Source organism: Typha latifolia, chromosome 2, assembly GCF_019914945.1.
Source record: "Typha latifolia isolate L0001 chromosome 2, TyphaL0001v2, whole genome shotgun sequence".
Classification (NCBI taxonomy): domain Eukaryota; kingdom Viridiplantae; phylum Streptophyta; class Magnoliopsida; order Poales; family Typhaceae; genus Typha; species Typha latifolia.
The window spans coordinates 6,433,578-6,577,756 of record NC_133087.1 but is presented as its reverse complement, the minus strand read 5'-3'; the positions used below and the strand labels follow the sequence as shown (position 1 = coordinate 6,577,756).

Here is a 144,179-nt window from a genome sequence, read left to right as displayed (position 1 = left end):
ACAAATTATTAAGCTTATCTACCAAAAAAAAATATTCATTAGTCGAGATGTAAAATTCCATGAAATAATGTTTCGCAATGCCTTATCACTATCTGATCTGAATTGTCTGGCCCACCATTCGTTTGGCCCATCAGCACCTCATCCTTTTGATCTAAGAAACCCACTCACTCCACTTACTCAACCCGTACTGGACTCCGATCCACAACCTCCAAATCCAATAACCCACACTCTACCCGACTTGCTCCACTACAATCCAAACAACATCATCTCATCTTCCCCAAACCTCACCCAACCATGCCACCAAGATCTCAACAACTCTCCTCCCATCACCTCCGACGATTCCTCCGCACCATCGCCATCTCCTTCTCCTCCGATCCACAAAACCTATCATCGTCGGGCAAAAACTCAACCACCCCCTCCGCCCATTGTACATGACCCAACTTCCCCTCATCTACCGCTCCATTCTCTAGGCACTACCAATGGCCTACCAGCATCCCTATTGAGCTCCAGTACAAATTCCACCCTGTCATCACCCTCTACTACTTTAGTCGAGCCTCCTACACCACCTCCTCAGCCTCTTCATCACTCAGGTCGCCAAATAGCTCCGCTCGACTATGAGTGCTCAACCATCCCGCCATCTTCATCCAAACTGTCCTCTCCCTCTTCTCCAAATCCACCGAAAGGCATGAGGTACCCCACTATCCAATTTTATTTCTTGATTACCATCGTTACAAACCCGAGGAGCATTTTTTTACTACCCACATTGATCGTCTCTATGAACCCCGATCCTACTTTGAAGCCGTCCTTCATCCAGAGTTGTAACACCCACAACCCTAAACATGTGCATTGCACGAGCCCACATAGCACGTGCGTGGCACCTGTGTAATAACCCAAGTAGGGTTAAAAAAATTTTATTTAATTAATTTTGGGCACGACGTGACTGGCTACACTATGGCTGGCCTCTTGCTCATGCAGCTTGCGTGGTGGGGCGCCACGCGCCTACTGCCGCTGCAGCAACCAATCGGCTGCGACAGGCCCCGACGCCGCCGCTACCCCTCCTCCACCGCCTTCCCTCTCTTTCTTTAAATCTCTCTCTCTATCTCTCTCTCGGTCACTCTCTCTCTATCTCTCAGTCACTCTCTCGCTCTACTCTCTCGCACTCTTTCCTCTCCTCGTTGCCAACGTCGGCCCGCCGCCACCTCCCCGAAGCCGCCACCGCCGGTGTGATCCCTCATTCCCCCTCTCATTCCTTTTCTTCCTCTCTCTCTTTCTCTCTCTCTCTCTCTCTCTTCTCTCTCCCCCCCTCTCTCTTTCTAAGCTCGGGCTCGTCGGAGCCAAGCCTAGCACTAGTACTAGTGATCCCTTATTCTTTTTTAATCTTATTATTTATTTATTTAGGTATTTCTGTCTTAATTAATATAAATGGATTTAGACATTATTTATTTTAATAATAATACATATTCATCATTATGATTATTGTTAATTATAATTAATTAATGATTAATTAGGTTATAAACTATTACACATATATATAGGTAATACTTATATTTATTTATTTACTTATATGTATATTAGATTAATAGATAGATTTGTAAATTATAATTATTAGATTTATATTCTAATATTTTTATGATATATTTTTTAAGTAATTCTATTAATTTATAATATTATATTATTTTTGTAACAAATAAAATACTAGGCTTATGTATTTATTTATTATTTTATAAAGTAATCTCTAATTAATAAAGATATAATTATAGTTTGGTTTTCATCTATATTTATATTTATATTTTTATCTATAATTAAAAATCTATCTAGTTATAAAGATAATTAGAAATTCTAAAACCTTCTAAATCATCATATATTACATGAACGGATTTTAATCAGATAAACGGCTAACATCATACTACTTAAATAATTTCATATTCCGACCTCCATGTTCAAGACCCCGTGGACTTAGCTATCAAGGCTTGATCATTGTCGTAGTAACGTGAACGAGTGGTTGTTTGGTATTTGCAGTGGTGGTAAGTAGTCTTATCCAGTGGTGGTAAGTAGTCTTATCCCTTAGACGCCTTTCTCAAATTAGGTTATATTATATATTATGTACTTGCATGTTTTGGCCTCTAGCATGACTATACGACTTTATCTAGAGATGATTTCAGTCGAGCATATTTTATCATGCATTTGATTAGGCTAATATGAGATATGAGTATATTTGTGATATATAGAGATGCTTATACTGTTATGATTTTATGTCGTAATGATCTCTATCATGAGTACACATGTGATAGACTAGCAAAAGTATACATGTGTTAGATACATGGTTAGAGTCGGCATTGCATCATTTTCTCTTGGCTTCTTTATCACATAAATTCCCTAGTTGCATGATCTATTATAGTACTAGATATATGCATATGATTTATCATGTATAGGGAGTCATAAAAGTATATGTGTATGTGATGTGATGTGATATGATGTGATGGCTGGAACAGTATCTGGTCCATACTGGTGAATGAGAGGAGCAGGATACTCTCTAAGAGATCTTGCTAATGGGTGAAGAGTAATGTGTGGTTAGTGTTATGCGGTAGATGAATTATTTTATCTGATGTATTAGTAGACATTCTCCAAAGTGTGTCTTTATCCTTGTTTTATATTATAGCAGGTGACTTTATACTTGTATAGTTATGTATATACCACCGTTGTGTATATGTTGTAGTAAAAAGCTCTTAATGATGTGTTGTGGGCTGTGTGGGGCCCAAGTAGGGTTACCTGTGTGTTGTTGATAGTTAAACTTATGTTATTCTTAGTTTAAATGTTGTGAATAAGTTTATGATGTCGATACAGATTTATTTGATTGTTAGTAACTAAGCAAATGGTCAGGTGCCAGGCACGTGCCATGTGGACTCGTGCCATACACGTGTTTAGGGTTGTGGGTGTTATAACCTCACTATTTAGTTAGTTATTAATAATCAAATAAATTTGTATCAACATCATAAATTTACCCACAATATCTAAACTAAGAATAATACAAGTCTAACTATCAATAGTATATGGATAACCCTACTTGGGCCCCACATAGGCCACAACACATCATCAAGAGTTTTTCACCACAATATATACACAACGGTGGTATATACATAATTATATAAGTATAAAATCACCTGCTAGAATATAAGATAAGGATAAAGACACACTTTGGAGGATGTCCACTAATACATTAAATAAGATAACTCATCTAGCGCATAACACTAACCATACACTACTCTTCACCCACTGGCAAGATCTCTAAAGAAGTATTCTGCTCCACTTGTTTACCTGGGTTTTTGGAAAAGAGAAAACAAAGAGAGTCATGAGCTAAAAGCTTAGTGAATAGACCTTACTCCAAATCAGTGAAGCCAAATAAAGAGTAAATCATGTATTGAATAATATGAATCAGAAAGAGCATCATGCTATGAATGATAGTATGAATGTAACCTCAATAATATATAATTGAAATATAGATAACATGTCATAACTGATAAAAGTATATAATCCTCCATAATAAGTAAACAAATCTCCATGTCATAGTATCATCATAACTCTCTCTCAAATATGACACATGATGCATGCCGTCTATGACCATGCTATGATATTAAATGCAATCATATATGATGTAAATTGATCATTTGATAATCAGATATTCAGATGAGAATAAAATCATATGCAGTTCTCAATATCTCAGTTATCAATATCATCTTTATATGTCATCATCATACTAGACCACTGTGCAACATCATGCCCGAAGGCTAAGAGCATACTCTGCCATCCGCAAGGAGAGAGAGTAGAGTGAGAGGGTGGCCGAGAGAGAGAGAAAGAGAGAGAGAGAGGCGGTAGAGGGGAAAAGGGCGGCGGTGCCGGGGCCCGCCATGGCCAGCTGGCCGTCGCCGGTTGGCTGCGACAGCGATGATGGGCGTGTGGCGCATGAGGCCACATTTTCTTCTTTTTCTTCTTCTTTTTTTTAACCCTACTTAGGTTATTACAAGAGTGGTGTGCTACAATGGAGTCTAAGTTGGCTGCTTTGGAGGTAAACATTACTTAGAACGTCACTCCTCTTCCGACAGGTAAGAAACCGATTGGTTGTCGATGAGTATAAAATTAAATACAACTTAGATGGATCTGTGCAGAGATATAAGGCTCGATTGGTTGCTAAATGCTTCACACAATTGGAGGGGATTGATTATCACGACACCTTCTCACCTACTGCGAAGATTATTATTGTTCGATGTCTTCTTGTTATAGCTGCTGCCAAGGGCTGGACTCTTCACCAGCTTGATATAAATAATGCTTTTCTCCATGATGATTTGAGTAAAAAGATTTTTATGTCTCCGTCGCCAAGGCTTTGACAATAGGGGGAGGATCTTGTATGTTAGCTACACAAATCACTCTATGGCCTAAAGCAAACTTCAAGACAGTGATTTTCTAAATTCTCCACTATTATTTATTTAGCCGGCTTCATACAATCTAAAGTGGATTACTCTCTCTTCACTAAAAGAAGGCAAATATTTTACAACACTTTTAATTTATGTCGACGACATTTTAATTACTAAGAATGACTTGACTAGTTTCACTACCATCAAAGATTTTCTTCACAATAGACTTAATCTTAAGGATCTTGGTCAGATGAAGTATTTTCTTGGAATAAAATTTTTTGCCTCCAAAATTAGAATTTTAATATCACGACGCAAATATGCGCTGGAAATCATCAAAGATATAGGGCTATTAGGTGCTGCTCTATTCGACACTCCAATGAAAAAAGGCCTAAAATCCTCAAACAAAGGAGAATTGCTTAACGACCCAAGTAGCTTCAGGAGACTAGTATGTTGTTTGATATATTTAACTGTCTCAAAGCCAAACATTACCTATATAGTCCATGTGCTAAGTTGATTCATGCACTAACCAAGGAAGCAACATATGGAGGCAGCTTTTCAAGTGGTCAGATATCTTAAAGGTGCACCATGTCAAAGACTATTCTTCTCTTCTAACAATGACTTAAAATTACGTGCTTATTGTGATTTGGATTAATGCCCACTTACTAGACGCTCTACCATCGGATATTATGTCTTCACTGGCCCCTCTTTGATATCGTGGAGATCAAAGAGGCAAAAGACACTTTCTCTATCTTCAGCTGAAGCACAGTATCAGACCATGACGGGTGCTTGCTATGAGCTAATATGACTCCGGTGTTTATTGAAAGAGCTAGGTCTCCTTCATCCTAAACTAGCTATTTTATACTATGATAACAAAGTGGCTGGACACATTGCTGCTAATTCAGTATTCTTTGGGCGTACCATACATATAGAAATGGATTGTCATTTCATTCGGGATAAAAAAAGTTCAGGATGGTTCAATAATGACTAGACATGTTGGGTCAACATATTAGTTAGTAGATTTGTTATCGAAATCTTTGGAAAAAGAAAATTTTCTACCCATAGTTCACAAGTTGGAAGTATAGGATATTCACTCTCCAACTTGAGGGGGAGTATTAAAAGTTTGTTAATCAAGTTTGTATTGTTGCAATAATTTTGGCTAGACTAAACTAATTATGGTTTAGTCTACCTACACTTTAGGTGGTTGTTTAAGAAGTTGTTAAAGGTTATTAAGATAACTATCCTATATATGTATATGATGATGTATCAATGAATAGTATCGATCCATTTTTCCACTTTTCTATTCTTTTACAAAAGATAAGAACTTTGTGAGCTTCAAACCCATTTAAATGCCCATAGAATAATGATCCAGAATGCTGCTCCACTCAAACTCCTCTAGACAAACTTCAAACATTGGCTCGTATAAAATTATCTAGAAGTAAAATATAGATTAAATGCCTTCGAACGATGCCAATCTATCGACCATTCAAATGTTGGAATATGAAATCGACACACTTGATATGAAGCATTAAAATTATTTTGAGTCCGGAGACGAGTCGATAACTCTCCTTTCCCTGTAATTATAGGTTTCTCAAGCACCACACTCTTTTTCACAAGTTTTTGATAATTATATGTCATTGTTGTTCTTTTATTTTTTGGTTTAAAAGAGAAGCTTGGTGGCCATCACAAGACTCTTTATAGAATATTTCGACCTTCCGTGGATCAAATTGTAGAACTAAAAGGTACAATTAGATAGATCACGAGCTCTGACTAATCGATGGGCACCACTCATTAAATATGAGTAAATGAGATTTGTTTTCAAACATCAAGGCAAAAAATAATAATATTCTTAATATATTCTATGATCGATAATTCACGGTCACCTCCTAAGCCTCTAATTCTTATTAACACAAATCGAAGCTTGATCACAACAATACATAGATAATGGAAGACGTAGGCATATTAAAAGGAGGAATATTCTATAAAATATTCCATGGGTATGATGAAATAAGTTTATTCCGATATAGATCACAGAATTAGATGTTAATCAAAAGCAGTGGTGTCTAATATTTGGCTAGTTAACCAGGAGAAGTAGGGAGGGCTAACTTTTGCTATCAATCTATTAACCAGATGTGATTGAAATCTAACTAATAGTTATCACTCGGTAAACGTAATCACCATGTAATCAATTTACCATTGACTTTCTTGAGATTCTCGATCCTAATAAGATCCCATTCCCAAGTTTGCATCTTGGCTTGCTGACCACGTCCCCTCCCTTCCTTCCCCCGGTCAAACCCCACATCACCCTCCAAAATTTTCTAACTTATTACTCTCAAAAGACGAGTAATCGGGCCGTCCAATTTGCGTGGGCTCCACGTCGCTCTGCTAGGGTTTATGGGTTCGGAGACGAGAGATTAGAAAGGCAAGAGAGAGTTATATCCGTCGGTCGGCTTACAATATGATGCCATCCAGATGATGGCAAGGATTTCCGGAGCAAATTTGCAGTAGCCCTCAACCCTAATCTTCCTCTCCCTTGAAAGAGGCAATGAGCAGCGAGCCCGTTCATTTTGGAATTCGATCGATCTACAAGCATAACTGACATTTTTCTGGCAATTAAACAGACAAGAAGACCGGTGAAGGCATCACCTCTCTGTGCTCTTCCGTCGAGAACCGCACGATCTCCGATAAGCCCCTTGCAGGTGGACAGCCCCGTGAGATCTGTGAGCTTTCGATAAGCCACGTATTGCTATCATCCCGGCCCTCGCTCGTCATTCGCATTTGGATAGAGGAGAAAGTAACGGCTGCGGCGGATATGGCAGTGGTGGACGGCGGAGAGACGCCGCCGTTGGAGTTGTTCCTCTCGATAGGGTTGGATAAGCGCACGGCGGAGAACGCCCTCGTCAACCAGAAGGTCACGGCGAATCTCACAGCCGTCATCAAGGAGGTATCCTTTACCCGTTTTTTGCTTGAATTACTCTTCCCTATCCTGTTTTGAAGTGCTCTGAGTTCAAGGTTTTGGTTTCGGATTGCTAATTTCTTTCAAGCATAGAGTTGTTTGTATATATCTGACATCCTTAATGTTTGTTTCAGCAAGGTTCTCGTTCCTTTCCCTGGAGATTGATGCTTTGAATCTAAATTTCTTGAATATATATCTCTCAGATAAAAAAAATGTTTCTGATACTTTACATGATTTGTTGGTTCTAATCAGGAATATGTTTGCAAGGATTATGTTTTGTTTGGGCCTAGTTATATGGTTTTTTTTTTCTTTTGTCAGGCTGGCATAGATGGATGCGGCAAGGCCATTGGTAACCTTCTTTACATGGTATCGTCTGTTAATTACTGTCACAACTGCACTACTAAATGAGTGAAAATTCATTTCTTGGTTCCTAAAGTTGTATCTTTTCTATCTGTGAGATAGGTAGCGACGAAATACCCAACAAATGCACTCATCCATCGTCCTGTTTTAATTGGATATATAGTCTCATCAAAGGTAATCTTATTGCATTAGCTTTCTGGATGACCATCCATAGATTGATGTACTAGTTGAACTCTATAATTCTCGATCATTACTCAGTTCAACTGCGTTGCAGATATTGATATTGCATTATGCTGTCCAGAAACTATAATTCTTTCTGGATGTTATGAACTAACTGCGGCTGTTTGTCATCTTGCACTTGTTTTGCAGATCAAGAACCAAGCACAGTTAGATGCTGCTCTGGCATTTCTTTCTAATGTTGGTCCCGAATCTTTCCAGTTGGATAAATTTGATGAATCTTGTGGTGTAGGTAGGCCTATTATGGATAGCTTTTATGACTGTAACTTCTTTATTTTCCAAGGATGTAAACATCCATTGCTTTGGTAATCCTAGAAGCAGAACTAAGAAGCCTTTGTAATCTCACACTTGTATAACTATTTAAGTACTTAATGCAAAAGTCTGATGATTGATTATGCAAGAGATCAATAATTGCTTATCATCATTGTTATTGATTATGCACAACTAGGTGGTTAATTTTTTGCTCAAATGCCAAAGTTCATTAGCAAGTAATTTTGTTTTATTACATGCAGGGGTGAATGTTTCTACTGAAGAAATTCAGTCAATAGTTTCGGCAGTCGTAGAAGAAAATATGGAGGCCATATTGGAGCAGCGATACCATATAAATGGTGAATTTTCAATTCTTCCTCACTTACTTCATTATCAACTTTTGTGATATAGCTTCACTGTTAACTTATTACCAATTTGTCAATATCTTCTCTGGTTTAGTTCACGTAGTCAGTTGCATTTACCAATTCATGTTGCAGGATTAAGTTTCCTCTACTCATTGTATGCTATGCTAAATGTTCAAGCATAACTGACTTTAGATGAATCAACTTCTGGAAAAAGGGCTAAATGAGTTATTCAGATAATATTTGATTGTCCTGGAATGTCTGGGAATGAGTTCATATCCTCCTAATCCATACAAAACAACTATGTTTAATTGAACCCCAAAACTACTTACCTGATAAATTAAGAAAGTTCCTTGATCCTTGACCCACCTCCTCATGGGCATTTGTCATTTCATTCACTTCTGAGTTGTTATCAACTTCTCATGTTGAGTTATTTTCTTTTGGCTCTTCCGCTTGGCACACTCTCCCATTAGTTGTCCTTCTTGTTCTTTGTTGTAAATTAGTCTTGACTATGGTTAGGTGTTGCCTCCAAAATCCCAATCAAATAGTATAGGGTAAGTATTAGGGTTGTCTGACAGAAACTGTTGGTGAAATCATTACTTCTTTTAATAAGTATTACCCTGTTTGTCAGTTTCTTTATTATATGTGTGAACTACTGCTTTAGGTTTAGTTATGCTTCATAAGAATTCTGCTTCCTATCCTTATCTAGAGTCTAACAACCTTTGGGATGGGATGATCTACATGTAATCTCTTATTTATTTTAGAGAGACTCATGTGGTGGTGTGGTGCAAGTTTATAGCACACTACTTGTGATATGGGAAGAACTGAGTATATATGCAATGCTTTTAAGAATATTCTAGCAACTGTTAAGAGATCAACTATTTTTGGATATGACGTCAAATATGCTCTGATTGATCAGGACTCTGGATGCTAACTGATTAGCATGTTAGTTATGATTTTTGGTTCATGTCATATTATGGGGCTTTGTGATAACATTTATGAGATTGATTCTAGCTATGAATTAAGATACTGACTGATCTACTTATTTGACAAAACAAAATGGTTGATCCATCACACTCTATTTTGAATGAGATTGATTTTTCTTTAGGTCTTGTTCTACTAATCAGTAAAACAAAGTCAACAGTGACAGTGTTTTCCACCTTATTGAAGATGAGGAGCTCATGTTGATGCACCTTATCTTTGAATTTAGGACTGACCGCCTTTCAGTTTCATCACAGATGAGTTTGATCACTTCATTTAGTTATTTACTTACCAATGAATGCTTGCTATCTTTCATGTAATTTTTAGTTTCTAATTTATTTGATTGAGTCATCGAGGAGATAAGGACTCATGATATCAATTATTATTTGTAATTAATCAATTGGTTGTGATGAGAATGTATGATAATATACATGGCACAGATTTATATCCAGTTTCCAGTGTTCTTTTTGCAATCTACGGCATCTTATTCTCCTAGTAGGTTTCTTAAAGTTGCTTGTCATTTTTTGTCATTATGCTCCAGTTGGCAACTTATGTGGACAGGTCAGGAAGAAACAACCATGGGCTGATGCCAAAATCGTGAAGGTATAGAGTGATATCAAGCAGACCCTCAGCATCACCTTATCGAATGTAAATGGTTTTTGGATTACATGTTTATCTTTTCTCTGACAGGAAATGATTGATGGCAAACTTTATGGGATATTGGGTGAAAGGACAGAAGCTGATAATGTGAAACCTTTGAAAAAGAAGAAAGAGAAACCTGCAAAAGTTGAAGTAGATTGCCCTAAAATCCTTCAGAAAAAATTAGTTTATTTTATCTTGGTGTTATTTATTATGATTGTCGTTCATTGTTAGGTTCAAACAAGTGCCATAGTTACTTCTCCCTTGCCCTCTGAGGAGGAAGTTAATCCATATTCTATATTCCCACAGCCGGAGGAGAACTCCAAGGTAACTCTAAGATCAGTCTTTTTTGCAGGTTATTACTTGATAGTATACCCGATGTTTCTGTTGTTAAAATCTTCTGCAACTACTTACACATTATCACCTGATGTTTCTGTTGTTAAAATCTTCTGCAACTACTTACACATTATCACCTGATGTTTCTGTTGTTTAAGTCTCCTGCTTATCATGTCAGGAATTTGATTACAATCTGCAACCATTCTCTATTTCATCTGTATTTGGTACATATGTGAAGTAAAATCTACTTTTTCTTTCTGGGTCATGACATATTTTACGTTATCTTTTATTAAAATTTTCCCAACCACAAAAAGGAATAATTGCATTTTTTTTCTAATATGATTAACCAAGGTGTTCCTGTCCATGAATCTAGGTTTCTCAGATATGATCTTTTGTTTTAATTTTTAAAAGTTCAAATAGGCAATGAAGAGTTGTTTTTGTCCAATTTAAACATAATCAGTTTCTCTAAATCTAACTATTTGATGTATTTTGAGATGATCTATCTTGAGAAGTTGGTGTTTTGTTATTTGATTAGTCAGTGCAAGTTATTTATTACATGCATGGGGTTCTTGATTTCTTAGGTTCACACAGAGATATTCTTCAGTAATGGAACAATTTGGAGAGCTCACAATTCAAAGGAGATCCTAGAGAAGCATCTTAATGCAACCGGAGGAAAAGTACTTACTCGCTTCCCTCCTGAGCCCAATGGATATCTACACATTGGTCATGCTAAGGTGGACATAATCTGATGCAGGATGAATTTTATTTCATTTATTATTTTCACATTATTTAATGCTTCCATCTCATGGAACTGAAACAGGCTATGTTTATAGATTTTGGTCTAGCTAAAGAGAGAAATGGTCTGTGTTATCTAAGGTAATGGTGATATTTTTCCTTCTTTTTGCTGGAAACTTTTAAGTTGGAAGTTGACCTCTGTTCTCTAGTAATTTTTATCACCTGCTAACTTCCAGACACAGTAATTCACTTTCTTTTTGCGGTTAGGTTTGATGATACTAACCCTGAGGCTGAAAAAAGAGAATACATAGATCATATCGAAGAAATTGTCCAATGGATGGGATGGAAGCCATTCAAGGTCTTACACTTCATTAGATTTTGACTTTTGAAACTTCATTAATATGTATATTGTACTAAATGACAACTATTTCGCATTAACAGATTACCTACACCAGCGACTATTTCCAAGATTTATACAATCTAGCTGTCGAGCTGATACAAAAAGGTCTAGCCTATGTTGATCACCAGGTTTGTTATTCATATCTTTTTTGTCAAGGACCACTAATGTTTTTATGAATTCAAAAAAAAAAATGTGATTACAAAGTACATGTCCTTTTCAAATAAGCATCTTTAGATTTTCCTATGGTAACTTTTTATATGAAAAAATAAGTACCTGTATTGCACATTGGCATCAATGTATTTAGGATGGGTGTTCTTTTTTAATTATCTTTCTTTTCAGACTCCTGAAGAAGTTAAGGAGTATAGAGAGAAAAAGATGAATAGTCCATGGAGGGATAGGCCAATTGCTGAATCACTGAAGTTGTTTGATGATATGAGACGAGGCATGATTGATGAAGGGAAGGCAACTCTTAGATTGAAACAAGATATGCAAAGTGATAATAAAAATATGTACGATCTGATAGCTTATCGTATAAAGGTAATTGCTTACCTTGTAATGTTTTCTTTTGTATAGGTCATATAAGCTTTCTCATTTTGGTCCTTGGTATGTGTTGTACAGTTTACCTCCCATCCACATGCTGGTGACAAGTGGTGTATATATCCAAGTTATGACTATGCTCACTGTATAGTGGATTCTATTGAGAATATTACACACTCAGTAAGCAGATCTTTATCCATCTTTTCATAATCAAGGTTTTTGCATAAATAGCCTGCAACATGCTATCTTGACTAATTGTTTTGGAGTTATGAATTTGACTCTTACAGCTCTCTATTTTAGTTTTTTTTCTTTTGTGGATTGATCTGTAATGTAAGGGATGGTTATCATCAACTACCCATAGTTTGAAGTTTCAGCAGAAACTAATCTGTCTTGACTGAAATGGATTGGTTTCGAGTTTCAACCATAACAGATCCTGAAACCTATCCCAGAACTGGTAAGATTGCCAGTTTCAGATCGGTTTTGATGGTTTTGGTGGTTTTGCCACGTTCACTCTAGTTTCAAAAGAAACTGCTACAAATGGCTAAATCTGTAATTTCAGGTCTGTTTTTTTCCTCAAATTCTTAGGTTGTATTTCATGGTTTTTCCTCCCTAAATCCAACCTAACTTTAACAAAAACAAACTAAATGGGAAATATCAATAGATTGCAGATTTTCTTCCCAAACAGTAAAAGTTGAGTGGGAAATGAACCTTGCCAACCCAAGATGCAATTAATTTGTTGACCCTCTGATTTCCTTGTTCCCTTTGTATGACTTAGCATGATCTCCATCAACAATGGTTGTTGGACTTGCCAAACATTAGCGGCATCTACCTGTGGTACTTGCTCGATATACTTAAAATTTTCATTTGATTTTATTGGTATTTGTTGTGCTAATAAGTGGTATAAATTGTCATAATTTCGTTTTCCTTTCCTGTAAAAGATTGAAATTGAAAATTTGAAACCAGAGCTGAAATCACCAAGACGACATAATCCAAACCATTTCCTTCTCTCAGAATCACAATTGAAATAGAATCTTGGAACTGTGCATCTACCTTTTACAAGGCTTAAAAATTGGAGGCTGTACACTTGTCTTATGACAGTTCCTTCCTATATCACTGATTCACTTCTCTTTATGGATGGGTAGGAGATGTGCTCGCTCCCCATTGAGGATAAGAATGTAGAACACAGTATTTTGACACTTTGATTAGGAGATCAGGGTTACTAGTGCACCATTCTAGATTATAAACAAGGTTTATCTTGCAAAAAAGAAAATGATTCAGGTTTTGATCTCAAGTTGTTTGTCTTCTTAACAAGGTATTTTTTTATCAGTGTCGAACTTCTCCACTCACCATTTGGGCATATCTCAGTTCTTTATGGATAGAAGAATTACAAACAGAAATTGGTTAGCTTTTGAAATGGATCACTTCCCACTTGCACAGCTAATGCAATATAATGGCACATAACCTTTAATTTATGTTGCTCTCTGTATGGGCTAAACTACTTTTTGTCCTTAAAAAATCCACTCCATGTTCAATATCTAAATTATAAAGTCCATCTCTGTTCTACTTTACCTGTAATTTATGGTGTTTTTCCCTCCTAATATCCTATGCATATGGAAGATGGTCCTGGTTGCTTGCTGATACATTGCTTTTTTCCTTATATAAATATTAACCCTATATTTTTATTTTACCCACATTCTTGAGTAGCATATTTGATTATTTTATTGAAGTAACCCTAATAACTCCTTTAGATGAGTTATGTGGATATACAAAGTGATTCCTCAAGTCTTCTAGCGTTCTATGTTTGCATTCTAATATTTTTATTACTTTGTTTTGAAGCTATGCACACTTGAGTTTGAGATACGTCGTCCTTCATACTATTGGTTATTAGTTGCATTGGGCCTTTACCAACCATATGTTTGGGAATATTCGCGGTTAAACATATCAAACACTGTGATGTCTAAACGAAAGGTATTTACCTTACAGGTCCTGTATCCAGATATACAAGTTAGTGCTTGATTGATTTTTAATATTCTTATGTTATTATGGCACTGCAGTTGAACCACCTTGTGACAGAGAAGTGGGTCGATGGATGGGATGATCCTCGTCTACTGACACTAGCTGGATTACGGCGTCGTGGAGTCTCTTCAACTGCAATTAATTCTTTTATTCGAGGAATTGGAATTACAAGAAGGTTTGAAATGCATTTGCCTTATTGTATATTCTTATGGTTTTTCATTGTGCATATTTGCTCCTTAGTTGCATGATCTAAACACCACAAGTGGCAAGTGAAGAGAAGATTAATTCCGTCACCTGCCAATTGGCCTCCTAGAATATTAATGTAAAGCTCTTCGATTGTCTGATTTTTCTTTGGACAAAAATTTGGCACCATTTCATAGAGGGTTGTTCTGTAAGACGACAGCCAGTCCTAAATTCTTATCAACCTATTTTTGGAGCCGCATATACGAGTTGTGCTGCTCTGACCTCATATTATATGCCAAAGGCTTAGATGATGGCAATTTAATATGCATATGATGTGTTTATGTTTGGATGTCTTATAACTTCTGATCATAGGCAGACCACTTTGATCAAATGGATTTATCTGAATATCTACTTTTGCTGAGGTGGCTTCACTGGTCACACTTTTGGACATACAATTCCCATTTTGCTGATTATTTTTTTTCTCAAATGAATTTACTTGCTACTCAGTAAAATAGATGGAATTGTGCTGAATATCTGCTCTTCTTTTCTTTACAACTATAGCATTAAGTTATCATGTTGATGTTATACTTCATCCTTGTTGTAGTAACTTATGAGCTGCATTACTATTAAGTTCCTACTGTAAGTTACTCACGGAATCTTGCTATACAGTGATAATAGTATGATACGGGTTGATCGTCTTGAATATCACATCAGAGAAGAGCTTAATAGAGCAGCACCTCGGACTATGGTTGTTTTGCATCCTCTGAAGGTATGCTAAATAAATGTACGTACGATTTTTCTCTGCACTATCAAAATGTTTGTGCTTATTTCATCAATCGTTTCATTTTGTCTTTATTTTTCAGGTTGTTATTACAAATCTGGATAATCCATCCATTTTAGATCTTGATGCTAAATTGTGGCCAGATGCTCCAGATGGTGCTTCTTCCTTCTACAAGGTCAGCCTGTGTTACTCTTGATTTTCATGTGGGAAATATTGAATTGTCTACATTTCTAATTTCTAACAAATATTGGACCACAAAGCTTCATACAGATAGCTTGAGAAATATGCTAAACAAGAGATTTAGTACTTTAGAACCTCCTCTACTTAGAAACAAAGATGGTCGTGCCATAGGCACAAGCCGTGCTGACCACCGGCTGGGACGGCACATGTTGTGACACTTGTTATAATGCTGCAAGAGAGGGAAAGAAAAATAGGATACCCACCTTCACTCTTTGACCTCATCGTCACCGTTGTTTGTGTTGTCAGAGCTCGTCGATGAAGGTGCCGCTCGACTTACATGGATGCCCTAGCTAACTTTTGCTCCCCTTAAACTATAACAAGTCCTATCTCTCTTCAAACCTAACGTGGTAGTTTCCCATCTTAGGGCTTTCTATCTATAGATTGAGTCGTGGCATTCGTAGATCTATCTAAACACTCAAAGCATGTGGCTTGACTCCCATATGTGGCAAATTGTTTTTTTTACCAATGGCTAATCAATCCTCTTCTGCTTAGGTAGTATATCCCAAACTTAACTTAAGTTTTTATTCACCCGCCTCGACCTATCTAAGGTCTTCTTCCTCCTCGAGCTAAGGCATTCGCGTCAGTCGAGCTGCGCCGTCATTGACGAGCTCCAACAACACGAACGGCAGCAAGGACGAGGTTAATGGCGACGGAAACCTCGATGAAGAGTGGATTGTTGCTAGGAGGGGTGTTGTGCGGCAACTTACATGTCGCGTGCTGGTACGCCACCGGCACGGCCATTGTTGCTTAGAAAGATTGCAAAATATAAAGAAAAAAATTAATTTTGTACTAGCATTTATAATCTTTCACCTATTCATAATTTGAGAGAGAGAATAAACCTAGGGGATGCTGCTCTCGCATCTCCAGCCGAAATCACTTGTCTCTTAGCTTTTTCCTCAATTCCTCCTTTTAGACCATGGATTTGTTTCTTGTCTCAAAAACCGCCTGCCATTAGGGCCCTCTCTTTTAAGGTAAGGGGTGCCTTACAGTACCCACACGCCACATGGACCATTAGCACCTGACCCATTTAGTGCAGCAGGGACTAATATGGTTTGAGAGTTGAGACTAGGGTAATGTCTAACCCCTTCCTCTACAGGCTCATATCCAAATTGGAAGTAATCTGGCATAGGCAGTATGGCAAAATCCTTGAGTTTTTTCTTAGCCCTTGAGCTAGAACAGTAATAAAATCTGTTGTCTAGAGAGCAAGGTTTCTTCTCATCTAGGTAATCCTTTTGCTGGAGAAGGAACAAAATAAACTCAATCTTATTATGGATACCAAGGACCTTAATTAACTCTCTTTTTTTATCTGATTAGATAATTAGATACTAGAGAGTATTTCATTTTAGATTGTGTTATTGTAAGTAAATCTTCATCATTATCATAACTTTCTTCCTATAGGTTCCTTTCACCAGTGTTGTTTACATTGAACGTTCGGATTTTCGCCTAAAAGATTCAAAAGATTACTATGGACTTGCTCCTGGTAAAGCTGTCCTACTCAGGCAAGTAATTTGTAATAATTTCTTTGATAACTTGCCTTAGTAGTTGGTGAAATATATATATGAAAATTTGTAGTTTGTCTTTTCTTCTGAATCTGCAAATAACTTTTATTTTGATTCCGTAGATATGCCTTTCCAATAAGATGCACAGATGTTATATATGGTGACAATTCAGATGATATTACTGAAATCCTGGTTGAGTATGATCCTTCAAAGAAAACGAAACCGAAGGTATTCTTCACTATTATATATGGTTTGCAGCTAAATGTATATGGCTAACATACAAATTCTATGATTACTAATGTAGGGTGTTCTTCATTGGGTTGCTCAACCTTCTCCTGGAGTAGATCCTCTCAAGGTGGAAGTCAGGTTATTTGAGAGATTGTTCCTTTCAGAGGTTAGTACAGTGGTTAATGATTCCTTCCTCGTTTGTTCTTTTTACGTGTTTGGGGAGGGATGGGTGGTTTGGGATCCTTTGCCAACATATATTTGATGGCAATTTGTCATATTGGTTATCAGAATCCTGCTGAGCTGGAGGATTGGCTATCAGATCTGAATCCAAATTCCAAGGAGGTGATACCTGAAGCATATGCCGTACCATCACTTGGTAGTGCTGTGTTAGGCGACAAATTTCAATTCGAAAGGCTCGGTAATCTCTTATTTTTGTCCCGCTCACTTGTTTTATTTCTTTCTTATTTTGTTCTATACAATAGATCTTTAAAGGCAAGGTTATAGAATTTCTTGACTTTCTATTGGAATCTGTAGTACTTACTATGGTCCTCATCTATACTTCAGGATACTTCGCCGTGGATACTGACTCCACTTCTGAGAAGCTTGTCTTCAACAGAACTGTCACTCTCCGCGACTCCTATTCTAAGGGTGGAAACAAATAGGTGCATCAATTCAATTATTATGTTATTCTTACATACTACTTTGTAAACAAAAAGCGATACTAGATCTGATAATTGTTACTATTATTAGTTCTGTTGTTTCATGTTTACCAATATATGTGTTGAAGGCTGAAATCTATTTTATATCTACATGATGCTTTTTCCACCGGTATTTGAGTGTCTAATCTGCTGATTTGGTGGAGGAAACTCTATACAAGAGTGTAGACATGGATCCACCTAAAATCTTATGACTCTGCGGTTAATGTTTGATTTCCTCCAATTTCTGCAACTAGATTTGTGAGAAAGAGTTTCCCAAGTAGATCACACTCATAAATCATTGCATTTAATGTGAAGTATTGTGTTTTTTACCAAACTAACCCTCCAAACTTAATTTACCGAAATGGACCATCCTGGAAGCGTAAATACAAGTCTACTTTTGTTAGCTTAGCTTTAACGATTAGACGAAAATGTTGAAAAGATCAGTTTTTATGCTCAGGGTAAAATGCTGGGTTTATTAGCGTTTTATGTGCAGCATAAATTGCTAATGTGTGAACATTTTATTCAGAAACGATTGGTGGTTTACTCAAATAAATTGTTGATCTATTTTATTCAGAAATGATAGTGGTTTACTCAAAGAAACTGTTGATTTGATCAGTGTCTACCTTTATAATGCAACCAACTCCCTTCAAATTCACTGAGACAACTAGTTTAACTGATCAAATAAAATGCTGATATAATTAGCGGTTTACTGAACCTTTGGGCACCTTATATATTGTTTAACCATTGTCTTGAGCTTTTTTACTGTTCTCCGGCGGGCTACTCAGTCATTTCACGAGAACAATTAGATATGTATTTTAGAAGATATTGATATCCTGCTTTATGGATATATTATAAATTATATTTAGAAGAATCAAGCATCTTAATTATAGAAGAATTATGATATTTGAGATTCAAAATAAATTAGTATCATGGATGGCCATGGCATGGCACGATCCTGTCGACCGATGGTTGACACGGCAAGGCATGGCATATGTCGTAGCACTTGCCAGTCGTGCCACAAGAGGGAGAAAAAAAGATGAGACAGACTAGTAGCGCTTTGTCGATGGTATCATTGTCGTCGTCGTCATTGCTCACTGTCACCACAATTTAAGTTTTTATTTGAAATCGACCTAACGACCCAACCCACTTGAGTCATCTTCCTACTCGAGCCAGCAAGGGCATCCGTGTCACAATCGGCGACCTTGAGCACAATGGGCAACGATGAGCAATGAACATCGTCGTCTTCAGTGAAACATTGCTTTTCTATGAGGGGTATTGTGCGGCACCCCCTCATGCCACGTGTCGGTACGTCGCCGGCACGGCCATCGTTGATTAGTATAAATGAATACCGATAAAAGTGAGAATTTGAACTCAAAATTTCAAGAATATAATTCCAAGAAAAGAATTCTTAGAATGTAGTATTACGACGTGCTACTAAGTAATTCTAGGAAAAGGATTCTTGAAATATAATATTAGGTCTGGAAGAACTATGTCCCAAGAGTAATTGAGACGGAAGGATTATTTCGGGGGTCACTAAGGTTTGAAAATTATCACGGGAAGTAGTGTATCGTAGAGTCTAGCGAGCAAGGTTGGTATAGATTGAGTCATAGGAATTGGCGAGTGATCTGTAAGCTTCTTATTAACTGCTACAGGTTTTAGTGATTAGTTTGAATCTGAGTTTGAATCCGTGGATTTTTATCCAGTTTAGAATTTTTTTTTACGTAAGAATATTTGTGTTTGTGATTGTTTTTTTTTAAGCTTTATTTTTCGTATTTTATTATCGATAATATATGATATATCGCTATCTCCTAAAATGTTTTTTACATTTTTCAATAGGTATCATAGTATATCTAAGTATTCACGTAAGTTTTAGTTTTTTCACTATTGAACTAAATATTAGAATGGATATACTAGTATTAGCTCTTTTCTTCTAATATTACAAATTAGAATAATTATGTATATTCCACCATTATTCTAGAGATAAACACAGGCCTCCTAAGTTTTAGTTAGAGGTTCTAACGTATACCTATATAATATGTTATCCGAGATATAGAAAGTAATTGAAAAGAACGCCTCCTAAGTCCTATCAAGAGTTATTAGGCAAGTTCTTATCACTAAAGGTAAGTACTTTTTAAAACTCACAGCTTAACGCTGTGATCATCTTTTAATTGCAAAAACGACCCAATTAGGTGAGGATGTCTCGAGGAGTTCATAATTGCAAAGAAATGCCTTTGTAGTCCAGAAACATGGTTATGTCATGATTTTGTTTGCCTGGCGCATACGCATTGCTTCTAAGCGTGAATGCTTTACTTAGCGTTTTATATATATGTATATTTAATCCCTCTCTTTTAGGAATTTTTGCTATGGATTTCAAAAGAAAAGAAAAGGAAAGAAGAGAGGATAAAAAGTCACCCAATATGGATGGCATCAGAAACCAAAACATATTTTCTTCTTAAGAGCGTTAATTAGGTTAGACGGCCATTTAACGGAGTCGGATAGATCTATCTAACTGCCAGTGAAGAGGTAGATTTCTCAGTAGGTAATTCAATTATAATTAAATGCAACTCTGGTGAGAACCAGAGTGGTTTTAACAATTTCTACTGAGCCATAGACTCGTGAGTTTAGACCGCGTTAATATCATGACACATTTTAAAATTGACATGGTTCAATGATTACAAGGATTTGAAGTTACCTTCAAATTAGGATCTGACAAGGTCCAACAAAGTTTTTTTTTTTTTTTAAAAAAAGAGAAAAAAAGAGTCTTAATCTATGCTCATGGCCCGAAGACAAACACTGAACCACAGAGCAAAACACCTTCCAGTTTATTTAGTCAAACAGTTCGCCACTTCGTTCTTTGTACAATTCGCTAGCAGCACTACCCATACATTTAGCAACCAGTACTATATATGTATTACAAAAAACGTCAATAAATATAACAACGATGACGACGACGAGGAGGAGGAGTATATATATATATATGTATATAGCAAAACAATAAAAAGAGACATATATATAGTTCCATCTATATATGTATACTCCCATGTTCATCAAACATAAGCTGACGTGGTCCTCCTGCCACGTCCGGCTCCAAGAGGCCGCGTCCGGTCCTCGCAGCCGCCGCAGCTCGAGTCCGGACTATACCCAGCGCGCTGCCGCTCATGCACGTGAAGCCCCGTCGCGACATGGCTCGGGCTCCGCCTCGTTCCCGAAGTCGCCCCCCCGGAGCTCGAAGAGTCCTTGCCGCCGGTCCCTGCCGACCTCGTGTGCGAATTTAAACTTGTCCTGGCCTTGGCGCGAGCTGACTGGGTCGCCGCCATGTAGCTGGGGATGGCAGGAGGCGGAGGCCTAGTAGGCTGGTCGTTTCTTGAATGGTATTGGAATAGGGGATTGATAGGGCTTCGGCGGCCGGTGTCCATCTCGACGGTCTTCTCGGATAAGTCGTCGGTGTTGGTGACCGCGGGGTAGGAGCTTATCGGGCCTGCCGCGGCGGTGGCATTCGGACGATGGTGAGGGTCGTGCCATTGCTGTGTGGCCATCCAGCGATCGAGCCAGTTCCAGCCCCACTGTGGCTTCTCACGTTCATGCTGCCATTGCTGCTGCATCAGTAAAACAGAGAGGACCTTGGCTGTTGTTACAAACAAGCTTAAGATACATAAAACCAATAGTACAAATATCAAATTCATGATGGTATTCATGCAAGCACAGGAATATTAATTAGAGGGGTGTAAAACGCAAATACCTGACTAGTATAAGCATAAGCAAGAGCTCTCTCACGCCGGAGGATGGCGTCGCGCTTCCGCTGCGACTTAGCCTTGATGGCCTCCAAGCTCTGGTTCCTCATGTCCCAATCTCCAAACCCCATGCCTTCTTCTTCTTCTTCTTCTTCTTCTTCTTCTTCTTCTTCTTCTTCTTCTTCCTCCTCCTCCTCCTCCTCCTCCATGTCGAAGTGATCCATGTAATACTTGTTCTGGTCCTCTGCTTGGTTTACACCTCTTCTCTTGACGGTGGAGAAGGGGAAGTCATGATCACTAACAGTAAATGGTGGGCGGACCTTCTTAGTAGGAGGGACATTACGGGAGAAGAGGAGGTTGTCGGCGAGGTAGAGGCGTCGGGCGCGGACTCTGGCCTGGACGCGGACGAGAGACTGCATGCATCGCATCGTCATGTGGGCTTGTTTCCGGACGTGGTGACCTCGCACCAGCGCTTGGAGCCGCACCAGCCCTCGTAGCGCCCGGAGAGCTCTTCGTGCCTGCACATTATTACATCATCAAGTACACTTCACTTCCATTTCTTTCTCTTTTTTTTCTTTTTTTTTTATATTCTTATCCAGAAATCTAAGCTCAATTACAAGTAAGCGGATTGGGATTTGGGGCGAACTGATTCTGACTGTATTTGATTTCCGACATAATTGTCAGATGATCGATGATCTAATTAGGACTAGCTATTGGGATCTAATACGACAAAGACACCAAACCTACCAGGTGTTATTAGCAGTTGGTAGCCAAAATCATATCAATTTAATGTGGGAGTGGGCCAGTAGCTATTAATAGGGTTCAGATGGCCAGGCATTATAAAGATCGAGATTAAACGAGTTAAAAAAATTACTGATTAAAATATTGATTTCTAAATATCAGTACTTATATTAAAATTTTAAAACCGCTAAAAAGTTACTAGTTATGAGAGAAGAAATTTATATACAAGTTGTTTTACGATTTAGGGACTTTTGTATACAAATCGTTAATTAAGTCAACAATTTATATAAAAATTTTGTTCTCCCAAACTTAGCAAATTTTAAATTTTCATAGATAAGTACCAAGTTAGCAATTTGTATTTAGAATTCATTATCTTAGTTATTAATTTGAAATTAACTCACATAATTTTATATTTAAGTTTTAAAGCAAATTAGACACCTCCTAAAAATAATTTGACAGACTTAAAATATCAAAAACTCCTAAACTTGTTGGGTTAGATATGATCTGAATCTACTAATAGTACAAAAGAGGAGATGAGATGAGTCATTGGTAACTAATGAAATATTAAAAAGAATAAATAAACAATAGAAGGCATAGAAGTTGCCATGACAATAGAGCTATAAAATTATACACCAACAAATCACCTGCTTTAATTAATTAAAGAACTTACCTCTATCAAGCAGTGACATATTTTGTACTTTTAGCTGCTTATACATATAAATGATGCATTGTTTCTATATTAGAAATGATGATACTTGAAAATCTGACAGCCAAAGCATTGTTTGAGCATAATTATGTTTGCTACTTTTCTTCCAAGATGCCTATCACTCCCTTGAATTATGACTATAATTTTCTCTCTGATCTATCTAATTTAAACAGCATGCACCAATAATAGAATGTGATGGTGTATTATTATTAATTTTATAGATTTAGGTCAATAATTAGATTAATTTGTTCGTTTAACATAATGTGAATGAACTCGTTGATCTTAAACAGATCAGGTGGTACCAGTCTTTTTAACCCTTTTATGATTCAAATAATATACTGGTTAGATGTGTTCATATTGGCATGAATTAATTGAGCTGACAAAGATCGACCTCACCCAATTGCAATTAACTATTAACTAAGTTATTTAAATAGAACTTATTACCTTAATCTTACTAATTATTGTCTTCCAGAAATAATCCCCAGTTTTAACTGCACAAGCTTACGCTAGCAACACTCACCAGATAACCCCTATAATACGCCTGGATGCGCACCGCCGCCCTCTCCTCCCTCGCCGCTCTCCCGTACGCTGCCATCCTCACCACCTTCGCCGCCGCTTCGGCCGCCGCCACAGCAGCCTCCGCCGCGGCTGCCGTCGCCGCCGCCACCGCTATCTCGTGCTCCCTCTCTTCCTCCTCCTCCCCCACCACCTCCTCGCCGTCGTTCGTCGCCTCCGGCGACGTCTCCGCTGGAAAATGCTCCACCGATACTATCTCCGCCGCCTCCTCATTCTCCTCCTCCACCCTCTCCACCTAAAATAACAAAACAAAACCCCCCACCCTAAATCATCAAACCGATCAAAATTAACCCAATCAATCGATCGACGAGATGCTCACCGAAGTTTTGCTGTGTTCCTTGGAGGAGGCCTTGAACACCTTCTTGACGCTCGATAGCCAACCTCCCGTCTTCTTCCCCATTTCCTAGAGAGAGAGAGAGAGAGAGAGAGAGAGAGAGAGAAGAAGAAGAAGAAGAAGAAGTGTAGCTAAAAATAGGGATTGCCGTGAAGGCGCCGATGGTATTAAATTTTGTCACGAGATGGTTAGCTGCACTTGGCGGGGAGGGAAGGCAACAAAAGAATAAATGAAGAGGAGAAAATATTTGTTAAGGTTACAAAGATTATATTAAAAACAGAGTAGAGTTTGGTGAGGAAGAGGGGGTTAGCTGAGTTGTCTAAGATTAGTTGGTTGGAAAGTGGAAAAGAGGGGATTATTTGATGCTAATGTTATATCTAATATTGATTGGGATGGAAGTTTTGTTGTCTAATTGATTTGCTACTAAGACGTCTGTTGAGATATGAGCTGCTCCAATTACTTCAATTGAAGTGGGATTAATTATTTTAAACATTATAACTAGCCCTTTTGGACTAGAAAGTGATGGTTGATTCTCTTTGGCTTCTGGTGTTAGGACACCAGTCCAATATTTACAGGACAATTTAATTGTGATAGAGTGGTAGAGAGTGTCATTTGTTGGCATATTTGCCTTGCTGAAGGATCCTATGATCATCTTTAACGCTTTGCATCCAAGAAAAGGTGACAGATTTGGGATTCATGAAATCACTATGGACAAGGAGTGAGACGATGATAGGTAGTTGATTCTCTCTACATCTCTAGGTATTTTCAATTTCTTACATCATATAATTAATTAAGGGGGGGTTTTCTACATAATAGCCACTGAAATTTTTTTAAAATAATATAATTGTTACTATATTCTTTAAAATATGGTAACTATCACTAATCTTTTTAACTCTTTCAAATTGCCATTATGGTTAGTTTTTCATAGAATATTTATACATATTCTTATTGATACGTTATGGTTAAGAATGTATCACGGGTTCAATTGATTCAGACTTTAATTTTAAAATTTATGCATAGTTAGGAGGCAAAAGATGTAGTTTACTATATGATAATGCTGGGTAAAGAATACTTGGTAAACTAGGACATATTGTGTAGGTGATGATAACTTAGTAGAACGCAAAATGAGATAAGGGAGAATTTGGATCGTTCCTTAGGGACAAGAGAGTGATCAGTCGAGAAAGAAGGAAGCAATGGCATTGCTAGATTGAAGCTAAATCGGTCAAAACTTAGAGTTAGTCAAACAAGAGAGAAGGAGAGAGCCTAGCCCATGTCCTAAAGACTCTAAAGAGATCAAATACAAAGAAAATACGTCCAAAAATACGAAACAAACTTGGCATTAGGTTTTCTCTTCATTATGTCACAGATTGAGTCTGATTCTACATAAACTTTAAATATGAAAGTTGTAGATCACGACGTTACTGATCTTATACATATAATTTCATAATATTCGGATCTCATATGAATATCTTCTGAATATTTTTCTAAACTTGCACAAAAATTAACTAAACTAAACCTAGCTAATTAAAAAAACTCTAACCTACTTATACTCTAATTAAACTATATAAGAAGAATAAATAAAATAACTAAACTCGATTCAATCCATCCATCACGCTTCTAACCACCTTGTCCTCAAGGTGTTCATGCTGGTTTTCAAACCTTCCATAGTTGTCGAATCATTTTGTCCAATATTTAAGCCGAGTCCAAGAGTGCAAAAGTTGTGGAGGGGGCTATGGCTCAGTCAAATGTAGCCCAATGCAGCCTACTAATTAGTGCAAAAAATTGATACCTTATTTTAACTTTTGTATTTTTGTGTATACTTACAAAGATTGTAACTAGACTGCTGATTGGGCAGTAGATAGGAGTAGAATTAGTCCTTTTTTATACCCTGAAGGGGTTAATCTTCTTCTTCCTCCTTATTTAGATTCTATCATTCATCTTAACCTTTCGAAAGCTCTCTCTGAAAGTGCAGTATATCTTAGCTGAGTTAGTAGCTCATCTTACTAATCATTAAATAAAAGAAAGATTAACATATGACATCGGTTTTTTTATTTTTTGAAATTTATCGAAAAAACCTATATTTTAAATTTTTATCTTTATTATCATTCACAGATCATCCCTATGTATATTTATCATTTGACCTTTAAATTTTATTCTTATTGCCTTAAAGATATTCTAAGTAAAAATTAATAATCGCAACTAGGAGAGTAATTAATTAATTGAATAAAAACTTAATTATATTACAGCAATAAAATAATATTTATTATTTTTGAATTAAAATTTAAATTACATAAACTACCCCTCATTTGATCTTAAAATATTGATTCCCCTTTTATTTTTACTCAAGGCTATTAACATCAATTTGCATTAATTAATTTTTCTCATCTATATGATAACTATTGGAAAAATATAAGGGTGTTTTTGAGGTATTAAAAATAAATGCATAGTTTAAAATAGATATTTATATAATTGGATGCAAATGATAGTAATGGCAACAAGTAGGGTCTTTTTGATTAATTTCTCTTTTTATTTTTTGCTTCCTTGATAAGGCTGAAGTCTATTATCGGAGACGAAGCTATTGCTCCTAATACCAGCATCACCCTCACCATCCCCCCACCTCATTCGCAGGGATCCCCCTTTGCTAGTGTTCCTTAAGTTAAATACGGACAGCTTTTTCTCGAGTCACAATGAGCTTTTTCTCGGATCCCCCTCAAACAAGTATTGTTTTATATTAGTCAAAAAGATATCTCTCACTTACTCGTTGACAAAGACTCTCTACTATTTGTTAATATTTACCAAAAAGTTAATAAGTCAGCTGATTAGCTAATATAGGAAGAAACGTGAGATATGGATGCATTTGGAAAGGGGCCCCTATGATTTTTTGCTATAGATTTCAGTAACGCTTACTGTAACAAAGACAATTAAGTAATACAATTTTTCCTTTTTTTAGAAAAAATAAAAGCCAAAAAACGGTTGGCTTTTACTTAAATTTTTGACCCCATCTCAAATATTTATTTTACATGTTTAATATATTTTAAAATTTAAATACAAGATTATGTGTATTTACAAATCACTGACTCAATAAGCGACTTCCAAATATAAGCGGTGACTAAAACTAACATAAAAAATTTCAAATCCTCTAAGAAAATTATGTCTTAGAAATTTCTTTCTAAATCATAGTAAATTTCTAAAAGATTTAAAAAATTTTATACAAATTAAATTTGAAAGTCGTTTACTGAGTTAACGGTTCTCAAATACATAGTCTTATATTATTGGAAATAAATTAGACATAGTAAAAGAAAAACTAAAGGGGACTTAAAATAGTCAGAAACTCTACTTCACTTCTCCCTATGTTTTCTTATTGGCTTTGCTAAGAAAGCGATCGAAGAGAAAGAAAAGTGCAAATGCTTTTCTAACGAATTATTCTTCCTTATCCTTCATATTTATCTATCTTTCTAAGATTAAAAAAAAATCTAACAATTAATATATAGTTAAAAGTGTAATAAAAACACTTAATTTAAGGTGATTATTTATTTCTAAATTATAATTTCAGTTTAAAAAATAGTTTTTTTTTGGTGCATATATGTCCTTCTATCTTATTTACATATACATATACCCTTTTAAAATATCTTATTTGTATATATACCCTTCTAAATTTGATATTTGCCTATATATCCTTCTAAAAATATATTTAACAAGTTTATTTCTGCATGTAGACCCTAAAAAATGTTTATTATGTGTATATTATTTTCGATTATTTATATGTATATTCTTTACGTTATTTTTGACAATTATATTATCTTAGTAATTTATTAGGCAAAAGACATATATACCCTTAACTAATATTAATATATATATATATGATAATAAATATATTTATGTCTTTTTGTAGTAAACTTGATGAAAGTTTAATTAAATTATACCATTTGGATTATTTTTAATTACTTATATATATATATATATATATATATATATATATATATATATATATATATATATATATCTTATTAGTTTAAGATTGATTTAAACTAAAATTTGATGATAATGAAGAATCAAATTTAAATTAAAGAGATAAAGACCACATTTAAACTTGAACTCTATCTCCTATATAGATAACAACCAAACTTTAAACTTGAGCTCTATCTCCTATATAGATAACAACCAAACTTTAAACTTGAACTCTATCTCCTAGTATTAATTAATATCTCCTATAATTAAGATCAAATCATATCTATTATGCTTATATCCGTATTAGTGAGACATGTTTAACTAGTATTAAGGGTTTGGTGAATCACATCTTAGGGCAGCAACTCAGTCTTCGCCAAGTGTCTTGGCTGTAGCAAATTCCTGCAACCAAGGTTGCAGTTCCTTCTTTGAAAGTCGTAAGATTTATAGCTGACCTGATGTTTTATATTAAAGTCCACCAATATGAGTGACATCAAAAGCAGATAGAATTAAAGACTTTTGGGATGTACAGGATTAAGCTAAATAACAATTAATGAATTAATACAATGTAACAACAACCCGATGGATTTTTTTTTTTTTGATAATATGAGCTATATTTAGCTGGCTTAACGCCCGAGTGGGGTTAAGGCGTCGAAATTTAGGCAGTTACAAAGTTCCGTGGGGATAGAGTCCTCCGGACTTAACCGGACGGAGCGAGACGCAGCCTTACCCCGTTTGGCCGCCCAGTCAGCCGCACGGTTGGCTTCTCTATATACATGGGTGAGTCGATAGTTTGGGAGAGAGCCGAGCAGTGATTTGCACTCAGCAACTAGGTTTCGGAGCTTCCACGGGCAGCCGAGCTCCGACTTCATAATCCGCACCAGCTCGAGTGAATCTGTTTCTACCACCACCTGTCCTTGGTCCCTAGCTAGGGTTAGCCCGAGCCAAAGGGCCATACCCTCGGCTTGTAATGCCGAACCTGCCGGCGTGGGCTCCCAAGCTACCTGCAGGAGTGCGCCGTCTGCCGACCTGAGCATAGCTCCAACACCCGCTTGGTAGTCGCCCGGTGAGTGGGCGCCATCCACGTTCACTTTGATCCAGCCAGGGGGTGGGGCCACCCATCTGCATTCCTTCCGTGGCCTAGTGGGCTTGAGCATTTGCCGGGTTGGTTTGGCGTAGTCCCGAGCGAGTTGCACCGCCCTGCATACTACCGTTTTCGCCGTGTCGTTTTCTCCTCGGAACACCCGTGCATTCCGCTGTTTCCACACCGTCCAGAGGGTTGCCGCGATTAGGGCTTTGAATGCAGTGTCCTGTGCATCGTCACAGAGCCAGTTTGCTCCTACGTGGCTCACCTCAGTTGGTGTCCAGTCTTGATCTTGTGCTAGCAGGGCCCACACCTCTAGCGCATATCTGCATGAGAAGAATAGGTGGTCTATCGTCTCCGGGTGGATGCCGCACAGGGCGCACTTCTCGTCTGGCCCGATGCGAAGCCCATGTAGGTAGGCGCGGGTGGGCAATCTGCCCCAATAGAGTTTCCATATAAACAGGTGGACCCGCGGCGCCAAAGGGAGCTGCCACAGCGCTTGCCACCCTTCCCAGCTGGGCTGGCTGCCGGGTTGAAGGTGGGTGTAGATGGACTTAGCTCGTGGCTCTCCTTCCCGGTGTGGCCACCAAATCCATTTATCTGGCTCTTCTGTCCTCATCGATAAAGCTGCGGTGATTTCGAAGGCTAGGTCCGACCCGGCGTCAGACAGTAGTCTTTCGCTTGGCCAGCCCTTCAGGTCGCTCACCATCAGCTTCTCATCCAACAGGCTAGGGTGCATGCAGCGCGGTTGCCGGGTCCACGGTATTGGTGTTATCCATGAGTCTACGGCTGCCCGCGTTGATCGGCCGTTGCCCACCAGCTTGCGGCAGCCTGCTCGCATGGTTATGGCAGTCCCGGTTAGGGCCCACCATACCCAGGAGGCCTTGGGTGGCGTGCTCGGATCCCATGGATTTAGCACCCCATAACCCGATGGATTAGAATTGGCTTAATGACTCAAAAAAGCTACAGTAAAACAACAAAATAAAGCAGCTCAAGCTTAAGTCTTCAACAGCAGCAGCAATGCTTCTGCTGCTTCTAAATATTTTAACAAACTATACTTTTCCAAGATATATAATTGACAGACTCTATGTATATATATAGATCGAATCTGTGTGAAGTAATGGTGAATTAATTAATTCGTGACCAACAAAAGAGCGTGTGTGTTCATAGAAAATCTTGAGTAACTATGTACATATATAATTGAACCAAGTTATAGAATCTGGCAACTTATATATATATATATATATATCTACAAAACCTATCAGCTTATAGAATTAAACCATGGCTATGTAGCGGAGTTGCCGCGCTGAACTCATCATGACTCCCCTGCATACCATCGTCGGAATCCTCACCGAAGCATGCGCATTGCATCAACAATGTAGACTCCTCCATCGCCCCAAAACCATCAGCCGAGACGAACGGATGCTCCAACAGCATCTCAGCCGTCCATCGCCTCTCTGGCTCGTACTCCAGACACCTCCTCAAGAAATCCTTCGCCGCCTCCGACGCCGCCTCTGGTATCTCCACGGACAGATTCCCGCGCGCGATCCAAAACAACATCGCGGGCAACTCCACGCTGCCGGGCAGCTTCCGCGCCGGTTCCCCGGTCAGCATCTCGACGACGGTGCACCCGAGCGACCAAATATCCGCTGGCTTCTCGTACTCGTTGCGCTTCACGCCCTCGGGCGCCACGTAGAGCGGGCTGCCTCTGATCAAGCTGCCATGCGACCTCTCCCCGGACCTCTTCGCCAGCCCGAAGTCGGTTATCTTCACCTCGTCGGAGCTCCACACCAAGACGTTCTGCGGCTTGATGTCGCAGTGCACGTAGCCCTTGCGGTGTATATGCGCCAAACCCTTGAGTAAGGATAGGGTGAAGCGTCTCACTTGGCTCTCCGAGAAGGCGTACGAGACGGCGGCGGCCTTCGGGGACATCATGCAGTCGTAGAGACTGCCAGAAGGAGCGTAATCGAGAAAGATGCTGTAGACCTCCTCGCCGAATTCGTCGACGGCGTGATAGTCGCCGAAGCAGTGGACGATTTGAGAGCAGCCGTCGAGGTCTTCCAAAATTTTCTTCTCTCGCTTCAGCACGGAGGATGAATCAGAAGATGTCGATGACTTCATGGCCATCAACTTGACGGGGATCGAGTCGTCGTCGTCGTCGCCGACGAACATGGCCAAGGTGACGGTTGCAGTGCTTCCGCTCCCCAGCATTGCAGCTATCTTCCACTTCGTTGAATCCATTGCTAACTACCAATTAGTCCTTCTTATCTAGCCCATATAGATTAAGATATATTACTTTTAAAAATCCGAATCTATCTTAATCGGATTCGATTCGGATTATATAATTCATATCCGTTCGCATATAGGATAAAGACATAAAGTACATGTATATCAATTTAGTTTAGGAGTTTGTATATAATTACGGGTGGCACTATCCCTATATTCTTTAAATATCAAAATTGTGACCAAATTTTTTTTAATCTTTCATAGTTATCCTTAAAGTAAATTTTTGACATAATATTCCTAACAGATTATTATTAAGATTAATATTTTTAAGTTTAGATTGTAACATATATATCGATAATTTTAAGTTTAGATTGGTTATATAATATTCTATTTTATTATGGTATTAGGTATAATATTGGATAACTTTTAAACTATTTTTAATAATTTATGTAACAAATTTTTATTTTTTAAAAATTAAGGCGTGTTTTAATCATGATTAATGGATGGCATTTTTGAAATAGCACAATGATTTCATAGTAATTATGATATTTGAAAATTATGATGTTTTAAAGTTTTTACTAGCAATTATGTGAAAATTCTTTAATTTAAACTAGAATAGTTATTGGTGTGTCTATATATAGTATGCTTTTCTAGGTTAGAATCAATATTGATTCTCAACATTGGATTCCTTGTCCTAGAATAATTTCTTCAAAAAATCACAAATATATTGTGTACTTGGCTAAGATGGTTTTATTTGTAGTGAGGGTGGTGGATGGGTCGGTGGTGAAATCGGTGGAGATGATGAGATCTAGATGATAATGGAGATGATAATAGATGCAAAAAAAAAAAAAAAAAACTAAATAAAATATTTAGCAAATTAATTAGCATTAAAAATCTAGACAATGTAAAAGTAAAAATAACAAAAAATACATATTAGCATTTATATGTGTCTATATGCCTGCGGACTCATACGAGTGTGAAAAAATGTATAAAAAGATCAAGAATAGTCTCTGTCTCTTTATTATTAAATGATTTGGATTTTAAGTATTAGTTAAACTTTGAGGGGTCATTCATATAGATTATATATCTATGCAAAAAGAAAGAAATAAAAAAACAATATTTTGAGAAGTATACATTCAAGTATAGAAATAAATAAGGACTCGAAAGGTTAATAAATAAAAAAATTCTTAGATTAAAAGTTAGCATGAAAATTGATGCTTGCAGAAGCCCCGGGAAATGAATCACTACAGATTAATTGGAAATTTTTTATAAGATCTTAATTTAGTGGTCACACGTTACTGTGATTTCATACACAACTACCAATTATAATTATGCTTCAAAGCAAGATAAGTGTGATAAGATTAGTATTCTTTGGCTCAAATAATTTAAGTCTTGGATGCATCAAGAAATCAAGTCCTCTTATATCAAGCATTAGCTTTTTCCAAATATGTGCTCCACTCCACATTCAGGTTTTGACTAGTTTAAAAGATCCAATGGTTATTTGAAATTTGGAAGTAATGATTTAGATTACTGTTCAACTTGCACTTCTACATATAGAACTTGAATTAAGTTTTACATGCTTTGCACATGACAAATAAAATTACTTCACAACCAATTGGATGGTCCAAACCCTAGTAAGCTACGGTATCGGCTCAACCCTGACTCCCATTTTAGCTTGGGTCTTAACTAGAGCCCATCAAGGGGTGTTTTGACTATCCTAGTTATTTATTATATATTGCGAAGTTGGTATTAACTCAATTTTTTTATCGTCGATCTCCTTGGGACCAGCGTAAACCTCATAGTAAAACAAATTAAGTGCAGGCCTTCTTATCACTAGAAAAATTGTGTTATTAAGTAGGAGTGTAAACGAGCCGAGCTTGAACGAGCTAGCTCCATTTCATGCTCAGCTCGAAATAAATTTAGAGCCTAGCTTGGGATTCAAGCTAGACTAAGCCCGAGTCCAAGTATGAATCGAGCCTACTATCAAGCCAAACTCAAGCTAAGTCCAAGCCTAAAACTAGGCTATTTTCAAACCAGGCTAAACTAAGCCTATCATTCAAGCTGAGTCAGACCGAGCCCAAGCTGCCAAGCCATAAAATGAGACAAGAACTATTATATATATATATATATATATATATATATATATATATATATATATATATATATATATATAATATTAATAAATATTTTGACTTGAGCCAATCTAGTTGGCTCCGTCTCAAGCTAGAAATTCAAATCGAGCTAAAAGACAAAACCTAGGCTCGGCTTAGCTCAAGTAGAGCCTAGTCCGAGCCACTCATTTACTTTGACACCCTTATTTCTAGGCAAGTATATTATCTTCTTGTGCTGTTATTAAATTATATGATTGGCTAGGTTGTACTTTAGAATACTTCACATATGACATGATAGCATTTGCTTATATATAGCACATATTGCTTCAAATTGTATTTGCCATAATTTTTGTGTAACTCTATTAGTTTGCTCATGTACAAATAAAATATAATAATAAATGTTACTCTATGATATATGAGGATGTTTCCATTTTACTTGTTGATTGACATGTTACTATTATGCTTACATAATAATATGTCACTAGTACATATGCATTACTATGAGGTGTGACTAGAGGTGATCAATAAGTGGGCCAGGCTTTTCAGGCAGATTAGGCTTAAATGTTTGTCCATGGCCTAACTCACCAATTACTTGGGCCAAGGCGGGCTATAATACTATAGCCTGTTACTACCCATTAGCCCATCGGATATTGGGCTTAGGTCGGGCTAATGGGCCTAACATAATGGGCTAGATTTAAAAAATATTATATCTTACTAGGTCAAGCATAATTAGTCCCTATGATGAGATTTTAGTTATCTTTCATAGGAACATACTTATATATTGATATCTAGTTTACTAAATATCTAATGTAGGACTAAAAATCATAGAAATAGGGATGCATAATGGGTCGGACCATGATGGGCATAACAGGTTGGGCTTTCGAGCTAGGCCAGGTGAGCAAAGGCTTAGCCCATACTTTCTAATAGTATCTTAGGCTCGGGTCAAGCGGGCAAGTTTGGGTAGGTCGGGCCCAATAATCATCTCTAAATGTGACCTCTACGTCAGCAACCTCAAAACTAGTGTTGTGACAATATTAATGTTACGATTCCACAGTGACTTCGCAAGAAGCTCTTGAAGGAAACAAAAGATAATAAAAATAAGCAAAACTGATGGGATTGTCAACCTATTTACAGACTCAAAAGTAGTAAATATAATAGGATCGACATTGCAAACAAAATGGTTCTAACAAGACTCCCCACTTTGAATCTTAACGTCCTCATTGAGGTCTTCTTCGGCTGCTACCAATTGACGCTGAAAAAATCCCTAGACATAAGTATGTATCTAAATACTAGGCAACGATATCACTCGTTCGCTTAAGTAAAAGTCCGTAGAAATATTAAGAACGAAAGCAGAGATGAACGTCAAGATTTTAACGTGGAAAAACTCAAACGGGAAAAAAACTACGGATCCAAACTCGGATCAAAACCAATCACTAGAATAGTAGCAGTTACAAGACTGACTCTCAAAATAACCCGTCGAACCAAACGACTTTGTTCCTCTCAGTCTTGCTCGCTAGAACCCACGATTCACCGCTTCTCGTGATTGAAGTCCAATCTCAGTAACCCTCGAGATTGATCTTTCGTCTAGATAGCCCTTAAGACGAAAGATTAAGATTTGTAGATGAGAAGAGCCTTGTTAGTTGAAGAACTGATGTAGCCTCAAGAAGTCTCCTTTAATAATGCTTCTTCAACTATCATAGAGATAGGGTTTCACAATCCTTATATATGATCTCCAAGATAGAGCCAAATCCAAATCTTATCCGTACTCACGAAAGTACAAGATAGAGCCAAATCATAATCTTATCCGTACTCATGAAAGTACAAGATAGAGCCAAATCCAAATCTTATCCGTACTCACGATCTTCAAGATAGAGCCAAATCCAAATTTTATCCGTACTCACGATCTTCAAGATAGAGTCAAATCCAAATCTTATCCGCACTCATGAAAGTACAAGATAGAGTCAAATCCTAATCTTATCCGTACTCACGAAAGTACAATATTCTTAAACCTTGTTGGTGCGTTCGAACGGGCTCGAGTGCGTTCGAACGCGACAGCTTGAATTCTTCAGGTTGCGTTCGAACGCAGCTCTCAGTCTGTGTGAACGCAGTACCCGCGTTCGAACGCGTTTGTGAACGCAGCTCTCTGTCTGTGTGAACGCAGTATCCACGTTCGAACGCGTTTGTGAACGCGGTGTGAACTCGACGGCTTTTCTCCAATAATCTTGCAATTCTTCAAACCAGAGATATTCTAGACTTGTGTAAAGCTCATATACATGAAAAAATATACTTAGAATATTTTGTACACAATTGCCAACAAATAAAAACCTAACAGACGCTCAAAATCATCTTGACGTGCTCGCTAAGTTCTTCTAGTATGCTTGAACTTTATCTTCTTCATGCTATAGAGCTTCTTCAAGTTCCCAACTAGCTTCAAACATTGGAAGATTCTTCCATTTGACCAAGTATTCGTTCTCTTTGGCTCCATTGGGCAAAGTCTGCACTCTGTCCACTAGGATGGTGTCAACCTGCCTATCAAGGGACGTCGTAGTGGGGTTTAACTAGTTCGACACATTGCGAAAAGGGTCTTTGCGATTATAAGGGGTAGGGAAATTATATTACAATACTACATAATAGGGCCTATACTTGAGATCCCAGTTTGAGGATCTCAATCAAGCATGCAATTCGTTGTCTTAGATGGTCAATTATGTCGTTTATTAAAGAGAGTCAAACCTTTTTTGATATTTTAGTTGAGGGGCAATGGATAAGTTGGTGTAGACCTAGTGGTACTCGAGATGTAGGGCGAGAGCGTCCTTAAGTGGTGGCTCATGATTTTCACTTTATGTGATAATTCTATGGTGGGAATGATAACAGAGATAGAGAAATAAGCCAACGAGTAAGGTTATTAGTCTATGGTGGTAAACGATTAGTGAGCTATTCACCAGGTGATGGGTAGAAAATTCTATCTTTAGAATCTACCCTTTCTTAGGCCATTTATGTCAGGTGAATATAGGTTGATGATTGAATGACCTATTGCAAAGTGTTATGAGTAGTGGTTGGGGTGGAAATAATTGACATGCGTCAGAATCAAACCATGTTAACCAATATTTTTGTGTGCATGTCTTATTGTTATAATGGTGATTACTTATTTATATATTCATGTATTTATCGTATTAGTGCACTTATATGCATTATATCCTAGCTAGTAATAGTACCACTTGCTAAACATTAAGCTTATTCATATTTGAAATATGTTGTAGATTAACTACTTTCGTAATAGGAGCTTTTATAGCAATTCACCTAGTAGGATCTTAATCCTTTTTTTTAAATTATTGTAACAATATTGTAAGAGGCAAGTTCTTTCTGCCTTATGGTATCTTATTTTTTAGCATGTATTTTGTATTTAAGTACTCTACCTATTTGTGTATTATTTATAAATCTATTATAGTTCGTGAGCTCTTTATTATTTTCATTATTTTAGTCTTATCTAGTGATGACTATTCGTATTTAGTCCTCTCGACCTGTACATGGGTAAACTTGATAGACACGTAGTGGGTTAGGAATGTTTTATTTATTCCAGCCCTTATCCCTCCTTTTCAAACCAAACACTTAACAAAAAATTGTTATTACAACTTTCTTTTGTCTCAGAATAAATCCTCATTTTATTCACTTCTTAAATATAAGAATTTGAGTATAGTTATTAAAATACATGGCACAATTGTGTTACGATCATCCTTGAGGAAGATGAAATAAAAACAAAATGCAGTTCTGGATAGATTTGTATGGAACTTTTGAGAGATTTTTTGATGGATCTAACCATTGGACATGAAATTTTAATTATAGCTCAAAAGAGAGTTTTCCAACGAATCTAATATCTTAAGATTTGGATGGTTAGATCAGGAGAATCGTCGAACTAGTGAATGAAAGTTGGAGAGATAAATTTGTGAGATAAAGGTCTGAATTGGATCTACTTGGTTCGGTTTGCACACTTGCTGCCCTTAATAGCTAGAGTAGTGTAGAAGTTGATGTGCTCTTGAATGGAGAGTAGGGAATAGAGATTGAGAAGGAGATTAAGGAGAGAAAAAAAAGGGAGTTAGAAGCTGGTCAAGAACCTTTCCAACGGAAGAAGATAGGGAGAGTTGTGACCGACAGCTGAGAGAAGAAGATAGGAGATAGGGGGGTAACACGCCTTAGCCAAATAATCTTTTTTTAATGAGAATTAGGGCAGCCACTAGTACTAGGACACATGTATTATCTAAACCTAATTAATTAATTAATTAATTGAGTCCATATTTAAGAGGTACTTGAGTTTATGACTTAACTAAAATAGCAATGCTAAAAAATGTAAATGAGTAAACTAGATAATTCGTTTGGACCCAAGTGAGCCCAATGTGCCGTAAATAGATTCGATCCGACCAAGTTCATATCAAATCTATATATATATATATAGTAGATTAGAGATTCATATTAAAATACAATATTTTATTTGCTATTTTTATAATATTTGAAATAATATAAATAAATGAATATTAATTTGGATATTATTTATATAAATCAAAATTCGAATATCAAAGCGGACAGATCAATTTTAACCTATATTCGACAAAACTACGTTTATAAATCAAATCTGATTGATATAATCCAACCATATTCACTCCGACCTATGATTACCTTTTGAAAATTTTATTAAAAATATCATATATTTTGTTTTTATTTTATTTAATACCCCCTGAATACTTCTTTACGATTAAGATAAAAGTAAAAACAAAAAAAAACTAGTCTTTAATACAAATGAGGGATATTTTAAATATTTTCTTAAATAATGAATTAATAAATATTCATACTGCAGGGCAGGGAGCTAATAATAATAACCTCAAAATGTAGGGTGTGTTCAATAAAGTTCTCTTGGATTTCAAACACTCTCTTAAAATGCCCAGCTTGAGCTTATGAAAATGCTCACTTCGAACTTTTACACTCCGACTCCGACCGATCCGGGTCTGCTCCAAAACCCCGAAACCCGCTTTCCCCCATCTCTCTCTCTCTCTCTCTCTCTCTCTCTCTCTCGTCTAATTTGAAAAACCCTACCCTGCGATCTCTTTTCATCTCTCTCTCTCTCTCTCTCTCTCCACCGTCTCCCTTGCCGTGGAAATGGACGTACCCGCCGAGACCCTAGACGCGCTCTCCCACTTCTTCCTCCAATCCCTCTCCCCCGACTCCTCCCTCCGCCGGGCCGCTGAGTCCTCTCTCTCCTCCGCCGCGTCCTCCCTCCCCTCCTTCCCCCTTGCCCTCCTCCGCCTCCTCTCCCTCCCTTCCGCCGACCCCCAGGTCCGCCTCGCCGCCGCCGTCCACTTCAAAAACCTCCTCCGCTCTCGCTGGTCCCCGGATTCTGACCAACCTCTCCCCTCCTCCGACAAGGACGCCATCAAATCTCTCCTCCTCCCCCTTCTCCTGGACTCCCCTCCCAAACTCCAACCCCTCCTCTCTGAATCCCTTTCCCTCGCCTCCTCCCACGATTTCCCCGCTTCTTGGCCCTCCCTCCTCCCCGACCTCGTCGCCGCCCTTGCCGCCTCCCTCGCTGTCCCCGACTACTCCCGTGCCAACGCCGTCCTCTCCGCCGCCAACTCCCTCTTTATCAAGTTCCGACACTCCTTCGATTCCCAAGCCGTCCGCCTCGACCTCAAGTACTCCCTCGACCTCTTCGCGGCCCCCCTCCTGGACGCCTTCCTCTCCACATCCCGCCGCGTCGCCGCCTCCATCTCCTCCCCTGACACCCTCCGCCCGCTCTTCGAGTCTCAGCGCCTCTGCTGCGAGATCTTCCACTCCCTCAACTCCATCGAGCTGCCCGAGTTCTTCGAGGACCACATGCGCGAGTGGATGACGGAGTTCCGCACGTATCTGGTCACCTCTTACGCTGCCGTCGTGGAGGCAGAAGGCACCGTCGACGCCCTCCGTGCCGCTGTCTGTGAGAATCTCCAGCTTTACATGGAGAAGAACGAGGAGGAGTTCAGGGACTATCTCGAGGGCTTCGCATCCGCCGTCTGGGGTTTGCTGACCAGTAATTCTCCGGCGACGGTAGCCTCGCCGTCGAGGGATCAGCTTACAGTTACGGCGATCAGGTTCTTGACGACCGTGAGCACCAGCGTTCACCACGCATTGTTTGGGAGCCCCGAGGTGCTTGGGCAGATCTGCACAAGCATCGTGTTCCCCAACATTCGGCTGCGGGATGAGGACGAAGAGCTCTTCGAGATGAATTATGTGGAGTATATCCGGCGTGACATCGAGGGCAGCGACGTGGATACCCGGAGGCGGATTGCGTGTGAGCTCCTTAAGGGTATTGCCTCTCATTACAGAGAGCAGGTGACAGCGCTTGTTTCGGGGCAGATACAGCAGATGCTTGCGTCTTTTGCTGCGAACCCTAGTGAAAACTGGAAGGAGAAGGACGCAGCCATCTACCTTGTGGTCGCTCTCGCCCCCAAGCCTGGAGGGGCAGTGACGACACCGCTTGTTGATGTGGAGAGCTTCTTCACGTCTGTGATCATGCCAGAGCTGCAGGGGCAGGACACGAACATAAATCCAATGCTGAAGGCCGGAGCCCTCAAGTTCTTCACAGTTTTTCGGGAACAGATACCTAAGAACACTGCATTGGCGCTGCTGCCAACTGTGCTGCGGTTCCTGGTATCGGAGTCGAATGTTGTCCACTCCTATGCCGCAAACTGTATAGAGAAGCTGTTGTTGGTGAGGGATAAAGCACCAAATTCTGTCACAGCTGTTCCTCGCTATACTGCTTTGGATATCAACCCTTTTGTGCCACAGATTATTACTGGTCTATTCCATGCAATGCAGTTTCCGGATTCGCAGGAGAACCCTTATATCATGAAGTCCATGATGCGGGTACTTGGGGTTGCTAATATTGGAGGTGAGGTCGCTGCTGGCTGTGTTGCTAGCTTGGCTTCGGTGCTTGTGGAGGTGTGCAAGAACCCGAAGAACCCCACCTTCAACCACTACCTGTTTGAGGCAATTGCTGCGGTGATAGGACGTTCTGGCGAGAAGGAACCAACATTGCTCAGCATGTTTGAATCAAGCCTGTTCCCAGTGCTCCAGAAGATCTTGGTTGATGACATAGCGGAGTTCTGGTCATACGCCTTCCAGATATTTGCTCAGCTCATTGAATTGACCAGACCACCTCTCTCAGATAACTACATGCAGCTTTTCCAAGTGCTTCTTTCGCCAGAGTCATGGAAGAGGTCAGCAAGTGCTCCTGCATTGGTCCGTTTGCTGCAGGCATACTTGCAAAAGGTTCCAAGTGAGATGAACCGTGAGGAAAGGCTACTTCAGGTCCTTGGTATATTCAGCCGGCTAGTCTCTGCACCAAGCACAGAAGAATTAGGTTTCTTTGTGCTCAACACTGTGGTAGAGAACCTTGGCTATGATATGATTGCACCTCACCTCAAGGACATATGGGCTGCTTTGTTCACTCGACTGCAGAACCGTCGTACTGTAAAGTTTGTAAATTCACTGGTCATATTCATGTCACTAGTTTTGGTCAAGCATGGGCCTGGCATTCTAGTTGACTCCATTAATGTGGTTCAGCCTAACATATTTACGGCAATCCTTCAACAGTTCTGGATTCCAAATCTAAGGCTGATATCAGGAGCGATTGAAGTGAAGCTGACTGTGGTTGCTTCAACTAGATTGATTTGTGAGGCTCCAGGCCTGTTAAATGTTTCAGCAGCTGAGCTTTGGGGTAAAATGCTTGACAGTATCATCACTTTGCTGACCAAATCAGAGCAGAATGGAGTGGAACTGGAAGAAGATGCCCCAGATATTCATGAAACTGTGGGTTATTCGGTTTCCTTTGCACGCCTTCACTATGCTGGTAAGAGGGAGGAAGATCCTCTCAAGGAAATAAGGGATCCAAAACAGTACCTGGTTACATCTTTGGCTGGACTTTCTGTGCAATCTCCAGGAAGATTTGGTGCTGTTATTGAGAAAAATTTAGATCCATCTAGCAAGGCTATGCTTCTTCAGCTTTGTGCAACTTACAACAGTGTGATAGTCTAGGGTAAGCATTTCCCATAGTTCTTTTTTCTTCACAATGCTGTTGAGTTATTAAGCTTGTCATATTGTTTCTCTTTTTCTCCTTGAATTTACAATGCACGGGTTCATAGACTATCGGTTATTGCATCACTGTTTTAGAAGAACAAATTTATCAGTTATTTGCATTGTTAATCGTGATATTTAGATTTTCAGGTTATATACAATTCTTTCTTTTGGGGGTGGGGGTTACTATAACTCAATGGAGATTACTAAATTTATCAGTTACTTGCTGTATTATATATTTATATGTAAATTATGCAATGGCATTGTATACCAAATATTAAATTTTATGGAAATAGGTACATGTTGGATGCTACTTTTAGAGGAATTAAGAAGAATGCCATCACTTGTTCTCAGCCTAATGCAATTGTAACCAACTTCATTCTTTCATGTTTAGGCTTGTATCTAGGGGTGTAATCTAGTCGAGCTTTATCGAGCCTAGCTCTAATCAAGCTCGAATTGAAAATAATTTTGTGCTAATATTGAGCTTGAGCTTAAATGAGCCGATCAATCAGCAATTTCAAGTCTTAATCAATTTAAGCCAAATTTTGAGCTTGATCAAGCTTGAATTAAATTAAGCTTGATTTAGGCTTGAATCAAACTTAAAGAATGCCTAATTCAAAAATATAAACTAATGGAAATATCCACGTATCTAGAAATGACATGATATGATCAAAATTCAGAATTATACTCTACAAGGTCGGAATACATAATAATCCACTTAAGCAAATTTTAAAATATAACAAAAATATAATATAGTATAGAAAATATTACTCATATTATATATATTATTTCAAACCTTATTGAACTTATTTGATCGAGCCGGCTCGTGATTAAGCTTGGCTGAAAATTATTTTCAAGCCTATTTTGAAGATCAAGCTCGGCTCGACTCATTTTCGAGCTGAGCTTAATTGTGCCTTATCGAGCTAAGCTCGAGCTGGATTGATTATTTTGACAGCCCTACTTGTATCTACTTCATAAAAGTCTTAGTGTATGTTAGATTAATTGTTTGAAGTTGATGGACGACGAAGCTTGTTTCGTACACCCCTACTTGTATCAACTCATTTTCCAAAGCTTGTTTCATACATATTGTTACTTCTGGATTTTATGTTTCTGGGATCTTGCATTTAATTTATTGATATAAAATTTATAGCATATTTTATATCTAAAGATCATTCTTACCTCTGTTACTAGATATTAAGAATAATAGTAACCAAGAAGCTCACTTAAATGGACATCTTTTCTAGCCATTCCTCATTGGGCTATTAAGTATACACGTACATGGTTGCAATTTCTCATTCTATTTTGGGATGTCGAAAGTGGGATATTATGCTCCTAGAAGCTTGACAATCTTGTGTGTAGTATGGATATATAACAAAATGGCACTCTAAACTATGTTATGACTTCTCTTTGGCTTGATAGCTTGAGCTGCAAAAAGTGAAGATTTAGAAGCATATTCTTGTATATTTGGATAACTGAGACAATGATTCAACATTCTTGTTTTGATGGTACTGTTTTATTTAGTTAGATGGCAGATTATTTTCTATTTTACGATAATGCAAATTTAAAATGCAAATTGACATGCTTTTTTATAAAAATTTCATTTTGTTTTATGCTAGCTTGCTCCTTTAAATGAGTTGTGCTTATCCATTATTTTGTTCATCCTTAACTTAAGGTACTACAAATTTATTTAGTAGGAAAGGATTTCGTGGCTTATTACGTTACCTAATTTTTCATATGCCTATAGCAAGATGGATGTTTTCTGCCTCTTGTTATTAGGGAGGTTATTTCCATGATTTGATCGACGCCACCAGGTGCTTGGGTTATCAAGGACTTTTGGGATTTGTCTTTCTCTAGATAGGTATAAATAGGGATGAAAACATATCCGATCTGGATTTAATAGTGCTCAACTCATGTCTAAATCCATAGTTTTACGTCGGTACAAATATTGGACAGATTGCAAAATTTAAGACTGTGTCATAATCAAGCGAGTACAGATATAAATAAAAAATGGATTGGATCATTAATCGGATACAGATATGGGTTGGATCATAAACAAATACGAATACTAACAAAATCTTTTAATAAAATGGTAGAATGCTTAAAGAGAAAAGGAACTCACCTTTTCTGAACACAAATATAAATAAGCCTGCACATGTTAGAAAGGACTAACTAAAGCATTGTTCGGATTCTATCCTAGAGAAAGTGACAGAATAATGCTCATCCAATCATTTTATAAATGTTACTCATCAAATGGGTTCACTATTATGATACACAATGAGATAGTGATATCATAATATTGCAAATTGAATCAGTTAGGCTTCATTCACTTGTGGAATAAGGCTAACTGTAGAATTATTCTAATCTTTTATACTAGAAAAAAGGCTAATATTGATATAAGATATTCTAATATTTAGTTGTATACTAGCATAATAAGTAATAATTATATTTGATGCGACATAAAGTTGATATTAAAATAATGAAGAATAATGAAATTGTATTGAGAATTTGTGATATTTATACTAAATGACCAAAATACCCATTAGTGGATAGAAAGAAGTACTAATACAAAAATAATATTTTAATTAATCTTTACATGTGTATCTTTTTATAAGAAAGTGTGGGTTTTTTGTCATGCTGTGCAGATTTATATAGGTAGTGCAGATCTTTTTTGCCATGTAGTGCAGGCTTTTTGTAGACTTATTTAATTAGAATCAAGTTTGCAAGAAATATTGTATCTTAGAGTTTTAATAGATTCTAAATGCTTTATTTAAATGTTGATCCGACAACACTAGATGCCAACTCATCCCTTCCCCCTCTCTCTATTTCTCTATTTCTATGTTATTTGTACATAACACTATATTGGAAAGCAAATAACCCAGTGCACAAGGCTGCCGTCAATATGAGGTTTGAGAAGGGTAGATGTATTAGCCTCACCCCATTTACAGTTAGAATTTTGATGATTTGCACCAAACATATACCACTTGATTTTGGAAAGCTGAACTATTTATACAATAATTCATGTTTTAGAAGGTAGCAGATTAGATAAGGTACTTTTTTAGTCACAAAAATATTTTGCAAACTAAGGTGCAACTTACATTGATTCTCTTTTCCTCTGTCCTGTGCAAATGCTGTGTGGATACATTGACAATCAGAAAAACCAAAGTCGAGACCAATTTCTACACCACTAATTTCATTTCATTGAATTTTTTAGTTGAAGATGAATCTAATAGTTTTGATCACTTCATCTAATATGTCTACATTTGGATTATGAGCTCTTAAAACTCTTGTATAGTTTATATGAGCTTATTCAACCCAATTCATACATACAAAAATCACATGGCTACGATAATCTTGATCTGGTTCTGTTAGTTGATTGTTTCAGATCAATCCTGGTGACCTCCCTTTCTAAGATCCACTCCTTCACAATTTAACCATCAAACTGCCAGACTTCTTTCTACATTAGTGATTTGGTATTCTCTTGTTTTAGCCAAATGCGGTCCTCTGGGTGTGGGACATAAAATTCTGTAAGGGTCACCCATGAGAAGCATAATTGATCTTCACAAGATTGTCTAGTCTAGAAGTTTTTTTTTTTAATTCAGTCTGACCAAATAAGACAGTATATTGCATTTTGGATGCCTGCCATGTTTCTTATTTTGCCAATGATGGCATAGCAGTTATTACTTGTCTCATGTATCTTGGTGGCAGAGGATCAAGTCACATACTTAGCCTGTATATAAGGTTGAGAAAAATGTCCATCTTGTCCACAATCCTTGCATCATCAGAACCTTGTCCATTTAATTCTTTTTTTCTCTTTGCCAATAGCACACATATCGGACTTCTTTAAGGTATATGCTGCTGTTAGCAACAGAAGAAGTACAAAAGCAAATGCTCACTACATCTAGGTTGAACTTTCTCCAATCAGCCAACCGGTAATGCTGGCTGATTTATCATGTAAATTGCTAAATTTTCCTGGGTTTTCACTCACTTTTACCTTGGCCTGATATATCATGTAAATTTGAAAAGGTGGAGAGTTAAGTACTTGGAAAGATAAAATGACCTACCAGGTAATGCTCCAATTAAGAATTATTGAAAATGGGTGTCTCTCTACTTGCTTTTAGTGATCGGAGTTGAAAAGGAATGTTTGTCTTAATTAATCCTACTTTATTGCAAGACCTGCACACTGATTGCCTCGTAATCAGAAACTGTGATGTCTTTGGATACATGTGAACTGATGTTGAATAAAGATATACTGTTATATCTGCCTTTCTTTCTAACACAGCTCAATATGTACAAGCTAGATGATTCTTGTGCACCCGAGTGCTTTAGATTCTTCGTCGACTTTTTTGCTACCTACATTTGGTTCTTTTTATTGCTGTAACACCTTATGAGCCAGCCATAGCAAAAGTTGTAGAAAATGATGTGTTATGCTTCAATCCTTGAAGCAGAGAATAAACCATTATTCCTTTTGTTTTTACCAATTTTTCATATGATGATGCATAGACTTCACAAACATAAATGAAGCGTGTTAAGCTCACTCTGTGAAAAATATTAACTTATTGGTGAGGATTTTCATTCTGTGATCTTCTGTTTTTCTCCAGAAAACAGGGGAGTTGAAAGTTGCTGGTTTACTCTTCTGATATAATTTTTATCAAAGATAAGTCATACAAATGGCAAGTGGAATCCAATTGTCCCTTGTTGATTCACCAAGTAATTTGGAGGACATCTTCACGTTTTTGTCCGTGAAGTCTGCTTATGAGGAGGTTGTGGAGGCATTGTCTGGTCTGCTGGAGAAACTGTTTGGGTTTGGTTTTTGCCAGTGGTGCGTCCTTCTGTTGTGTTTTTGTTGATTTCTGTTGTTTATTAAGTTCCATGTCTGTATGGTCCTTGTGTTTAACTCTTGAATCTTTCCCCACATTTTGCCATTTGGAATGGGAAAGGTGATAGTAAGAAGTGAGTAAAGATGAGTTATATAGACCTACACTTTTGTTTGGTTGAAAGCGCAGCAAAGTTGCCTTAGCTTGGTTTGTGATTAGCATCTTGCAGTTATTTCCTGGGAACCTTTCCTTTTTGCTAATTGTTATTGATATGCAGGAGATGTAGTTGAAAAAGATCCGAGTTTGAACTGGCTCGAGTAAGTCTTATTGATCAGGTGGGTGTTGTAACATTCGATGCTATTTGTGTAATGATAGTATCACGTCCAAATTTTAGCCATTTTGAATGGAGTTGGCTTCGGGCGCTTCTGGCCTATGGTCGTGGAACGATTTGGTTCGCATCCGTTTGTATTTATCTTTTCTTTGGCCGAGTCCTCGGTCATGCTACAGTTTGATTGGCATCTGTTTGTATTTATCTTTTCTTTGGCTGTTCAGACAATTAGGTTCACTCTTTTAAGAAATATACCATAATAAATCCTAATTATGTTCATTTGTTGAAAATCTTATTGAATATTAATTAAATCCAATGTCTATGGGAAAAATTCGACCTAATGATGGACCTAATTATTGAGATACAGTGGTTGCACTTTTTTTTTTCTTTTAGTTATATCTTCCTAGATTGCTCTCAAATGGTGTCTGGGGGCTGGTGAAATGTACATATGATTTGCTAAGCGTCCAGCTCATAGCTTTAGACACGGTGAAAAATTTTCGAATGTTCAAAGTTCAAACCTAAGCATTTATCATCTGATGAGGAGGCAGACCATGCCTATGCAGAATGTAGAGATGAGGGACATAACAAACCGTAAGCTGATCCTTACGATGATTTCGCCAAATGTTCAAGCACATTGACGCCTTCGTTTCGTATAAAAATTTGTCAATAATGAGACTTTTATGGAGTCACTGTTGTTTACAAGAACTGTGGATTCAGATGTCATGCTTTCTCTATTGGCAGATTTCAAATCTCTTCGAACCAAGAGGAGCCTGAGAGGGCCACACACATTAGGAAGTGTTCGCGAGAATTCAGCAATCCCCTCTACATGGCTGTCTAATAAATACATGGATCAATTCAATGGCACTCCAGACTGAAATTTATTGGCCATGATAAAGCAGCAAGGAGACAGTGCATGCTAAATATATTTAAGGATGCAAGTATATTGGGCAAAAGGAAGGCCGTTGAGATTAGCAAGAGGCTTAATCTTGGTGGTACAGCATACAGTCCAGATGCCCAACTTAATTAGCAATATATGTAGTCATATAGACAGACAGTATGGTGCTATTGTTTGTACCCAAAAGATTACGAGCAGATCTGCGTATATTTTATCTCCCAAACTCCGTAGACTCAAAGATGAGTCTCATGCAGTCAGAGGTCATGATTTTAAATATTTTGAAACAAGTCTTTAGAAATGAAGATAAAGCTGCATATATTCTCCCTTCCCAAACTACGCAGAGTTTGGAGCTTCATGCAGTTAGATCCCCTCTTAAGATTATGGATTGAGACATAAAAGTTGGTAGAAAAAAATGGAAAGTTTGTATCGAGGCGTTTGTCCTGTTGCCAGTCAAGTTCATGTAACACAGTGTATCTAATAATAAGACCAGAATAAGTACACAAGCAAATAGAACACTCAGACCTATTACCAATGCACTAAACTGCTATTTTCCTGAAATTTCAACCAGCAGAAGATCCTCAGTTCCCGGCAACACTATCTATCAAATTGACCCAAAATTTTGGCATTGGACTTCACAGCAACATCACACGAGGGAACTAGTACCTGAAAAGGTATTGTAACTGAATACAACACGGTAGCGAAATAAACCTCATGTCAGATGAAAGCTGCTCGTCAGTGAATAATTAAAGTAACTAGAAAGCATGCAAGTCCTTTGATAAATAAAAAGCGCATGTGGAAGGAAGTTTCTCCTGATTTTCCTCTCGAAATTTAAGTCAACAGAAAAGAAGATTGTCTATAGTAACGAAATAAATAAAAAGAGCTACCCATGAAGGCAAGAAAGTAAACTCAAAAGGAAGTCCAGTAAATTATTTTATCTTAAGCCTGCTGGTCCATTTCTGAAGCACACATACCAATAGCAGCCATTTTATTTGGAAATAAGAACGTAAGAACATAAACAACCTACCAGCCAAGCACTTTAACGGTAGTAAGTGTTAATATTTTCTTCAACATTAGAAATAAGGGCAAAGAGCATACATTAGCACCACAATCTTCCATCTGATGACTTGTTTCCGTCAAAACACTAATCATGTCAGTAGAAGGTTTAAGAGCATTAATATACAAATACAAATGTCACAGGTGGCAGATTTCTCCTATAAAAGTGGTGGTTTCCCTAAAGTTCCAAGATGTTGCTACTCCATCATGAGGCTGGAGCCAATGTCTATGTCGAGATCAGAGGATTGTTAGTGTTACCAAGGCTTCAACCACTGGCAATTAATCACCATTATCATCCAAAGGTTGTCATTTCTTCTCTATGAATTAGTTTAGTTTGATATTGAGTGTCAGTCTCTAGATTGCAACCACAGAGAAAGGAAAAGTGAGAGATGACATGAAGGACATGTGGATAGGTTAACGCTCCACACATGTTGACTCAGGGTGCCATGCCCCATGTCATCCCGAAGTTTTCCAATATTTCAGGATATTGTTGCCCACTGCTGAGTTTCAAATATACCACATATATGAAATTGTATCTGATTATTTTTCTAAAATTATATATGACGAATAGGCAGCCAAGCAAGAGGAAGAAAAACAGCATTGCAATGCACATGAATCCCACCAATGAAGCAAGGGGAAGGTGAGTTTTGCAGGCTTACCTGTACAACAAAATTTTTCATGTTGCAACCTGCTTTATTGACTTGTTTATTGACCTCTTTCATTTGTGAACTATGCTTTTCCACTATTCTAAATTGAGTTCTAACTATATATATTGGAATATGCAAACCCCAAGAAGAAGCTTAATGAAAGTATAAGAAAGGGAATATTTTGTTTATATGGATTGTTAATAGCTGTAATCCTCAATTCCCTCTTTTTCAATCAAATTTAACTGCTGCCTCCTCTCCTCTTTTCTCTCAAATGATTAATGGAAAGCTTAGCTAAGATGGAACGCATTTGATTTAAGTTAGAATATACATGTTTGATTCTAATCTAATTAAGGGAGGGACATTTGACGTAGGTTGTCATCATAGGCTATAATTAAAGCTATGATGTAAACCGGGTCAGATCAAATCATATCATGGTAATATTAGGCTTGAGGGATCAAGTCTATTTATCTTATCTACTCATATGATTTAGTCAGAATCCTATTAGGTTAGAACTAGTTTAATTAGTTAAATTCAATTCTGCATAGTTTTGAGAAAACATTCAGAGGATATTCATCTAACGTCCAAATATTATGTTAGATTAGATCGACGACGTCATGATCTAGAATTTTTGTATTCAAAGTTTCTTCATATACGAATTCTATTTGCGGAGGAACAAAGAACTAATCTAAAGAAGATAATGAAGACTATTTTAGCTTAACAAAATGAAATAATCAAGGAATATTGCTTTGTCTCTATCTCTCAATCTCGTCCTCCCTAGCTCCCTCATGTTCTCTCAAGCCAAGTTGACACCCTACTGATACGAACCGGATCAAATCGGATCACATCAAAAGGAGATTAGGCTCAATGGATTGAGTCTAATTATCTTATATGGTTATTTGGTTTAGTTAGAGTCTTAATAGGTTAGGATTTTACTTAATTAGCCAAATCCAGCTATACACAGTTTCGGGAAAATATTCGTAGAATATTCTACACATATCCAAATAATATCAAACCAGTTGAATAAGATCGTCAACCTCCAGATCTACAACTTTGATATTCATTACTTCTTCAGATTCAGAATCTACCTGTGACAAAACGAAAGCTTAATCCGAGAGGTAATCGGAGAAGATAAGGAATACTGGTTTAGTTAGTTTGTTAGGGTTTCATATTGTTTTAGGACTTGTTGGCTAGCCTCTATATATATGTGGATTGCAGCCAACTTTATTATGGAATTAGATTATTGATTTCTTGATTCCTATCTTCTCTCTAGACTCTCTCCCTCCTCTCTCTTCACTATCCTTCCACTTCTACCGTTGGCAAGATTTCTCCTAACTTCTAATCTCCCTCGACTGTTGAGCCACCCTTCTTTGGGATCTCGGCCACTTCGTTCCCTTCGTCTACATCTTTTAACCACTTCCACAATCCACCTTCATCTCCATACCCATTCATAACCCTAACATCCACTCCACCCGTCACCACCACTATCACCCTCGTTATTCTGTATTTTTGTCCCTGCTACAGTTTGAATCTGCGAAGGGCGTAAATACGAAAGTTGTAGATCAGGAAGTTACGGATCTAACCCAATTGGTTTCATAATTTTCTGACTACCGAAGAATATTTGACGAATATTTTCCCACGATCGCGCAGACTGATTCCTATAATACATCCAGATCTTGAAGGAATCGTTGTGTAGCCTATCTTTGGTTCGAGAACTTATCAAACTAGTATCAGAGCTTAACAAATTAGTATCAGAGTCTATCAAATTGGTATCAAAGCCTATCACTTACATCAAAAGTTGAAGCTTCTACCACCTCGTCTGCCAATCCCCTTAGTCCCGTAGGGGCCAGCCTACTTCTCTCTCCTTTTCCTAAAGTATCAATCTACCTATTCCTCACCATCATCATCCACCCTCCAAACCATCTCCATCACTATCTACAAGCCTATCCTCCCTTGCTACCTTTTAAACCACAATCACCAACACACTTGCCACTTAACTCCATTGTCGGCTTTCCATCCAAATTAGACCAAGATCTCATCCAAATTTGAAAAGGATCTGAATACCAAAGATGTAGATCGAAAAGTCAAATTCCAACCAGTTACGCAATTTTTCGGCATCAGGAGCCTCAAACTATGTAGAACTGCTCGTGATTTGGATCAACTCCAACTCGATTTGTATCAATTTGGTATCAAAGCAGATTGGTCCTTGGCTATGAATAATGGCCTACAAGTGATCATCTACATCCCGACAAGACATGGCGGCCATAGCGCCACCGATCCATCACCAAGCAGCTCGTCGCCACTCGCAGTGCCTACGGAGGCAAATCTAGCATCCATTTCCATGGAACAGATTTTGGAACAGATTTTGGAACAGATTTTGGAGCAAATGGAGGCATACCATCAACAAATTATTGCTAAGCATTGAAGCACTTACGCAGAGGCATACCAACAACAAATTATTGCTGAGCATGGAGGCACTTAAGCAGATCCTCCTCAACCAGCGACATCAATTGTCTCCTCCTGTCGACGAGTTCGACTCCGATGACGAGTTGGAACCAATGGATGAGCCAAGTTTTAGACTATCACCGAAGCCACGGGTTGAGGATTTCAGTGATTGGGAAGATCTCGACGATCTAATGCCTTAACAACCCAATCTTATGGTTGTGGCTACCTACTAAGGTCTTCCCCTATCTGATCGACCGGCCACCTTCTTTGACCCTCGATGTGCCAAAGCCCAACCAGCCAACTCGCATGCGTGGCCTAGGCCAAACCCGAGTCCACCTTGGATTATGTATCAGAGCAAGAGATTCTCGACATGCTTCACATGGCAACTATCCACTCCATGGCTGCATAGAGGAGAGATGAAGACAATTATGGCTACACCTCCATCCACAAACACCCCTAACCGCGAGGAGGCATTGCCACCAACAGAGGCACTGTCTGCCATCAATGTCGAACTCCTTACCCTCATGAGGACCCTCACTGCAAGTGCAGCAGATAATAATGCATTACTATGGAGGATGTGCGTGAAGCAAGACCAACTACATGAGAGATTCAATTGCTGGACACCGGAAGCTGTCAATCTGCCAACACCGACAGATCCCCCACAAGTTTGAGGCACCACTATGGTGTGAGCCATTGCTACCACATCCATGGACCAGAGACTAGAGCCTGAGGTGGTCCACGCCCCAGCGGTGGGTGAGCTCATTCATCGAGTTAACCCCAACAGGGTCCAACCAGCTGATCTAGACAAGTGGGCTGCATTCTACTATGATAAGCCCCGTTCGATCAACCTAGACCGGAGGTGACCATACCACCAACCTTAGCACTTGGACCAACCAAGGGGCCAACCATCGGTCATGGCGCATCCCAAACCGCTCAACCCGCGCATGAGACCTAGACTAGACTCGAATCCGCATCGTATTATGGGTGGGTTTAGTATTAGCTCTAGACTAATTGGTCAAGCACCAACCAATGGGCCACATTTGGGCTACACTTGGCCAAACCGTAGCCTCTTCCATAAGTCTTGCACTCTTGGACTCAGCTCGAATGTTGGAGGAATCATATTATGAGAATATTGAGCTCAATGGATCGAGTCTATTTATCTTATTTTCTTATATAATTTTAGTCAAAATCTTAGTAGGTTAGAATTTGTTTAATTAGTTAAATCCAATTCTACGCAGTTTCGAAAAAATATTCAGAAGATAATCATCTAACTTTCAAATATTATAAAATCAATTAAATAAGATCGATGACGTCATGATGTAGAACTTTTGTATTCAAAGTTTCTTCAAATTCGGACCCTATTTGCAACAAAACAGAGAATTAATCCAAGGAAGATAAAGAGATTAGTTTAGTTAAGTTTATTAATGTATTTATGATTTAGTTTAGGATTAAACTCTATATATATGTGAAGTGCAACCCTAGTTTTCATTAATGAAGGAATCAACGAATATTGCATTACCTCTATCTCTCAATTCCGACCTCCCTAGCCTTCCTCACATTCTCTCAAACCAAGCTGATATCCTACACCAAAGGCTGAAGCTTCTCCCGCCACCTCATTCATCGATCCTCTTAGTCATGTAGGGCCGACCTACTTCTCCCTCATCTTTCCTTCTAAAGTATCAATCTACCTATTCATCACCACCATCATCCACCCTCCATGTCATTTCCATCACCATCTACAAGCCGATCCTCACTTGCTATCCTTTAAACCGCAATCACCACCATACTCGCCACCAACTTTTCCATCAGCTTTCATTCAGATTAGACCCAGATCTTATTTGAATCTAAAAAGGGTCTGAATACCAAAAAAGTAGATCGAAAAGTCACGAAGCTATTCCAACCAATTTCGTAGTGTTTCGGCATCAGGAGAATATTCTCCTTGGACTGTGCAGAACTGCTCGTGATTCGGATCGACCCTAAATTGGTTCGTATCAAGCTATTAACTAAACTAATAACAAGGTTTTATACTTTTATTTTAATAAATTTGGGAAATGCATGGCTTAATCTAGAAATAGCAAAAGATAAGGCCGGCAAGAATAAGTCATTAATACATGGCATGAAATGAAATTTCCCCTAAAAAATGATAAGAGAATAAGAAGTTTTGCCAGTATATACCTCACATAGTTTGATAAACATCAAAAAGTTGGTTACTCCGGAGTTTAGTCAACCTCCATCGTAGAAATGGATTCCTTCAAGATATGCATTAGTTGCTGCATTCTACTTCTTGCAAGGACAATGCACTCCTGAAATGGAAGTTATTAGCCTTCATATATTTCATTACAGTAGATCATTTTCATAGCATAATATGTTGCCAAAACTATTGATGACCTTGATACATGTGCGTACTGGATGGGATCCAAGCAACTTAGGATTCAGTTTTTCATTCCACTAACACTTCCACAATTCACAATGTGAACAAGGAGAGAGAACAAATTAACTACAAATAAGAAGATTCATTGTCTTTACAATGTTAAAGAGCAACTACAGAGCCTTTGCAAGGAAGACTGATCCATATTTGATTAATCATTTGATTTGACTCATAATGTTGTCCTATGATTAAGATCACATTCACTATTATCGACTGATTATCAGGACATAATATCCAATCTCCAATCCAACAGTCTTTTTCAAATTTCACCGATGACATTTATTTTATTTATTTCTTAGTTGACAGGAGTAAAATGAGGATCAAAGCTGAACTAACTCTATCATGTACCCAGACATTTGAGTGACTATGCTAAGAGAACAATGGCGGCAGACCTTAATAGTTGATGTGTATACAGGAGCTGCACCTCCTGGTTTGTATATGGACAACAAATGGCCCAATGTATCCAGTGCCACAGTAACAAAGGTTTCCATTATCGATTCTTCTTCGGCTGTAGGATCCACCAAGATGTGCTTGTCATGAAGTATGCATGTTACGGAAAATGGGATGTTGCTCAAGGAAAGCTTCCTCTTTTCTTTATTGACCAACTCAAATTTAGTTTTGCCTTCCAGCTCTCCTGGAACTGTTACTACTCTTCCATCATCATTGACAGAAACTAGTGGAATTTGCACTGTCAAATAAGTGGAAAACTTGTTAACGGTTTATAAATGAAAAAAATTAACATATCACTGGATTCATCTGAGAAATACGGCATTAGAACTTATTAAAGAGAATATGGATCTCAAAAGTTTATACATATATGTATACTGGTGGGGTCATCTAATGGGAATGCAAGCTATGACCGAGTAGAAAGCACCATGACTAATATCCAAGAAGATTTAATGGTAACAGCAACATATTTGACGAAGGATTGCCATCCTAATACCCTATTGGCACACAGGTAACATTGGCACGCCTCTAAGAATATGTCAAATTCATTCAGATAGAATCAAAATTAGTATAAGAACATATTAGATACTTAGATTAGCTCCATACGAGTTAATTTCAAGTCAAATTTTACAATTTTGAGCTAAAATTTCAGCGTAATAGAAATTATTTGATAATATTGGGTTTTTTTTAAATTATTGAACTATTCTTAATTAATGAATGTGTTCAATCATACTATGTGTTGAATCATAGTTTTACTTGACAATTGCTATATTTTTAATAAATTAATGAAATATCATTTATAGCATTATCTAAAGATAAAAGACTCTAGTGTAGACTTTAATTCATATATTGGGCAAAATCAAATATTCCCATTTCTACATTTGAAGAGTATCTTCATAAATCTAATACCAAAATCCTAGATCTATATAGTGTTGACTCTTATAAATGGTAGATCTATCATTTTGGGTCTCTTTGACTTAATTTAATGGGTTTCAGGTAGCACATAATGGATGGCACTAAATACTGTACCCTTATCAAATGACACGAACAAGCATGGAGACGTGTCGATCAACACAACACGTTAAATCCTTGTATCCAACTTAGGAGTCGGAAAGATATGAAAGCAAATGTAATTTGCAATTTATAGAGAAGATTATAAACAAAGTAGCTAACAAACATATCAGAAACCTAAGGTTGAGAATCTACTTCTTCACAAGAATCTAGGATTTGATCGTTTCATCAATCAAATGTAATGCAGACAATATGTTGCAACATGATACAAGAGAGCATAATAGGCAAAAGATTATAAACAATCTGATGCAAAATGTGACGTAGTATAGAGAAGGATAAGCTAAAAACACCCTAAACAAATGTAAAACACAAAAACAACCCTAAACACCACATAATAAAAAACGACATAAAATCTAACTCAAAACCAAATTCATATAGGAGGAATCATCAACTGTCAACGTCTCTTGCACTAGTACATACGCCAATATGTCCGATCAATTCTCCTCGAGGAGAATAATACGTGACTTGATCGCCGTGATTTATATCCTAGAGTAGTATGAGAGCAGTAGAGGGGAAAATTTGACAAAGTCAAGTTCCCTCCCACCTGGAGAGAATGATGCGGACATCACTAATTGAACATATTGGTGTGTGCACTAGCGCAGAAGGCACTAACAGTTGTTGATCTCTTCTGTAGGGATTTGGTTTTGAGTTAGATTTCATATCATCTTTTATTCTGTGGTGTTTAGGATTGCATTTTATATTTGTTTAGGGTGTTTTTCACTTATTGTCATTCTAAGATCTATATATAGACCTATTATGTTCTCTTTTGGAATTAATAAAGACTTTTGAGTTTCTGTCTACTTTGTGAAATTGATGTGAAACTATTGTCTAAAGATGGAGATCAAAACCCCATGCCTCTTTCTTTCTTATTGCATCTTTCATCCACCTCCTTCTCTACACTATGTCAATCACGTCATTTTGCATCACAATCTAAAAGCATGCAACTGAGCAATGGAGTTGGATTAATTAAAATATGAGGACAATAAGAAAAGTTCACTCCAAATTAAACAGACGAAAGTCTCAAAACTGAAACATCACAAACAGAAAAATATTTCTCGAATAAATAAATGAACCAACTTTAGGCTATCTCAAATGGGATATTCAGATTAGCACATTATGATTAAAGAATCTTGTTCATCAGTATGGTTAAAGACAAAAGTCAATGCCTGAAAATTGACAGAGATGTTGGTGGATGTTGGATTAGATCTGATGTGGACTAGGGACGAGGAAAGAAGCCGATTCAAATAAAGGTAAGGAGATATTTAGATTCACCCCCCGAGGAGAAAAGATAAAGCCTCTGTGAATCTTTTTATTTGCCTTCAAGTACCATTTTCATACTAGCATAGTTAGATAGATAGGAAAGATAGAAAATAACCCATCAAGTCATGAGGGAAAGAAAATCAAACCCACATAAATTGTGGGGACAAAAGAAGTGTGAAATCCACCACAAAAAAAGGATAAAAGGAAGTAGAAGAAAGGGAGAAGAAGAAGAGGGATAAACGTAGAATCCTCCACACAAAAAAAATTATTTCTCAAATTTTCATCTTTTTTTCCGGAATTCCCATCACCTCTACATATAGAGATGAGGAGATTACATCAAGTCTACATTCATGTTCTATGAATACACGATTATTTACAAGTCACAATGACATCAAATAGCCTTAGATATGATCCAATTCTTGCCATTGTATCCTACTTTTCTCATGGCATAAGTCTATCAAACTGCAATAAATGTATAATCAACATACAGTGCGTGAATGCAGCTACTGCTGAAAAGAGTGCAGCATCATAAAGGGAACCATCAGCATTCAGGCAGTATACATCCTGCAAATCACAAAAGGTCGCAACAGCAACTAAATTTACTTCTAACAAAAAGAATTGCAAAATATTAAATCGTTATTAAATGCATGTAATAATAAACACTTGATCATAACCACTACCTCTGGTATTATTTATCATTATTTTGTTTTTGTTGATTCAACTTTGGATGCATCATTAATTTTAGCATGAAAGTATGAAACAATTACAATATTTGAATGTCTTACTCAGCCAATCCATTAGAAAACGATTCTACACCTTCATCATCTCCAAGAAATAGATTAAAAACTGATCCAGCATGGGCCCATTGTAATCAGACCATTCACTCATCTGGGAAGGCAACGAAGCTAATATGTTCATATTATCTGGGATCAACCGATTCAAACGATACTAAGCAAGGGTAAGAGGTGTTGGTAGAGCAATGTAAGAAGGTTCCAGCAGAAGTTAAGTTCATTATCAGATGCAACAGGATTTTAGAAAATCATGCTAAAAAGAAGAGAAAATCCAAAGAATGGTACGAGGAAGAAAATTCATATGGGTCACAACATAAGAACTAAGAAGAGCAAATGTACACAAATCAAGATACTGATGTTTAAGATATCTCCATCTATGCCTCATTCTTAAAGTGTCAAAGGGAAAGGCGTTGCTTTTGTTGTCAAATTTGCTGAAGGGAAAGGAATTTAATCAGGGACTAAAGTGGAAGTAATGGGTATTGGCGATTATGTCAACCCTAGAACTAGTTCAAGAGCAATATAAGACAGATAGATGGACGGCATCTCACCGGTCTAAGGGCTTGGTTCACACTTAAAATTACTCCAAACCAAAGCATATCACCTCAAATCTCACAAAATATATGAAAAAGAACTTCACGGAATAATAAATTAATAATAGAATTATTCCTAACACGACACTCTAATACATATTTATAGCCTCTCTCTAGCATGCTATCAAACTTTTAATCCAAAACAAACTTTTAAAGGTCCCATTCTAAACAAACTCTGAAAATAAACCTGAGTTGGACTCTGAAAAATAAATCTGTCTTGGACATAGACTGTGGTGGGCATTCAAATTGCTAGGAGGTGTACAAATGGATTCAACTTGCAACTATGAAAACATGATAGCAACTTGAATGGTGTTAGGAGCCGTTCAAACGGATTTTCATATACTTGTTTTTTGGAGATCATTCAAAACATGTATGAAGGATGTAAGCAATAGAGCCCATGAATTTCCACCCATTTGAACGGATGCTTCATACTGCATCAATACTCCTCGGAGAGATTTGGAATTGGAGGATCAGTCATGAGGTGTGACTACTACCAAAAGGGTATCTTACTAGCGTATAAATTGAAATTATTGTTTCATGAAAAACCCCTTCCTACCTAATTTTTCTTTGCTAAATATTTGGCACGGTGAGAGGGCTGATTGAAGGCCGATAATCAACTCTATTTATTTTCAACTCCATTGTAAACCCAACCCTATAATGCTTGAAAAAGACATCCGTAATTACGATGATGGTATGGTGTAACAATATCAAAAGATGTGATTGTCAATTTGATGTTCTTATTTTATTTTTTGAGAGAATGTTATGAGTTATCACTTACTTTTATACATAAATATAAAGGTGATATTTCATTTGGAAGGAGAGAAACCATACCAAGTAAGCCATCCATGAAGCTTTTCCATTTATTAAGCAGAGCTCCTTCAAATTTATCATCCCCGACCTAAAATTAAATGGATAAAATGAGTACTAAATGCATGTGGCTATAATTGGTAATAAGATAAATTGCAGTAATCTAAACAGAAAATTAGCTTAAGATACTTCTCAGAAATGAAATGACATGCTAAAATAAAAATAAAATATGTTCCTTATGCCATACACAAGAACGCATAAAAGAAAGTAGAACTCAAAACTCAGATGCATATTCAAACTGATTTGGCAAGAGAAACAAGTTGATATCCACCAAGACATATGAATGTAAATAAATAAACTTATTGTAAAATTGTTGAGCAATTCAGATTATTTAAGCCATCACGTCAATGATCAGACATTGCGAGTAAATTGCACAATGTTTTGAAAGGTGGCACGATTTGCAGACGGCCACCCCTACCGCATAGCACCTAGGTGGTATGTAGGCACCCAGGTGGATGCACCAAGGTGGATCCCAAGGCAGTCTAGCATTTTAATATATAAAAAATTAAAAATAATTATGTCTAATATATCAAATATAACATATACTACCTGTCATTTGATAAGTGATAATAGATCAAGAAAACATCAGCCATCTGACTATCTTTTCTTCCATATATTTAAACTTACATTGCAATCCATAAGTAATTCCTCAAAAGTAGACCATTATTCTAGTTCCCCTATCAGTAGCCTCATGGACAGGAAATGATTCAACTTCATCTCATTGAAGAACAATTCTAGAAGATCATCTTAACTAGAGTTGTAAACGAGCCGAGCTTGAGCGAGCCGGCTCTACCTCAGGCTCAGCTCAAAATTAATTTTGAACCCTCTAAAGATGTTTAGGCTCAGCGCAACTCGAGCCGAACTCGAGCTGAGCCAGAATGACCCCGACCCGAGCCCAAGTCAAGCCCGAGCCTAATTAGAGGAGGAGGAGGAGGCAGAGGAGACAGCGGGACGGTGGCTTGCCGAGGCCGGAGGAGGATGAGGAGACCGACGGAGAGGAGAAAGTGGTGGCGGCTTGTCGATGGAGGGCAAGGGGGCCGGATGAGGAGGTGGAGGAAGAGGAGAAGACGTCGGAGTGGCGACTTGCCAAAGGAGGAGGAGACAGCACAGCGGTGGCTTGCCGAAGGAGGAGGACACCGATGGAGGAGAAGGCGACGGCTTGCGGAGGTCGACGGAGAGAGAGCGAAGGCTGCTGCGGCTTGTCGATGGAAGACGAGGAGATCAGTTGAGGGGGTGAAGGAGGACGAGGATGAGGAGGCAACGGAGGAGGAAGATGAGGAGGCGGCGGAGGAGGAAGATGAGGAGGCTGATGCCGATGGAAGAGGAGGCCGCCGGAATAGGCCGGATGAGCCGATCAATGGAGGAGGAGGAGGAAATGAGGAGATTAGGAGTTAGGTTTGTTGGGAGTTTTTAGTCAGATTTAAGGTTAGAGTTAGATAGAGATAGGATAATAGTAGCCATTGGATCAAAGATCTAATTATTATAAATATATTTATATATAATATTAATAAATATTATACTTAAGCTGAGCCTATCGATCCGAGCCTTAAAAGAAGGCTCAAGCTCGGCTCAGCTCAAGCTAAACCGAGTCGAGCCCAAGCTTCAACTGAGCCGAGCCTTTGACACCCCTAACCTCAACCACTATATATGCACTATCTCCCGATATGGGCTCTCCCTATCTCTTCTCTCACTCCATCTCTCTTCTCTCTTTAATTTTTTTTCATTTCTTCTCACCGGTGCCCTATCTCTCTCTTTTCTCTCTACTCTCTCCCTCTAGCACCTCTCTTTCTCTTCTTCCTCTCTTTCATTTTTTCAATATCTTTCTCTGTCTATCTCTCTCTCCTTTAATCTTTGTTACTACAGCAGAAAATCTACTACAGTAACAAAGAGTGAGATAGAGACGAGAGAGAATATGGGAAGTGAGAGAAGAGAAAGAGATTAATAGGGGAAGAGAAGAAATGAAAAAAAAAAATTACCTTGCAACAGTAAGAGAGAGGGAGAAAGAGAGATTGCGAGAAAAAGAGAGAGAAAGAGGGGAGAGAAAAGAAATTAAAAAATAAAATTTGCTATGTGGCAATAAGAGAGAGAGAAGGTAGGGAGAAGAAAGGAAAGAAAATTAAAAAAAAAATTGCCTTGGCAGTAATAGAGAAAGAGAGGAAAAAAAGAGAAGGGGAAAGATAAGCGAGAGCCAACTAGGTATTTATCAAAAAATTTGAATAAATTAATGTAATTTTTTATTTTTAGACTTCATATGTAAATAAATATTATTTTCTTATCATTTTATTAAATTTTTAAAAAAATTCCCATATTTTTAGAAAATATTTAGAATTTCTATAATTAAAAAATAGTCTGATCCGATACAAGCGGCCAATAAGACTGATACGGCTGATATGTTTCATTTTTCCAGATGACTGATCTCGATTCCGATACCGATTTTTAGAACCTTGGTTCAGTTATGCTCTACCTCACAATAACAATTATTTTTATATTCTCTTGGCAATTGTTAGCTTAAATATATTATATTTATAAAAATTCTCATATGTTGTCCTATGCAGTACTTGTTAGACAATAAAGGGTTGTCGTCTATGAAGCACGGATAAGGATATGGAATATGATACAATACGGGTATGCCGTAAAAATAAGGATATGATACGCAGGATATGTAGCTCCAGCCTCCATATATATATATATATATATATATATATATATGAACTTTTGTACTTTCATTTTCTTAATTGAGGAATTTTCTATTATTTTTGTGTGTGATAGTTTATATAAAGAGATCTTCAATTAATTGTAATAAAGAATTAGTATTACGTAATACATTATTAATAAGATGTAAGATAAACAAGCAATTCAATCTATATATCAAAAGAAACTGCCTTTGTAACATGATTTCCTATTATAGATCATAAAAATGAACAAGCAAGCTTAATCTTTTAACAAAAAATGCCTTTTAAATCCAATAAGAAATGAAAGGTGTAGTCACCTTCGATTTGGCTTCTATTGATAGAAATCTCAAAAGTATATAAGAAGTATCTAAGAAGTATCTAAGAATTATCTAAGAATTATCCAAGATGTATCTACAGTATTAATTTTATTTTTTAGAATTAGGGTACTTTTAAGGAAGTATCTAATATATCCGGAAATATCCGACAAGTATCATATCCGATATGGTCATATGGATACCGCAAGAATATAGAAGTATCCGTGTTTCCTACGTTGTAGCAAGTACAGTGGTCAGAAGTTATGACTAGTGCAATTATTTGGTCAGTTCCTTGCCTCCACCTCCATTGCAATGAGACCTCTAATGTCCACTACATTCTTCCAATCACACCCTGTAGAATTGACTCCCACATTCTAGTCTTATACTTGGCAGCCAGAAACATATACTTGCACTTTATTCAATGCCGCTAATACATGAAGTGCCTGCAGCATATTAAATAACCAACAATGGGGAAGGGAGTTAATTTAATGATAGAATACCCAAGCCTCTTTTTTGTAGCATAAAGTAGATTTTAGAAATATGTTCCAGCAAGTAGGACGATAGTAGTCTGGTTTCAGAAAATCTTCGCAAACAATTGTCTGAGTAAATGCATGTGGCCTATAATTTAGCCAAAAAGAAGGATAGTTTTCCGCTCCAAGAAAACAGACTAATCACTTTGCTGCAGTTATCTATTGACCATTGGTTCACTCAGCTCGATAATAGAGACATTCAAAAAATATATATATCAAAATCAAAATCCTCTCACCCATAGATGTCTGGCAGTCCAAACCATGCAGCAATTTAAGCATATGTTGGAAGAAAAGAAGATAGCATAGCACACCTCATGATAACATCCGACAACTGTTTAGAAATAACAGGCGCCACCTCAGCTGGCCTCCCTGGCCTGACGGCCGGCGAACAAATTGGCGGCATGTGGAACTCAACAGCTGCAACAGTGTCAAAACAAGTTTCCACCCAAGTAGCAAGAAACAATCAACAAAAAAAGAGAAAGAGATAAAAAAAACCAAGAACAAACCGACGGATCCTTCATCCGGCGATTCCACTGGTGGGGTCATGACCTCAAGTTTGATTGAGGCCAGCATGATCTGCGATTACATGAGCATTCCGTCAAGCAATTGATGCGCACGACGAAAAGAAGAAGAAATTATAGAGATGAGAGGAAAAGATGACTCACGGTTTCGCCGATCTTGACCAAAGCGGAGCCGTCAGCGGAAGAGACGGGGCCGAGGGTGAGCGTGGTGTCGCGCGCGTAGTTGAGGGGGCGGGCGTCGGGGCGGACGGACTCGAGTATATGGCGCTTGTAGAAGGGAAGAGGGAAGAGGCGGCGGTAAGCTTCAACCTCCATGTCTCCGGCTAACCCTACACTTTCCCCCTTACCGCTGCTGCTCTCGCTTGCCGCCATTTTTGCTGCTTCGCCTCTACGACTCTATTAGCAGCGTCTTCTCTTTCCAGAGGACGGTTCGCGCGACACTTGGGCCCTTGTAAATTTTATCAATCTCGTAATCCGTTTTCAATCTACACGGCTAACTCCTTTACCAACCAATGCAGAAATGTTGCGAGGCAGCTATCCACTGCGGCGGCGGCACTGCGGTGAACAGCCGGGGACGAGTCTCGAGTAAGCGCAGCAGCGTCTCTCGTCGAATAAGGTGCGACCCTAAGCTTAGGAGGCGACGGTGAGGACGGAAACCACGACGGCGGCGAGATCGCGGAGGAGCGACTAGGGGGAGGAATCGAGGAGGCGAAGGTGGCGGCGACGATGAGATAGATCGACCTCAAACCAATTTGGAGGTGAGCGAAGAGGTTGCAGACGAAGAGGAGAGGTCGTGGTGGGCGGCGGAAGGGGAAGGAACGGGGAGGGGAACGGTGGTATCCAAGGAGAGCTACCGGTGAAACGACGAAGAGAGTGAGAGAAGGGTTTAGGTGGCCGTGGGATTTAGGGATATAAAGAGCAGCGAGTATTAGAAATTACGGTCTGTGATTTAGATTTTATATTTATACCCACACTTAACGGGTTGTTGGATGGGTCAGGTCTAACCTTGTCTACTCGACTCGACACGTATAATAAATGAGTTAGCCTGAGTTATACGAGTTAAGCAGCAACGTAGTCCGTATAATGAACAGATTAAATGAGTTGACTCATTTATAACACAAACTCAATTAACTTTAACTCAAACTTATTTAAATACTTTGAATTCATGTCTCATTAAATACTTCTACATAAATTTGTATGTATGACATTTTAAATGTAAATAATGGAACGAATCGCTCAATAATTTGATGGCATCTTCTAGCTTCATAGTAATATTTATGATATTTTTTTTCTTAAAGAAAATCAATACAAATGGCTCAATTCTATTACAAAACAAACTCAAAATGCATCTATTTTTCTGGACACAAATACTAATATATCAAAAAGAACATAACCAATCACTCGAACTACTTATATATATTTACAAAAAGAGTGAGAAAAGTATCATCTCATAATCACTACCCACATAGAACTAAAAGTAAATAATATATGACAAGACTATCAAAAGTAGAAAAACATTTTCTAATTTAACAAAAGAGTATGTTCAATCTAGAGTAATGATAGGCTTCTTTCGACCAAAAACATAAATCCTAGTCTTTTTTCTGATTTTCCACACCTCCAATTTCTATCAAGATATAAATACATTATTAATGTGATGGAAAAAAGTAGCAAGTTGCTTAGGAGTTAACTATTTAAGAGTCTTATTATTTCTCTCCAACCAAAAACACTACCAGTATGTTGTCATCTAAATCCTCCAGTTTTACTTATCCACCTTATTTACTCATCTATATTTTTCTAGAATCTAGATATCTTTTAACTGCTCAAGGTTTCTAAAATAACCTTATATCTCCTTAGCTTGCAAAAAATATTGAATATGACTATTGCGGACATACAAATGCATAGTTCTATATAACCTCCTCCACAATCATATAGGCTTGAAGACATGACCGTCCCACATATAGGATTATCACCTTTGCTGGCGATCATATTGCTAACCTCCAACTTTGGTTTTGCAGTCTCGTGCTGACCATCGCCCGAGAGCATTTAATGCATTTCGGTCAACCACTCTGTCAAACACAAGTCAAGACCACTTCAGACATGCGCCAATCTATTGTCCAACTCTTCCTAGGACTTCCCCCATCCTGACTAACCACCTCTAGTCTAGCTGGCCCAACCAAGACTATGTGCACATCTACCAACTAAGTCGAGTTGTTTCTCTCGTTTGAACTTTGCCTAAGCCCATGTCTCAACAAAGACTTTGTTCAATCCTTTCTAGGACTTTTCTCATTCAAGTCAACCATTTCCTTACCTCAGACGAGCTCTTACAAGTCTTGGACATAAGTCCAACTGGTTAAACAAGATTGTGTGTACACTTACCAACCAACTAGGTTGTTTCTTATGTTCGGACATTGTTTAAGCTTATACATGAGGCTAAACCTTAGCCTAACACTTATTAGAGTCATCCCAATCTTGGTTGGTAACTCCTCACCTCAAACGAAGCATTGAAAATATTTAGATGCTCCCTTAGTTTGGCTAACCAAGTTCCACTTAAGTGTGCCTACCACCGTCTGGTCATCACTTGCATCATAGTCAGCCACCTGCCCTATTAATGCATGTATCTTACAATCTGGAATACACCTAAGCACTAGTTGCTGCCTCTCAGCCCGAGCGTGCCTACCAACAAATTCGAAGTCTTCTCACATCTAGGTATTGCCTAAGTTTAGCCCAAGTTGAACTCTGGTCTAACCTTTACCAAGGTCCTCACTGCTCTAGATAACTCAACTCATGGCTTAATTTGGTAAGCCGATCAAGCTATCGTGATTGGAGAGTGTAATAAGTGCATGCAAATGTCCATATAATAATAATTTTACTAGCTTAATTGTTAACATATGTCTTTTTTTGTTGTTTATTAGGTCTTTTCTAAATTTATTTTTTCTTTATAAAATGATCAAATATTAATGAAAAAGTATTTTCTATTACTATAATAAAGTTTTAAAAAGTTGTGCCAAGCCTACATGTGCTAGATTTGTAAAATTCTAAGTTTTTAGATGATAAAAATATCAAAAATAGATTTTGGACGTGCCAAAACTTTACAATTAGCTCTGCATCAAATCTTGCCTAAATATAGCATATTTAGCTCTCATGCAGTCATGCCAACAAACATCATGAGCACTCATTCATGTGTTGCAATTTCTCCATTCTTCTCATTCGTCTCTAAATCTCTCCCTTCATCTCTTTTTGTTATATCTATTCCTACCTCATACATGACATTCTTCTTATCAGCTATTGTCGTCGGCCACCTCCGCATATGCAAACTGCAACCTTCTTCATCTTAGGCAAGCCACTATCATCTCCTTCCTCGGTCCCTCCATCATCACCACCACTCTCCTTGATTAGCCATCACCCTAGTCGTGCCTCTTTTTTAGTCCGCTGCAATCACCAATTCTAACTGCATCCTCTATTCGTCACCACTACTCCTAGCCAGTTCATTGGTTATCTATCACCTAGCCACCCTCCTCCTCGATCCGAACCACTTAGAAACACTTTAAGATTTCCTCCATTCTAGATTAACTATCTTTAGTCCCTAATATGTTCTCACACCTAAAGGATAAACTCCAAATCCTAGTAGGTTCAATCCAGCCTACTAGCGTTAACACAATTCAAAACTTTTCGTGAGTTTGGGTTCTTTTCTCAATTCAAACCATATCTAAACCTTAGTCCACCCACTTCCACATCAATTTTTAGCTAGACATTACTTTTAAAGGCTTGAACTAGCCCAAAGCTCTACCTGCACTTGACAAGCACGTGCCAACTCGTTGAATTTAGAGTTTTTTTCCTTTTTATTGCAAACTCTTACTAAGAACCTGACCCATCCTCCATTTGAGTATGAAGTCTAGATTCACACCAATAGGGGTGACAAAAGTTAACCCAACATGATAATCTAACACAAGAACCCAACTTTTAAATATGTTTAGGTTTAACCGATTAATAATCGAGTCATTATCATGTTTATTACTTCAACTCATTTAACACAATTATGACTAACTCTCTAATATTATTATGACACAATAATTCGCTTATGACATGATAATCAGATTATGACAACCAAATTATAACTCAAATAACTAATATATCACGTGAATAACACATTTATAATAAGAAAAAAAATTATTTATAACACAATAATACCCATTTATAATCACATAATTTATATAAATATAAATAATTTATATCACCAACCTGTTTTATGACCCTTGTAATCAATATAATAAGTAGGTCATGTTCATATTTAGAAATTATAACTCATTTATTAATATGACGTGCTTATGTTACCCTGATCCAACCCGACCCGAACTTGACTACCCTGACTCATTTTCCACTGCTACCCAAATACACCCTGAAGCTCTGGCATGTCAAAACTAATCCAATTGAGTAGACCTGGGAACCCAAGATTGAGTTCACCTTTCTTCTTTGGCATATCTTTGGTCCTTTTGAGAGAATACTAAGGATGTACTAGCCTAGACTGATGGGCTTTGGTCGTTGGGTCCATTTCTATCATGAGCCAAGTGGGCTAGGTCAAGCCCACTTTAGGGTAGGATCAGATTGAGCTTATTCTAGGCAAGTTTTGCCCAGGTCGAGTTGGCTTAGTTAAGGATCAATTGTGGGCCTATTTAGGAGGCCCGATGGCTAGATTATCTTCTCAATTTTACTTTTGTCTAATTTTGTATAGCCTCATCATAATATCAATAATAGACATTGGTACAAATCTTCGATCAAATTGTGAGGACATCGGATTTGACCATGGTTAGCGAGGAGCCCCACATTCATCGAGGGTAACTAGCAATTCCAAGCAAGTAGACTATCTTTCATTACTATTAATTAATATTTATATGTAGTGGTGGATTATATATAATAGAATATCTAATTGATGATATATAGATCTTAGTAGATCATTGCATCCATGACATTTCATATTACTTTTGTTAGTCATGATGATTGTGTATCTTATGATAGCATATTTTGCAATGATAATATATAAATTTTTATAATGATGTTGCTATCATATTTACTAATTCATCGTTGATATTATGCTTACAATATTAGAAGGCAACTAATATATGTGCACTATCTTGACTCTCATTGCTCCTATCACTCACCATTTTCTATTAAAATATAATATTATTTAGTGAAGCATAGGCTAATAATATAAAGTTCACAGAAATTGTCTCGATAATATCCGACACCTACTCGGCTAAATATTGGATGAGAGAATTATATTATAGTATTATATAGAATAAATCATGTTTAAGGTCCCAATACATAGATCCCAAACAATCACGCATGTCATTTACCGATCATAAATGGATGATTATACTATCAATTGACAAGGGTCAAATCCTTTCAGGTTTTTAAGTTGTAGGTTTAATGGTCAGATGTGTAGACTTAGTGGTATCCGATGACGTAGAATAAAAATATCTTTAAGCAATGGCTTATGATTTTCACTGTGTGGATGATCCCATGATGGCGATGATGATAGTGAGCTATGAGCTAACGACTGTTGTCCTTAATCTATAAAAAAGAACAATGATCAAAACTATTCATTAAGTGACAAGTAGATGATTCCATTACTATGATTTACGCTCCCTTTATGGACTTTTATGTCAAACAAGTTTGGTGGTGATTGATAAGTCTAGTGTCGGGCGTAGTACGGGTGTCAAATGATGATGTAGTATTAAGTAAGTTAAATGGACTTATAAATATAATAAAAATTAGCATGCGTGAAAATTTAACATCGCTAGCTAATACAACATAGTCATCTTATATTATACATAAAGATATTGAAGACAAATACATCATTCATTTGCTATTTGTTGAGTTGATCTTTAGCATGAGTACACATAATATGGAGATGAATTTGAGATTGGTTGACATAATATTTTATTTGTTATTCATGTACTTATTATATTGGGTGTAAATGCATACACTTTATTATGCTATAAATTATATATATATTATTATTCTAAAGATAATGCTATTTTTTAAGTATTAGCGTCATCTATATTTTAATATATAATGAAGATTGACTATAACCGTGGCTGAAGCTTTTGTAGCAATTTATTTAGTGGGGGTACCATACCTCTTTTATTACTTATTTTGTAGTAGCATCATAAGAACGTATGATTCAATATTACTCTTGTATTCAAGAACTTCATTTGCTTTTATATTATTAATAGACTTGTTGTAGTTAGTGAGATTTTATGTTGTTTCAGCTATTTTAATTTTATATAGTGATGATGTGTATGATGCTAGCTCTTCCAACCTACATGTGAGTCTCACAACCTCATGTCAGGGGCACATAGTGGGTTAATTTCATAAATATTGTTATTCATGAGTATAAGACTATACTTATACAATATTTGATAGAGATGACAAGACCAAAGATAGCTTAATACTATAATAAAAAATTATTTGTTGAAAACTATATTACTCTTTTCACATTTCTTATGATAGAACTCAATTTGTCAATATTATTTTGTCATCTATTTTAAATTTTAGATTAACTCATTCGATGAAAATTTTATTTTCAATATTGACAAGTGAACTTGCAGTTATCTTAAGTGGGATATCAATTTGCCTACACAGTCTTGTTGCCCTTAAATTTAGGTTTTTTTTTATTTTTATGATTTCTTCGAACAATATACAAAAACTATCTAATTACATATTCAGGATCACATAAAATTAATGAAAAAACTACAAAATAAGTTAATGCATTACAATGATATATTGATATGAGATGAGCAAAGTAATATAAGTTTAATTAAAATATATTATGTAGTTAATATATGTAATACGTAAGTAATTATGTAATATGTTATAATTGAACTAATGCTCATATCTAATTTGAACATATTATGTTGTTAATATATGTAATATGTAATTTAAATATGTATTACATTGTAATGGAACTAATATTCATATGTGCAATTACAATATATGACGTAGTTAATATACGTAATATAATTAATTAATATATTATAATTTAACTAATGTCCGTATGTTAATTGGAACGTATTACATAGTTAATATAAGTAATATATTATAATTTAACTAATGTCCATATATTTAATTTAATAGCTTAAGTGCACTGAAAGACGATTACAAATGGCGAGCGATCACCTTACTATCTAGTGCTTATGTGAAAAGCAATCTAACACTTTTAATATATAAAAAGTAAAAAAATAATTATATATGCTATACAATATATATTAATATAGCATATATAAAAGTTTTAATAGTAATTTACAATTATAAGAAAAAAATCACAAATTAACTATATATATTGTCTATGTGTATGTATGAAGCATGATAATTAGTAAGAGGAACTATACATATTCTAGTGCTTGTCAAATAATAATATTTTCAAAAGACATAGGTACATAACGTTTCCAACGTAGAAAGAGAAAATGAGAAATGAATTTTCAACCTAGAGAAAAAAGAATTAGAAATGAGTTCACAACTGAGAGAGAGAGAGAAAATGAGGAATAGATTGATTCTCAACTTAAATAAAAAAAAATGATAAAAAGAAGATATGGAGAAACATCTCCACTATTGTGAGTCTCACTCTAATTCTCAAGCGAACGATGACGACAAGCATGTGATCTCTCTACTCTCTACTTCTCAAGCGGACAACGATACTAAGGTGGGTTAACCCACTCCAATGTCAACCCGCTAAGTAAATTATTGAGCCCACAAAGATTGTCATAGCAGTTTGTCGACAAGTGATGGGTGCCTTTCCTGTTAGTGGGGTGATCGGTGCACTACCATTCCACGGCAGCCGATTTGAGTGTTTTTTAATAAACTAGATGGCTTATTTTAGTACACATTTCTTTTTCTTCATCCCATTATATAGCTTAGTAGAATAATAGTGAGAGATTATATATTGTCAATATATCACTATTATAGATGATATTAATAAATATATCATGGTCATCTGAATGAAATAGATACTTCAAATTAATTTCATAGCCAATTTAAGAAATTTGTATTAGTTGGAAGAACTTGTATTTTAAATCTAATAAGTACATTGTTTATATATATATATATATTGACCGTGCTCGTAATGAAAAAATTATATTTTTTGTCTAAAAAAATGCCACTATTAAGTTGAAAAAGAATCCCCACATTATAATTAGATGACTATTTCATTCTTAAAATTATAATAAAATATGGTAGAATAAGATCAAGAAGAAATGATGGAAATAATAAATAACCTAGAAGGAGGGAGATATGGAAGAAGAAGAAGCGAGATAGAACATGAAGTAGAAGAAGATAAAATAGTAATATTTCTCTCTATTCGTATAATATCTCAGCATTTAATGAGGCACCTTAATAGCAGATGGGGAAAATTAGGAGAAAAATAAATATATTGAATTACAAGGAAAACATAAAATGCATTTAACTTACAAAAATAAAAATAAAATATGTTTTTCATGGAAATTATGCGAAAACTAATGGAGATATTTTTTATTTTCTTTTTTTTTATCAATCAAAAACATATAAGCTAAATAAAGAGTCAAGCTTCTATAGATATAAAGATACTTATGCCTCATTAAATTTTTTTCAATATTGAAGTATCATTCTACGTTACCATGTTGTTCCTCTAAGTCATCACACTACCGAGCCATTAATTGACCTGAGCCACCAAACTATCAAATAATTTTCTTTATAATAATTACTTGGATTTAAAGTCGACCTTGTGACCTCGTGATTTTGAGGAGTAAGTAATTTTCTTTATAATAATTGCTTGGATTTAAAGTCGACCTTGTGACCTCGTGATTTTGAGGAGTAAGTGAGTAACTACTAATTTTACGAAATTTGACAGTTAATATAAAAAAATATGATAAAAGAGTGAATAAATAATAATTTTATTATTTAAATTAATAAATTTAAATTTTAAACCCCTGAACCGATCGAATTTGAAAAATAATCGAGATCCTATCACTATCGTTATAGGGAGATAGAATGAAGACTTTAAAAATTGGGGTGCAATTTTTTTTTAAATGATAAGGAGGAGAACGAGGACAAGGAGGAAGAACTCAAAAAAATAGTCATAGCTATTCACTCACACCCATCTCATCTAATAAGGAAAAGTTTTAACTTAAAATAATCTATATTTTGTGTATGAATTAAGAATATAATATATTATTTCACTGTATTCTATTAAATGTAAAGATAAGTAGTGAATTGGTTAAAAACCAGTGAAATAGAAAGAATTTGTAATTGAAATATAAAACTGGAGGAAGTGGACACTAAATCTCGGGTTTTTAAGGTAAAACTCTCACTTTAAACTTGGGTAAAATAGGTACTCAGGCGGTTTAGATAGGATTATAGGAAGCGAAAAATAAAAAAGGGGGTCGGAAAGCAATGCAAAATCTTTGTATATATATTTTTTGTAGGCAAAGCGTTTGAATAAATTACGAACTGGAATTACTTGTCTCCTATTGTTTCTTCTATTAGAAACTCTCCACCAGCAAGAAGTGGAATACCTATATCTTTCTCTTAGATCTCGAACATTCCCTTAACAATCTGCAATATTAGGCTTTACCGGCCTCGGATCTGGACTTGTTCGAGGATAATTTGAGCGCCTGGATCTGATCTTGGTGAAGCGGAACCATGGGCATCCTGTTCACACGGATGCTCTCGTCGCTCTTCGGGAATCGCGAGGCCCGAATCCTTGTTCTCGGCCTCGACAATGCTGGGAAAACTACAATCCTGTGTATCTCCTTTACCCTATGCTTTGCCTTTTGGTCGTTTTGGATCTGTCGGTGTTAATCTTGTTTCGTGTGTTCAGATCGGCTTCAGATGGGGGAAGTGGTGTCCACAATCCCAAGTGGGTATCTTCTCCATTTTCTCAATCATGTTGTATTATTTTCTGTCGATTGCTGCTTCTTACATCTTGTTGGTGACTTTCAGCGATCGGGTTTAATGTGGAAACAGTGCAGTATAACAATATAAAGTTCCAAGTTTGGGATCTGGGTATGTTGATATGCTTTTTCTACATATAAGTTACCTTCTTTGTCGCATTATTTTGTTGAAGTAAGTTTGGTTTTCAAATGAGTAGCTTTATTTGGGTAGATGACTCAAATCTCCTGAGCAATTGCTTGCTAAGCTATATATTCGTACTTCTAGCTTTATTGTTGTAGGACTGCTGGCTGTTAGCAACTATTTTATGTGTTATCTAATGAAGAAGTTGGCGCAATTCTAAGAAACAAGTGATGATATAAAAATTTCTCGTTCTTCTTATGGTTGCTTGTCAAGGACATTGAACTTTTTGAGCTGTTAATAATTAATATGTGGCTTCTTGATTAGTGATTTCAGAAGTGTCGTCCCTTAAGAGGCAATTATGTGCCATCTCTAATGGTATGTTTGGTTGATAGGAAGCAACAGAGGAAAGTGACAACTTTCTTAAACTGTTCTACTTATTGTTTGGACTGAGAAATTGGATTGGAAAAGTGAATTTCCGTACCTCCTCAAAACCATCAAACTTTCCTGTTTTTGACTCAATTGACTCTCTCCTAAAAAGAGAGTGGCACTTCCCGGATATTGTATGTGAACATAATCCATAATTACTTCCCACCAAACATTACCAAACACTAGGAAGTCATAATTATTTCTAGAATGCGACTTCTCTAGAAATTTTCACTCAAAAGCATTTTTTTTTCTTCCACTTCCTATCAATGAAACATACTCTAAACATAACAGAGATCAAGTGCAGTACCTCTAGATATTTTCCTTTTCACTTTTCTTCCAACTGGCTTCACATAAAATCTGTAGAGTTGTCTCAGTTGATTGATTTGTAGTTTGCAACAGTTGGATGCTGAAGAAGGTAAAGGATTTTGCAAATTAGGAATATGACTTCTTATGAAGAAAGATAGGCTGGATACTGGATTTTCTAATATAAATACTAAGATACTCAAACCTAAGATTGACTAATGATATGACAAAAGAGGAAAGTAAATCTCCATCTATTTTCTCCCTTCAATTTTTTTTAAAGATTTTTTTTTAATTAGTCTTACATTTGTTCAATGAGAATAGGATTGTAAGACCTTACCAATATGAGGAGGTGTGCCAATGTGCCGTCCCCTTCTCCATTGTCAAAAGCAACGATGGCCGTGCTACAAGCACGGACCGTGCCGACCACTGGCCGGCACGTGCCGCAGCACTTACTGGCCGTGCCATAAGAGGAGAGAAAAAAAAATAGATACTCACCTTCGCCGTCGCCGCTTGCCGCTCTCTAATCGCCGTCGCCGTCGGGTGCCCTAGCCCGAGAGAGAGTGAGAGAGAGATCGAGAGAGAGAGAGATCCGTTAAAACTTAAGTTGCGGATCCAGATCCGGATCGACGGCGATCGACAACGAGGTCGACGGCGAGCGGCAGAACTATTAGAAGGGGTGCCGTGCGGCACCCCTCGTGCCATGTGCTGGTACGCCACCGGCACGGCCATCCATGGTCAAAAGAGTCATTTGGAGTGCATTTGTCAGAGAAGAACTAAATTAATAATAATAATCAATGTACTATTTTCTGCTAATTATTTTATTTCTTAAGCTTTTCTAAAGTACTTCTCTAGTTTTTATACTTATATGTTTAATGAACTTTTTATTTTGTGAAACAGGTGGGCAAACAAGTATCAGGTACCTCCTTTTATACCAATATAGTGGTAAAATGCATCATGCTCGTTGCCATTCTCTTCACCCTTAGCAGAAAAAGAGATAAACGGATGTTGCTTTGTGTTGCTAGTAAATTTCCTACTAGATGATCTCCTTTGCTTGCAAATTGGATGATATTTTCTCCTTTCTTATGTAAAAGCTGACAAACATGATCAGCATGACATGTATAATATATTCACTGATACAGCCAAAAGATATCCTCCAAACCTGAACTCATGTATCTCAAAGTAGGGGGAAATATGCCATATTTAGCTCTAACCATAACACACTTCTTGCTAAAAAATGTCATCAACATTTTGTGATTGATATTATTCTTCTAGCAATGTTGCTCGAGCATTTTTTACTTTGTACAAGAAAGAAAGAACTTTGAAGTTCCTGAGGATTTATTGGCACAAACATCCTTTGTCCTCATGCCGTGTAAAGATTAGCACTTTGAAATCACACGTGCAAAGTTGGCATATTCTGAGATATGGAGGTAATTTAGAATTTTAGATTGTAATATTGCTTTCAAAGTTTCACCTATGCATCATCCCTGTGTGCTCCTAATAGTGTGGTATGGAAGCCTGTTTGGACTGTAATATTTTGTGATAATCATTGGTCAGTTGCATATTTTCACCAAGTATTGTTGGAAACTTTTATCTGGAGGAACACCGTATGGAATAAATTCCAAAGGAACCCGTGCTAACGCTGGTAATTACCCGGCACATTTATCCATGGTACTCATGTTCCTATTGGCATAACAATCCATGATTAATATATCGATAGTCCAAGAAGAAAGTAAGAAATGTGCTGAATCATTGGGTCGTAACCCATGCATTATGATATGTAACCTAGTATTATTTTCCAGATGCAATCTTGTTTGATCTGATATACAAGCACATAACTTGCTTTATAAAGCTAAAGCTATATTAATGTTTTATCGTAAAATCTTATGGCTTAATGTTTTGTTTCTTTCCTGTCATCTTTTTGTACATCATAGCATTCATAAGCTGGCTTTTATTGGAACTATTGCCAATTCTTAATCCCATGAACATCATTCTTGTTAATGTACTTGCGCAGGCCATATTGGAGATGCTACTTTCCTAACACCCAAGCCATTATCTATGTTGTTGATTCAAGTGACACTGATAGGTTGGTTACTGCAAAGGAGGAGTTTCATGCTCTTTTAGAGGTACATAGGCAATAAAGTATAATAACAACATAATAGTGCTTAACTGCTTATAGTTTGTTAGCTACTTAGCTCCGTCATGTTCTTTTTAGTATTAATAGAGAATTGGAGATACTACTTGATTGCTAGTGTTTGCAGGCAAAATTGTTGGCGGTATTTTGCATTATTATGTTGTACCTTATGACCAACAACATAAATACTGACTCTGTCTAGAATGAGGAATTAGAATGTGGAGTCAAACAAGATAAAATGGAACTGTTATTTGATAAAATTTAGCAGATCATTTGAGAACGTTCCATATGGTAACACTTGCCAATCTAGGAAATTTAAAATCTTTGGTTTCCTCCACCTCACCAATACCATACAGGCATATACATAATTCTGGATTTGTATATGTAGCAAGAAGAAAACCCTGTATCTGGGATTACGTTCCTGAACTGAAAACATGATATGCTCAAAGGCAACAAAAGGAAGTTTCCAATCAAGATCTGTCAAAAGAAGAAAGTAAGAACTGATCAAGTGTGTAATTCAGTAGCTGAATATATCTTAGATGATACTCTATAAGATGGAAAGAGAAAAAGAATGAGGATATGGAAGGAAATCCTGAAAGATTGTGGAACAGATCAAGGGACCTTGATAAAGTACTTCGACATGAAGATCCATGCAGAAGCAGAAAAATGAAGACATCATTCCGAAAATTTACTTTCTTCCTTATAATTTTCTTTTCTTCCATATATTTATCTCCTCCTCTATTGATGTAAGGGTGTCTTTAAGAAGGGAGAATAATGTAGCTACTAGCATACAGGAGCTATCAACTAGTGAACCTCCACTCTTATCAGTTTGCTTGAGGCCCTTTTCTCTCCCGGACTCCAGAGTGAGCTCAGAGGATTTGGAGTGACTTGATAAACATAATGCTATCAATAATGATATCTCTCATTTTTGGTCCAATATTCTCTCTCTTTCTCTATTTGTTTTGTCCTACATCACTCTCCCTCAAATTTCAGGTAACTCTTCGACATGATTCAATGATCTTCATCTTTTTCTTCAAAATGTTCAATTTAATTATTCAATTTGTGAAATTTGAAGAACCTTTCTTTAATATGTAATAGAAAAGTTGTTCAATACCTTTCATTTTTGCTACAAGTAGAAGGTCTGCTGTATATTTTCTTGATCTTTCCTTTCCCCCTTTTCTGATATTGAAAACTTCAATAATTTCAACTCATTATTTTTGTCTTACAAGTCTCTCTTATTTGCCATTTTTTTAATAGTTTAGCACTCAAGATTTTGGATACTGTAAGTCTAATCGTGTGGTTGGTTGATTGGATGGGCCAGTGAAGTGGTTTTCAGACCATTATATGTGTTATTGGTTCAGCCATCCTTTTGAGAAGAATTAATTGGTCTATTATTATCACCTGTTTTTCTTGTCTTCCAAATGTTTAGTGCTGAAATTAATTTTCTTATGCACCTTTCACCTGACAGGAGGATGAGTTAAAAGGTGCAGTTGTCCTTGTGTACGCAAATAAGCAGGTAAAATGCTAACTCTTAATATTTCTCTCATTTTTTACTTTTCTTACTACCAAACTCACTAACATTTTGATATTTGGGTAAACATAATGTTGAAAGATTATTATTGATAGCATAATAAGCTGGTTCATGTTCACCAAAGTTCAGCAAAAAGAGTTGCTGTCATTAGTTCATAGCAGAAATTATTGGTCGTGTTAATGTACCAGTTTATACTTTTGTTGGATGATTTAGGTGGCTAGCTTACCCAAGCTAGAGGAAGGCCTTGACTTGCTTTAGATGCAAGAATTAGGGTGGATACCCAAATAGCTTAGTGGAAGGGAAAAATGAGATATATAACTGTAGTAGTTATATCAACTCCTGTGACTAAGCGTATCTTAAGTGATTAGATAAAGAATCTCATTGCTATTTGTTATGTGCTTTTGTTCGGATTAGTTGGATGTGAAGTTGGGTATGCAAACTGCTTTTCTGCTGGAAATACAAGTAAAATTGAAACACACTATTTTATGATGGGATTCAAGCAAGTTTTAAGAAGCAAATATGTGCTTGTCTGATTATCATCAGTATATATGACTCTAGTGGGAAAACCAAATAATTTAGGCAAAGCTTAGGAGAAAAATTATGCTTAGTACTCACTTAGGAATGAACAAGCAATGAGAGAATGGCACACATCCTGTGAAGGTCTAGAAACGAAGGAGCATCTAAGGACATGTGCATCATAATTAATTGTTTAATACAAAGATGTCATGTCTAGTTTCTACTGAGTTTATTTGAAGACTCTTGGATTTGTGATAGGGAATTGGAACAATTGTGATGGGTGCTGCAAGGAGGGTGATGTGGTTACATATATAACAGTGGCAACTTTACTCTTATTAATCTTTGATAGGAGATCACAAAGCAGCAGTAGTGCTGAGATAAGGACATAACTTTTATCAAGAAATTATCGCTGATGCTGGTATCCTAGAGGAAGAAATTTTAAATGATATGACCTTGCTCAGTTGGTCACTCTTTGCTGATGGAAATTTTATTTTGATCATGTCTAGTAATTTTATATGAGATGCTACTGTATGATTGACTATATGCGTACTTAATAGTTTACTTTGCTTTTGTTGTTAAAATATATAAGATGGCCATGCCACAAGCACTGACTGTACCAACTACCAGCGGCACGGCACAGCACGTGCCGCAAGAGAGGGAAAGAAAAAGATAAAGGAGAATGGGTTCACCGCCGCCGTTGACCTTATGCTCGCCTCTCACGCGCGTCGCTCGCGTTGGGGGCCCTAGCCCGAGGAGGAAGAAAGGGTGAGATATGTCAGATCGGGTCGAGTTAAATAAAAACTTAAGTTGCGAATCCGACGAGAGCGGCGAAGCTACTATGAGAGGTGTCATGCGGCACACTTGGTGCCACGTGTCGATACGCTGCCGGCACAGCCATCGTTGAGCAAAAGTGACAAGATATATAATATAGTACTGATATTACCAATACAACAATTGATTATAACAAGTTGAATTTATTACCAGTACACCAATTGATTAAAACAGGTTAAATTTATTACCAATATACCAATTGATTAAAACAGGTTAAATTAAGTGAAATGCTAATAATATTCATATAAACAAGTCTTGTGTTTGGTAGTGGAGAGGAATGAAACTAGTCTATATTTGTCATTTAAGTTAGAAGGCATTTCTCATTTGGCACTGCAACCTGCATATGTGTTTAATTTGATTCATACTGTCTTTTCACTATTATTAATTTGATCCCTGCATCTTTCATTAAATCTCTGAAAAAAACCTTAAGCTACCCTTAGATTTATCATTAAATATCCAGAAAAAAAACTCAGTAGAATTCAGTGTTTTTTCTTTCTTTGAAAAAAGAAATGTAAGGATGGAATTTAAAATATTGGAAAGACAAGACATAAATACCAATAAATTCATAAGCAGAGTTCACAAAGGAAAAATCCATATATAGAAAGTACGTGTGCTAGCTTTTACGCCATCCTTTTTTGTCACTACTCATCATAATACTTTGACCGAATTCTTTTCAATGACATCTGTAAGCTTGATATGTTGCAGGTCCTAAATCCAGCTTACTCCTTGGAAATATGTAAATCAAAATTTTGCTAGCTTAAGGATTTTGTACAGTTGATTTTTTGTTAGAACAGAGGGGCCAATGCATTACTAGCTCAGGTCACTTGTTAATCTGAATGGAAGATGAGAAGTACCCAATGAAGTGGGGAAGAGCTAAGCATACTTTGAAGAGAGGGCCATCATTATTGTGAATAACATCTAACTGCAGACTGCTTTCATGCTCATAAAAGCCACTTTGCATTCTCCAACTTTAGTTGAATGCATAATGGTTATTCCATTTCCCTTAGAGCACTAACATCCTCCAAAGTGCAACCTGTACATGGATACTTGAAACACAGTCTTCCTCTTCATGTTTGATTTCAGTGCGTTCACTTTTCTGCAAACTTCAGTTGTTAGTTTGGTCAATGGTACATTTTTCTTCTGTTGCTTGCATTTCCAGCTATTATTGCCATTGCAGGCCTTTGATAATCTCTTCAATCATAATTTGCTACTATGTAATGTGATTCTCTTATTTTGAAGTTCTTTATCAAGCACCCTTTCTTATCTTCTGTAACAATGACCTGTATCAACCACTTTAAGCTAAACTTTTATCTTGGACTGTGGTTGTGCTTTGTTGTGCAGGACCTTCCAGGTGCGATTGATGATGCTGCCATAACAGAATCGTTAGAACTTCACAAGATAAAAAATCGTCAGTGGGCCATTTTTAAAACTTCGGCTATAAAAGGAGAGGGGCTTTTTGAAGGCTTGGATTGGTACGTGTTCAAGTAATTTCAGTCTGTACGTAGTTAAATTAAGGGAAATGTCAGAGATTCTTAGAACAGCAATATGGTTTATTTTTGGCTCCACTTTGCAACTTCTATGAAAATATTAAGGTGGTATTTGGACGTAGGTTAGCTTCAAGACCTGGTTAATCTGCTCTCATTTCTTAACCTTGAATGTAGTACCTTAAATGGATTTAGGGAAATTGATTGTTTGGTTGTAATCCGGGTTAGTGGTAGCATCATTACTTTTGATTTGATGTATAAAAGTGATCCTTAAACTAGAACAAAAAGTGAGTTTAGGAGATATTTTATGCCAATTAAACAAAATACCGTTTAGTGGGTGGATAAAGTACACCTAAATAGTTTTATTAAAAGGCTTGTGAGGAAAGAGAGAGAAGAGAATGATAGTTGATTGAAGTGATATCTTATTAAAGACAAAATGGTAATGTGATTTACTGTGAAACTGGTTTAACTTAGTGCCAGGTTTAGGGAGAAGTAGGTTGATACTAATATGGTTTTAGTATAAACTTTACAAAACTATATTAGTGGAACAATTACCTGGTTTAAGGAAACCCTTAAACACAATTCAAACGACAGATAGTCTGAAAATAGGCTTATATAAGTCATACAGTGAGCAATCTCCCTATTTTCTTTATTTGAATTAAAAAGTGAAATCATCTTTTTACATTCCTAGGCTTGAAAATACTAGAAGAATCACCAGCAAGAAGATTATACAGTTTAGGTTGAACAGGCTCCCGCAAACTGACCAAGAACTTGTACCATAAAATCTAGAGAAATTTGTAGCCCTATTCGTTGGGCAATTTTGTAGGCAAAATATGTGGGAAATGGAATTAAATTCAAATGTGCATGCTAGTTCAAAAAAATTGTCTGACTAAGTTTAAAAAAAAAATCTCTTGCATGTCAAATACATAGAAAATTAGCAAAATTAATATCTATAAACAATATATAACACATCATTAATGACAACATAAGTATTTTACCATCTAAATAAGCAAACTAAAAACTGCAAATTATTTAAAATATATGCAGTAAATAGATATCAGATATTCATATTCATATCCAAAAAATTATATTCGACCCATTTCTGTATTCGTATTCAGGTTTGTGTAAAAGATCTACATGTATATGAATTCTTATCCTAGTTTTTTTTTCAAATATCCTACCTATATTTGAATCCGTATCCGGGTCGGGTAGGAATTTCTTTTTCGAATCTGGCTAGGATTGTATTAGATAGCGAGTTAGATCGGAGTTAATCTGACCCGTTTTCACCCCTACTTGTCACTATTGGCGCCTTTTGTAGTTGTCTACAACTTCTTAAAACTTGCTTCATTGCAATAATAGATCAGCAATGTCGTAGTGTCGGTAGTCGTGGTTTCATCCTCATGTCCCAGGCTTCTATCAGAAGGGTCTTGCACACACTCTCCACGGCCACCACATGGAAAGGAGATGGTATGGGTTCCTTCTTGGACATATGGATTCAGGACACCCTAGCCAAGCCATCCTCAAAGACCCCTTTAGGGTAGAGGGCCCAAGGGGTATTTTTTTTAGGATGGTTGTTTTGACAAAAGAGGAGCGTGAGGGTTTTGATGAGCCATAACCAAGTAGAACCGAGACCCCATTGATGCAAGCCGTTTTAGTCCTTTCACATCCCAGTCCATGATGAGGCTTGTCCCTAATCATGTCAACCTTGGGCATAGCCCTATTAGAAGTTTTCACCTCTTTAGGCATGGTGATGCCTTCTTTATGGCTACATTCTCCTGTGGCCTTCTCCATGTTGTCCTTCAAGACCACCCCTCTGACTTTCAAATCTTTAGAGGATAAAATGGGCGATTTTGTGGGAGGTGAACGGTCTTCCCCTTATGACCCACAAGTTTTTTAGTTTTACTTTTATCTCCCTCCTTCACATGCCCGCCGGCAACATTGTCACGTGGGGGCAACATTTTTCTTGACCTGATCCATTGGTGCTCTAACTAGGTTCATCTGAAGCCCTTTGGGTCCACCTTTGGATTCGACCACATTAGCATTAGGAGCCCTCTCCTTTTGTTTGGAGGGGCTTTCATCAAACCTAGATCGAGTTTGGTTCAAACCGGGTTTGGCCCACCCTGATTATGAGAAGCATTGGCAAATTTGGATCTTCCCATCATCTTGTTGTTATTGCTATGTCCTCAACCGTGCACCATCCGCTAACTGAATCTCTTCTAGCTTGCCTTCCGCGGCATTGGACTGTGGTCCATGGCTTGAAGATCAAAACTAGGGTCTCTACTTTGATAGTTTGGTTCCGTTAGACGTCTTATAATTATGAGTACCTTCCTTCTCACTTGCTTGCGTAGAACGCTTCCTCTCATTCAGAGTACAAGCATCTACCCTATGGCCTTGGTGGTCGCAGATGCAGTAAAAGGCAGGGGTGCTCTCATATAGCACCCTTTGGTCTAGTTTCTTGGATTGAGGTCCTACTCATGGATTGAAGTATCAGCTAATTTCAATAAGGGATCTGCTGATTCAGCTGATTCAGCCAATTTTGATTCGAATTGTTGGAAGTAGACGGACGATACAAGCTGATATGACCGCTATGTATCATTTTCTTAAGCAACCAATCCTGATTTCGAAATCGATACATAGAACCTTGGTTCTACCCTCACTTGAACCACCTATTTAAGGGGCTTCCTCAAATCTACTTCGATTCACACTCTAGCAAAACGACTTCTGGAGTGGTCCAGAGTCGTCTCATCAACCCTTAATGGCTTCCCGAAGTAGGCTGCCATCGGGAGGAGAAGTTCAAGTTCCCAATATTCCTTAGGGAGGTTGGGTAGTTGATTCCAAATAAGAGTTGTAGTCTAATGACAATCTAAAGTTGTTCTACTCTTTAATGAGGTTGATCACACTTCTATTTATTATCCATGGCACATTTGTAAGCACACAAAAAAGGTCCTCTTTCTTCTCAAATCGAAAGATATAAAATCCCTCGTCCATGTCAGAGACGGAGAACTCATAGGTACCATTTCATAACTTGGCTAGAGTGGCTTTCTATCTGTCCAGGGCCACGACCTTTACGAGGAACCTTTTGAAGAGAGAGAAAGAGTTTTCATCTGGCTTTGCATTTGTCAAGTACCTCTGGATCAAGCATAACACAATCTTTAGTTTGATCTTTAAGCTTCTCTTAAGATTTCCTCTGGAATTTTCCTGGAAATATGTCCCACCCTTGACCATCCAAACACCATGGAGGCCCAAAATTTCTGAGCTGACGTGCCCTCTTTAGGGCTAGAAGGGGAGGGGTTATAACCTCCGCCCCCAAGTAGGCCGACTTCTATGAGACACATCTTAGATGGACGTCCTCACCTCCCATTGTCGTTTGTTGCACAGAACTATCCATAGCACTAGGGCACATGTCGCATCTGAATTGCTAGGTCTTGAGCAATCTCCTCTTAGATCATCAAACTTTGGAGAAGCTTACATTACTTGACATAGTTCAAAGATGGGTGTCTTAGTGCACGAGGATCCCACTTGTAGGATTTTTGAGAAGGAATATGTGCGCAACCTTATCTTAGTTTTGAAAAAATTCTTTCAATGACTTGAACTCATAACCTCTTGGATAGAAGGGATAAGACTTACCTTCAATCCTAGTGATTTCCTCTTGTCATGGTTCAAGGTAAGGTGATGTGAATTAGATTTTTATTTATTTATTTATTTATTTTTGGATGTATTTTTATCTAAAAAATTAGATTTAGTTTTAAAGTGTTCAATTTGGTTAAAACTCCTAAAAATCTAAGAGATTTGATTATTAGTTTGAGTTAAAGAGTCGTGGTTTAGTTATATATTATATTAGAAAATATCTGAATAAGATCAATTTGTGATTTGATATAATCTCTTCATCTCTATATATAGAGGTGATGGAAATTCCGAAAAAGAAGAAGAAAAAAGATGGAAATTTGAGAAATAGTATTTTTGTTGAGGATTCTACATTTATCTCTTTTCCCTATCTCTCTTACTCTCTTCTTCTCTCTTTTGTGGTGGATTTCACGATTTCTTTATCCCCCAATTTATGTGGGTTTGATTTTTTTTCCTCCATTGCCCGATTGGTTATTTTCTATCTTTTCTATCTACCTAGCTATGCTAGTATGAAAATGCACTTGGAGACAAATAAAGAGATTATCAGAAGTCCTATTGGGGGGTGAATTTAGGAACCTCTTTATCTTTTTCCGCATCGATACCTCCTTATCTTTTTCCGCATTGATATCTCCTTATCTTTTTTCGTATCAACATATTTCCTCATCCCTACGCCACATCATAAGGTGATATATTAGCTTCCCTTGTAGAACTAGAAACTATACATCATGACAAGGAATACTCATATGTTTCCTCCTGTAGCATATTAACTTTGAGAGTAACTCCCTTTCTCACAAGTGAACCCAGAAGCTATTCTGAAATTTCTGCTGAGTAAACTAAAGCAATATTTTTAAATAGCATCATTATGCATTGTTCCATTGCTTCATTAATGTAGAATACTTCAGAGTGAGTGGGTACAGCAACAGAACTGTTTTACAGTTAAATTTCCTGTTCTTACAATTTGTGGTAATGAATTTTTAATTGTATTTCTTGAGCTATTAAGTTGTAGAAGCACAATAGTCCATAGTGATTTTTCCATGTTATCCAATAAATTTACTATAAGGCAGATATGGCATGTGATTCCATTTGAGAGCTAAGCTGTTGAACTTCTTAACCCATAATATCATGCTCTACACGTATCTCTTTAGGCCGATAGTAAAATAAGATGAAAATTCTCAATGATTGTAGAAGTTGATCTCTCTGATGCAGGCTCAGTAACGCACTCAAGTCTGGAGGAGGCTAATTTGTGAAGCGAGAGCAGGCAGAACTGCGTCAGTCAGACTAAGAGATGAGGTGTAATCTACGATAGTTTTGGTAAAGATACAAATGGACATTTTTTTGAATATTTTCATGAGTTGATGGTAAAATATGATTCCCTTAATTTTCGGACATGAAGTTCTCGAGTCTTGTAAAGTCATGGTTAACATATCAGAATGCCGCATTTGTTTAGGCTCCACCATTCATGTCAGGGACATTTTGCAAGACAGGATGAGCAAAATTACTATACAACTTGATATGAGGATTTACTTTTACACCATCTCTGTTTGGTCTCCTTCATGTAATCATGCTTATTGATTCCCTATGCTTTACCTCTTTTTGTTTCTCTCTTTTTCACTATAAGTGACGGGCAGAACCTGATCGGATTTGCATTTGAGTTGCCGTTAAGATGTTTAATAAACTAGGATTGTAAATTTTGGAACGAGGTGCACTTTTTTTTGGCTTTTATATAGTGCCAGGAATAGTAGTCCCAATATGAGTGGTAGTAAGCCTTCATTGCTTATATTTTTGGAGGGAAAAAAAGGGTAGGAAATCCATGGCTAAGCTCATGGGTTTCTAATATAATGTAATAAGCATGATTACATTATATTAGAAAGGGGATTTTGGAAGCTATCCAGCTAGTCCAAAAATCCCTCCATGAGCTTAGCCAAGAGCCCAAGAAAGGATCCCAAGTTTAGGGAAGATCGAACAGATGATAGATTTGATGAAGGGCAGTGAATGAAGTAGTTCACAGTTTCCAACCCTTCTCCACAAAGGGTGCAGGTTGTTGGACCCTGAAACCTTTTATTGATCTGGTTCACTCTTGTGTGTAGTCTGTCTCTCAGTAGACGATTTGTAGAAACACCTTAAATCTTTGTTGAAAGAGTAATCTTCCAAATGAGAGAGGTCTCTAGCGACCTCTGTCCCTTCTAGGTGATCAGTTTTGTAACAAGATTTGACAGTAAAGTTACCAGTAGAAGTGAAACGCCAAGTAACTCGATCTCTTTGCTGCTATGTGGAACATCCCTTTAAACAAGAAATGAGATCTCGTTGTTGTTGTTGTTGTTGTTGTTGTTGTTAATCTTTCAAAGAAAAAAGTTCAATTGATCATATAATATTGTGTCCATGAGTCATCCCATTTTTGAAACAAACATCAATTTGCCCTTCTCAGACACTTTTTAATCCAAATATGTTTTTTATGATGGACAACATATTAATAACTATTTATAATAATGTATTGTGCCACAGTTTAAATGTTAGATCTATATTAAATATTATAATGCTATACAACTATAATATACTTGGTAATATTTTATAATATATATGTAGCGAAATAGCGTCGGTATGGGATGTCCATCTGGAGCCGTCTAGTTCAAAATTTGTACAGGAGGCGTCTAATTCTCATGACCCTAGATTGCATAGAAAGGAAGAAAAAAATCGGTATACATCCAACTTTATTTACCGGGCTGTTAGATATATAACTTGCTTTTTTGTGCAAATGATCCATAAACTTGTGATGATTTGATGTGAATACATATTTAGTGAGTACATGTTTTAATGTTCTTTAAGTGGTTTTAGTTTGGATATATTTTGATGTATGTTGTTTGGTGTTTATGTGTGATTTGGTTGAGTTCATTTGTTTATATGCCATCCTGCAGGTAGCTAGTGCTAAATCTTGATTCTAACTTCCTATCATATGCCAATATGCCATGCTGGTCCTATCCTCCTTAAACACTTGTTGTTTGCACAAATATTTCTATCTCCTTTGCCCCACTAATATTGATTTTGTCCATCTGATGTTCAAAACAATAGCTTTGCTTTTTTGCTTCTGAAATAGCTGTGCAAAGAGCTTATAGCAATTGCTAGGCTGGAGATCTTGGTCATTGATCAATCTTTTCATTTCTTCTAATTTCTATGGCTGAAAAAGTCTCTGATTTAATTGATAAACTGATGATATATTCTTCTCTATTAGCTTCTGGAATGTTTGTGTAACACCCCAATAAAAAATAAAAAATAAAAAGTCTAACGCACGTGCCGAGTACGTGCGTCACAGACCCTGCCCTTCTTCTCCTTTCTTCTTCTTCCTCTTTCCTTGCAGTGCACTCCACCTTCCCCACCTTTATTAGTCCCATCTCCCCCTCCCCCACCACACCATTTCTCCACCTCACTATCTCTCTCCCTCTCCTCTCTCTCTCGGGTTGCTGACGCTGGAGCCGACGAAGCCCCAGACCGAGAGCAGTCGAGCTTGTCGGCCAACCCCCCTTCGGTAAGCCCTTCTACCCCCGCCATTAATTTCAGTAGTTTAACCTCCCTCTCCCTCGCCACCATTGAGCCCTCCTCCCCTTTTCCTTTCTCTTCCCTTTCACTTACCTGTCGGTCTCGTGGCTGTGTCGCTGGCCTCGTGTTGCGCCGCCGACCTCGTGGCTGCGTCGCTGGCCTGCAACCCCTCCTCCCTTCCCCCCTCGGTCTCCTCCCCTCGGAAGGAGATGGTGTGGGAGGGTGGGGGTTAAACAAACCCCCACCCATCTCTCTTAGTGGGCTACGCTAGAATAACATAGGACTCATCCTAGGAGACCCTTGACTCATGTATATGCCTAAACATAAATTCTCTAATAAGATAATTAATTATATTAGTTCGCTAATCTTACGTAGATTTTGGGATTTCGGAGGAGCCGGCTAGCTGAGGAGATTTAGTGTACTATAGAGACCCTTACATAAGCATTATGATACGATTCGGACTTCACCGACGTCGTCTCGAGCATGGATTCACTTAAGGAGTGTTTTTATTTCATATTTTAGTGTTTAATTTTCATTAAAATAAGTTTTCTGTAAGTCGCGTTCAAACGCGGGTGGAGTGAGTTCGAACGCGGTTTGTGAACGGGGTTGTGAACGTGGTGAAGAGAATGTACTGTGCCGCGTTCGAACGCACTATGAACGCCTGCATCGCGTTCGCAAATACCGATAGGCGCGTTCGATTGCGCGTTCGAACGCCTGCATCACGTTCGCAAATCCAGAAGAGCGAACTTGGTGCGTTCGAACGCGGTCGGGCGAGTTCGAACGCGGTCGACGAAAATTGTGTTTTTAGGGTTAATTTGAGTTGTTGGTTAGCCTATAAAAGGATGTGGTAGGCAGCCAAATTGATATTGATTATTGAGATTGAGTTTTGCCTTGCCTCCTTCGTCTTCTTCGCTCCCGTTCTATCAATCCCCGGCGACGCCGCTTCTAACCTCCCTCGTCCGGCTAATCACCCTAGTCCCTTAAGAGTGGCCCTCTCCTCCCCCTTATTCTAATCTATCCAGCACTTGCCATAACCTTTCCATCAACCATAACCCATCCACCACCACTTTTTCACCGGTGCCACCCCATTAACGCCGGTCCTCCACCATCCATCATTACCTAGGATCTCGTGCCTCCATCCACGGATCCAAAACAGACCATCCTGACGTTCGTCCAATAAACGGATGATATCTCGAGATCCCCAACTCCCTTTCGCCTGAAACTTGATTTGTTGGAAAGATCTTTCCTGAGGCTACAACATATCCACATTTCATGTCGATCCGACTACAGAATATTTCAAGATCTTATTTCAAAGTTCCGTGCCAGATCTAGTCCAGATCTGAGAATCGGAAGAGATCGATCCATAGCCCTAAAGGAGAGATCGTAACCAGCTGGTATCAGAGCTCCATAGCCAGAGGTGTGATCGTATCAAGCTGGTATCAGAGCCACCATTCCTCGGACAAGCGCTTTCAATGACGATGGCTGCACGGCGAGATGATGAAGAAGAGATTCTCCCAATAGATGAGGGAGAAATGATTGCAGGGACTTCCACTTGTGGAACCGCCTGATCTAATCAGAATACGGAAGAACCTAGCGTTCAAGCCGTGTTGGGGTCTCTTTCAGAGCAGATGGCCATCAACAATCAGATGATGATGGAGATGATGCGGGAAATCCGCGCGACAAGAGAAGCAATGGCGAACGGGAAAGCACTATCGACCCCACGACGCGAGTCCACCCCCTTGAACCCACCGCCACCGGTTCAGCCTTTGCAACCACAAGAGCCGTTGCTACCACCACCCTATGGGCAGAGGCAAGCAAGGATGGTTACACCAGGTCTAGTTGCAGGTGAACCCATCCGACGGGTGAACCACTATGGAGACCGCCTTGGAGATCAAGATCCGTGGGCGAGTCAATACGATCCGGAACCACAACAAGTTAATCAAAACTAAAGGAGGGATCATCAACCCTTCATGGTGCATCCTCCCCCGGTTAGACAAGGACATGATCCGGAACGAGACAATGGCATCCGTGGACAAGTCGTGCATCTCGAATTCCCCAAGTTCAAAGGTGGCGACCCGATCGATTAGTTGTATAGGGTGGAGCAATTCTTTGCATACCAAGGAATGGCGGAAGAGTACAAGGTGACGCTTGCGAGCTTCCACCTTGAGGATGCGGCGCTTCATTGGTTTTGAGCAGCCAATGCCACTGAGGTTATCGAAACTTGGGCTGAATTTTGCGCCGATATCACACGGCGATTTGGAGCATCGGGATATGAAGACTTTGATGCTCTCCTCTCAAAGACGGTGCAAAAGACCACGGTTGGGTCATACCAAGAAGAATTTGAGAGGATTAGTAGCTGATGTCATCCACCATGGACGGATCAGCAACTTCGCAGCACCTTCATCTCCGGGCTGCGGGGTGACATACAAGCCGATGTGAGGGCTTTAAGGCGTAGAACCTTAAAGGAGGCCTTCGAAGATGCGGTGCTTATGGAAGACAAACATAGGGCCATGAAGATATGATACGATCACGCCTTTTTGGTAAAGGGTCGATCTCTTCCAATTCTTGATCTGGACTAGATCTGGCACGGAACTTTGAAATAAGATCCCAAAATATTCCACCGTTGGATCGATGTGACATTTTGCTATGTTGTCGCCCTAGAAAAGAGTTTTTCAACAAATCAAGTTTCAGGCGAATCGGAGTTGTGAATCTCGAGATACCGTTCGTTTAGTGGACGGACATCAGGATGCTCTGTTTTGGATTCGTGGATGGAGGCACGAGATCCTAGGTAATGATGGTTGGTGGAGGACCGGCGTTAATGGGGTGGCACCGGTGAAAAGTGATGGTAGAAGGGTTGTGGTTGATGGAAGGATTAGGGCAAGTGTGGGATAGATTGGACGAAGGGGGAGAAGAGGGCCACCCCTAAGGGACTAGGGTGATTGGCCGGAGGAGGGAGGTTAGAAGCGGCGTCGTCGGGGATTGAGAGAACGGGAGCGAAGAAGACGAAGGAGGCAAGGCAAAACTCAATCTCAATAATCAATAATCAATTTGGTTGTCTACCACATCCTTTTATAGGCTAACCAACAATTCAAATTAACCCTAAAAACACAATTTTCGTCGACCGCGTTCGAACTCGCCCGACCGCGTTCGCTCTTCTGGATTTGCGAACGCGATGCAGGCGTTCGAACGCGCGATCGAACGCGCCTGTCGGTATTTGCGAACGCGATGCAGGCGTTCACAGTGCGTTCGAACGCACCGCGTTCGAACGCAAAGTACATTCTCTTCACCACGTTCACAACCCCGTTCACAAACCGCGTTCGAACTCACTCCACCCGCGTTCGAACGCGACTTACAGAAAACTTATTTTAATGGAAATTAAACATTATAACATGAAACAAAAACACTCCTAAAGTGAATCCATGCTCGAGACGACGTCGGTGAAGTCCGAATCGTATCAAGATACACCTGAAGCAGAGTTGGATAAGCCAAGGAAGCCGCAATCAAGCTCAACCAAACATAGCGGCGGGAAATACTATCGGAGTACCAAGGGTTGCTGCTACAGTGGTAACTCCTCGAGCACCCTTGAAGCCATCCCAAGATGTGAAGTATGCACCTAGAGGTCCGGGACGAGCACTCACACCAGCCCAAGTAGAAGAAAGAAGAGCCAAGGGCCTATGCTTCCGTTGTGATGAGAAGTTTGTACCCGGGCATCGCTGCGGTAAACCGATGGGATCGGTGATGCTAATCGATGGATTGGAGGAAGCGGAGGACGAGTTTGCAGCTGAAGGTGCAGATGTGGCTGGACATCAAGAAGAAGAAGCTGAGGAGCAACCCGTGGAGGACAGGATAGCCGAAATCTCCCTCCACGCCTATTCGGGGACAGCTACGCCAAAGACCTTGCGGGTGAACGGGGTAGTCAAGAAAATCACAGTGAGAATCTTGATTGACACCGGGTCCACCCACAACTTCATTGACAAGAGGCTCCTTAGGAAGATTGGGCTCGAGTCGGAACCCACGGAAGGGTTCGATGTGACGATCGGAGATGGCACCACATTGCGAGCGGATTCTATTTGTGGAGGTGCGGAATTGAAGGTGCAAGGCCAAACTTTCACATTGGATCTTTATTCGTTGGCCTTGCAAGGTGCTGATATTGTTTTGGGGACCCAATGGCTTCGAAGCTTGGGGCCCGTGACATTTGATTTTACAAGCCTCACATTGACGTTTTGGAGAAATGACAAGAGAGTGCTGCTAGATGGAAGCCAACCGCTACTTGAACTTCCAAATGAAGGGGTCGCAAGGGAGCTCGCTTCTTTCTTGGCGCCCACCTTTCCTTTCTTCTCAGATCTGCGGAGAGCTAGTGCAGAGGATAGTGAGCTGGTCCAACTCATGGAGGAGTTGAGAGAGAACCCCTCAAGCCACCCCGAGCACGAGGAGCGCGATGGGTTAGTACTAGAGTGCGGGCGAATCAAGGTACCCCGGAACGAAGAGCTACGGAGACTATTGATGGCACACTTCCATGATACTCCTATAGCAGGGCATGAAGGGGTATTACGTACCTACAAGCGGCTGGCCCAAAACTATACATGGACAGCAATGAAGACGGACGTGAAGAAGTATGGCATGAATGTCAAATCTGCCAACGAGTCAAATCGGAGGCACTCAAGCCTAGCGGGCTGCTACAACCACTACCTATACCAGAGCGTATTTGGGAGGATATCTCCATGGACTTCATCGAGGGGCTGCCGGAGGTTCGGGGACAATCGATTTGTTGTGGTGGATAGACTGAGCAAATATGCTCATTTCATAACATTGTCTCACCCGTTTTCAGCAAAAAGGATTGCTGAAATTTTTGTTCGGGAAGTGGCACGCTTGCATGGGATGCCTAGGACGATCGTGTCGACCGGGATCGCATCTTCATCGGTGAGTTTTGGTCCGAGTTCTTCAGATTGCAAGGGACTCAAATCAACCCGAGTTCAGCTTATCACCCCGAGACGGATGGCCAAACCGAGGTGGTGAATCGCGGACTGGAGCAATACTTGCGATGCTTTGTGGCGGAACGACCAAAGGATTGGGTCAAATTCCTTCCATGGGCTGAGTGGTCATACAATACTGCTCATCACTCTAGCATCGGCATGACCCCCTTTGAGGCGGTTTATGGGCGCACTCCCCCTGTCTTGCGTGCCTATGATAGACTCGCGGCAGCGGATAGGACCGAGCTTGACTTGGAGTTTGCTGATCGAGATGAAACATTGAGACTGCTCAAGACTCACCTAGCCACAGCCCAAAACCACATGAAGCAAACTCATGACAAAGGCCGACGTGAGCGAGAATTTGAGGTGGATCAATTGGTGTTCGTTCAAGCTCAACCGTATCGACAATCCACATTGAGACCAATTTTGAACCAAAAGTTGGGTTACAAGTACTACGGTCCGTACCGAGTGCTACAACGAATCGGTCAGTAGCTTACCGGTTGGACCTACCTGAAGAAACCAGGATACATCCGGTCTTCCATGTATCAGCATTGAAGGCCCAGATCGGGCCTAACCATGTGGTGGGTTCGGCCTTACCCGAACTAATGGAGGAGGATGGTCCCACTGAACCGGTCCGAGTATTAGGCCGCAGGAGAAGACGCCATGGGATCATATTAGAGACTGAAGTGCTAATTGAGTGGCTGGGCAAATCTACTGACGAGTCTACCTGAGAGCTAGAGTCAGATATCATGGATCGCTTTCCAAACTTCAAACCTTGAGGACAAGGTTGCAGAAGCGTGGTGGATTGATACGATTCGGACTTCACCGACGTCGTCTCGAGCATGGATTCACTTTAGGAGTATTTTTATTTCATATTTTAGTGTTTAATTTCCATTAAAATAAGTTTTCTGTAAGTCGCGTTCGAACGCGGGTGGAGTGAGTTCGAACGCGGTTTGTGAACGGGGTTGTGAACGTGGTGAAGAGAATGTACTGTGCCGCGTTCGAACGCACTGTGAACGCCTGCATCGCGTTCGCAAATACCGATAGGCGCGTTCGATTGCGCGTTCGAACGCCTGCAGCGCGTTCGAACGCCTGCATCGCGTTCGCAAATCCAGAAGAGCGAACTTGGTGCGTTCGAACGCGGTCGGGCGTGTTCGAACGCGGTCGACGAAAATTGTGTTTTTAGGGTTAATTTGAGTTGTTGGTTAGCCTATAAAAGGATGTGGTAGGCAGCCAAATTGATATTGATTATTGAGATTGAGTTTTGCCTTGCCTCCTTCGTCTTCTTCGCTCTCGTTCTATCAATCCCCGGCGACGCCGCTTCTAACCTCCCTCGTCCGGCTAATCACCCTAGTCCCTTAAGAGTGGCCCTCTCCTCCCCCTTATTCTAATCTATCCAGCACTTGCCATAACCTTTCCATCAACCATAACCCATCCACCACCACTTTTTCACCGGTGCCACCTCATTAACGCCGGTCCTCCACCATCCATCATTACCTAGGATCACGTGCCTCCATCCACGGATCCAAAACAGACCATCCTGACGTTCGTCCACTAAACGGATGATATCTCGAGATCCCCAACTCCGATTCGCCTGAAACTTGATTTGTTGGAAAGATCTTTCCTGAGGCTACAACATATCCACATTTCACGTCGATCCGACTACAGAATATTTCGAGATCTTATTTCAAAGTTCCGTGCCAGATCTAGTCCAGATCTGAGAATCGGAAGAGATCGATCCATAGCCCTAAGGGAGAGATCGTATCCAGCTGGTATCAGAGCTCCATAGCCAGAGGTGTGATCGTATCACATTAGTGTAAGATGCTCTACATATATCATGTATGATATACCCTTGCAAAATATCTGTGTGATTATAGAATGTAACGATAATGATGACTATGACATACTTTATACACTTATAGACATTGCACCACTTCCATCTATCATTAGTAATCGGGTTCTAACTAGGCAGTGCCCTTACTTACTCAGCTAAGGGATAAGGGTAGAGTGTATCTTATATGACTATACTATTAGCGGACTACACTTGAGGTCGGGAGCCTGTGTGACATTCAGGTAATTATATTGTATAGTCAGGACTAGATTATGATGATAGAAGAACATGATTATGAGACGGGGATATATCTCTAGCGGTACCCGACGACGCAGGGTTAGGGCGTCCGTTGATGAGCCGAGGGCTCCCGATTCTCCCGCTGAGGGCGGTGATGATTTAGAGAGAGTGAGATATGGGCTTACGACCGGGGTCCTTAGTCTGATGACCACAGACAACCGGTCACATGTAGTGCCGCCATACACGTGTAGGTGGCATTACTGCTAGATGTGTATATATCCCCTTTCGATGTATGAGATGATGGATGGTTATGTGATGAATGATTTTTTTGAAAGTATTTACCCTGTGTGGTGAATAGCTCGGTGAGTTATGATAAATATGATTAATGCCTTGGTAGGCATGAGATGACTAAATTACTCTTTTATTGCTATGCATAACATGTAAATACTATGATTAAGATTTGTATGAATAAGAGATTGTATCAAGCTTTATATTTGTGTGGACTTATTCTGATATGTTTAAGAACTAGCATGTTCTAGCATAGTGACTGATGATCTTGATCGATTGCATTGATTTAGTAGCTCATGGTAAGTCATTTCTATACATTGGATATGCACATGTGATTTCATTATTTTAGATTGTATGCATCCTACTCGCTGGGTTGTGAGCTCACCACCTCTTGGTGGCATTATTTCAGAGCTAGGGACGTAGGTGCGGGTAGCGAAGAGTAGCTATCTTTCTATTTTAGTATGTCTATTAGTTGTATTGAGCCCCTACGAGGGCGTTATGATTGACGATGTATTTTGGACTTTAGTATTGTATTTTGGATGTGTATCTAGAAGACTTGTTGTGGCTTGTGGAACTTGTATCCGAACTCTTATGATTGAGTTTATTTATGGTGAATTTGTGCTGTTGTGTGCCTTGTGGAATCCTATTACTGATAGGTCATATGATGCACCGCGTGGGGGAATTTACCCACGCGGTTTACACATATATTTGGAGGTTTAGGTGTTTCAGTTTGCTCTTTTCTCATCACCTGAATGTTGTGCTCCATTAGCTCTACTATTCAGGCTTGGTGATATTAATTAGTTCCAATATAAAGATGGATGCCGAAGAGGGTGTTTGCTTGACTAATTAAGACCAAATGATAGAGCTTTGCTTTCACAAACTACTACACAGTGGACTTGTTGTCATGATAGAGGTAATTAAACTAAGAATTCCTCTCCAAGCTGTGTGTATTTGTCACCATATGTTCATTGCTGAAGAAGTACTACTAGTGGAAATCACCAATCTGAGAAGTTACTCTCTACCTTCCTGTGTTCTTGCTTTTCTTCATTTGTCTTCTCTTTCAATTTCAAAGATATTGAGTAATTAACATTCAGACTGGTATTACATTTTCTGTAAGCATCTCAAGACTTTTAACTAATCTTAATATGGTTTGAGTATATCCTCATGAAATGTAAAGGAAATAACAAAATATAAAAGAAGAAAACATGAACTTATCGGCAATTTATTTAATTGCTTAAAAAATTAAGAATCTATTTTCTTATTAATGAATTTGAAGGGCGAAAGACTCGGCAAAACACACAAAATGCTTATTCTTTCAGCCTTTTAAGTTGAAATAGATGTTAGAACTTATCAACTATTTATTTGATTGCTTACAAGTATTTTTTCTTCTGGAGAAATGATGAAATTAGCTTTGCCATAATTAAAAAGCTGATATAAACTTTTCAGGTACAAGTAGAATGGCTTTTAAATTCTATTTTTTTTTTTACCGCCAATGTGATGAGATGGAATGTGAATAGAGTTTAGAAAATATCCATTTCGGTCAAAGACTCCCATCCTCTCTCTCTCTCTCTCTCTCTCTCTCTCTCTCTCTCTCTCTGACGCCAAAATCCAAACCCATCACACCGCCGGCCTCCTCCCCGGCGCCGCGCCACCGACCACCGTCACCTTCTTCTCCCCCTCCCCTCTCTCTCTCTCTCTCTCTCTCTCTCTCTCTCTCTCTCTCTCTCTCTTCCCACTCCCCGGTAACTCCTTTCTTTCCCTCCCTCTCCCGGTAACTCCTTTCTTTCCCTCCCTCTCTTCTCTCTCGGTCTCGGTTAGGTTAGGGCCGCACCTCCCACTCTCTCCTCTCCTTCCTCTTTCCTCTCCTCGCTTCTCGGCTTGTTTACGAATTGACTGGGCTCTAGCTCGGGACAAGCGTAAGTGAGCCGTGCTCAGTCCAGGCTCGGCTCGCTTACAGCCTACCTCTCACATCTTCTCATCCATCCGCGATTCGAGTACACCCGGGTTCGATTCTAAGTCAAGGCTTCAAGCCAAATCATTTTAACCCCTCAAACCAAACCCCATCCTCTTCTCAAAATCAATCACAGAGCTATGCGTTGCGTGGCTTGCGCCACAATTCCTTCACGCGCTTCTACAGGGTAAATTCTTTCTCATAATTTAGTATAAGGTGATCGCTTCCCATTCCAATTCTTGGGCTGGCGCTATCTGCAGGATCTAGTTTTGTTTTGAGTGTTCATTTCTTTAAGAATGAATTTTTACTTTAGTTCTTGGTTCTGATTTTATTTGATTTTTTCTGTTCTTTCTGAAATTAAAAGCACTTCAAGTAGGGTTTATGTGAAGAACCATCGCAACTTTGCCTTCCCCAAGTTTGTCAGGTTGCAAAGGATTAAGACAGTGAGTGGAAATCTTTCTATGGAGTCTTCTTATTCAAGTATTGGTCATGAATCGTCCACAAGGGCAGAACATACCGTGGGCGAAAAAGATGGTGTGATCATTGTGGACCATGGATCTCGTCGTCAAGAATCCAATCTTATGCTGAGTAAGCCAAGTGTTCTGGGATTTTTATGCTTATTTCATTCAGGTTTGAGAGCGCCTCGAAGAATATTAAGCTGATGGGCTTATTTTGCTTTATGATTGCAGATGAGTATGTTGCTATGTTCAAATCCAGAACTGGTTACCGGATAGTTGAGCCTGCTCATATGGTAACTAACTAGCTGTTCAGTACTTTTATTGTTACTTTCCTAATATGAGTGTTTTTACTGACATGAAAAGCTTTACTGCCCCGCTGGGTATTAGTTTAGCTTTTACTATTTACTCATATATCATGTCTGATTGGGTGCCGCAAGTGATGCATCTTCCCAACTCGAATTTATTTCTAAGCCCATACGCTTCCTCCTCTCTTTTGATTGTCAGTTCATGTGTGGTGTTGAGTGATCCAACTCATATGTTATTTCTTTGCTTTCTTGCATTTCATGCATAATCTTGATTCTTTTATCTCTTCTCTAAACACAGAAAACCACCAACTGGAATATTCTTTTCTGAAATTTTCTATTTTCATTATAATAGAAGTTATCCTGTTCTGTGTTTCTCTATTTTCACACACATCCGTATATGACAACTACCATCTCGCTCTTGGATGCACTTCTTCAAGTCACAAAGAATTGGAGATGCCAAGTATTTATCAGTTATCACAGAACTGAGAAATTGACCCATGTGACATGGCCAAGGAAAGAAGTATGTTTGAGCTTGAGTATATTGGAACTTCAGCTTGATTTCCTCCTAACCTATTCAAGCATGAAATATTTGTTGCACCCTGAAACTAGATTTATGGCTCAACATCACAGTCTAACTTACACTTTGCTTGTTCCCAAGGATAGAATAACATGGTTTTATAACTTCTCATGTGGCCTGTTTGGGCTATGCTATGATCACGCCAGATTCTTATTGCTCAAACTCAAGCTGACGAATGGGTTGCAGTTGATACCTCTAATAACATGAGGCACAAGCTGTGTCAAATTTATGGAGCTTAAATTTTCATTTTTGATTCAATGTCCTCAAAATAAAAAAGAAATTATTCTTAGAAATCAATGTATGTATATGTGTTGGAGAATATCTTTTCTTTGCTGACCTTTTTTTGTCACTGTTTGAGATCAATTAGCTTATGGAGTGGTTACAGCATGTTGGCACAGTATGCATGAACTCTTTTCTCACGGTACCTGAAATTATCCAATGTCCTTGTGTAATCTCATGCCTTGTCGGTCTTCATGTACTAAGCTTGAACCTAGTTGTTGGTCTTATGCACCGTGCCCGCAACTTGTCGGCAAGGAGAGAATACAGATGATTCGAAGAAGTTGCTTTTATTTCGTTGCGCGGCGGAGGGGAGCTGAGGGGGAGATCTCGTTGTTCTTGTTGTGTAGGTGGCACATGCAAGTCGTTTTTACTAAACTTATTCAGCTAGCAAGAGAATTCATCTATGATTTATACATCATTTTATCCAGCTTCAGAAGCATGTATTTCTGGAGTAGCAAGTCCAGCACGCATGGCATGTATGTGTATGCAAGGTCAAATATTCAATACAGGGGCAACAAGTCCAGCATGGGCTGGCAGGTATGTGGATGCATTGTTACAAGGCTCTGTCAATGTTGATTTCCTATCAGCATGATAAGTATCAAGTGACATGCCTTGTGATGCTTGATATTGGTATCCTTGACCAACACATTTTGGCATGATAAAGGCAGGCCAGATCATGCTGTTTTGGCTTATTCCAAAACCTTGCTGGGCACAGTGGACTGTATATATTAGCCACCTATACTCCTCGTGCTGGCACACTTAAATCGTTGGAGGAGGATATGTACCTATGTTTATAGTGTAAGACGAACAAATAACTTGGATTCAAAATTCCTGATTTTAAAATTATGGGTAAAAAAATTGGTAAGTTGACTACTTCAGTGTGCATTCTATTATAAATATCATTTTGAAGTTAATCATCGTCTACTAGAACGTTGTTGTTTGGACTGGGTAAGCCGCAATATGTGCAAGGGTTTACTTATCACAACTCCATTTAAGTAAGCAACTATACGAGTTCACCGTAATCTGTAGAGTGTGACACAGTTACATGCTAGCCAAGTGCTACCACAAAATTTCCATAATGGGCTGATATGGGTAAAGGTAAGTACTCTGTTAATACAGATGATGATGTTTCAAGATAGTCAACTCTGTTGGTATATATAGACAATTGACATATTATACATTAACTGACCAGTTTAAGCATGCACAGTATGGGTACTACAAGTCATTATCTTTTTCAAGTGATTATTTGTCAGATGGGAATTAGTTGGTTTCTGTAAGATTAGTATCTTTTTCTCCAGTTTCTGCTGTCTTCTAATACAACTCTGAAGCAACTGGTAAATTGTCAGGAACCACTGTTTCTACTGCCATACATATTAAGTTGTCTTCGAGTAGAAAGCTTACTGAGGGAATGTTAGTGTTATAACTAACTTATGTTGCTAATCTTCTGCCTTAATCTTTGTTGCAAGCCCCAGTATAGGTATTCATAGCCTTTTCTCTTTCTTGTTGAACGTTTCTTTGCTATTGAATAGGGAACTAGCATGCTTTTTATGATGTCCTTGTACACCCAATGTATTCATCCTACTGAAAATGAGCTTTCTGGTCTCTCATTTCAAGATACTTCATCATTTAAGTTGGTTTCAGATCTCTTCTTTGAATTTGCTGAATGCTTATATATCCACCAAAAACTAGGAACTGGCTGCACCATCGATTAGGGATGCATTCAGGCAATGTGTACAAAAAGGAGCAAACCGCGTAATTGTTAGTCCATTTTTTCTCTTTCCTGGACGACATTGGCAGCAGGTGCATCAAAGACGAATCTTTTAAGACTCGATTTTCATTTATAAGTGAACAATTTCTCTGAAGACTTATTCTATGGTGTATGTTTCTCAGGACATCCCTGCTTTGGTAGCTGAGGCATCCAGGGAGCATCCAGGCATATCCTACATCATTACAGCACCTCTTGGCTTGCATGAGCTTATGGTGGTATGATACTATTTTCAACATATGTTAGGACTTAGGAGTAGATAATTGATCATAACTCACATCAATCTGTATTTCCATCTACTGGCAGTGACTACAGAAATTGCACTAATACTTAATATTCATGTAGTTTGGACTTTGGAGATGTTTGTGCCACCATGCCTTACTGAGTTACTGGTATTACACCTGGGGTATCTTTGTCTCTTTTTTTTCTCCGATGTGCCATAATAGTATCTAGCATGGGCTAGCATGGATTGCCATGTTGGTCGACATAGGTTGAAACATATTGTGCCAGTGGATTATCGGCACCAATTTAGCCACCTATGTCGGTGTGTGCTTTTAGAAATTGAGCATGTCTAGATCTAATTGGGAGTCTCTTTTATCCTTTTTAATACTTGTTTGTATTTTAGTACTTGATCTATATAAATTATCTTCAAATTTTAGAAATCAAAGGAAAATTTTGGTTATTCCCAAGTTATTTGCCCTAACTTAGAAGGTCCGTGAAAAATTAGGGAAAATTATGAGATTAAAATCTAATTACATTTGTTACAGTAATATCTAGTATTGAAGGAGTTTAGTTTAGGACTTAAAACCTAAGGTCTAGAAAAGTTTAAAGATTGTATTTTGGGCATATTAAAACTATTCAGTGTGCCAGAGACACATTGAGTCAGCATGACACATGCCAGCAATGTGTATCATGCTAAGCGAAGGTTGGTAATTAGCATGCCCCGTGCCACTGACATAACAGTTCTTGGCCTCTAGTATTTCTTCATTTTGTTTAAAATTTGCTCATGTCTATTTAGTTTTCTACAAAGAAATTATTTCTTTCCATTCCTAGTTGTCATGTCTACCGACTCAGTAGTCCTTCATTTTTCCTAAAGTTCTTTCGATATTAAAAGTAGCTAAGCTAATTTTTCCTTCCCTGGACTGATTTCTTTACTTGCACTCAGTCCAAAATGGTGCTACCCTATGACTCCAGGTTGTTGCCTATGTGCACCACATAACACCTTAAGAGCTAGAATGTGATGACAGGGAAAGAGTGGAGTATTGGTTACGATGTCAGCATAATCGAAGGGATTCCACGTTTTCCCGGTTGTCACCTTCATGAAGTTCATGGAGATGTAAGGTGTTGCATAGGGGCACAACATTGAAGGCTTGAAACCCTTCTTTTCTAGAGAAAAGGCCTTGGAACCATTATTATGAGGATCATTTTAGAAATCAACCATATCCAATTTTTGATTTATTATATATGGTTGGTGGCATAATCAGGTAGATGTCCTATAGACCGCATGATCCTGCCTATCCTCTAAATGAACCATTTGTAGGTACCATATAGGAAGACGTTTACTTGTGGATTAGCTAAAGGCCTAAACCTTTTATACTTTTAGAGAAGAAATTCCAGTGGCACAATAGTTCTATCATACATTATTTGGTCACATAATCAGCTGGATTTATGAAGGATTCCTGCCAATCTGATAAGCAAACCATTCATATAACTCCTCAAATTGAAAGCTTGGCTTATCTCATTTTAGCTTACGACACATTCAATCATGGGAGAATTGTCACTGATTTCATCTGATTAAGCCCAGATTATCTTTGTGATATCCAAATCATTCCATTGAAACAAAGGAAGTACTTAAGGCAGTTGACCTTCTATAAACTCATGAAACATGAAAAAGAACTTCTTAACATTCCCTCAGCAAGTGAGTTTTCATGATCTTCGTTTTAAACTTAAGATGTTATGCAGGATGTGATGAATGATCGCATAAAACATTGTTTGAGCCATGTAGCTGGTGATGCTAATGAATGTAGTGTATGTGCCGGAACGGGAAAATGTCGCCTATACTGATCACCAGAAAGTAATTGGAAGAAGATAAAAGCTGAAGTAACTGGAGGGTCAAATTATGATTGACAGATGATATGCAAGGAGATAGTGGGCAATGTGCCATATCAGCATAGTGTGCAATGTGCCATATCAGTTGCATCCATTACAAGGTTAAACCTTAATTCGCCTTGCTGTCATCAGTCAAGTGATTTGGGAAGGGACAATTTGGTTGATGTGATTCCCAGCCAAGAGGTTAGCTGGAAAGTGATTGAGGTCTCCCATGTTTGGAGGAAATGAATGAGATTTCTAACCTTGCCCTGCTATTTTCTTTGTATAAATCATCACTTTTGAACTGAAGTAGTTTTCTCATGATGCACTGATCAAATGTGAATGGCCTCTACCACTATCTAGGCCCATGATATGCTTACCAATTAATTTTTTCACGTCATCCTATTAATATGAAAAGTATAGGACATTAAATTGCTTTCTTTAGTCAGTTATGTGTTGTGCCTTTGAATCGAACTGCTCATCAAATCATCAAGCATGCACCAACTTAGTTGACACAATTAAGAACTTATGTCAGAAGATTAATCTCATGTGGAAGAAAATTGTGTTCTTGAAGTAGGAAATTAACAGTGTCTCAGTTAAACAGGTGTTGGATTCAAACTGAAGAATACTTATACAACATGCGCTAGAATGTCTGATGTTTCTAGATAAAATGTTGAATTTAGAGAGCTTGATATCATTTCTAGGAAACGATATTATTAATCTGACATTGTTACTTTTAACTCTTGAATAATTGGCAACTATTCCGCATCCAAAACAAGGTATTTACTATCTAACATCTGACAACCAGAGCTAGAAGGGACACCACTACTAATTAAGCAAATGAGGAAGAACATCTTCACCGTAATCTTTGCAACGTAACTCGACAGAAGAACTGCTCCCTAGACAAATCTCTCACTCTCCTCAAGTACTCACCCAACGACACACACCCCTCCCTCACCGACCGATCCAACGCGTAGATCGTGTCCTCCACCGCCAAGTCCGCCGCCGCGCTCTCCATCACCTGCCTCGTTATCGTGTCGCCGGCGTCGAACACATCCCCGATGTCCGGCGCCATCGCATCTCTCGGCCTTCTCTGTGATCTCCACAACCAGGTTTCAACCACGTCGGTATCCATCCTTACCATCTGTAGCTTTTGCTCCAACTCCATCATCTCCTTCTCTAGCTCTCTCATTCCAAGATTTATAATCTCTTCTCTTTGCTTCAATAACGCCTGCATGTAGTTGAAATAGTGACAAAAACTATATTTGTGTCCATTTTTATTTTGAATACAAATATGGATCCAAATTTACGACATAAATAGTCTCTTTCTATATATGTGAAAATAATATTTCAGATTCATATATTAAAGTAGCTACTATTTTACTATATTCATGATACTTTCATCCCTACCTGTAATGTTAGTAGGCTCTCGGTGTTCGTCTCGCCTTGGCGGAGATGTCGGTGCACGGCGGCGACGATCTCGGCGATGATATCATCCTTCGGAGTGCTGTAGAAGGGAGGGTGAAGAGTGAAGAGAACGGGGAGAGATCTCACGAGCTCGACGAGATTGGAGTTGGGGAAGAGCCAAGAACGAAGGTACGGAACGGAGACTACGCCGGAACGGTCGACGTAGGGATGGCGGGAAGCGAAGAGCGAGCCGGGGGACGAGAGGAAGACGATGGGAGGGAGGTAAGGGTAGGCTTCGATGAGCCATATGGATATTTTAGGAAGGCGGTGGGATTGGTCGTTTGGGGTCGGAACGAAGCCCTCGACGCGGAGGAGGACGGCGGAGCTGCCGTCGTTGTGGGTGAAGAGGGAGGCGGTGGCGGAGAAGGAGGGGAAGGCGTCGGAGAGGGCGAGGAGGTGGCGGTGGATCGCCCAAAGGGCGGCCTCTTCGTACGGGAGAGGAGACGGGAGATTTAAGCGGTTGGCGGTCACGAGATCGTTCGCCAGCGCCGACATGGCCGGCGACGGCGCCATTGGTCAATACGTCTTATTGTCACTCTGGAATATAGTTTTTCTTCTCTTTTTTGGAGGTGCTTGGAGGAGGAGGGGAGAGGATTTCTACTGGTTTTAAAGAGGTGCATTGTTTAGTTTCTTGAAAGTCAACTGGAGATTAAATTTTATGCGAGAAACTTCGTAGCTTATTTATGACACACATTGTTTCCGTGTTGCTGGAGTAACATTAGCTTTAAGACAGATTCAATTTGGTACATAACAGTTAAATAAAAGTTAAATAAATCATCATATAATGATGAACATATGGCATATGAATTTTTTTTTCTTTTTTTTTAACGAATAATTTAGACAACAAAACTTTCAAGTAACTCACATTGGTTTGATGGCGACATTTGTACCTCAATTCCAACCTTTTTCGTATCTATATATACATATCTATGTAGTTTAAAAAAATGGATAAATAATTAAATAAGAATATAGTAGAGCTTAGGGTTATTCATGTCTACGGACCCTATAATGACTAGGATGTATCTATTAAGTTTATGTTGATCCATTCAATCCTTCTCGGATCAGAGTTTGATTTTTAAGTTTCATTTCATTGTTGGGTCAAGTTGTTTTACTTTAGACTTGATTTAGGTTTAGATTGAGTCTATTAGAGTCGTATTAGGTTTAATTTTGAATTATTTATAATAAAATGTATAACTCAAGTGTACAGTGTAAACTAGTCATGAAAGAATTTCAATTCTTTTTTTAAGAAAATCAAATCCTACTTGTACAGAATATTATTATTAATCTTGAAATAAATAAGAGACAATAAAAGTTGTTGCTACTTACTCGAGTTAATGGGATCTACGTGATGAAGTCCATCCAAAATATATATATATATATATATATATATATATATATATCAGAAGCATTATGTTTCCTGTAAAGTGTGGGAAAATAGGGAGTGAAACCTATTAGGTTTTGTAATCAACAAATTAGTGACTAAACAAAATTAGTTATGTGTATTTTATCTAATTTTTACTGTATGAACTATGACATAATGTTCTATGAATTTTGAAAGATAAATATAATTGGCGCGGCAAAAATTAAAGTTCATTTAAAGCATGTTCGAAGTTCATTCGAATTGTTTGAAGAAACTTGCCCAAGAGCTCCAAAAGGTATTCAAGAGAAGAAGCTGAGTAGTTTATTTAAAGTTCTTCGAACAAACTTTAATTGTCCAAAGTTTATTCAAAATTGTTCGAGTAAGACTTACTTAAGAGCTCTAAAAGATAAAGTCGAGTAGTTTGTTCGATGTTATTTGAAGTTGTTTGAACAAAATTTACCCACGAGCTTTAGAAGTCACTCGAAGTAACTTTTAATGCGGCCTTGTTCGAACTTGTTCGAATATGTTAGAAATCTTTTTTATTTTATTGTAGATTAGAGTTTGAGAAAGCCTATTTTTTGGGGGGCTACAAACGAGGGAGTCTTAAGAAAATAAGCACCACTCTTAGAGGTCGAAAAATCTCCTTAGAGATTATTCAAAAGAGGAGTTGGAGAGATTATGTCTTATCTTATTGGAGTTCTACTATATTTAAAGATTTCATTAGATATAACTGCAAGCCTACAACCTTAAAGGTCACTAAGGTTGGGTACCAAGTATAGAAAGTAGCGCATTGAGATGGAGTCAAAAAAAGCACTCTCAAAAAAATTATAAGAAATAACAATCGGTTTGTAAGTATTTTGTAGTGCTTGATTTGATTTTATAGAAAAGATTCATGGTTTTTATACCCTTGATTGATAAGGAGTTTTTTCACATTAAAATGTCTAATTATGTCCTTGTATTTCATATTTTGGTAGTTTCTTATCATTCATTCTAAGTGTAATAGATTTTTTTTAGAGGTAATTAAATATTTTCAAACCCTCTAATGTGAATCTGGGTTATCTCTTTTTTTTTTTTTTTCTGTTCTTCTCACTTTTTATTATTTTTTGATGTTCAACACTATAGCACCATCATGTCAAGTATATAGATCATACTGCTGGGTGTAAATCTCAAGATACTTAGAACTTAACAAGCATTAGATGTGTGGATTTTGAAACAGATCTTAAGGAATTAATCAGAAACGGATAATGTTTACACTAGGATAACTATTCTGACTTCTTTGTTATATTGTTTGTTACTCTACTGCTATCTATTTTCTTATTGCCGAATTTTGTTTTCCTTCTATCTATACATCTTATAATTTATATTTCATATACTTTTAGGTTATTTTCTTTACATATTAGAGTTTTATTGCATATTTATTTGTGTGTGCATTTGATTCATACACATTAGGTCCGACTCCTAGGTTGTTTTACATCAGAGTTTATTTGTGTATATAAATTGGTAGTCGACTATGGGGGTGTAAAGATAGATGTATATGTTATGTCCATATTTTTTTTATATATATTGAAAGTGTGAGGGATACTTTTAGTTTCAAGTGAGATAAAAAAGAAAATGGTTACAGTTGCTTCTGCACTTAAGTGTGTTGAAGTGGCATATCTCAAAGCTGCATACTACGAATCTCCTAATGCAAGCCTTTAGGTGATTTTGGTATAATCGATGGACTCTATCATTAATGTGCATATATTCCTTTCTATGCTCATCGATTGCTCAGTCTTTCAAGACTCATGTTGTTTTATCTGTAGTGTAGGCGCGGTTGGCTAAGTTGAGAATTATTTTGAGAGCTTTGTTCTATCTTTTTCTTTTTTTGTGCAAGAGTGTTTGTGTAACACAGATCAAAAAAATATTTCCGCACATGACGAGCACATGCGTTACCCTAGCTAACCCCTTTTCCCTTATCATTATTTCTTATTAGCCGTTCACTCTCCCTCTCCACTCCACCTTCACTCCCTCCCTCTTTCATCTCTAGTGCCACCAACACCAGAACCGACAAAGCCCCAGCACCGAAGCTGAACTAGAATCCAAGCCCTCCAAAAACCTCTTAGGTTAACTCCTAACTGTCTTTAATGTTATTTAACTCATTTTCATTTTACTAAGGAATAGTAGTAGAAATCCTACCTTCTCCACTTCATCCTCTCTGATGGGTAGTTGTACTTGGGAATGTCTATCGCCCTTCTTTTGAAGGTACTTATATGGTTTTCTAGCACTCTACATCTCGAGTAAGGGTGGCAAAAATTGACCCGACGTGATAACCCGACACGATAACCCGACACGATAACTTGACTACTAATCGGGTTTGGATTTAGTCTAATCGGATTCGGGTCATAAACATGTCAACTTGTCTAACCCGATTATTAATTAGGTCGTGTTTGGGTTTATTCCTCTGACCTGCTTAACCAGTTTAAGTAAACGGGTCAGGTTGGGTCAACCCGCCAACCGGCCACACACACACATGATATATATATATATATATATATATATTCTAACTTTTAAGATTTTCTAACCCTAAGGTCTCTAACCGGCTAACTCAAAAGAGGCGTTGTCGCCCCCTTCCCTTACTCCCTTCCCTTACCCATGCCCGTAGCCCAATCACACTTTGTTGTCGTCCCTTCCCTCCTCACTCCTCATCTCCTTAAAGAGGCCAAGACCACTAAGTTGATGCTCCTTACCCATGCTCGAATCCCAATCACACTGCGTCGTTGCCCCTTACCCCTCATTCCTCACGCCGTCACCCCTTACCCAAGAGGCCAAGATCACCTCCCTTCCTAGCTCTCCTCACCATCCCCATGGTGACTCGCTCCTCATTGGCGGCTCAACCCCAAGGCATCGATCCGGCCCCCACCTCTTGGGTTCGACTACAAGTCGGCAATCCTCGACGATACCCGCTCCACCATGGAGGCGACACATCCAGAGCTGATGGATCTAGTGGACGGCGACACCCTGGTGCTCGTCGATAAGTAGCAGTTCGGCCTCGTCCCGATCTGGTGGCATGAGTTCGTTGAGCAGGAAGCCATCATCGCATCTCTCGGAGGAGTCAATAGCCAGCGTAAGCCGCGTCGTGCGCATCGTCCGGCCGAACAATGTTGTTGTCAAGCTCTGCAGGAGCAGGCGAACAATTGATCCATTATTCTTTTTCTTTGATTAGAATTGGTAGATTCTATTGCTTATTACGGACTAAAATTTGAAGTAGAATTATTGGGCATACAATTTAAGTTACTTCACTTTCTATTCTATGATGAGTTATTTTCCTTAATTATTCTTTAAGTAATGTTAAAGATGTGATATTATTATGTTAGATCAGTAACATGATAAATCAGTAAATATTAAATTTTATATATGATTTATATTAAACGGGTTAGACGGGTTGTGTTAATGTGTTGGGTTTACACGATCTGTTTAAGTATACGGGTTAGATGGGTCGTGTTAGCGTGTTGTGTTAATCTGACCCATTTATTAAATGGGTTAAGTGGGTCGAGTCATGTTATTGGTTTATTAATCGGGTCGTGTTCGTATTTATCAAATGCAACTCATTTATTAATTGGGTCATGTTCGTGTCAAGGTAAAGTTGACTTGACCTGATTGCCTAGATTTGGGGCTATGAGAGATTTCTTTTCTTCCTTCGCCGACGAGCTCGAACCATTCTTTTTCCCTTCTTCTCTCTTTCCGACCAACCACACACTCTCGGGTGATGATTGCCAGTTGCCGGCCTCGAGGCTTGACTGTCGGCAACAATGGTTGCCGGTAGTAGCCCCTCCAACCTCCCTCCTTTATTTCCTTCCCTTTGAAGGAGACGATGAGGAAGGGTGCGGGTTTAGACCACAACCCACAACCCACAAACCCCCTCCCCTTCACTTCTGCTAGATTGAGCTCAAGCACGATCCAACACTCCCTTAGGCAACTAGCAGTGGGCTAAACTTGACCTAAAGCCCAGCCTAGGCCCATGGGTTATGTTTTGGCCTGATAAGCTTTATTCTTTATTCTTTGTCTTATACCAACCATCTTTCAAAGAATTATTTCGTATTATGTAAATGGTGTAAATTTTAGGACAATATGGAACTTAATTTTAAAGACGACTCATGCGACTAGGTGGGATTTAGATTCTATCCCTGATAACTCATTTTGTAAGCATGGTAGAATTAATGTAGAGATCGAGTCAATCTATTTGGACCTAGAGAGCCAAACCTAAATTATGTAATAAGACAACTAGTTTAATTAATTTGTCATTCTTACATATTGCTTTACTTGCATGAATTATTAGGCACAATACCATGTAAGGAGGATCTTAGGATTTAGGAGGAGCCCGGTTAGTTTAGAGGAGCTAGAGTATTTTGCATACCTTCAAGCAAATATAGAGTATTACTTATACTACTAGTATCATATGTTTGAAGTTGTTAACTTGAGTGACATTCAGGTAATTACACTACCTTGTTAGAAACTAAATTATGATGATAGTAGGAATACGATTGTGAGGTAAGAATATGCCTCTAATGGTACCCCATGACACAAGGTCAAGATGTCTATTAATGAGATGCATGCTCTGATTTATTTTATTGTGTGCAATGATGATAGTAGAGATGGAGATAAGGGTTTATGACTGGATCCTAATCTAACAACCATAGACAATCAATCATAGGCAGCGTCACTAAGTATGTACGTGTATTACCACTATATATATGTCACTTCTCGATGCATGAGATAATTAGTGAGAATGTATTTGCGATATGATAGATAATTCTATGAGCGTATATAGATTATATAGTGGATAATTCAATGAGCATATACTGATAATTCATGACTAAGACTCTTTGGGAGTAAGTTGAAATATGATTCTTTATGTCTCAGTGTAAACATAATTAAAACTAGTATTTGAGACTCTATGTGAACATATGAATTATAATGATTGAGATTATGTCTAAGAGATATGTATCATAAGCCTATATTGTGTAAGTTTGTCTTGATTTAATAGGGATTTGGCATGAACAAAGATAATATTATACATTATCTATATCTTGTAACTATAAAGGAATTCATTGTAAGTCATTTCAGATATGCTTATTTTAATTATTGGTAATCATGAGCATGCATTGGAGCATTAAATATGCATTTGTATTATTATAGACTGTATAATTTATACCCTCTAAGCCATGTGCTCACCATCTCTTGTGGAAATATTTTAAAGTTAGAGAGAGTGGACAGGTGTACGAGGAGTAGCTGCTTTCACTTGTGGAATTTATATTCGGACCTTTTTTTTTTTTTTGCTTGAGAACATCTATAGTATAGAATATTTTTTTTATACCTTGTAAAAATATTTTACTAATAGGTCATTTAAGCACCATGTGGGGATTAATTCACATGATAAACACACGTATTTGAAGGTTTATGTGTTTCAGTTTGTTTTTAATGCATTGTTATAATTATAGTTCGATCTGTAATACAGCCAAGTATGAGGCTTGTTCTTAGGGTTCCTACCCTATTTCCCCTCTTTTCTTTCTATCAAGTTGTAATTGGTTGATAAAATTAATGACATAATCAGTCTGATAATTGTTCTTCAAAATTGAAAAAAAGAAGTAAAGATTGATATGAAGTGCGGACATCTAGAGAAATTTTTACTAGGTTGAAAAAATGGAGGAGATTATGAGAGTAAGGAGCGCTTCGTGAGAAGAAAAGATAAGTATTTTGTGGAGAAAAAGTTTCTTTGTTCTTGACCAATGATGAGTATCGAATAGAAAAAAGAGAATGATTTTTTTTTTCTAATTCATGCGGTCCGTGGGAGCCAACTTTTTATTTATTTTTATTTCCTTCCCTCACATTTATTATTTGGCACATTTTGTCGCTCTTATTTATTATTTTATATAGATCAAAAAATTTTAGGGGGGGCATTATAATAAAAAAAAAGTTTATAAGTCTTCGCAAAAATCCGAATAAAATCCAGGGGTGTAAATGCAATCAATTCTAGAGCTTATTTTCGTACATTTAAAAGTAAATCCTTAATTCTGATCGTGGTTATAAATTGAATTAATATAATATTTCTTTTAACTTCATAAATCAAAATATAGATATCTTTTAGGTCAATTGTGGAACTCCCGAGTCCCGACTCACACGCATTAGGAATCGAATCTTGACCCGACTCATATACCTAACTAGCTAGACTGTACAAACTTCCAAGCAAACAGCAGTGCAAAGAATCCGCACCCATTCTGTTCAAACTATAGAGGAAACCGCCCAAACTACCCACACGAGCAGTTACCATTCTTCCAAAAGACACTTCTTTTACCTTCTCAATCCTACATTCCTACTCCTAATCAAGAAAAGCTCACAATGACGGACAACATGAACAACATGAACGCCATGAATCCTCTCACACTTCCATCACAAAACACTCACCGTTACTTCCTCCTCCCACCTCTCAATTCTGCCGAGATCGCTACCACCCAAGCCCATGACCCTTCCAATTCTCCAACCCTTCCACACCTCCAACACCACCAACAGCAGGATCAGCAGCAAACCCCAAAGCCGAGGCCTAGGAAGAAGCCGGACCCTGCGGCGGCGCCGAAGACCCTGCCACCTTGCTCGGAGTGCGGCAAGCGCTTCTTGTCGTGGAAGGCTCTCTTCGGCCACATGCGGTGCCATCCGGACCGCGAATGGCGCGGCATCAACCCTCCGCCCCACTGCCGCCGCCGGCCAGTCATTTCGTCGAACAGGTTGGAGTCGTCTCATGAGTTCACTGAGGAGGAGCACCAGGTTGCTGCTAGTCTCATCATGCTTGCAAACTGCCCTCCTAAGACTACTACTACTACTACTACTACTACTACTTCTACTACTACAAACAACTTGAAGGCTTTGAGCAATGGAGAGTACTGTGGTCATAAGTGTGATGTTTGTTACAAGGGGTTCTCTAGTGGACAGGCACTTGGGGGGCATAAGAGGTGCCATTGGGACAAAGGGGAGGAGAATGTTTTGGACCTCAATTTGCCACCACCTCTGGAGAGCAATGAGAGGGGGTCTAGCTCTTTGTTGGATTTGAGGATGGGCATTTGAAGGGTGTTTAATATTAACATGTGTATTATTATATATGTTTGGGGAGTTATTACATGCTACATTTGTCACTCTTTTGTTATTGTAATAACCAGTGCTCAGAATAGTTACAATTATGTAATGTCAAATAATGCAGTTTTTCATTTGTGCCCTTTAGAAATTATTTTAATTTTATTTTGCAGAGGAAAAAATGAAAAATTAAGGGTAAATTAGTTTTTAATCAGTGAGAGATATTATATAATTAATATAATTAAAGTATCATAGAAAATAAATAAGAGGACCTATGTAAAAATAAGCTATGGTGGAGAGACCCTAGGTTTAATTAACCCCTTCTATAATATATATTATATTGGCAAAAGAATGAAGTATAATGAACCAATTTTAACCTCACCCTAAGCGTTTGATAGAAAAGCTAACTCATCAAAGTCGGGTCTAATGCTCTGCGTCAATCCAACACTAGGCGTGCACCGTCCGATTACCGTCCAACAATTTGACGGCTGAGATCGCTTCTTCCCGCGCGTATCCCATATTCCCACCTCCATCAAGTTATATGATCTCTTGCTCGTCGCAAGGTAGGGGGAAAGAGCGAGAAGCGGGCAAACATGGGAAGGGAGGAGCGGAACACCGAGAGCGAGAACCCGGCGATCTCGCGATTGATCGAGCGGGCCACCAATTCGACGGCCCCCGAAGTCGACCCCCGCCTCCTCAAGGCCATCAAATCCACCGTCCGTTCCTCCGACGACGACCTCCGCCTCGCCGTCCATTCTCTCATGATCCAGATGAAGAAGCCACACTCTCAGGTCATACCTTGCCCTTCTAGTCAACCAAAATTTTGATCAATAACATAGTCTGTCGTAGTTTAATCGACTTCGTCTTTTGTGACGTCGGGAAGATTAGGGTTTGAGAAATCTTTTTGATTCTACTTTAATTTGGGAATTTAATGTTGAAAAGAAAATATCTTTTTCCTTTAACAGAGTATTTGAATCATATTTTAGGTGCGGTACCTTGCTGTTCTTGTAATCGATGAACTGTTCATGCGCTCGAAGCTCTTCAGATCCCTCTTTGTTTGCGATCTCGATCAGTTCTTGAGCTTGAGTGTTGGTTTCAGGCGAAACATGCCTCTCCCGCCTCCGTCCTCGATCGCGTCCAATCTGCGCAAGATGACCATCGAGCTGTTAGAGAAATGGAATGGCTCTTTTGGGATTCACTACAGGCAGCTGAGGTTGGGGTTCGACTACTTGAAGAACACTCTTAGGTTCCAGTTCCCAAATAGGATGGAGAATGCCGCCCGGTTGCAGCAGGAGAGGAGGGAAAGGGAGATGCGCACGCAGGAGATTCTGTTAAGTAAGTACGAAAATTTGAAGGAGAATTATTCATCCATCAAGGCCGAGATCCAATCGACTATCGAGGAAATAGCTGAATGTATGGAAATTATTAACGTCGAGCAAGAAGAGTTTACTCCTAACTATGAGGCAGAAGAATTCAAGTCCTTCACGTTGCAGCAACTGCGTCTTGATTCTTTGAAGGAGGGGAAGAAGGTTGTTGAAACAAGTGATAACAAGGCTGTTCTAGATACTCTGAGAGAGTTGCACAAGTTATTAGTCTCCAAGCATTTGCTATCTGTGCAGGATTGGATATCTCTTCTCATTAGGGTTGATCTCACTGACAACAAGTTCAGGGATAAGGCTTTGAAGGAGTTTATTGATGTACGCAATAAGATCCAATCGCTCAGGAATAGATGTGGTCAGCTTGGTTTTGTTCTTGATGATGTTCGTAAAAAGATGGAGGAGGAAGAGGAGGACTTGTGGGAAGAAGGTAAGGTAGAAGTTTATACTGCAGGGACTTTGGATGCCAACATAAGTATTGTGGAAAATGGCATAAACATTTCAAGTACCAGTAAGGGCAAGGATGTGGTACCCAGTGATGGAGAAAAGGCTTTAGATAGCAATGGTTCTGGTTCAAATTCTGAGAGGTCAAAGCTTTTGTCTGAAGCTCCCGTGATGACATGGGGACCATTCTTGGACAATTGGGGTGCAAACCGAGATGTGTTGGCTAACCAGAGGGGACTAGAGCTTGAGGGCCATTGGGGTAGAGTAGACTATGATGCAGTGATACCTGCAGAGAAGATTGCGGAGCTGAATGTTCATCGTACTGTATATAAAGAAGAGGCTGGTGAGATTCAACCTTGTCTTATGCCTTTGAAGAAAGGAGGGCTTTGTCAGAGAAGGGATCTGAGGGTTTGCCCTTTTCATGGGCCAATTGTTCCACGTGATGCTGAAGGAAACCCAATCAAGCAGAAAGAAGATAGTGCTGAAGAAACTCTAAAGGATTCTTCTACATTGACAACAGAGTCAAAGAATGAGTATCGTGATGCTGACAGATCTCTTGATTTGGGCACAGACGCAGTTGAGAAACTGGCAAAGCAGGCGATGAAGAATGTACGCCAAAGAGACAAAGACTTGAAATCACTAAAACGAGCAAAACTTGCAAAAGTTCGTGAGCACAATGAAGAAGTTTTGCGGAAAGCTGCTATTGCTTCAACATCATACTCTGATGCTTTTGGGCAACCTACAGAAACATCAGTTCAAAATGGAGTTGAAGTGAAGATAAAGAAGACAACTTTAGCATCAATGCTTAAAAAGAAAGTAACTGTGAAAGATAGAGTATCAAAGAGGCTTCTGAACTCCCGTGTAAGGGATTCTGCAATAACACAGCTTACGCAGGGGGATGATTTGAACTATAGAGAAGCATTCCCAAATCAGTGGTAAATGGCATAGTTGGCTTGTTTATGAAAAGGCATAAGAAACCTTCATGGCATGAGGCCTTTAGTAGAAGTTGTATTCTAAGTAAATTGGCATAAGCTGTTGAAAGCCTTTGTGCAGGTTTGGCTTGATAGATCTTATGTAGAAAGCATGAGAGTAATCACGTTTTTGATGCTCTTGGCATTATCTACTATGAAACGACTCATGCAATCATGGGAAACAACTGGCTGACCTGCTTGGTGAAGTAGGATGAACAAGAAGCTTAAATACACCAAAGTGGTGCATATTGTTCCTGTTGGAAGCATTTTCAAGGGCTGGCCTTCTAGTCTGCTTTCTCTATTTGTTTTGACTTACACATCACTCCCCTTCAAATTTCAGGTAACTGTTCGCCATGATTTGGTGATCACTCATCTGTTTCTTTTTTGAATTGTTCAATTTAATTATTTCAATTTTTGAATTTTCACGAACCCCTTTCTATTGCTGTCAGATATTACATAACTGCAAAGTTCAATTTTCAAGTACCTTCTGTATATTTGCTTGATCTTTCCTTTTCCCTTTTCTGATAGTGAAAGCTTCAATAATTTTAACTCAATTACTGTTTCTTCTTACAAGCCTCTCTTATTTGTCATTTTCTTTAATAATTATAGTTTAGCACTCAAGATTTTTGGATACTCTGATCATTTTGTTTGATACGGGCCAGTGAAGTGGTTTTCAGACCACTAAATGCATTTCCTAAAATTGACTTAAAAGTAAATCATGTGTTGTTTGTTCAGCCATCTTTTTGAGAAAAATTATTTGTTCAATTATTATCACCGGTTGTTTTGTCTTCCAATGGTTTAGTGCTCAAAATAATTTGCTTATGCAACTTTCACCTGGCAGGAGGATGCTAAAAGGTGCAGTTGCCCTTGTGTACACAAATTAGCAGGTAAATGCGGAGCTCTTAATATTTCTTTCATTAATTCAGATTAAACGTAATTTTTCCTTCTGCCAAACTTACAAGCATTATGATATTTCAGGTAAACATTATGTTGAAAGATGTATTTTTATAAGTTGGTTTGTGCTCCTGAGAGTTCGACAAAACAGTCATTAGGTTATACTATATAGTAAAATGTATTGATCATGTTAATAATGTACCAGTTTATGCTTCATACTTTATACTTTTCTTGGATGGTTTAGGTGTTAAAATACTAAGGGAATGACTAGCTTACTCAAGCTAGAGAAACGTCTTAACTAGCCTTAGCTGCAAGAATTAGCTTACTCAAGCTAGAGGAAGAGTCTCATTTCTGTGTGTTATCTGCTTTTGTTGGGATTAGTTGGATATGAAGTCGGGTGTGCAAACTGCCTTTCTGCTAGAAATACAAGTGAAATAGAAACACACTAATTTATTCTGGGATTCAAGCAAGGTGTAAGAAGCAAATACCTTCTTATCTGACTATTGTTTCATCAATATATATGACCAGTTGGAAAATCAAATAATTTAGACAAAGCTGAGGAGAAAACTTATATTCAGTACGAAAGAATGGGTCAATGAGAGAGGCACACATCCTTTGAGGGTTTAGATACTAGGAAGCAGCATCTAAGGACATATTATAATTAATTGTTTAATACAAAGTTCTAGTTTTGACTGAGTTTATTCGAAGGATCTTTGATTTGTGATAGAGAATTGAAACAACTGTGATTGATGCTGCAAGGAGGGCGATGTGGTCACATATAAGACTGGCAGCTTGACTTCTATTAATCTTTGATAGGAGATTACAAAGCAGCAGCAGTGCTGCAATAAGGACCTAATTTAGATCAAGAAATTATCGCTGATGCTGGTTATCAAGAGGAGAAAGGTTTAAATTTTATGACCCTGCTCAGTTGTCACTGTTTGCTGGTGGAAATTTTATTTTGATCATGACTAGTAGTTTATATGAGAGACTACAGTATGATTGACTATATGCATGCCTAATAATTTGCGGTGCTTTTATTGTCAAGATATATAAGGAACATCTTCATCATTGTTAGCAAAAGAGATAAGATATAGTAATATAGTAGTGATATTAGCAGCACAACAATTGATTTAAACAGGTTAAATTACATGAAATGTTAACAATAATCATACAAACAAGTCTTGGGTTTGGCAGTGGAGAGGAATGAAACTAGGCTATATTTGTCATTTAATTCAACACATACTTCAAGAAGCTCCTACTCATCTCTCTTTATGTCTATGCTTTATTAGCATAAGGTAGCACAAATTAAAGTGTAAATAAGATGAAAATTCTCTTAAGATTGTATCAGTTTAATGGAATCTGATCCCTCTAATGCAGGCTTAGTAATGCACTCAAGTCTGGAGGAGGCTAATTTGTGAAAACGAGAGCAAGCAGAATTGGTGTCAGTCAGGCTAAGATATCTAGTTTATTTTATGATAGCTTGGGGAAAGATACAAATGGACAATTCGTTCCCTTTTCATGAGTTGATGGTAAAATCTGATTCCCGTAGTTTTCCGCCATGAATTTCTCCTATGCTCTTGTAAAGTATCGGAAATGCTGCATTTGTTTGGGCTCCACCATTCATGTCAGGGTCATGTTTCAGGACAGGACGAGCAAAATTACTATACAAGTTGATGTGAAGATTTACATTTATACAATCTCTTGGATTGCCTTTTTTTTAATGCAATCATATTCATACATTATTGATTCCCTATGCCTTAGTACTCGTTTTGTTTCTTGTTTTTTTCAGTACTATTGATGAGCTGAACCTGATTGGAGTTGTATGACTTGCCATCTAAGATGCTCAATAAAAGATCGAGTTGATCAAAGACTAATAAAATTTTGCAGCCAAGGATTAGCATCCAGACATTTAGCATCCATCCATTTGTGGAATAAAAATTGGTTTTTTAAAAAAAAATAAGCTTTCTTATATTGGTATAATACAATTAGGCTCATACTAATACAGTAATTGATAATTTTCTTTTCTCATTTTATACCACCAAGTTAATTAAAAATTTTACATATTTGCCATTGAGAAAACATTTTACCAATTTTCAATACAATTTCACTATTTTTTATTATTTTAATATAGAATTTATATTACATTAAATATAATTATTATTTTTTAACTTGCGAAGAAGTATTAATTTTCTATCTCATAGTGCACGATGCCAAAGGCGCAAAGATTTTGGTACATAAGCCATGGTGACTCAAAGTTGTCAACACTCAAAGTTGTCAACAGGTGATTTTCATTGGCGAAGCCGTAAACACCAAAATTAGGTATTTAAAATCTAACATATTAATGTTTAATTAAATTTGTGGGGTGGGGAGGACTCACAGGCAACTTGTTTAGTGAGGGTAATTTACTCCAACGGTTCCGATGACCAACGATAATAAAGACGATTTCGGTGATAAAAGTATCAATTTTGGTGATAAAGGAAGAAAAAGAAAGCGAAGGGGAAGAAAGAGGAGAAGGAAGCTTTGATGCCTCTTTGAACCCAATGATAATTTACTTTGACGATTCCGACGACCAACGATAATGAGGATGACTTCGGTGATGAAGAAAGAAAAGGAAAGCGAAGGGGAAGAAAGAGGAGAAGGAAGCTTTGATGCCTCTTCAAACCTAATGATACACTTTCTCTTTTTTCCACTTGTTCGTATTACCTTCAACTTCAAATTGGAAGACTCTTATGCCGCTAAGGTATACTTAGAGAGAATGCCTTATCATTTCGTCCGTCCGGGGTGAGAATATCTGCATCCCCTCCCGAGGATATCCCACTACCCTTGTTCTCGGATCCTTGCACCGCCAATTGCACTAATGAGCCCAAACCCGATCTACGAGGGCATTGGGCCTATCGATGGACCGGATTCTTAGCCTGACAACCGTCTTGATCGCTAGAGCCTATTTTTCTCTGAATAGATCAAAATTTAACTATTGGTTAACTTTCTTGGCCTCATATGTATAATTATAATATTTATTAATATTATATATATAATTCTTGGCTCAGCTTGAATAGTTCTTGGCTTGTTTTAAGCTTTGGCAACTTGAACTCATTCTTAATCAATAGGCTTGTTTCAGCCTGGCTTAAAAATAACTTAGTTTTAGGCTTGGGCTCGGCTCAAGCTCAGTCTAGCTCAGTTTAAGTTCGACTAAAAAATAAGCCCAATTCAAGCTCAGGCTCAATACGATTTGAGTTGACTTGAGCCTAAACTCGAGTCACTACGCTCAAGCTCAGCTCATTTACACCCCTACCTATGACTAGAGTCACTGGCTTTCTTAGAATATATTTAGGTCATGTGCCATTGTTGGTTGATATATGATCTAAGCATGTAATAAATACTATTTTTAGATTAGTGCATTTTTTGGTTCTCTAAAGAAGAATTTGATGGTTTGATAAGAAAGTGGTGGAATTCTCCTATGGAAGGGACAATAGCAATAGATGTTTGGGCAGTTAAAATAAAAAAGGTGAGGCAATGGCTGCGAGGATGGAGTAAAAGAATAATGAAATAGTGGATCAAGCTTAAAAGAAAAGTTAGCTTAAGAGCATTAATACTTTAGATCTTCTTGAGGAAGATATGAAATTAACTATTAAGGAGGTCGATACTAAAAGGGACTTAGTATCTAAGCTAACTTAGCTGTATATAAAGGAGGAGCTGCTGTGATAGCAGAGGTCCAGACATGCTGCAAGGAGATTTGAACACATCCTATTTTTATGTCATAGCCAATGAGAGGAAAAGAGAAAATATTATAAACTCCTTATTAATAGGAGAGTAGGTGAGAGATATTATGATCATTAAATCTCATATTACTGATTATTGCCAAGTATTATTTAGTGCTGTCACTGGATTAACTAGGTTATGTAATTAGTATCGACTGATTTTTCTATAGTGCTAGTAAATAGAGATATTGATAAGTATTTTTGATGTAGAAAAGGGCTACGACAAGGGTATCTTTTGTTTCCCTATTTATTTTTACTAGTGGTTGACAAGTTAAATCGGATGATAGACTAAGCAAAAAGAAATAGACTGCTAAATGGGCTGAGACATAATGCGAGAGATCAAGGGATAATAAATCTACGGTATGTAGATGATACCCTTATTTTTCTTAAGGTTAATGAGAAAGAAATAGAGGTTCTAAAATTTATACTATACTTCTTTGAAGCTATTTCAGGGTTAAAGATCAATTTTGAGAAGAGCTCTTTGGTTTATATAGACTCAAATCATGAGGAAGAGAAAAGATTGGCTCATATTCTGAACTGTAAAGTGAAAAAAAAATCCTTTATTAAATATCACGATCCGAAAATAGAAATCATGACTGACCATATATCCCAATAGGCTTGAGATCCACGAAGTCTTAACTTATTATCCATAATATAATAAAACTCAAAATCTATTTAATAACTCCAATTCAAAAAACTTTCAAAGACATAAAATATCTAAATTATATAATCAATATCTTCTAAATATCACTAAGACAATATTTAGCTTTTCAATTTTAAACTAAAATCTACTATTATATTTAAAAGTGTGAAGGCCAAAATCCTAAAGGGAGGAAGAGTCCTAGTGGGGGCGTTTATTTGCTATGTTGATAGGTAACTGAATCCACCCAAAAACTAGAAAATTATTCTTTATCTAATATGAGATATTAATCAAAGTTTAATAATTAAAAATAATAGCTAGCAAACTCATAATATGATAAATAAGTATAAGTCATAGAGATGCAATTAACAAACTAATATCACCCTCAATTTTATTATGCCAACCTTCTCAATCTCATAATGCACAATGTCAAATGTACAAAGATTTTAGTACATGAGCCGTGGTGACTCGAAGCCATCGGCCGGCAAATTTTGATTGGTGAAGCCGCAAACACCAAAATTAGATATTTAAAATCTAACATATTAATATTTAATTAAATTTGTGGGGTGGGGGAGGACTTACAAGTGGCTCTTGAATGTAGGTAATTTACTCTAACAGTTCCGATGACCAACCATAATGAGGACGACTTCGGTGATGAAGGAAGAAAAGGAACACAAAGGGGAAGAAAGAGGAGAAGAAAACTTTAATGCATCTCGAGGAAGAGTTTGCTATGTTTTTATAGTTAGGGTTTGTGAGATTTCAGCGATCCTCCTAATTTAAGTCAAAGAAGGAAAGAAGAAGGGGATAGGTGAGGCACGTGCCTCGCATGTGACAACCCTTTTCTTTAGTATCACATTAAATATCTGGGTTTATCATACATAATAGTACGCTTATAAAATGTGATTGGATGTCTGTTATAGATAAAATTAAAAAAAGGCTTACTAGATGGAAAGAGAAAATTGTCTCCCTAGGGAGAAAGATCACATTGATTAATTCAACTTTGGGCTCCATTCCTTTTTACTATCACTCTTTTCTTAATCTACCTATATAGGTGAAGAATAAAATTGATAGACTGAGAAGGAGCTTTCTTTGGAGAGGTTCAACTGTGAATAATAAAGCATATTTTTTAATGTAGTAGAGACGAATTTGTATGAAAAAAGAGTTTGATGATTTGGGTGTAAGTATGTAACTGATCTTACTGATATGAATAAGGCTTTATTAGCTAAGTGGTGGTGAAGACTTTTAAATTCTGACAAGATAGAGGTGGTTATACAGAAAAATTATCGGCATGCAATAAATTTGAATAATTAAGAAAAAGAGAGCAAGAAATGAAAATATCGGTTGAGATCAGTGGTATAACTTCGTCCAATAAATCTATACTCTGCAATGGCTAGTTAATAGCAATGACATTTATACTGTTAGATGATTATATATGTTCCTATATAATGGGGGACTCATACCTAGAAGACTTCTAATGATATGTAAGTTAAAGATCCAAATGAAAGTGAGGGCTTTTCTATGGTTGATGCGTTAGAATAAAATTATAATTAGATATAATTTGTTAAAAAGAGGGTGGACTGGTATTGCTACTTATATTTTTTGTTCTAAAGATGAATAAATGGATTATTTTATTTTTGAAATGTTGGTATGTGAAGATGTTAAATGAGATCAGAAAGGTTCTCTCCAACATGTTAAATGAAATCCTAAACATGTGAAGTATTGGTTTGCGAGAAAAAATTCTGCTAAATATAATTGATAGTAAGTTGTTCTTAGTATGGATTACTACTCTGATTTGGAGTATTTAGATTGAAAGAAACAATAGAATTTTTAATGACTATTCAAAGTCTTGGAAAGCCTTGCAACATAAAATAATGTCTTTATTCTTATGCTGGGTAGACAGTCAGGGAGATGAAAGTTTCAAAAGAGGCAAAAAAGATTTCTACTTGAGTGGTGGTGAATTTGGAAGAGGATAAATGAAGACCCGATGTCAAGGATTCTAGATTAAATGTGATTATTGTTTCTACATCTAAAAACTTGATTACTGTTTTGTTCCAAAGGGTGATGTTTTAAACTTATGTTTTTCAGTGTGGATATTAAATCTGGTATAATTAGTTAGATGTTGAGTTCGATTATGAATGTTGATAGTGTTGGTAGTGTTTTGTGGTTGTCAAATTTTGAATTCTTCGATATAGTTGCTCAGATATGTAATTTTTATTGATAATTGGGGGAATAAGTTGTGTTTGGGTGTAGGTTGATTTTTCCATTAAAATTAGATATAACATTGTTTAAATGAAATATAACTTAGTCTTTTATTAAATAAATTAATAAATATTATATTTAAGTCAAGTCTATTGAGTCGAGCCGGAGCAAACTAGTTCCAACTTAAACTCGATTTAAAATTTAAATCGAGATAAGAAATAAAACTGAGACTCAACATAAAGGTTAGCCCGAGCAGCTCGTTTATTTTGACAACCCCTCACTTATTGTAATAACCCAAGGTTAAAAAAAATAAAAAAAATTCCTGCACTGCATGGCACGACAGCTCGTGCCATGCAGTGGCAGCGGAGTTGGGCGCCACGCGCCCCAAGTGCTGGCCCGACCAACTTGGCCGAGCCAGCTGGCGCGGTGGGCCCCCGCTGCCACCGCCGTAGCCACAGCCTCCCTCCCCACCGCCTCTCTCTCCCTTTTCTTCCTCTCTCTCTCTCTCTTTCTCTTTCAAGCTCTCTCTGACCTTTCTCTCTTTCTCTCTCTCTCAAACACTCTCTCCCTCTACCCACTGCCGCCGCCACCTCCTCTAGCTCCAGTAAGCCTCCCTCCCTCTCTCTCTCCCTCTCTCTCTCTCTACCTCTCTCTCTCTCTCTATTTCTCTTTTTCTCCTTGTCGGCTTCCTCTCGGAACCGCCGGAGGATTGAGCCGTCGGCGAGAGGCCGGCCGCTGAGTGGCCACCAGCGGCCGCACCCCTCCCTTATGGCCCAACCATCTTCTTCCTATTTTCTTTCTTCTTCTTCTTCTTCTTCTTCTTCTTCTTCTTCTTCTTCTTCTTCTTCTTCTTCTACTTCTTCTTCTTCTTCTTCTCTTTCTTCTTCCTCTCCTCCTCCTTCTTCCCTTCTCTCCTCTCGATCGCACCCCCGCAAGTGGTGCCGGGCTCGGCCCGCCGCCCTATACGGCGCCAAGGCGGCGGGGCCGAGCCCGGCCGCCTTGTTGCATGGTGCTGGGCTGAGCCCAGCACTATATACAATTCTATATTTTGTTTTTTTTTTCTCTTCTATATATATATATATATATATATATATATATATGCACAATTAGCCCAGCACCATGTTTAGCAAAATGCCTGCAATATAAATTACTATTTTAATCCTAAGAAATTTTTAGGGTTATGTACGTATATTCTTACGTAATTAATTGCAGTAACTTAATTCTTATTTTCTTAATTATCAAAGAGAATAATAGACAGATAAAATATATTCTAAATACACAAATAAATAATATAATTATGATTAATAAATAACAAAATTAAATATAGAAATAAAGAGTACATAATTACAATAAGAAACTATTATTTTGTCTAGTTAATTTTAATTGATAGAAAGACTGACATATTTGTTATAAATAATTTCAGATCCCGACCCCCCTGTTTAAGACCCTGTGGACCTAGCTATTGAGGCCTGATCGTTATCGTAGCAGCGTGAACAAGTGGTGGTTTGATATTTCAGTGGTGTGAGTAGTTTTATCCCTTAGACGCCTTTCTCAAATTAGGTTATATTATACATTTATGTACATGCATGTTTTGGCCTCCAGCATGATTATATAATTTTATCTAAAGATGATTATAGTCGAGCATATTTTATCATGCATTCGATTATGCTGATTTGGAATATGAGTACATTGGTGACATATATAGAGATAATTAGAGATGATTCTACTGTTATAATTGTTTACCGAGTTGATCTGTAGCATGAGTATGCATGTGTTGACGATACAATTGGAGACTATATTGCATCATTTTCTCTTGATTCCTATTCTACCTAAATTCCTTTTATGCATTGACTCGTTATCGTACTGGATATATGCATATGATATGTCATTTAGAAGGAAAACATGAAATGTGATTGATAGGATAGTTGATAGAAAGCGTGAGGATACCCGAGTGGGCGCGAGGGTTAGGACGCGCTTGGTGGATGATTGATCGCTCGACATGGTCGCGATCCTGTTGGCCTTACGTCCGAGGTCATTAGTCTGTGTGCGCAGCATACATTCAGACACATGCCGTTCGCTAGGGTATATGTGGCGAGTTATCCTTACGAGATTTCTATCAGCTAGAAGGGTGCCCGGTCTGGATGGATGTTGATACCCTTAGCGGATGGCAGGGTATGATTATATTTGAGATACTCCTTGCGGATGGCAGAGTATGCTCTGAGCCTTCGGGCATATGTTGAGACCAGATACTGAGTGTTGACTGTGCACAGTGGTCTAGTATGATGATATTATACCGAGATGTCGATGATGATCGTGATGCTAAGAAATGCATATGATTTCATTATTATCTGACATACCTGATTATTGAGTGGTTAATATACATCATATATAATTGTATCTGATATCATAGTATTGTCATGGTCGGCATGCATCATGTGTCATATTTAAGAGAGAGTTATGATGATCATATGACGTGGTGATCTGTTTATTCATTGTCGAGGATTATGTATTTTTATCATTTATGACATGACATGTTATCTATATTTCATTTATGTAGTATTGAGGACACATTCATTTACTCATTCATGATACTCTTTTTGATTCATATTATCCAGTACTTGATTTACTCTCTGTTTGGCATCACTGATTCAGGGTAAGGTCTATTCACTGAGCCTTTAACTCATGACTCTCTTGTTTTACCTTTCCAAAAACCCAAGTGAACGAGAGGAGCAGGATACTCCCTTAGAGGTCTTGCTGGTGAGTGAGGAGTAGAGTGTGGTTAGTGTTATAGGCCAGTTGAGTTATCTTATCAATAGTTGACATCCTCCAAAGTGTATCTGTATCCTTGTCTTATATTTTAGCAGGTGATTTTGTACTTGTATAATTATGTATATACCTCTGTTGTGTATATGTAGTTGTGAAAAGTTCTTGATGATGTGTTGTGGCCTGTGTGGGGCCCAAGTAAGGTTATCTGTATGCTGTTGACAGTTAGACTTGAGTTATTCTTAGTTATTGTAGATAAAATTATGATATTGCTATAGGTTTATTTGATTGTCAGTAACAAACTGAATGATCAGGTATTATGTATGTGCCGTGTGGGCTCGTGCTATGCACGGACGTGTGGGTGTCACATTTTACTTATGCTCTTAATTATAAAACTCTATTTATTGTTCCACAGCGGTTTTGGAGCTTTTAAATATACCTACAGTAAAACTATTCAGTTTATCGTATCCTTCACGCAGCCTTCTTCATTCTCCCGTCTCTATCCAATCTATCGCAATTCGGAACTCCCAACTCCATCCCAAAACTTATTACCCTTCAGAATTATTATTAAAACAACAATATAACATTACCAACAACCAAATCAAGATATTTTACCCTCGTCCCACTCCCAAATTTCTCTCCAATCCCATCACGAAACACTTTCTCCCTCTTCCTCAATCCCCCTCTCTCTCGCCATGTCCGCCGCCGTCCGATCTCGGGCCGCCGCCGCCGCCGCCGTCCGATCTCGGGCCGCCGCCGCCGCCGCCGCGGCGGCTGTTATCCGATCCGTCCACGTGTCGTCCAGCCGCATGCACGCCGGTCGGGTCTCCGACATCTACCGGAGGCGGTGGGACGACTTCTGGTTGCCGGGTCGCTTCCGAGCGCATGAGCTCGTCTCCCTCCAAGGCTACCTCGTCGATCGCGCCTCCGCCGCCAGATCATCTGGCGGAGGGGAGCCTCCCGAGATATGGCAGCAGCCTGGGGATTCGAGCCTGCCGGGACGGATCAATGTGATCAGGGTCGGTGGTGGAGGGGGAGGTGGGGCCGGAGGTGATGGTGGAGGAGGGTTTGATCCGAAGCAGAGTTCTTGGGGCGGCTCTAATCTCGGGAGCAGGTTCCCGACACCGAAGGAGATTTCTAGGGGGTTAGATAAGTTTGTGATCGGGCAGGAGCTGGCAAAGAAGGTAAAAGCTAGTAAAATTTATGTTTTGTCAGCGGGTAATTCTGTTAAAAGTTCTCTCTTTTTTTATGGGATTTTGCTATTAAGGTAGGTTATATATATTTATATATTTTTCTCCAGTTGGTTGATAATTCTGTGAAGATTTTAATAACTTCAGTGCTAGTTAGATATGTTTGTTTGCTTTGATTAAATATAGCTCTTGATATATACTAATTGGGAGGAATATTTTGCTAGTTTTGGCATCCAGGATGTTTTTGAAGGATGCTTTTTATTATTTGGTTGTGAACAATGATATGCTTCTTGGTGTTGTTGTGGGTATATTAGCTTCTTCTCGCTGTGTTACTTTTTGGACAATGCATATTCAGTTGAACTAGTTATTTGGTTTCTCTTCGTAGGTTCGTGGCTATAGCATTATCTTGGAAGAATTAGGTTAATCACTTTATAGCATAATGGTATTCTAGAAAATTTATCTACACTGTTTCTGCAAGAAGCTTGAAAGAAGAAACTCTTACGTATAAACAAGTATACTAGAGGGAATTGTACTGTTAAAAGGTAAAATTCATCAATAAGCCGTGGTACATAGAAGGCTTGATGAATGGATGTACAAAATATTTTAGGTCAAAAGAATGGGCTATTATGGAAGTAAGGAAGGTCCAGTGCTGTAGGGGATTACCCATTCAAAGTTTCAAACTTGATTTATTTTCTATTCTTTTCCTTGATGTGAAATGTATACTATGTTTGCTCTTGCCAGGTACTCTCTGTGGCGGTATACAATCATTACAAAAGAATATTTCATGAGTCGCTCGCCAAGTGGTAGATCTTGACTACTTAGACTAGTAACATTACTTCTATTTGTAAAAGTAAAACACAGTGCACTGATGTACATACATAATAACCATCATAGTCTTTTTCATGTTATTGAAAAATGTAGGTCTGCAGAGGATTCAAGGGAAAATGAAGCTAGTACAAATGATATTGATTCAGTGGAACTTGAGAAAAGCAATATTCTTGTAATGGGCCCAACAGGCTCAGGTAGTTGCTTTAACCTTTTAAATAGACTGTAATGCTTCTGACCATATGCATTCCAGACTTCTAGTGTACTATATATAGTCATATAGTGCAGTAGATATATTGGTAGGAATCTTCTTTAGATCTTGTGGAACTCATTGTCTAAATTTTTCCTACTATGTCAAATGACAACTTACAGTACGTAGTTTCCATACTAGTTACACAAAAAAGTAATTTTGATTGTCTTGTAGATATTTCCTACGTGTTTGGCTTTAAAGATGCATTGTTTTTAATATACTTGTGATGTGGACATCACCGATAGATCACACTGGCGTGTGTGTTAGCTTAGGAGGTGCTAACAGTTGATGATCCCTCTAGTAGGAATTTGGTTCTGAGTTATTTTTTATGGGCTTTTTCCATGCATACCCTTCAAACATCTCATATTTGTTTGTATACCCCTCTAAATTTGATATTTACATATATACCTTTTAAAACACAGTTTTTGCACGTATACTTTTTAAAACTCTTATTTTTTTTATGGAGACCTCTTGGAGTTAACGAACTATTAAGATTTGAACAATTTAGATATAAAAAGACGCTATCCTTATTCTAGTTTTCATAAAATTTTCTTAGTTAAAAGTATTTTTGTCTTTTTTCTGTTAAATTATTGAGGTTTAACTTGAAAAGTAATCGGATGGGTATCTATGCAAATAACATATGTTTTGAGGATATACATGCAATTATTTATTTTAAAGGGGCATACGAGCAAAGAAAGGATTTTTAAAAGTATACACATAAAAAACCTTTTTTTATTACATATTTGTTCATTTATGATATTAGGGTTGTATTTGCTTATTTATGTTGTTTAGGGTTGTATTTGCTTTTTTCTATTGTTTAGGGTGCTATTTGCTTATTGTCATTGTAAGATTATAGACTAACTTTTTACCAATTAAGATTAATGAAGAATTTTGAATTTTGCCTCCAATATGAGTCTTGCTTTGAAACCCTAATTTGAGTGTAGAGGTGTGAAATCCTACATCTCTTTTTTCTTTTCTAATCATCTTCTCGACTAGAATTCTGACAAACCCTATTGTTTCACACTAACTTGACTCTTTTATATTTAGGATTACCATGTGTAGTGGTACTGCTCGTTTCACTCGCCACATCTTGTGCACTTGATACAATTTGGTTTTTGAGAATTGCTTGTAGAAAGTAACTAGTGCACTATGTAGGTCATGCACCAGGAGGCAATAGTTTACATAAATTTTGAGGCTGTAACTCTTCATCCGGCAAGAATTAATGGTTACTAAGCCCATAAAATTAAATTTAATGGTCATGAAACTGATTCCTTTCACAAGTTGGGGAAAGAGTTAGGATAACCGTATGCCTTTGTACACTGAGCAGAGTGGCTACGACCACTAAACATTTTTGCGCAAACTCACTACTAAGTGAGTAATCTGAATTTTCCTGTTTCCTATTTTTAACTTAATTTTTAGGAAATTTCCTATAATTTACATCATTCTTTATAATTTTTATGGACTTAAAAAAGAAAATTCCAATACTGTTATGGCTAACACATTGGCTGATAGGGTTGACACAACCAATAGGTATCACAATTCTGATATTCAAAACCATAATTTAATTCTGCCTTGGCAGCTCTCGCAATGACCGTAATGTTTGCTTTTTGGAAACAGTGATTTTGTTGTTATCTAATTCTCTGTATGCGGGGATAGAAGAGATATACGTATGATTTGATTTTAGAGTTTTGAAGAAATTGCTTTAGATTACTCCATATATATTTTTCCCCTTGCTCCACCTTTTTAAATTTTAACTTCTTTGATTCTATCTTTGTAGTATATTCCACACCTCGAAATTTAAAAGTATTAACTTCTTGATGAGTGACATCTAGGTAAAATGACAACAAAGTGGCAGTCCACATTTCTTGATTTGTCGACTTTTGCTGCTTATATTAGTAAAAAAAACATGACTACTTTGAATGACATCCAAGTGTACTCTGAATTCTTGATGTTTCAAATTCAAGTGCGTATTTTCTTTACGTTGTAGTTGCTATATAGTTGAAATGGTAAGGAAGTTACTGGCATATGCTTACTTATATCCTTGTAAAATTTCTTCAAGGACAGGGAAAACATTACTGGCAAAAACACTGGCTCGATTTGTGAATGTACCCTTTGTTATAGCTGATGCAACATCGCTCACTCAGGTTGGCTGACTGTTTTTTAATCTCTATTATCCTGTTATTTGAGTATTTCAGTACATAGTATTCCTTTGCATGATGTTGTGGCAAATAATTTGAGCACTATGCATAGAAATCAATTTTCTGTTTAGTTCAAACTGTTATGATATCAAGACCGAGCCTGCCTTTAAGTCAACTGCAATTATACACTAGTTTCAATACTTGATTTATGTATCTGATGGTTACAAAGTTCTTACTTTGTACTGTACTAGCTGTTCACATTACTTAATCTTGCAATGTGGATAGCTGTTCTGCTGAAATGTTAGGAGATTAAATTTTCTTAATTGTGTAACTATACCAAAGGATAGAATTGTTTATATTTTATAATTTGGAAATTGCAAAGTCATATAATAGTGGTTTCTTCATGTAGCTTTCTAATATCTATTATCTATCATCAGCTTTTAGGATTGTGTGGTTATAATGTTGAAGTAGCACCTAGTTTTTAGATCTATCTTCCCTGTTGAAACTAGCTTGAAGGGGGATGGATTGGTTAGCCTACTCATAAGGAAGTCTGTTACCAAGCAAATATCAAGGAAAAGGAACAGAGTGCTATGCAGGAAATAAGCAATCAGTCATTAAAATTTTGCAAATTTTTATGAAACTAATCACCTCTATGTGTTTGGAAGCTATGTAACGCAAGTTAATGCTACTATAAGAAGGCTGACTTGGGTTCAAGCAGTAGTGAAAAGCAGGCTTATGGATATCTAAAAGATGGAAAGAGAGGAGGGGAGAAGTGTGACCTTGATTGGTCTTGCTTAATTTTATCTAGGTGGGGCTCTTGCCCTTAAGATTAAACAAGAATCATGTGTTGAAGAAATTTGAGCATGTTGTCAATTTCACAGGGCATTCACAGAATTAGATGTCTACCTACTTCTGTAAGGTATATTCTCTGAGAATATATTTTTTGCACAACAAAGTGAAAGCTAAAGTTTTGCCCACTGTAAAGAAAATTTGTTGTACAATAGCATCTGTAATCTACAGAGTTACGTGGTTACTATGCCTTATGCATATTTTTTTGGTACTAGTGATTCTAAGTTTCTAACTCATTGTTTTAGAGTTTAAAAATGTTGATGAAAGTAAATCTATATTAAATTCTGATTTAAGATTTTACCAATGCCAGAAGAACAAGATATGAAGATAGGAAATCAAAAGCACTTCTCACAAACTTGGTTAATTACCATCAAGAAAAAGTTGGGGAGAAGCTTCTATGATATTTAAAGTAAGCATGTGACCTTTATTAGAGACAAAATTGGAGGGGAAAATAAAATCATTGCAAGAAGGAAAATATCAAAAAGTATCATTACAGGTTAACATGTCAGTTTTCGCATTACTATTTGTCACTAATAAGAACAGTACCTGAGGCAAGAATGTAGCAGGCCAGTAGACTCCGGCAAGGCAAATCAGAAAGCAAATTAAAGACAAACCAAATCAACAGAACTGATGATGTGTTTTAAATTGATGTAAACTGGTAAAGTTTCCGAGTTCGGCTTATCCCGAAATGGAAGAGGGGGAGAGAGAGGGGAGAGTTAGAGAGTGAGAAGCATTGAGGTTTTTTTTTTGGGGGACTGAGAGAGAGATTAGAGATGAGGAGATGGGAGGGAGAGTTAGTGGGAGAGAGAGCAAGTGAGAGAGAGTTAATGGGAGAGAGTGAGTGGGAGAGAGAGAGAACGAAAATGATTTTTTATTTGTGTGAGAAATGAGAGAGCATGAGTGGTAAAAATGGAGAGAGATGGAGATTGAAAAAATAGTATTTTTTTTTAATTTTTAGACTTCATATGTTACTATGTGAGTAACTAATGTTTTATATCTTATTATTATCATTTTCTAATTTTTAGGGTTTTTCTATATTTTAAAAATTATTTTAAAATATAAGCCTATAGGGACGGTTGATACAGTCGGTACTATCAATTTCCCGGACAGCTGATCCCAATCCTGATCTTAATACTTGAAATTTTTACAGATCTATATTTGCTTTCCTTCATGCCCATTAGATGTACTTGATAGCTTGTCTAGGTTTTCCTCGTTGAGGAGCAACTCTAAAGAAATTTATGATATTAGCCTTCCATAACTATATATTAAAGTTTTACTCCAATACTCTTCCATCGGTAGTTGAAAAGATTTCACTTGATTGAGCATTATCATCTTCAGTTAGCATGTATTTTGTGTATGAAGATTGGCAATGAGGGTATCATAAATGGCCTAATTAATTTTCCCAGACTGGAAGGTTGAATCCTTAGACATTCCAAACTGATTTTCACAACAACGAGATTCATCTTCAGATCTTCAGTTTGGTATTCCGAGTATGGACATATGTTCCATATAATCTATTGTTCTACTAATCTTGAACAGAAAATAGTCTACGCATCTTCAGACTTCCAACAATCGTTTGGCGTCTCGTAACAAACATATGTTGATTTAGAGTGTCCTTTTTTAATGATATTGCAATGCCATCATCTTTAGATCTTGGTTGGACATCAAGTTATTATTCTCAATTGAGGAATCGATTGTTGTATTTTAAATTTAAGAGATTTTTATTTAACTGCCACTGAAAACTTCCAAAATGTCATAATTGCCATTACATTCTTCAAAATATCGTAATTGCCATCAAAATCATTATGTTTTTTTAAATACCATTGCATTAGTTAAATCTAACTAATCATAATTAGAAGACAACTTAGATCTAAAAAAGATTATTTTACCCTTGCATAAATTATAGAAAAAATGATTCAAAAGCTAGCCAATATTTTTAAAATACCATTGCATTATGTTATGCGAGACAAAAGTTATTGATAAATATTTTATTCTTTAAAATTAAAAAAGAGACGTATATCAGTCATTTACATATCTTTATTAACTTAATAATAATTTGCTAGGATATACTATTAAAAATTAATCATAATGACAATTCTGAAAGAACCAAAAAGATTTTAGTGGCAATTATGATATTTTGAAAGTTTTCAGTGGCAATTATGTAAAAATTCCTAAATATAATTGTTACTTCTATGCTGCTGTTTGGAATGTCAGTTCTACAGGTTAAACCACTCCAAATTATTGAAGTCAATGCTTTAGATTATATCTCGTTAGATCTGATTTATCTCTACAATTAGGGAGAAAACAAGTGCAGTTAGAACTTTTGCCTCTATATAATTCCCTATGTTCTTAATCTCAAACAAGAAGTCCTAATTTAGTTAGTAAAAGGTAAATGTGAAACGAAACAACCAGCAGCATAAGCCTTTGAAAAGGCTTTGTCCCTTAAAAAAAAGGTTACTATTAGGATTTGTAGGTCAGCTATTGAACATGACGAATGGACAAAATGTCCATGTTCAGGTAAAGCCTTCTTTTTTTATGAGTTATACGATCATCTCTTTGCATAGTTATGCAGCATAATTGCTATAAATTGGAGTTTACTTAATAACCTGTAAATATTACTCGGTCAACATGGGTTCTTGGAAAATATGATTCATAATCTTTATCAGTAAAATGTGTACTTCCCTTTTATAATATGATAAAATTAATGAGTAATAAGAATATAAAATCAAAAGAACAAATTAAGTCAAAGTCTAGGACAAGAAAAGGATAGGTTTATAGATGATATATAATATTGGTTGGACAGTATACAGACATGCATGTTAATGGAGCGATGTATGGAGAGATTATCACAGTATCATCACAAGTAATACAAGCTCATTGCCAGACATCCATTCCTATTGTTACAGCACAGTAATGTCATGTCACAAATTTTGGACTTGACCAAAGTCTGATCAGATTTTGTATGTTGGTTAGTTTCCTGATCTAATCAGATCTGATTGAATAGTTTCTTAGCATGGCCCTTATACTTCAACGAGACAAAAGAGTGGTAATTATATATTTTAATCTTGCAATCAATTGCAAAGCCTCCAATCTATGGCATTGAATTTGTTTCCTATTTTCTGTACATGTATTTATTCTATATTTTCCTTCAATAACAATTGCAAACATTTAACAACTTATAATTATTAGTAATTACTAATTAGAGTGTCATATTATGATTATGAATTTTGTCACCTGCTCAAAGAAGACACATTCTCTTGGTATTTTACATATAGTTGAGTGATTATCTGAAATAGCATGTATACCCTTGAGAAATATTGAAATTTTTGCTTCTCTTGCATCTGAGACTTGCTAACTGGCAAATTTTTTAATGTGCAGGCAGGATATGTTGGAGAAGATGTGGAATCTATATTGTACAAGCTTCTAGTGGTACTCATCACACCATCTCTTTTAAGTTCCATGTGCACAATTCTTGTTGTCTCATCTTCTGTGCTATTATGTTCTTGATGAAGTATGAAGGCTTCATGCTTAGATGATTGCATATCCTTGTTATTCCACTGCTTTAGTTTCTTCTACACATATCCTGAGATTATTGGGTGCACTTCTAATAGCTGATGAAAAAATATGAACTTGATTTGAATTGGCAGTAAAAGGTCAATGCTTTGACTTAGATAAATGAAGAGAAAACATCTGAGTTTTCGATATTATGAATGTAATAGAAAGGAACTCAAAAGGAATGAAGGATTGGAAAATATTTACCAAAGTAAAAGAAGGCAAACCAATGCTTCTAGAAAGAATAGAAGAGGTTCATCATAGTTCATCATCATTCAGAAAGAGTACAATGCTTTTGGTTTAAAATATAAAATATCACACAACTGAAGAGAATGTCAATGATGAGGTTAACCAAAAAATGAGGAAAAAGAAAAGAAGAAAGACAACAAAAGTAGCTTACGGAAGAGGTTATAACAAGGTAACAACATTTACATTGACCATTCCTAGCCTCTGCCACTTTCTACTTTGATTGCCTCTCTTTTCTGTATTCTGTGACTGCCTCAGTATGCTTTGATTAATTATTCCCTCCATCAACTTTGGCATGATGATTGTGCGAGACAGATGGATCTGTGTTTGTACCAGCCAGGTGTTTGGCAGCTCATAAGATCACTATGGCATCTGCTATTTGTAGTAATAGCATTTTCTTTGCTTATAACATGTTCGTCATGAATAATAATATTATTTCCTTTTGATTCTTAAGGCTGCTGATTTTGATGTGACTGCTGCACAACAAGGGATTGTGTACATTGATGAAGTTGATAAGATCACAAAGAAGGTAATGAATCACATATCTAAGGATGTCATTGATCTTCGTGGCACTAAATTCTTTAAATTTGGTTGGTATGCAGGCTGAGAGCCTCAACATTAGTAGAGATGTCTCAGGGGAGGGTGTTCAGCAGGCTTTACTGAAAATGCTTGAAGGAACAGTGAGATACTGCAACCACATATTACTATAGAGACAATGTTTCATGTCTCCTTGAATGTTATTCTTCTACAGTTCTACTCACTGATTTTATTCAGAAACTACTAATGATGCTAGATGTTATAAGTGGATTGCCAAACTGTTCTTGTTCTTTTACGAATGGCATCTTTGTTTCTGGCTTGCCTCTTTTTTCTTTTTAAGTAATTAAGTTTATATTATCTATTTTATGCAGTTATTTACACGAGAAAATTAATTTTCTGTCAAAGGATAATGAATATGTCTACCCAATAACGTAATACCAATATGTATTCTTTTAACTATTGCCAACCTTATAGGTTTTCAATTTGCTGTCCATTTGAAACTTCTAGTAGGTTCCTGTCAGCAACTACGTAACTAGTTTCCTTCGTCATAGTTTCTGAGCATTATACAGTTTAGTGTATTTGTATGAGGACTTAGAAGCCTAATTTGGACATGGGTATACTATTTTTCACTGGGTCGATTAATTGCCTAACAATTAGTTGAATCACTAACCATATTGACATGTGCATATAAGCATCTATATAGAAACAAGCCACAAATTGTAGCCAAAAAGTAAACTAATATTCATACTCACTCTAACTCAACTTTGGCATTTTACAGTTAGGATCATGTATTCATGAATCACAGCCTACTAGAGGCAGGCTTGTGGAAGAATAAACTGTTGACTTCTAGAAAACCCTAATAAAAAAAGAAGCAAAACCCTAACAATGGTTTGTTTCCAAGGTCCAACTTAGGAGATGACTGTTAGACTACTTCATTGTAATGGTTTAATGGCTTTCTGTTATCGAGTCTTGAATGTCCATGGTGTTGTTTTAGTAGCTTGTTCTCTTGGCCACCTGACTTAATTGCTTATCAATAATGATATACTTTGAGGACTTTTTAAGTTTCCTCTGTGATTTTGTTACCTCACTCATTTGGAAGGCTACCTTTTACTTCTTAGAATATCAAGTGTTATAACTACAAGGCTAGAATGACCTGTCTGACTGATTACAGGATAAATTAAGGTTATATTGGGTGGATAGTGGATAGTGATGCGATCTCTCTCAGTTATATTGGGTGGATAGTCAATCAGGCTTACTATTTCGTCCAATACATGCTAGATCATGGAGGCTGAGTCAAATAAATTTGAAATATGTTCCTCTTTTATGTCTTTTCACTTTCTAAGTCTGAAAATATCTGATTTATTTTTATATGATTATTTATGTATCCTTCAAGTCCAGTTTATAGAAGTGTACAATCTGTGACATAATAAATCTTATAGCTACCTCTCCATGACGTGTTAACTTTATTTCTTATGGTCTAATCTTTTCTCTTCAACTAGGTGGTTAATGTTCCTGAAAAAGGAGCCAGGAAGCATCCGAGAGGTGACAATATTCAGGTACTGTTTAACGTTAATTAGACACTAATGCTAGATGGAATATCAACCTAATTGTGATTAACATTTGAATATTTGTAATCCTTAGAGTTGCTTGTCTTGAAAAAAGTACTTCTGTATCAGGATTTGTGTTTCTATAGCCAACTATAAAGTTTTGGACTCCTAAGTATATATTGTTATGAAAATCATCCCAAGGTTTCATGTAGAGTGCATTGGAGTCAAATGATATTGTATATTGTCATATTGGCAAGTAAATGTGTAATAAAATGTTGCCAATTGGGTTTGGCACACAATCAATCCTTATGGATATTTAAATTGCAACAGAATATTATACCAAGCTTGATCTGCTTGTTCTGGTTGGCTTGGATGGAATATTATGATCAACTCTACATACATGTGTTTACTATCGTATCTTTCAAAAGCCTCTCGCTGACCAGATAAAGGAGGTTGCTTCAGGTAGCTAACTTTTGTCAAGACATTTATGAAAATGGAGCCCTAAAAGAATTTATATTTCTGTTTCAGTGTATATATCATTTGTTAAAGATATCATTTTAATTGATAAATGTAAGATAAGATTGAATACTTTGTTAGAAGTTAGAGCTATGAAGAACAAATTTAGAAGCTAAAGGTTTTAGAAGAAGTAGATCTAAGACTGAGTATATGAAATTTAACTTTAGTATTTACATCAAAGTAGAGAAATCAAATAATCATTCGACAAGGAACACCTATGAGGAGAGTTTTCGTTACCTTGGATATATAATTCAACATGAACTAGAAATTGATGAGGATGTTAGAGATAGAATTAGAGAAGGATAGTTAAGATGGAGAAGTGTTTGTAGTATGTTGTGATGCCATATACCTTGCTGTATTTGCTCTGAAATTTCACTCTTTGAGTGCATTATATCTTTCTGTATAGTTTTATTATTGGTATGCTAGTAACCGGAATTTGGCTGTGCCTTCTAGTCATTTATAACAGCTTCTTGCAAGATAATATCTTTTGCAATTTCAGTTCAATCCCCTGGGATGACCTTTCAGTTTAGAAGTTTAGAATGTATTTAACTGGTGAATTGGAAACTCTAGTATGAAGGTTGAATCATGTAATGATCTTCTGTTCAGCAAAGACGCATATATGTAGTTTACCACTGACAGTATCTTTGAGTCACTTTTTTTTTCCTTTTCTCTATTTCTGTGAAATATGATTTTTCTTCCTTCTTCACATTTTTCCTGTCATGATGATTTTAGCAGTAATGGGGGAGATGCGTTGAATTAGTCACATTTGTTAGCTGTCATGCTGTTTCATATGTTAGGACCACCAATAATAGTGGATCTTTCTTTCTGCAGATTGATACAAAAAACATTCTCTTCATTTGTGGCGGTGCCTTTATCGACTTAGAGAAAACAATTTCAGAAAGGTCTTCGAGTTGCAGAATTTGCTCCACATATTTATATACATTGTTTCTCTGGAATTTGTTAAAAATTGTTTGTTCTATTCTTTTCCAGGCGACATGATTCTTCAATTGGCTTTAGAGCTCCAGTACGTGCAAATATGCGAACTGGTGGTGTGACAAGTGCTAGAGTGACATCTTCATTATTGGAGTCTGTAAGTTCAACATAAACTAGGTCGCCAATTAGCATTGCTAAAGAGAAGTTTTAATTCAATGCTAATCATAGCTAAAATTTAAGTGATCTCTTATGAGAAAATCCTCACAGGTTGAAAGTGGTGATCTCATTACCTATGGTCTAATTCCAGAATTTGTTGGAAGGTTTCCCATTCTTGTTAGCTTGTCTGCACTTAATGAAGATCAACTTGTTGAGGTGAGGTGTCGTTGTTGATGCCATTTTCTATGTTAGATCTTAACTGTTGCCAACTTGTGTCGCTGTACTACTTTTCTGCAAAACAAGAAGAGAGTGTATCTTACATGATGTACATGCCTCCCTCAGTCCCATGTATGTGGTGACAGGCCACATTTTTCCTTGAATCTTTATCTTTTCTGAATTGCCTTCTACTTTATCTTTGTCATTGTACTATTATACAGTACATCTAGTCGAGTACGGATTATTGGGAATAGTATGGATCAAATAAATTTAGTTCAGCGGTAATGAGGCATCTTTTTTGTTTAAGATGTTGAGTCGGCGAGCACCATTTTCTATATCATATACAGAAAGATGTAGTGTGACTCAATTGAAAGGTCCAGGCATTCTGTTGATTCTTATTTAATACTAGGTTTCATTCTGTACAGGTTCTTACAAAACCAAAAAATGCCCTTGGGAAGCAATATACTAAGTTGTTTCAAATGAATGATGTGAGTATTGCTTTTGTGCATACAGCAAGAACTTGCGTTATTTCATTCATCCTCCTATGTCACACCAAATTAGAAAGCCTATTTCATTAATATTGTGTTTGTGTTACTCCAGGTAAAGTTGCACTTTAGTGAAAAGGCATTACAGCTAATTGCAAAGAAAGCGATGTCCAAAAACACCGGGGCTCGAGGCCTGAGGTCAATATTAGAGAACATTTTGACAGAAGCGATGTATGAGGTACCATATTTTCTTTCTCCTATCTGCTTTGATAAAGAAAAAACTCCCACTGAGGACTGGAACTCAACTGGTTTGGTTAGATTTTTGGCCAAATTGAACTCAATTCAGCAATGGAAATCACAATTCTAAAGTCTAATGAAACTGATTGGACCAGGTTGTTAATTTTCCAACCATATATCATCCATGTATTGGGTTTATGTAATAGGTTAGTTTGGGTTGATAATTTTACATTGGGCTGTTCTTCTTTATTAAACATCACATCGGTATTTTCTGTGGCAAGAAAAATTAAATAAAACGCACTGATGTGAGGTTTGGCTCAAGTGCACACCTACCTAATTGGAAGTGGAAGATAGGATTTGCAGCATGAAACCATCCAATTTTAACATCATCAATCAAACCTGATCTGAAGCATCACTTTTTCTGGTAAGATTGGATGAGCTAACTCAACTTGCAACCTCAGGTCACCCTACTAAGTCCTACTCTGTCAATCTTTGTATCAACATGAAAATAAGGCTACAGATGTAAAGGGAAAAGTATAAGGTTTTCTTGATAAATACGACTTTAATAGGATAAATCTTTGTATGGCAGCACAAAGTTTTTTACCTTGTATGGTGTTGAAGCATCTGTATCTATTGTATTAGCAACCGTACTTTATCATCAATATTATTCTACTGTTTACTTGCTGGCTTTCTGCTCTTACATTTTTCTGTTGGGTGTGGTTCTTACAGAAAAGGACACTAGCTTTTTTGCTGTAAATATAGATTAATGTTTAATTGCATATCACAATAATGGCTTGTTTAATAGTTATACCCTTGTGAGCTTGTTGACAGTTCTTTCCTCAGACTCTCTTCTTCTGTAAGCTTGTCATTTATATGGCAAAAACTTTTACAGTCTTGAGAATTCCTTCTCATGTAGATTCCAGATACAAGAATGGGGAAAGAAAAAATAGATGCTGTGGTGGTTGATGAGGAATCTATTGGTTCTGTAAACCAGTGCGGCTGTGGAGCTAAAATTCTTTGTGGAGAAGGGGCGCTGGACCTATACCTTTCGCAACAAAATTTAAAAGACCAGGTGAAATACATGCCTTAAGCTCTCATTTTACTTTCATTTGATCATTCTTACTATTGGTCAACATAATAAGATCAATGCGTATTATATTGCACTTTGCTGTCAGCTCTCCATCTCTGTTAATAGGGATCAGTCTGCTTATATGATCATTTCTGGATTAAAGCAAAATCATCACTTTTCTTTCTTTTGGTTAACTAGTCCTCGACTCCGTAAATCATTACAAAAGTAGAGAAAATCATAAAACATGGATCCTCCTTAGTAAAACTAGAATTAGCTCATGGAAATGTCTAGAAGTCAATTGAAAATATGTTAAACTGGCAATGTCGGGAAGAGGCTATTTTTTTCGGTGACACATTTTTCTTGGTTTTCTGATGTAATGCTCTGCAATCAACATAACCGGAACATCTAATGTGGATTAAGTAAAATTATATCTTTTACAATTGCATAATCTTTAATTTGATCTCCTGTTTTGTTTTTCTTTTATTTGGTGGATTTGAGACAGGGATTTAACCTTGTTGGATTAGTTTTCTTTGAAAGGTATTAATTGGATAATAGTAAAAAATGAAGTGCTAAAACTGAGTCACAGATAAAAATTTGTTAAGAGAAGTTTGGAATGTCTGAAATAACGGTCATTATTTAGAAGGTCAGAACTTGCTAACAGAAAGCTACAAACACATCTGAGTAAGATCTTTAATTCAACTTCCAGTACCATTTATAACTCCAAGGTGTATCATGTCACTAATATAACTATACACATGTTATTTTGCAGATGATTGTTGAGAGGTCAAACATGGAACCCGAGGTGGAACAAGAGCTTCCATCCGTAGTCGCCAGCATGTAGAGCTGTAGAGCTTTTGGCAACTGTAATGTAAATAAGTTAATATATAATCATGCTGTGCGATAATTCCAATTGGTGGCCACTTCAAATGCAAAATCCTTAGTCAAATTAACAATGTATATTAACTTCAAAAATCAAAATAGATGCTGCCATTACTTACCAATCCCACCATCTTGTTCAGAATTTTGCAATCATAGTTGTGCACAAATCTGGTAAGCACGACTCAAACGGATGATGTAAAGACACATAGTTCAATCCAGTTGATGAATGAAAATGGACTGTTAAGAATCAGAGAATTATGAATTCAGATCTGGGATGTGCTGCTGCAATGGTGATGTAAATACAACGAGAGATAAGTGTTTGTAATGTGCTAAATGTATCGATAGTTTCAAGAACACTTCCTGGTTGATATTGCTGATCGTAAGAGATGCTATGATGAATGTTCACAGGAACTCTGGGATGCTTCTTCTCATAGTCTTATCCGACAGTCTCTCATTGTGACTATAAATACCAGCACAGATCATTCTCTTGAATGGAATTAATTGTATATAGGTTCAGTGGTTCAGTGTTATGGCCACATTTATATCCTCATCCTGTACACTTGTGGCTACTTTTCTTATTTCTCTCGGATGATGTTTGGCTTTTTTTTATCACATTATCTACCGTCTCACCCTCATCTAAAAACCAACAATTTGAAGGCTAAGGATCCTTGTCTCTGCGAGAAGCATTGCTCTAAGGCCAAGCCGGAACCCCAACGTCCGACTGCTTAGAAGATTTCAATCTGTCTCACGCAAAGCCTCACCATTGATTCTCTTCCTCCCTACATGCTTCCTTCTTTCTCTCCCGGTAACAAGTGCTTCAAGTTTGCCAAGTTTGATCATTGGATTGTTTCCTATAGAAACCATACACGCTGCTTTTAGCTTTTGACTGATAGTGGAATTGAGAAGGTATGACGATGGTGAAAGCTAGCTCATTGTCACTTTCCCCTCATGTAAGCTTCTTTGGAAGACTGCAGTAAGAGGCTGCTTTCCGGCGCTTGGTGGAGAGTTCATCCTCAAATCTTACCTGAGTGTAGAGCCGGGAGCTTCCAAGACATCTCTCTCCTTCTCTATTTAGATTCACACTATTTAATCTGCCCTTTGACTATTAAATAGAGAGATCTATGAGGGGTATCATCGGAGCTTTCAAGGTTCCATAATCCTTTACTCTAATTGTTGCTAGCGGAAGGATATGTCCCAATTTTGGGCTATTATCTCTAGTGATGACCTCTCTTGCATCCCGAGGCTAGTCTGGTGCTGCTGCTGGTGGCTTTAAGTACCTGCTAGCTGTATGCCTTTGGTTCTACTTGACTCGATTAAAATTTTGAGCTAGAAAACTCAACTCATTTAGATTTTTAGTCGAGCTCAAAACGAGATGAGCTTACAAGTAAGTGACTATTTTGACACTCTATATAGGCTAGCAAGTATACCTCTTAAGTTCGAAAGTAATATAATGGATGATGAAATATGAAATATATATATATATATATATGCACACACATATAGTAACGAACATGTATAACATATTCATCATATTAATAACTATAGCTCACACGTATTAATAACATAAAGCATATATGTATCCCACCCCCTACTATTCTAGAGCCACAAAATAATATAATATTATTTGTTCACACATAATCGTTAAGTTATTTAACTCGTGCTCACATAGTCACAAATATATAACATCATATGTCTACACCACCAATGAAGCATAACATCTAGTAAATAAGCATATGCACAAGCATGATGAATATCATAATACCATAAAGTAAACTATCACACAATATGATCATCATGTAGGGGTGAAAATGGGTTGGATTAACTCCGATCCGACCCGACTTGGATCAGATTCGGATAAAAATTTGGATACGGATAGAATTTTTTTTAAAAAATTTGGATACGGATAGAATTTTTAAAAAAATTCGGATACGGATTCGAATATAGGTCGGATATATTTTTCGGATTCGGATACGGATATCGGATATCTATTTACCCACATATTTTTTTTGAATGATTTACAATTTTCGTTTGCTTATTTAAATAGTAAATATTAATATTGTTACTAATAATGTGGTATATATTATTTATAGAGATTAATTTATCTAATTTTACATATTTAACATACCAAAAAATTATTTGTTGTAAAACTCTTAATATTTTTATGTTAATTATATCTAAATAAAATATTATAATTTTTTTAAATTCAATCAATATCCGTTTAGTTAGAATATAGTTTTAAATTTTGCTATCCGTCCAATATCCGTATCTGAATCCATATCTGGGCTAAATATATGGATCCAGATATGGATTGAGCACTATCTGATCCGTATCCGACCCGTCTTCACCCCTATCGGCGCATGCTAGATCGTAGCCTATTATATGAAATGGTCTACAACCTACCAAACAGAAAGAAGTGGGTTAGGCCTCAGTCCTAACTCGAGATGGATTATAGGTAGTAGGCAGGTTCGGCTCAATCCCAACTCGAAAAAGATTACAACGTTCTCGCAATCCACTCGCATACAATGCAAGTTGGGCTAAGCACAACCCACTCCTTTGTCTCCCCATAATTGAAAGAGGAAAGAAAAAAAAGTTGTGAGGTGTCGATTTTAGCGACCACCAGCACTTGCATTGGTTACCCACCAATCGGCTCAGTAACCATACCAACCAGAATAGAAAACGAAACAATAGGGATAAGTTCGTCAATGGGGCGATTAATAAGGATCGAACAACACTCCTCAATGGTTGGTAGCCATAGGAAAATCCGAACTAACCCATTAAGCCATGAGGGCCCAAATGGACGTCACCCACAACTCCTACTTGTAGAGTGGAGTGGGACTGAGAAGGCAACCATTATTGGGAATGATAGAGGCAACTTGAGATACGACGAGAAATCGATGAGGAGTGGCTACATTGCTGTAAACCTAAAAATCTCCAAAGGGGTACCCAAGGCAAGAGGATACTACATAGAAACTCTCCAGACTGAAATAATGTAATCATGCAAATCAGTGAATTTGCTAACAAAACTGAATGCACCCCAAGTAGGTGATGCTAGAAGACAATAAAACTAAAGAAAGGAATAGGCGAAGGGCTCACCGATGGATCGGTAAATGGGGTTGGCTCGCATTTTGGATATTTACAATACTTCCATAAAAAATAAAATCTCGTCCTTAAAATTTGTGAGATTATCCTTTTGGTACAAGATCAATTGACAATCCCTAAGATAAATTTTTTATTAGTTATCATCCCGAGTGAAAGATAAAGCAAGTTGATCAGCATCAATTATTAATAAAAAAAATCTAGATATACAATTACTTATACTTTTATGATCAAATAATATATATACATTG

The 144,179-nt window shown here is 37.7% G+C and overlaps 10 protein-coding genes across 13 annotated transcripts; 6 read left to right on the top strand and 4 right to left on the bottom strand.

Annotated features, from left to right (window-relative positions):
* The first annotated feature begins 6,658 nt into the window (after positions 1–6,658).
* LOC140781656 (glutamine--tRNA ligase) lies at positions 6,659–17,976 on the top strand. Its single transcript, XM_073127738.1, has 24 exons — positions 6,659–6,948; positions 7,028–7,350; positions 7,681–7,728; positions 7,825–7,896; positions 8,092–8,191; positions 8,472–8,567; positions 10,093–10,154; positions 10,242–10,343; positions 10,425–10,517; positions 11,108–11,260; positions 11,347–11,402; positions 11,529–11,619; positions 11,703–11,789; positions 12,001–12,198; positions 12,280–12,378; positions 14,035–14,166; positions 14,253–14,389; positions 15,067–15,166; positions 15,261–15,353; positions 16,817–16,917; positions 17,040–17,145; positions 17,222–17,311; positions 17,434–17,563; positions 17,710–17,976. Exons 2-24 carry the CDS (start codon positions 7,219–7,221, stop codon positions 17,805–17,807), a joined length of 2,376 nt encoding a protein of 791 aa, XP_072983839.1. The 5' UTR covers positions 6,659–6,948; positions 7,028–7,218; the 3' UTR covers positions 17,808–17,976.
* Positions 17,977–20,646: 2,670 nt separating this feature from the next.
* Positions 20,647–24,200, bottom strand: LOC140780907 (protein IQ-DOMAIN 21). 2 transcript variants are annotated; one of them, XM_073126614.1, is made up of 4 exons: positions 23,917–24,200; positions 23,542–23,832; positions 21,583–22,092; positions 20,647–21,436 (listed from the first exon to the last, which is right to left on the bottom strand). In XM_073126614.1, exons 1-4 carry the CDS (start codon positions 23,995–23,997, stop codon positions 20,891–20,893), a joined length of 1,428 nt encoding a protein of 475 aa, XP_072982715.1. In that variant the 5' UTR covers positions 23,998–24,200; the 3' UTR covers positions 20,647–20,890. The 2 variants fall into 2 exon arrangements, with proteins under 2 accessions (XP_072982715.1, XP_072982714.1); XM_073126613.1 differs by having other exon boundaries at positions 20,647–21,439; positions 23,917–24,172.
* A 6,026-nt stretch (positions 24,201–30,226) lies between these two features.
* On the bottom strand, positions 30,227–31,201 carry LOC140781434 (mitogen-activated protein kinase kinase kinase 20-like). The gene has a single exon (XM_073127388.1). It carries the CDS (start codon positions 31,199–31,201, stop codon positions 30,227–30,229), a length of 975 nt encoding a protein of 324 aa, XP_072983489.1.
* A 7,113-nt stretch (positions 31,202–38,314) lies between these two features.
* Positions 38,315–46,440, top strand: LOC140782431 (exportin-2). Its single transcript, XM_073128985.1, has 2 exons — positions 38,315–41,356; positions 45,993–46,440. Exon 1 carries the CDS (start codon positions 38,443–38,445, stop codon positions 41,353–41,355), a length of 2,913 nt encoding a protein of 970 aa, XP_072985086.1. The 5' UTR covers positions 38,315–38,442; the 3' UTR covers position 41,356; positions 45,993–46,440.
* A 1,390-nt stretch (positions 46,441–47,830) lies between these two features.
* LOC140782614 (uncharacterized) lies at positions 47,831–64,001 on the bottom strand. Its single transcript, XM_073129274.1, has 8 exons — positions 63,209–64,001; positions 63,050–63,119; positions 62,855–62,960; positions 58,992–59,058; positions 57,268–57,343; positions 54,394–54,689; positions 53,749–53,876; positions 47,831–48,111 (listed from the first exon to the last, which is right to left on the bottom strand). Exons 1-7 carry the CDS (start codon positions 63,434–63,436, stop codon positions 53,793–53,795), a joined length of 927 nt encoding a protein of 308 aa, XP_072985375.1. The 5' UTR covers positions 63,437–64,001; the 3' UTR covers positions 47,831–48,111; positions 53,749–53,792.
* Positions 64,002–72,381: 8,380 nt separating this feature from the next.
* LOC140782610 (ADP-ribosylation factor 3-like) lies at positions 72,382–85,488 on the top strand. The gene is made up of 8 exons (XM_073129270.1): positions 72,382–72,839; positions 72,915–72,953; positions 73,037–73,099; positions 74,735–74,753; positions 75,849–75,960; positions 77,437–77,484; positions 80,188–80,318; positions 85,161–85,488. The coding sequence occupies exons 1-8, from the start codon at positions 72,737–72,739 to the stop codon at positions 85,192–85,194; spliced, it is 549 nt and encodes a 182-aa protein (XP_072985371.1). The 5' UTR covers positions 72,382–72,736; the 3' UTR covers positions 85,195–85,488.
* A 10,834-nt stretch (positions 85,489–96,322) lies between these two features.
* Positions 96,323–102,621, top strand: LOC140782249 (sirohydrochlorin ferrochelatase, chloroplastic). Of its 2 annotated transcripts, XM_073128722.1 has the most exons (7): positions 96,351–96,949; positions 97,127–97,350; positions 97,452–97,513; positions 98,586–98,918; positions 100,071–100,181; positions 100,272–100,364; positions 102,109–102,621. In XM_073128722.1, the coding sequence occupies exons 1-7, from the start codon at positions 96,903–96,905 to the stop codon at positions 102,208–102,210; spliced, it is 972 nt and encodes a 323-aa protein (XP_072984823.1). In that variant the 5' UTR covers positions 96,351–96,902; the 3' UTR covers positions 102,211–102,621. The 2 variants fall into 2 exon arrangements, with proteins under 2 accessions (XP_072984824.1, XP_072984823.1); XM_073128723.1 differs by lacking the exon at positions 98,586–98,918 and having other exon boundaries at positions 96,323–96,949.
* Positions 102,622–102,846: 225 nt separating this feature from the next.
* LOC140782251 (protein ELC-like) lies at positions 102,847–104,475 on the bottom strand. The gene is made up of 2 exons (XM_073128724.1): positions 103,645–104,475; positions 102,847–103,465 (listed from the first exon to the last, which is right to left on the bottom strand). The coding sequence occupies exons 1-2, from the start codon at positions 104,212–104,214 to the stop codon at positions 103,091–103,093; spliced, it is 945 nt and encodes a 314-aa protein (XP_072984825.1). The 5' UTR covers positions 104,215–104,475; the 3' UTR covers positions 102,847–103,090.
* Positions 104,476–112,719: 8,244 nt separating this feature from the next.
* LOC140782594 (UV-stimulated scaffold protein A homolog) lies at positions 112,720–117,600 on the top strand. Of its 2 annotated transcripts, none has more exons than XM_073129249.1 (4): positions 112,720–112,953; positions 113,149–115,293; positions 115,795–115,840; positions 117,225–117,600. In XM_073129249.1, the coding sequence occupies exons 1-2, from the start codon at positions 112,756–112,758 to the stop codon at positions 114,919–114,921; spliced, it is 1,971 nt and encodes a 656-aa protein (XP_072985350.1). In that variant the 5' UTR covers positions 112,720–112,755; the 3' UTR covers positions 114,922–115,293; positions 115,795–115,840; positions 117,225–117,600. The 2 variants fall into 2 exon arrangements, with proteins under 2 accessions (XP_072985350.1, XP_072985351.1); XM_073129250.1 differs by having other exon boundaries at positions 112,823–112,953; positions 113,262–115,293.
* An 8,068-nt stretch (positions 117,601–125,668) lies between these two features.
* Positions 125,669–141,098, top strand: LOC140782019 (CLP protease regulatory subunit CLPX1, mitochondrial-like). Its single transcript, XM_073128342.1, has 15 exons — positions 125,669–126,391; positions 127,139–127,200; positions 127,319–127,419; positions 129,537–129,616; positions 133,838–133,888; positions 134,712–134,786; positions 134,860–134,937; positions 136,294–136,350; positions 137,689–137,759; positions 137,848–137,947; positions 138,058–138,162; positions 138,588–138,650; positions 138,763–138,885; positions 139,801–139,956; positions 140,723–141,098. The coding sequence occupies exons 1-15, from the start codon at positions 125,903–125,905 to the stop codon at positions 140,792–140,794; spliced, it is 1,683 nt and encodes a 560-aa protein (XP_072984443.1). The 5' UTR covers positions 125,669–125,902; the 3' UTR covers positions 140,795–141,098.
* Positions 141,099–144,179: the final 3,081 nt, after the last annotated feature.

Coding starts and splice junctions, on each gene's coding strand:
- LOC140782610 (XM_073129270.1), top strand. CDS start 72,737: ATGGGCATCCTGTTCACACGGATGCTCTCGTCGCTCTTCGGGAATCGC. Junction 72,954..73,036: donor AGTGGTGTCCACAATCCCAA/GTGGGTATCTTC, acceptor GGTGACTTTCAG/CGATCGGGTTTAATGTGGAA. Junction 75,961..77,436: donor AGTTTCATGCTCTTTTAGAG/GTACATAGGCAA, acceptor TTCACCTGACAG/GAGGATGAGTTAAAAGGTGC.
- LOC140781656 (XM_073127738.1), top strand. CDS start 7,219: ATGGCAGTGGTGGACGGCGGAGAGACGCCGCCGTTGGAGTTGTTCCTC. Junction 8,192..8,471: donor TGATGAATCTTGTGGTGTAG/GTAGGCCTATTA, acceptor TATTACATGCAG/GGGTGAATGTTTCTACTGAA. Junction 14,390..15,066: donor GGAATTGGAATTACAAGAAG/GTTTGAAATGCA, acceptor CTTGCTATACAG/TGATAATAGTATGATACGGG.
- LOC140782249 (XM_073128722.1), top strand. CDS start 96,903: ATGCGTTGCGTGGCTTGCGCCACAATTCCTTCACGCGCTTCTACAGG. Junction 97,514..98,585: donor TAGTTGAGCCTGCTCATATG/GTAACTAACTAG, acceptor TCATGTACTAAG/CTTGAACCTAGTTGTTGGTC. Junction 100,182..100,271: donor CTGGACGACATTGGCAGCAG/GTGCATCAAAGA, acceptor TATGTTTCTCAG/GACATCCCTGCTTTGGTAGC.
- LOC140782431 (XM_073128985.1), top strand. CDS start 38,443: ATGGACGTACCCGCCGAGACCCTAGACGCGCTCTCCCACTTCTTCCTC.
- LOC140780907 (XM_073126613.1), bottom strand. CDS start 23,997: ATGGGGAAGAAGACGGGAGGTTGGCTATCGAGCGTCAAGAAGGTGTTC. Junction 23,833..23,916: donor AGGAACACAGCAAAACTTCG/GTGAGCATCTCG, acceptor TTGTTATTTTAG/GTGGAGAGGGTGGAGGAGGA. Junction 21,440..21,582: donor CTTATGCTTATACTAGTCAG/GTATTTGCGTTT, acceptor TTACTGATGCAG/CAGCAATGGCAGCATGAACG.
- LOC140782019 (XM_073128342.1), top strand. CDS start 125,903: ATGTCCGCCGCCGTCCGATCTCGGGCCGCCGCCGCCGCCGCCGTCCGA. Junction 127,201..127,318: donor CATGAGTCGCTCGCCAAGTG/GTAGATCTTGAC, acceptor TGAAAAATGTAG/GTCTGCAGAGGATTCAAGGG. Junction 138,886..139,800: donor TGACAGAAGCGATGTATGAG/GTACCATATTTT, acceptor CTTCTCATGTAG/ATTCCAGATACAAGAATGGG.
- LOC140781434 (XM_073127388.1), bottom strand. CDS start 31,201: ATGGATTCAACGAAGTGGAAGATAGCTGCAATGCTGGGGAGCGGAAGC.
- LOC140782594 (XM_073129249.1), top strand. CDS start 112,756: ATGGGAAGGGAGGAGCGGAACACCGAGAGCGAGAACCCGGCGATCTCG. Junction 112,954..113,148: donor TGAAGAAGCCACACTCTCAG/GTCATACCTTGC, acceptor ATCATATTTTAG/GTGCGGTACCTTGCTGTTCT.
- LOC140782251 (XM_073128724.1), bottom strand. CDS start 104,214: ATGGCGCCGTCGCCGGCCATGTCGGCGCTGGCGAACGATCTCGTGACC. Junction 103,466..103,644: donor AGAGCCTACTAACATTACAG/GTAGGGATGAAA, acceptor AACTACATGCAG/GCGTTATTGAAGCAAAGAGA.
- LOC140782614 (XM_073129274.1), bottom strand. CDS start 63,436: ATGGCGGCAAGCGAGAGCAGCAGCGGTAAGGGGGAAAGTGTAGGGTTA. Junction 63,120..63,208: donor TGGTCAAGATCGGCGAAACC/GTGAGTCATCTT, acceptor ATGTAATCGCAG/ATCATGCTGGCCTCAATCAA. Junction 62,961..63,049: donor GCCGGATGAAGGATCCGTCG/GTTTGTTCTTGG, acceptor ACACTGTTGCAG/CTGTTGAGTTCCACATGCCG.